This window comes from Rhipicephalus sanguineus, chromosome 4 (assembly GCF_013339695.2).
Source record: "Rhipicephalus sanguineus isolate Rsan-2018 chromosome 4, BIME_Rsan_1.4, whole genome shotgun sequence".
Lineage (NCBI taxonomy): Eukaryota > Metazoa > Arthropoda > Arachnida > Ixodida > Ixodidae > Rhipicephalus > Rhipicephalus sanguineus.
This window is the reverse complement of record NC_051179.1, coordinates 91,544,338-91,688,516: the sequence shown is the minus strand read 5'-3', so window position 1 is coordinate 91,688,516 and position 144,179 is coordinate 91,544,338. Positions and strand designations below refer to the sequence as shown.

Sequence of the window (144,179 nt, the reverse complement as noted above, 5' to 3'; positions counted from 1 at the left end):
TGAAAGAATACCACCGAACAAGTGTCTCACAATAGTGTTCCACATCACCTTAACACTGTACGCATGTGAAATGAGAGCCACGTATGCATTCGCAACACCGGTTGAGCACGGTCATGATTCTTTACGCGATACGAACGGCAACCGCAGAAAAATATTAGCAGAAGTGGCCATTGGCCGAAACGGTCGCTTGTGCTATTCTTTTTCTACCCAGAAGTGCTTCGTAAGAACCATAAACTTTACTTAGACTGATCTGATGAGGAAATTCCTTTTAGGGCGTCGGAGGTCGACTTCGCAGCCACGCTCAGTCAAAATTTCAAAAATTCTCCCCTCCTTTTCCGAACGGCACGTTCGCCGCTCAAAAGGAAGTGGCCTCCTTTTTTCCCAAAGTCGCCAACATTTTCGTGGGTCTGGCATGGGCACAGAACCAAACAACATGGCTAGGTATATCTCCCTCGGGATTTTCTAAGGACAGCACCAAAAAGTGGTCAGGGAACATGGGCGTGTTTTCGTGGCTTTTTAGTCGCTTCGGGTGGAATTGGCCACAGCCGCACTGGAACGCTACCGTAGCGTTCAAGCGCGGCCGTCAGCGAGCATATCGTTGCGCGGGATCAACATGGCTTAACCACAGGAATAAAAAAACAAAGAGAGCCTTAGTGAAAAACTTGCCGAATCTTAGGGGCAAAATGTAATGTCTGACAAAAGGGGCGACAGCTTGTCTGTCCAACGGCTTTCCCTGCGTGAACTGGCTTAATTGATATTTATAATTATGTAACCATGATTATCATTACTGTTGACTCCAGTTGCAGATATTGCAGGAGGGTTCGTTCCCGATGGAAGTTTATGTGCTCAAAAAAGGTCGGCCATTACCTTCGACATCTTGTGTGTTCGTTTGTGTATGAAGACAGCGCAATTTGCGTCGGTGGGCGACTGGAAGAGCTAAATGCTGAACAGGACATTCGTCACCCCGGGTTATTACGAAGCGACAGTAACAGTGATTCCACTCCTGCGCCAACTGCGCCAAAGTGCGCCAAATTGTATTTACTGCGCCATCCTGATAATATCGACGAAATTTGCGCCAAACTGCGCCAAAGTCTCGGATTTGGAGGCGTCTATCACCGGCAATCGCACCGCCGGCGCGTCAGAACATGTGCAGCTCGATCTTGGGGCTGCAAATAAAGTCGCAATCATGGACCAAGAATTATTCCGCTGAATAAATAGCGCTCGCGCGTGCATTCCGAGTAAGCCACGATGCCATGCACGGTGCCGACGCAGCTTCTGTACTGCAAGTCGGCTCGACAGCAAAACGCGCTCTCCGCAGAGGCTCGTGACGTCTAGGCCTATCGGTAGCGAGAAAGTGCGACGGCGATTCATCGGCGGACGTCGTCTGTTCCAGAAACGCTGCTGATAGCTCGTTTCAAGCGTCGCACGGCACGTAAGGAAAGCAATGTTCAGTAATAACTACATGAGTGCCGCTCAAATGTCTGTCACTTCTGTTTCCGGACATCGCGGAATGAAATCTGGGATCGCTCGCAGTACATATATGGGACAATGCCGAACTTTCCTTGCTTCGCGTTTATGGAAGAGCACGCGAACGGTGGAAACGCGTTGACACTTTTCCTCAGATATGCTTTATCCATGGATCTTCATCCAGAACAGCTTTTTCGTAATTCCTTCCGCCAGCACGTCCGAGTTTGTAATCACTCTGCTGTAAATATCCCCTAAAAGGCCCTGCCGTTTCGAGCTCACGTGCTAGGGTTCCAATTCGAATTTTTTGCTTGCTTTTTTAAAAATGTCATCTCATTAGTAAAATCATATCTCCTGGTCGGAGCAGCCGCAAATGCGCAGCTGTCAGTAGCGGGCCCGTCGCTGACGGCCCACAGTGAAGCGGCTACGCCATGTTACACGTCCGCCCCTCGTTTTCGGGGGTCAATAGCTAATGGTTAAAAACTCAGTTTCGCTTAAGAGCGAAGCAATGAATGCGATACCAACAAATTGTACTGTTAAACGAAATAAGGCTAGCAGCTAACTCTTTTGGATCCGATCTCGCGTAATTCAACAAAACGCTGGTTTAAGGGAATATGGCCCCTCCAGGAACCGAAGCGTTTTCTTGCTCTGAGTTCTCTAAACGCAAAGAAAGCGTTGAGAGCACAGCAAGTTTACGAGCCGTCTCCTGATGCCTCGAGATAGCGCGCGCGCAAGCGACTGTGCCCTTCGAACGATGCGGTCCCCCCTCCCCCTTCCGCTCCCCTGGCGTCCCTTCATGCTCCTTACGAAAGACGGGCGTTTCCTCTCTGTTTGATGAGCAATCGATGGCAGGCCCGCACGCGGGAAGATGTTATCTCATGCGTTGTCCGTGCTGCGGAGACAGACGGCCGGCTAGTTTAATCTCCGCTTCAGCCGCATTCGTCGCCAGCGCTCGCGAGCTTTTACCCGCGGCTAGAATGCGCGTGGTGATGTTATTAATTTGGACTTTATACGAAAAATTACGGCAACGGCGACGGCAAAAATCCGCCGAGAGTGTCCATATAATTGCTATCGCAAGGATCTATGTACGGGGCAGATTTTGCGCCCCCCCCCCCCCTCTTAGGTGATTAGGGGGAGGGGCCCCCTGCCCCCCTGTGCGCACGCTTATGCTCCTGAGATGATTTTTTTCCATGAGATTTGCAATGAATCGAAATATTTTTAGCCTTCATAAGAGCCCCATAATAATACTCAGGTGCTTGAATGTTAATGCAATATGCTTCTGTATTGCACTCCAGGATGTAAAATTCGCTGCTCCAAAGTGCTCCCAGATGCAAAATTATCTGCTCCAAAGTGCTCCAAGATGAAAATTTTGCTGCTCCAAAGTGCTCCAAAACGGAAATTTTGCTGCTCCAAAAATTGCTCCAGATCAGAAGTCCTCGGTAGCATCACTGTGATTGTCATACATTTATCTTATTTCTTTGTTCCTCTCCCCTCTTCTCACGTCTATATTTATTGCCAGTTGGAATAAATTAGTTTCGTTATACGTGATTTTTTGTGGCTCGTTTATTTCTGTGTCAACATGTTTGCCCTTCAGTGCATTAGCTGTCAGTCGACACTAACTGCACATCGCTAGCCCGGGCCCTCCTGGCGCCTTTCTGTGATTTTTTTCCCGCCTTTTTTTTTTTTTTCGCTGTGCATACGCATATCCGTTCCACCGACCGGAGTGAAATTTTACCGCGTCCACAGTATATAGGAGCACCGGAAGCGCGGCCGGCTCCAAAGTCAACGGCCCGCCTTGTTATTGCCCTAACGGGGTGTCGCGTGCAGCGGAAGGCGTGACGTTGCAGAACGAAACCTTTTTTCCTGGCTATTTTCGTCTGCGAGGTGTGCCGTAGGTCTGACCGGCATCGGTGTAGGCTACGTCGAAGCGAATGGATGGATGGATGGTACGGAACAGAACGAAACGAAATTGATAGGTTGATGGACTAGAGTGGATGGTTTGAATGAATGGCTTGGGTGGATGCATCGGTGGACTGGATTGAAAGATGGATTAAAGTGGAATAGATACATGTAATGGTGTAGATTGGATGAAGACCCGCGCCGTGGGGATCTAGTGGTTATGGTGCTCGACTGCGGACGAGAAGGTCGCGGGATCGAATCCCAGCCGCGGCGGCTGCATTTTAGATGGAGGCAAAAGTGATAGAGACATGCGTGCTTAGGTTTAGGTGCTCGTTAAATATCCCCAGGTGGTCGAAATTTCCGGAGGCCTTCACTACGGCGGCGTCCCTCATAATCATCGTGGTTTTGGGATATAAAACCCGAAGAATTATTGGATTGGCTGGAATAGGATGCAAAGACTGGATGGAATGGATGGATATATGGAATAGTATGGATTGATCGAATAAAATGGAACCGAGTTGAATGGATGGACAGCCGGACGGAATTAAGACAGGCAGATAAGCAGATAGACGTAGGTGGCAGATTTTCTGACAAATAGACAGATAGGGGGAAGTAATAAGACACGGATTAGTCACGCATAGATATCCACATGCCGTCATATAGGTACTCACACGGACCTGTAGGTGGATTAGTTTCTAATCAACAAAACATTTCTTTTTTTGGACAAGTGCCCTGAACAACTGTACTCCAAGTATAGTATACTAGTATAGTTAAACGTATAATCTGTGTATATATATAAATTCTGTAGCAGCCGCACAGGTGCACAATGAACCTGTGTCGCTTCGAGTCGCGTCGTGTAAAACCGTGTGACGCAGATGTCACGTATGTGACGCAGGTGGTCGCCCCGTGTCATATATATATTTTGTGAGCCGCGCCCTTTTAATTGTTCTGTGCCGAGCAACGGTCGAGTTCGTGTTTTCTCCCATTCAACAACGCCTGCTGCACGCGATCTCAGCTAAAGATTGGTTCGCTATGCTGTTGCATACAACGCGGTTGCAAAGAAAAAAAAAGAAAAAAAAACGGGCGTAGCTTGTTGTAGTGGCGCAAGGCTAAAGTCACAGCGGAGCTCATCGGCTGGCCCTGGTCATACGATGTGATGCCAAGTTATACGAAGTTATGCCAAGTGAGACCAAGTTCCAGTCGAGTCCAGCACAGTCGCCTCTCGCCGTTTCGGCCGTACTACGTCGTGGACTACTTTAAACGAGTTGGGTCCAGCAGTCTCGCTTGGCGGCACGCTGTGATTACCGGTAAGCGGCTTCCTCATCGACAATGCGAACCTTCTCCTGTCTCCCCGTGTCTTCGTCTGGCGCCGCGCGCTGGCTTTATACAGAACGAAGGAGAGCATGCGCAGTTGGCCGTGACGTCACGTCTGGCGCGACCGCGCGGTTGCGCGCAGTTTCCAGGCAGGCGGGCTCGTGGCGGAGCAGTTTATGGGCAGGCGCACAGCTGTGCAACCGGTCGCTAGGCAACGCGTAGTGACGTCATCACGATGCGGAGTTTTTTGTTCGCTTTGGACAGATTACGGCCGGCTTAAACAGCCCCGCTTTTAAAATGCGAAAGAAAAGAGAAAGGTGGCGGAAGGTGCATCAAGGCTTCGTTAGTCGACATTTGACTGTAATATCGTCTCTCCGGTGCTGTTCAGCTTGTGTATGACGTCACACAAGTGTAGTTCCACGCACCTAGCTCCCAGTTCTTCGTCCCGAGTCGCACGGCGTACCTATCGTTATGTTAGCCTCGGGCAACCACCTTTCTTAGCAGTCTGCGCAAATCACTGATGACGTCTTCCCTGTAAAGTCGCTCTTCTTCGCTTCTCACTAACACCGTATTGGTGAGGAAGTCCTAAAGGGTCACCAAAGTGATCAAATAACGAATCGATTTAGATTGACAAATTGTACTCTCCAAACTCTAATGACGGCAATTTCACCATGATATGTTTATTAATAGAGGAGAACATCGAGGTCAAAGTTTCGTTAATAAATTTCGCGCCGAAATCCCCACCCGTGACATCGCAGATTTCGAAGTGTACATTTTTGTATTTCGGCTAAATTGGTTCCACGATTTCCTGAATGTTGCTATGCTAAGACTTTGGGTCCCTCAGGACACAATGTAAATTGCTTTCGGCGACATACGATCACGTAGGCCCTAGCAGACGCCGTCGATATCTATGACGTCACGACGAGCAGGTGCGGGAACGTCGAGGTGGCGTCGCCGCTCGTATTTTCGTTTTTTGCGCGTTTTCTCGCTTAGCGAGCGTATTGCTTTTCGGTATTGGGAAATTGTGATCTACTTATGCGAGAAATATTTTTTTTTTCTTAATTTAGTGTCCCTTTAACCGTGCAAGATTAGAAGAAAGGGTGGCAGCTGGGGAAGTGACGGCACACCGCCCATGCGTGTGTTCCCGGAATCGTCGACAGACCGCGCCCCCGTAACCGCCAGTTATTCACTCATTTCAGTCGCTACATCTTCTTTCCGCTGACGCACGCGGTACACGTTTCCGTGTGACGTTGGCTTTCTTAGTCACCTGTCTGAGGGCGAAAGGTAAATAAGGGAGCGGCTTTTGTGTTATACAACTGCCGGAAATGGTCTTTTGGCCGTCTCAGGTCTGGCGTAAAAGGGACTACTACGACAGATGCCGTAGTTACAACCAGTTACAACCATGCTTTCCACCCCCCCCCCCCCCCCCCCACACACACACACACACGCGCGCGCAATAGTATCTGTGGCTTTAAGTACTGTGAGCCACGCCGTAGTGGCTCAGAATAATATCGTGGCTTTGCTCCGGGCACTTCCACAATCTGGTGTTGGTGTTCTTTAACGTGCGCCGGCATCGTACAGTACACGGACCCCGATAACATTACGTCTCTATCGAAACGCGACCGCCGCGGCCGGTATCGAACCCGCGACTTTCGGGTCAGCAGCCGAACGTCTTCCCTCCCCAAATGGACAATGTTGGTTTTAATTTTTTTTTTATTTGTAATGTTTGGCGATTCTAAGGACAAATAAAAGAAATAGTGCTGTCGAAACTTGTCAGGCAGGCTCGCAGGAATCGTTGATAAAATTCATTGACAAAACCAACCAAAGCCGCTTAAACGTTCGGTGTAGCTAAACTTAAGTAAGCAGACATTAAACGAAACACACACACACACACACACACACACACACACACACACACACACACACACACACACACACACACACACACATACATATATATATATATATATATATATATATATATATATATATATATATATATATATATATATATATATATATATATATATATATATATACATATATATATATATATATATATATATATATATATATATATATATATATATATAGAAGGAAAGAAGTGTTAATTTCAAGGGCTCGTTTTCTTTGTTATACACAATATTAATGAGAACTAACAGACAATAATATATATATATATATATATATATATTATTGCAAAATCTTGTCATTAAATGCATGCTATACGGGCTGTCATACGCAGCAAGTAAAGCTATTTACTAAACGTAAACGTCGATTTAGTAAGTGTTGCACAATCCCCAAGAGGGTACAGGCGATGCTATGTTGAGAACATTTTTGCCTCGACGGCAGAGCTGCTGGTAAACGATGCCCACATTTGAATTAATGTCGGCCGGATTGTTCCGCGTCACGACACACTCGTGCTTCGGGGTTTTTAAATGTCTGATATTATTGGTGTTTTCCTTCTTTTTTTTTTCACAAGAGTAAGATGAACTTGATCGTCATTTGGAGCGAACGTACTTTGAACTGCGACGCGGTACGTGGCAGGTTCGTTGAGCTGATGACAATGCCCTTTTCTCACGAAGGGGCATTGCCTCGGGCAGATGTTCCTTTCGATGCAGGACTTTCTTCAGAGCTTCGCACGTTGTTTACTCGCAGTGAACCCACGTTGTTTATTTATTCAGTTGCTTCTTTATTCTTTTTACGCAGCGTTCGGAACTCTTGCTTATCTGTAATCCGTCCATTTACGCCACTGGCCCTTCTGTCTTCTTTACCACTGGAATAACTCACTCTTCCCCTGCTTAAAAAATAAAATAAAAACAAAAGTGTCACAAGAATCACCCAGCGCAGTAAGCACTTCATTCACCTGTTCTTTGGTTGTGTAATAGTACGCACTCTGAACAAGGAGAATACTGTAATTACTAACTTTACCTTAGTAACCATGTCACAGCAATGACTAACTGGGTATTGACATACATGGTTATAAAGGTAGTGGTAGCACGTACCCTTCTACGTGTTGCTTTCTCGCCGCTTACTTCATGTTGAGACGACAGACAGCATGAAAACCGCTTCGCACCCTGGAGCGGCCGTATACCCTTACACTAGCATTTTGTAGAGTTACGCCAAATGGGATCCTGCAGGAGTTAGCTGCTAATCTTACTTTGTTTACCATTCTAATTTGTTGCTGTCGCATTCATTGCTTCGCCCTTACGGCGAAACTGTAACTTGCTTGTAACCTGTAAGCAGTTTCTAGCCATCGCCTGTTTGATAGTGACCCGTAAACCACAAACATGCGTGTGTCGACACTGCCGTTGCTTCGGTAATCCCGTGCAATGTACGTGTTATGACCTTCTGTATAAAATTAAATAAGGTCACGATAGCTTCCTCTACTTGGAAAAATGAGTCGTTTTAGTGTCGATATGACAAAAATACCCCTTGTACCACGGTTGGAACCACCTGAAGCAGCCGAGTGTTTTCTTTTTTTAACTTCAGCAGTAGGCTTGTTTTGTCGTTTAATCCCGCGTTTTCAGACATGCATGTAGCGCGCTGGACGCAACGCCTGTTTATTAAAAGTTGATGATCCGGGCCATCGAAGAGTCACTGGCCGAAGGGCAGTGGGGTAATTGGCCTTTTGGCGCGTCTGCAAACCGGCTGCAACCGGTTTTACGCGCGCTTAATCGGCTGCCCCTCGCGCGCGCTCTTAGTAGCGTTATTATTTTTTTCTTTTTTCTATCGTTTCGCGGGCTCCTCCGCTGCGAATCGGTTCTGTAGCCCGCCTTCCGCTGCTGTTCGCGCGCTCATGCTGGTTGTTCGCGGCTACTAACGGCATTGGCATCATCCGGCTAGCTAGCTGGCGCTCTGCAAGATGACGTCACGGTCGCACGAAGAAGGGCGGGGGTTTCGAAAAGGGAGAGAGGTTCGTGTCTGGCTTCGACGGAGATGGTACGTATGTTTTTAAGCTAAGCCTTTATGACTTTTAGATTTCGGCAGCGGCGTCGTGCGCGAGAAGCCCTGCGCCCGCAAGCGTACAGAAATTCGACCCTCGAAGGTGCGCCGGTCACGCGCATTTGTATGCGCCGTTTTCCGATCACTGATGCTCTCTCGGTCGTGGGTTTGTCGGCGATCAGCCTTTTCTGATATGGAAGTCTGATCTTTTATCGAGGTGACTTGTCACTTGGCGTTGGCACATTTCATTGTTGCTTGGATATGAACTTATGACCGTTGTTGTTGCCTGTAGCGAGAGAAGTGTTGCGCTCCCCAACACGGTGGATCGTGGTCCAATTTCATTTCCATCGCATGGAGGAAAGAATTAGTTAGTAGAGAGCTTTGCGCAATCCGACAGTAAGAAAGAAAAAAAGGTCAGGTACGCACACGCGAAGCTTCCATGGGAGTCTGCTGGAGGGGTGCAAAAGGGGCATCTGCCTTCCCTCAAGCCACATCAGCACTTGCCCCCCTCCAGCAGCCTCCCCCCCCGTACATGCAAGCCCCCATTTCCCCGTTAGGGCAAGGGCTCCGGAATGTTATCTGTCGCTTTCTGTCGTCGCGTATCTGTGGCGTAATATGAATTTTGTCTTGGGAGGTGGCTTCCCGGCGATGCAAAACGTTAACTCTTGTGTTATCATTGCAGATTTACGGGCCCGATTCCTTTTCGCCGCATTCGTAAATCTCCATTGTCTCGATTCTTTGAATACAACGCGCGGCATTCTACGGTGCAACGCCTCCATTGCCCCAATCATCACGCGCCATCACGCGCGATGCCGCATCCGCCGTGCCGTGACCGCGCTCTTTGCACAGGTGGCCAATGTCTCTCCCCCTGTCCTATCCGCCCTTGCAAATCCTCCTATCTCTCTCTCCCTCGCTCTGAAGGCATAAGCCACCCCCTGCGACGCGTGCGTCTAACGGTCACAGCTGGCATATTTCACTCCGGCCCGCTAGAGGTCGCCCCAGTCTTCGCGCTCGCAGCGCACCCCGGCTAGGGTCCCCGGCGGCGCGTGCGGCCGTTCCTGAAAAAGAGGGTGAGGAGGAAGAAAAAAGAGCAAAACGAGAGGGCGGGGCTTCGGCCCCGCGGTCGTTATTTCCGTGCACCACCGTGCCGTGGGTACCGTGGGCTGTTGGAAGCCCGCAGCTGTTTTGTTCCACCGACGGAACCCGTAGCCGTATCTTGTGTAGTTGTGTGCAGCGCTTAGGAGGGCTTTAGTGGCTTACAAGGGTGGCTTGGGCTTATTGGTTATCCGTTGTTAATCCTAAAACAAAGCGAAGGGCAAGGATGAAGAGATACTGCAAACACAGCGCTGTGTTTGTGGTCTCCCTGTACCTTGTCTTTCGCGCTGTTTCTGTGTTTGGCTATGACGGGTACACCGTTTTAATGTGGGCAGAGATGCCGGCCGTTTTAAGCATCATGGAACCAGTTGCGAGGGGGCGAGGAGGATTTGAACTTGTGGCGGTCTGACAGGGGAAGGCTTAACGCTTTTGCGTTGTACTCTGTGGCTGGCGACGTCCCGTTGAATGGCGACGTACCTTTAGAGCTGACAGCGTTCGCGTACTATGTAACTCCTTTTGTCGGGGAATTCTCGGTCTGTTGGGTGCACTGCGACAGTTTAGATGCTGCCTTTGCTCAAAATCTGAGGTTGTGTTCGTTCGATGGAATTCAGGCAATCGTATTTGAAATTAGCTTCGAAATTAGGCTAATAAATTTAGCGTAGCGTGCCAGTTTTTCGCTACATTTGTACTTTTTTTTTTCTTTTTCGTACGTTGCTTTCTATAAAACGAGGTTTTTAAAAATGCCCGACTTTTTACTCCATAACTGATACGCTCATGAATACGTAGAACTACGCGCAAACGACCATTCTGTATTCCTGCTTAATTGTCGTGACATTTTTACGGCGCTTATGGAAGGCCGTATTTTATACGGCACATTTTTACGATGTCGGTATGTTTCATGAGTCGATACCGTTTCTTCGCTCCCTACTTCGAGTTGTTGAGTACCTTGTCTAGATTGTTCTGCAGTAGGAGCCGCCTTCGCCTTTTTGTCAGGAATTCACTTTTTGCTTTCTTGAACGCCAAGTCTTCCACTTTTGTAATTGTTCTTCAATTAGTTACCCTTTAGTTTCATTTTATATACCTATCGTGTACCATCCTGACTTTCTTTCTTATTTCTTTTTTTTTTGTACTGTTTCCTCCCGCGTTTTGTATATCGTGTAGTTCCCTTTTACGTTATTTCACAACGTTTTTACTTTAATGTATACACCTATCTATAAGATCTACTTGCACGGATATAAATCAGAATCCACTTTATTTCCAACACACATGTTGGGAGTCCCCCTGGCAAAATGCTGTCGCAGACAGCTTGACGGAACCTGGGGGCAAATAATACTATCTGTCATAGAGACCCCTTCAACAACTCACATTGAGTCATAGGATTCCATCTGTATAAATATGATGCACTGTATTTCATTTTGTTATGAATATTAAACTCATTGATTGTTAAACTAGTATGTTATTTGATCTTGCGGTTGGACCGTCTTCTTCCTCGTTTTTCTTTTCTTTTAAGGTTGCATTAGTTGCCTCGTAATTTTATTACAATTTTTTTATTACTGTATCGTGCGCCAGTATTAAGGATTTTATGGTTACACGCCACGGTTGTCTAGGGATTACGGTTCTTCACTGCTGACCCGAAGGTTCCGGGATCGAATCCCGGCCGCATTTCTGGTGGAGGCGAAAATGCTTGAAGCCCATATACTTAGATTTAGGTGCGCGTTAAAGAACCCCAGGAGGACTAAATTTCCGCAGCCCTTCACTATACGACGTCTTTCATAATCATATCGTGGTTTTGGGACGTTAAACCCCAACAGTTATCTATAAAACGAACGTTGGATTGCCTTATTGCTTCGTATCAGAGCGATATAACCTTGTTAGGACAGCCACGAAGTCGTCCACAAGGTGTGCAGGTTCCCGCGACGCGCCAGTAACTCCGTAAGGTATGTTACAGATAATCTTATCGTTATGCGCTCGTCGCTGCAGCTGTTCGACGGTGGGTGCCCTCCCACGTGACACAGCTGTAAGATAAGCGGGACTTACGATTTCTTCCACACATCCGATGTGATATCCGGAGAGCGTGGCGTTTAGGGTAATCGCCTTATGCAACGATATGAACTTCTCGACGTTTCCGAAATGAAGCGAATGTTCTTAATGCTTGACGTTGTGAACATTTCATGTATAAAAGCTGGGGCTTTCGAAGCAGTCTTGGAACCCGAATAAAAAAGAAAGAAAAAGGAACATTTCCGGCCTATTGAGGGAAAAAAAAAAAAAAAAAAAACTGGTGATGTGGGCAGTAAGACCTCGTAGCCATTATATAAAACTGTAATCAAGAAGACATACACATTACAATGTTAATTACCATCTAGAAAAGCTTGTTGTTTACGGGGATCCTGTATTCGCTTGCATAATATCATCGTTCCATAAAGTTGGCTATGCGCTGCTTTAACAATGTAATGAAGTAATAGGCATAGCAATGTAGATGCGCTGAGTGAAGCACAGACGAGAAACGTAACAAGGAACAGGACTAGTGGTGCGCACCACTAGTCCTGTCCCTTGTTACGTTTCTCGTCTGCTTCATGCACTCAGCGCATCTACATTGCTATGCCGTACCAACTAGCCCAAATTGAAGCTTTGCTGAAGTAATAGGCTTTTAATTCTATATTCCCACCTCATTCCATCATTTAAGTGCTGCGTATGTTACGACAGTTCCCCTTAAGGAAAATTCGTTGCAAATTATTGCTTTTTTCCTTTAGCACGAATGCTGGACGTTAGGACACGTATAGCCTCAGTAAAAACCTTGCACGATTTGGTTTATATATGCTCACCGGGATAAAGAGGGGTATTATGCAACAATTCTAGATGGAACGGTCCGTTGTTACTTGTTCAGTTGGTGCACAACCATCAGTGCAATTATAAGCGGACAGTACCAGCGTGATCGTCGTGATAATCGTATTTACATCCACAGCTGGACGAAACAATATGTATTTACTGGCTAGTTTTCGGGCCATGGCATTAATGAAGCAGAGCACTTAAACAAATGACACGTGTTCACGCACGCACGAAGAAAGACACGCAGAAGCGCTGGTCCTGGCAGCTGTTTAAAGGCCCTAATACGACGCCATCTTTTTCCTCTTACGTGTTTCCGAACAAAGCGTGTGGAATGACGGTAAGAACAGCGCGAACGTTAGAGCACAGTACGAGGAAGGGACGCACCAGACGGCACGAGCGCTGACTATCGACTCGTTATTTCTTGCAGCAACACTGAAATTACAGCAAGACTGATTACAGGCCTACAAGATTACAGAAAATTACAGGCTTAACACCCTTGCACACGCAGAGCACCCGCAAGAACGTGACACTATATACCTGAGTCAGTGATTCCACTCCTGCGCCAACTGCGCCAAAGTGCGCCAAATTGTATTTACTGCGCCATCCTGATAATATCGACGAAATTTGCGCCAAACTGCGCCAAAGTCTCGGGTTTTGGGGCGTCTATCACCGGCAATCGCACCCCCGGCGCGTCAGAACATGTGCAGCTCGATCTTGGGGCTGCCAATAAAGTCGCAATCATGGACCAAGAATTATTCCGCTGAATAAATAGCGCTCGCGCGTAGGTTCCGAGTAAGCCACGATGCCATGCACGGTGCCGACGCAGCTTATGTTCTGCAAGTCGGCTCGACAGCAAAACGCGCTCTCCGCAGAGGCTCGTGACGTCTAGGCCTATCGGTAGCGAGAAAGTGCGACGGCGATTCATCGGCGGACGTCGTCTGTTCCAGAAGCGCTGCTGATAGCTCGTTTCAAGCGTCGCACGGCACGTAAGGAAAGCAATGTTCAGTAATAACTACATGAGTGCCGCTAAAATGTCTGTCACTTCTGTTTCCGGACATCGCAGAGTGAAATCTGGGATCGCTCGCAGTAGATATATGGGACAATATCGAATTTTCCTTGCTTCGCGTTTATGGAAGAGCACGCGAACGGTGGAAACGCGTTGACACTTTTCCTCAGATATGCTTTATCCATGGATCTTCATCCAGAACAGCTTTTTCGTAATTCCTTCCGCCAGCACGTCCGAGTTTGTAATTACTCTGCGGTAAATACCCCCTAAAAGGCCCTGCCCTTTCGAGCTCACGTGCTAGGGTTCCAATTCGAATTTTTTTGCTTGCTTTTTTAAAAATGTCATGTTATTAGTAAAATCATATCTCCTGGTCGGAGCAGCCGCAAATGCGCAGCTGTCAGTAGCGGGCCCACAGTGAAGCGGCTACGCCATGTTACACGACCGCCCCTCGCTTTCGGAGGTCAATAGCTAACGGTTAAAAAAACTCAGTTTCGCTTAAGAGCGAAGCAATGAATGCGATACAAAAAAATGTATTGTGAAACGAAGTAAGACTAGCAGCTAACTCTTTTGGATCCGATCTCGCGTAACTCAACAAAACGCTAGTTTAAGGGAATATGGCCCCTCCAGGAACCGAAGCGTTTTCTTGCTCTGAGTTCTCTAAACGCGAAGTAAGCGTTGAGAGCACAGCAAGTTTACGAGCCGTCTCCTAATGCCTCGAGATAGCGCCCTTCGAAAGATGCGGTCCCCCCCCCCCTTCCGCTCCCGCGTCCCTTCATGCTCCTTACGAAAGACGGGCGGGGCGTTTCCTCTCTGTTTGATGAGCAATCGACGGCAGGCCCGCACGCGGGAAGATGTTATCTCATGCGCTGTCCGTGCGGCGGAGACAGACGGCCGGCTAGTTTAATCTCCGCTTCAGCCGCGTTCGTCGCCAGCGCTCGCAAGCTTTTACCCGCGGCTAGAATGGACGTGGTGACGTTAATAATTTGGACTTTATACGGAAAATTACGGCAATGGCGACGGCAAAAATCCGCCGAGAGTATCCATATAATTGCTAACGCAAGGGTCAATGTACGGGGCAGATTTTGCGCCCCCCCCCCCCCCTCTTAGGTGATTAGGGGGGGGGCGGCGGCCCCCACCCCTGCCCCCCCTGTGCGCACGCCTATGCTCCTGAGATGATTTTTTCCATGAGATTTGCAATGAATCGAAATATTTCTAGCCTTCATACGAGCCCCATAATAATACTCAGGTGCTTGAATGTTAATGCAATATGCTTCTGTATTGCACTCCAGGATGTAAAATTCGCTGCTCCAAAGTGCTCCCAGATGCAAAATTATCTGCTCCAAAGTGCTCCAAGATGAAAATTTGGCTGCTCCAAAGTGCTCCAAAACGGAAATTTTGCTGCTCCAAAAATTGCTCCAAGTCAGAAGTCCTCGGTAGCATCACTGCAGTAAGCTCACCAGTCTGCTTGCTTCAGCAGCACATCTACCACGATCCACGGTGGTTCTGAAGCAACTCTCGCGGAGCTTCTAGAGTATTTTTGGTTATTTAGAGGATGTCATACAGCGAAGAAGATAATTTTTTTTAGTATGATTTGCGAACGATGGAAAACAACAGTGGATACAGCATGAATGGCCCAACTACAACGCGAAAGTATTTGCTGTCGTTGGGCCGACGTACGCGAAGTTAGTAAGCAGTTTTACAAGGGCCTACATCTGTTTTCGTGCGTCTTTACACGTGCCGTTAACCTTGAGCTCACGTCGAACACGACCGCCGCCACTACTTTTATCGCCTTCCGTCGTCTCGCTGCACGCCGCGGAGTACTTGCTATAGCGTACTCCGCGCTACGTGCTCTTCGTGAGTACGCCGCGGGCTCAACCTTTAGCACGTTCTCTTCCACTTTATGGTCCTTGAGTAATCGTCTGCGTTACTGATCTTGTATTTCGTAAGAAGGGCGGAGTATGCCGCTTTGAATTCACCCTGGAATCCTCCGAAAGAGACCTGCTGCGACGTGGCAAACGGGCTCCACGGTGGGGTGGACGGGGGGAGCGCCGAGTCATTTGTTCGATGAAATGCGCTTTCATGAAACCGCTGCAATGCAGCAGTTCTAACATGGAAGGTCTCACAATGGCACTGTGTGAGATCAACAGCAGACCGTTAACTTATCTCGAGCGTGAGCTGAACCAGCTGCAAGAATAAATGTTGCGAAATGACTGGCTCCCAAAACGTAAGAGAGACGCTTATTTATTCTACCATGATGGCGAACGCTCCTTTTCGCGCATCACTATCCACTAAGGCATCCTCCTCCTTCCTGAGGTGCCGCACGTTCTCGATCTTGCATTTCAGCTCATTTTGCAGCACTCTGTATGCCCTTCAGGATATTATTACATTTATTTCACTCGTCTTGAGAAGCGTCTGCATCCTCACCGTCATCTTGTTGTACGAGCGTGTGCTGGAAGCCGATCGAGGCAGTGACAAAGACTGCACTAAGTATTTTTCTGCGATCCTGCTTGCGAAAGTTTTTCAAACAATTAGCTCTCTAGAGTGTTTATTGCGCGTAACACAAAAGAGTGCCTTCAAATGTTCACGCAATGGCTTCACTAGTTTTTTATCTTAACCATTGTCGATTACCACGAGGTCACAATTTTAGTTCACCGACAACAATGTGAAACCGAGTCCATCAACTATACCTTATTGCAGAGGATTGACTTACCTTTAGCATGTTCACTTCCACAGCTATGACCTTGGTGTAATCGTCTGCGCTACCTAACTTGTATTTATTAAGTAAGGCTGAGTATGCCGTTCTGAATTCACCCTGGAATCCTCCGAGAACGACCTGCTGCGATGTGCCGAAGAAGCTCGGGGGCCCCAGCTATGAAAAGAGAGAGCACTGAAGTTCAATACGACTGCGGTCACACCCAAGGTTACTGATAACTAAAAAATTTACTTCGTAAGTAGGGGGCTTCATAGGCATAAAACACTATGTCTAAGGTTTGTTTTTAGACCAGCCTTTACTTCGGAGACAACAATGTTTGTAAATTATGTGCCCCCAGCTCCCCAATAAGCATTTTCAACTGCAGTTTAAGCATCCAATAACATCCCACAATGTATCGTGCGGTGGCAGTGCACGTTAAAGAACCTTTTTCATGGTGGAACAGGGATCGGAGATTTGCGGTAGCTCGAGTGCTAGCAAGTCTAAGAGGCCCTAGTGTATGAGTGCTTGCTTGCTTCTTCTTTGTCTAGATGACGCGGCGGATTAGTGTTTTATGTTTTTGTCTTTGTCGTACATAGGCTTTTTTTGTTGAAGATTGAGTTAAAAAAACAACGATTAGCTGCAATGGCTGTTGTTTTGTCGGAATGAGATTATGAAGAGCAATTGTTTCCTGCAAAAAGATCTTGCTGGCAAAGGGCTATATCGCTCAACAAGGTGTAAAAGAAGAAATGCTGCGTCGTCGCCTAAGTTCATATTTGCAAAGTAGAGCGAACTAAGCAAAGTGCCCGTGCAAAAACTCTAACAAAACGAGAAAAAACACGGTTGATCCCTCGCATCATCGGAATCGATACTAACACTAAAGCAAAACGTGTCAGAAGCAGTTTAATGTTTAGCGTACATTGACAGAGAGCATGCACAATGTCAATTCGTGTTTGGCAGCTATAGGGCCGTTTAACGTGGATGCACCCACGTTGACACTTCGTGGCACATCTCGATTCCGACGCCTAACGTACATGGTCAATGAATAAACAAATCTTTGTGGCTGCTGCAGTAGTTAACGGTGACAGAGTAATCAGAGCAGTGTGACAGCCAGAAGAACGTCGCCGATTGGACACAGATCTTGGGCTAATGTCGCTATCCCGCCGCATGTTAAGCAGTTATTGAACTCGGCGGGACTAGAGAAAAACGCAACGCGCGTCGTGTTACCCTGTAGCCCTGCCGCGATTTTTCTCGGGGCGAGCGTAAGTGGGGAGGGCGGTGTTACAGGGGCAGGCGCACGTCGCAGAGCTATTTTTTTGTATAGATGAATGCTATGAGCGAGTACTAGGCTTGGGCTCAGGTCGCCACCTCGCGGTGTGTTAAGGCGTTGGCAAAACTGCACTTCTATTGGAAACAACCAGAATGAGATGGACGCGTAGCAACGATGCTTTGCAGGAGCTAATTGTGTCGTGGAAGCCATGCACAACTTCTCTACCGCTTCCAGACGACGACATCACTCCGCCGACCAAGAGCACTGTCAGAGAAAGTGTTTCAGAGTTTGACCGTACACACGCAATACAAAAAAGACCGTGATGCAATGGATAGTGTGCCCAACATCTGTTGACGCGGATATAGAGGTTATGGGTTCGACTTTCGTTGGTGGAACTTTTTTTACAGCGAAGCTGTTTAGCGAATCGCATTTTCTACGGCGAACCAAAAAACTATCATAAACAGGTATGTGCCACAGAGATTGGGTAAATCCTACTAACAGTTAGCCCAACAAATGGCTGCGAAGCGATGGCGGGAAGCCGAAGACCCCGGGTACGTGTAACGTGAGAATACTAGGGAACGAGAAAGGCATCACGGCTATGTGCCACAGAAATTGGGTAAATCCCACTACTCCCCACTATGGCGGCGAGCCGAAGACCCCGGGTACGTATAACGTGAGAATAATAGGGAACTAGAAAGGCAACGGTGGGTGCGGGAAGACCCCGGAGCGATGGAAGGCCTACGCCAACGACGACGTGCCATAGACCAAAGAGAGGTGCGAACGCTTGGTTTCAGCGTGAGTTTCTGACTCTGCAGTTTGACTCTGCAGTTTGAACCTCTCTGCACTGAGAATCAACGTAAAAACAACTTAGCATCACCTAGCTAAAGCCTAGAAATGACCTAGAAGAAACCTAGAAACAATCTGCATCCCTTAGCTAAGGTCTAAAACAACATAGAAGAACCAGGCAATTCTTCAGAATCGGACAGTTTCGCTGATTCAACACTTGCACGGCTTAGTGCAAGCTTGACCAATTTTTTTTCTTCCAATTTTCTTCGCGACCTGACCGTGTGCATTTTTTCGATATCATTTCCGCGACGTACATCACTGAAGTCTTGATGAACCGTGGGATAAAACACTTTCGTGTTAAAAAATCCCGCAGATCGCATGCACTGTGGGAATCGATGTATGCGAAGCAGCCAACAGAGAGCTGCATACATCGCCTTGTTTCTCTTTGAGGAAAATAAAGCGATTCATATCATGACATCTAGTTCACTGTATATCGCAGCCCCGCCACGGTGGCCGAGTGGTTACGGCGCTCGGCTGCATTTTAGATGGAGGAGAAAATGTTTGAGGCCCGTGTACTTAGATTTAGGTGCACATTAAAGAACCCCCGTGGTCTAAATTTCTGGAGCCCTCCACTACAGCATCGCTCAATCATATCGTGGTTTCGGGACGTCAAACCCCGGATGGTATTATTATCACTGTATATCCATGCATGCATGCATGTACGGTATTTTCTATAACGAAACGTATAATCTGGTATATACAACACATGACTTGTCATTTATGTTTGTCATGCACTGATGTCATGCCATACCGAGTTTGGTATATCCAGTGGGAAGCGCATCAAGACAGTGTCATGTAAACCATGTCGCAAATGACATGCATGTTATGATTTGCCTGTTAGGTCTTGTCATTTATGTTCGTCATACAGACACGTCACGCAGTACCAGATTTGTTGCAATTAAAACTACGAAAACAGCCGCGAGCGCGCCATGAGCGTGGCATGTAAATCATGCTGTACATGAAATGCATGTCTCATTGTCATGACGCCACCTGCCATTAGATACAGGCGAGTCGTGCAACATCGATATTGGTGTATGTCAACCTAGCAAAACAGTTGCGAGCAGACCATGAGCCTGGCATGTACCATTAGTCACGTCACGCAATGCCAGTTTTGGGTGCATATCAAGCTGGGGAAACGGCCGCAAGCGCACCATGAGCATAGCATGTAAATCATGCCCAACGCGAGATGCGTATCATGATTTACTTGTTACCACTTGTCGTTTATGTTCATCATACAGTCATGTCATGCAATACCAATTTTGATGTTATATCAAGCCAGCGAAACGGCCACGTGCGCATTATGAGCGTGGTATATAAATCGTGCTGAACATGAAATGGATGTCATGATTGTCATGTTATCATCTGTGATTTATGTTTATACAGTCACGTCATGCAATACCAAATTTGGTACACGTCAAGATAGCGAAAGTGCCGCAACCTCACGCAAGTCATGGCGCACATGACATGAATGTCATGAATTCTATGTTACCACTGGTCACATGTTCGCCATACAGAAATGTGTCGTACCAATTTTGCTATATACCTATCTAATTAAATGACTGTGAGTGCCCCGAGATGATGTCATGTAAATAATGTTGTACAAGACATGCGTGTAATGGTTTGCACGATATGACGTATCAGTTACGCTTGTCATACGCTCTTGTCACGCCGTGCCAGTTTTGGTATATAACAAAATAACCACAAGGTTGCAAGAGCACCAAAACCGTGGCATGTGAATCGTGCCGTTCATGACATGCAATTCATGATTTTCATGTTATGACCTGCCATTTATGTTCGTCATACAGTCATGTTGTGGCATCTGAATCGCAGGCAGCTAGATAGATAGATACGCGGAAAGTCGCCGAAGTTCGCTAAGAAATATTTCGCATTTAAAAAGGTCGCTCCCATTTCGTGACCATTACGACTCCGTCGGCGAAAACCGCAAAATAGAACGAGCGAAAAAAAGCTGCGCTTGCTACCAGACCTACAATGTCACCCTCGGCTTAATCTGCCGTGTTAGACCACCTATACCTGGATGCGAAAAAATCACGCCATATCCACGAAGTGAATGATGATTGAGGAGCTGGCTCGGAGATATTCGGGTAAACCATGAATGCTCAAATTCCTCTACTGTCATATTGTTACGTGCACAGGAGATGTTTAAGGTGTATTTAATGAGCACCGAGGCACAAAAAGACCGTGGTGATCGCAGGAGCAGCGTCGTCGTCCTTTTCCTCTTCCCCCAATTCTCTCTATTCCCTCTGGCAGTGACACTTCGTAACATTTTTCCTCTCTCAGACGAAGCCCTCCAGGCGAGTCATTCCGGTTTTTTTCCCGTGAACAGCTTCAGGCGGGCAACATGCATCACCTCAGTCTGGCGTGAACGCCGGCCACTCGAAGTGAGACGCGCTATCTCGTAATTGACCTCGCTTAGACGATAGAGAATAACGAACGGACCGGTGTAGTCTGCGAAAAGTTTTTGGCTCAAGCCGCGTCGGCGTACTGGAATTTACAGCCACACACGATCACCGGGAACATAGGTGACATGTCGGCGCTGGCTGTCACAGCGTGTTTTAGAGCAGTCTTGCGTGGCCAATGTACGTAGGCGTGCAAGTCGACGAGCCTTTTCTGCACGACACAACGTCTCGGCAATAGATAAATCGTCATGGATAATAAAAGGAAAGATAGTGTGCAGCGAATGACGCGGTGGGCGTGCGTAGAGGAGGAAGAAAGGGCTATAACTTGTCGTTTCGTGCTTCGCAGAGTAGAAAGCGTATGCCAAGAACGGTAATACTTCATCCCAGTTCTTATGGTCCGAAGTGACGTACGTTGATAACATGTTAATCAATGTTCGGTGCGTGCGCTCGGTGAGGCCATTAGTTTGCGGATGATAAGATGTTGAGTGTCGGAACTTGGAGGCACACGAACGAAGTAATTCTTCCACAACATTGGCAGTAAACTGGCGACGACGGTCCGCGGAACGGACGCGGAAACGGTCTGATCAAGTCTATGCCGACCTTTTCAAAAGGGGTGCTGGGTGGCGTTACTGGCTGTAGGTAGCCGACTGGAGCTGTGGTAGGTCACTTGTGGCTCTGACATTGTGTACAACTAGCCACATAGGTGTCAACTGTTTTGCCCATTTGAGGCCAGTAGAATCGGTCTTTCGTGCGGCTTATTGTTCGCGTGGTATTTAAGTGACCAGACGTCGGGTCATCGTGCATAATACGCAGAACAGATGTTTGAAGATACTCGGGAACCATAAGCAGAAAGCGAGCGCCCGTCGTTGACAAGTTTCTCTTGTAAAGAAGACCATACCGGATGCAGAATCGGGCTTCAGTTACGGAGCCTTGCGTTGGAGGAAAAAGAGCTTTCAAGCTGTGGTCTCTGCGATGCTCAGCGGCGAAAGTCAAAGCATCAGGAAAGTCAGCTGACAGGGAAGCGACAAGATGGTCAAAGTTGTCGGCTTCACAATCCGTCGTCCGTAGTGGCATCCTAGAAAGGCAATCCGCATCAGCGTGTCGATGGCCACTTTTGTACGAAATAGTGAATTCATATTCTTGTAGACGAAGGGTCCATCGAGCGAGGCTTCGGATGGGTCACGAAGGTTCACCAGCCAGCACGGAGAATGGTGATCTGATCTGTCACGATGGTAAACGGGCGACCGTAAACGTACGAGCGAAACCGCTGCACGGCAAATACTACTGCAAGGCATTCCTGCTTGGTTACAGTGCAGTTGCGTTCAGGTTTGCTTACAGAACGGCTGGCATACGCTACGACATGCTCTTTGTTGCCAGAGCGCTGAACAAGAACGGCACCGATGCCGACGCCACTTGCGTCTGTGTGAATCTCTCTCGGAGACGAAGGGTTGAAGTGCCGAAGTATTGGCTGTGAAGTTAACAGAACCTTCTGCTGGCGAAAAGCGGTATCACACTCAGGGGTCCACTGAAACGGAGTGTTCTTGCGTAGAAGACTCGTGTGGGGGTGACAGATGTCCGCGAACCCGGGTAAAATATGAGCAGAGCCCGACGAAGCTACGAAGCTGTTTCACATATTTAGGAGGTTCGAATGATGCAACGGCTGCTGTCTTCTGTGGGTCAGGTCTAATGCCATCTTTATCGACGAGATGTCCTAACACTAAAGTTTGACGCTCAGCAAAATTGCATTTTTTTAATTCAACACAAGCCCAGCCTTTTCAATACAGTCGAGCACAATATCCAGACGAGTATTATGTTCCTGAAATGTGCGTCCGAAAATTACGACGTCATCAAGGTAGCACATACAAATCTGCCATTTCAAACCCCGCAGAACAGTGTCCATGAACCTTTCGAATGTCGCTGGCGCATTACACAATCCGAACGGCATCACATTGAATTCGTACAGTCCGTCTGGGTTAACGAATGCCGTTTTTTCCTTGTCAGATGCGTGCATTGGAATTTGCCGATAACCGGATCTTAAATCAACGGAAGAAAAATATGAAGCAGAATGTAAACAGTCTATGATGTCATCAATACGCGGCAGCATATAGACATCTTTTTGGTAACGAAATTCAGTCGGCGGTAGTCTACGCAGAATCTCTGCGTACCATCTTTCTTCTTCACAAGAATGACTGGTGCAACCCAGGGACTCGTCGATTCTTAAATTACTCCCTTCGTTAGCATCTCTTGCACTTGCTCGTTGATAATCTCGCGCTGTGATGGTACCACTCTGTAAGGTTTATGACGTATGGGATGCGCCGACGCTGTGTTGATGCGATGACGTATTCGAGATGCTGGAATTGAAGGCATTTGGCTGCTTTTTGAGAAGTCGAACACTTTAGAGTGCTTGGAGAGAACATTAAGGACGGTGTGACGCTCGTCTTGGCTAAGTGACTTGCTGATCATTTGTAGCAGTTGTAGATCTTCTGAACGTTGAGAGGCTACATGTCCGTTCTCGCCTGCAGCATCAACAAGAGCAACCAGCGTCGTAGATGATTCAGGTTTGAATGCAGCAAGTTTCATGCCACCAGGCAACACTGCAGGTCCATTGAACTGTTGGTTGCCCACACACCTGTACGTCCGTTAACTACAGACACCACGCAATGGGGGAATAAAATGTTCTTTTTCACACAAGCCCAATGATTCGGTTCGAGTGTAGCGTCGAACATGGCGAGGTCGTTGCAAGAACAAGTCACTGGAACACACATGGCACAGAATGCAGGAACGCCTGTGTCCTCGGAGACAAAAAAGCTGCAATCATCACGGGTTGAATTCTCCAAAAGCGCAGCTGGAAAACTACCGTGCACGGAAAGGTGCCCACATCTGCAGTCGATGGTTGCCCCACACTCCCGCAAAAAATCTATTCCCAAAATAACGTCATGCGTGGATCGCGTGATAACAGCACATTCTGTGGGAAACACTTGGTCGCACAAGGACACATCCACGGTACAAACTCCCACAGGACACAACGCGTCACCACTCACACCACGGAATGTCACAGCATGACTCAAACAAAACATCACCTTAGGCCCGAGAAGGTTCTTGAAGTTAACACTCATTACACAAATAGTCGCACCCATATCCACAAGTGCCATGGTAGGGACGCCATCAACAAGTACGTGAACTTTGTTCTTGAGCATAAACAATGACGGAGGTATGTCTGTCGATAGTGCCTGGTATCCTGCGGCCTCACCCCCATTGGCCGCACCTGCTAGTTTTCCGGCGGCGGTGACTGCGTACGACGTCGCGGCGATAGGGATTGTGGAGCACGTGGAGCTGGCGGCGGAGTCAAGCTTCGATCAGAGGCCGGCGACGGGTAGCGTAAACCGGCAGGTGTGCATGGTGGCCGTGGCATAGAGGACGTGCGGTCAAAAGGCTGGGTGTAATGGGCATGGGCTCTCGCTGGTTATGAAGTGCGGTAGTCGCAAAAACGTGAGATGCGACCCGGAACACCACAGGTGTAGCACACCGGCAGAGGTCGAGACACACGCGGCTGCTCAGAGTAACCAGCCTTCTGAGAAGGCGTAGGATGGTAGTATCGCTCTTCATGGGCACCGTAGCCAGCCGACAACCGCTAAGGGAAACGAGGTGAGCGCAAGCGTCGTTCGTCATTCGAGTGTGGCCGATACGAGAATCCAGATCGCCGTGTGCCTCTGTATTCGTCGGAATCTGCCGAATTAACTGATGGTTGCCATGGAGTCAGGACAGCTGGGGTTCGTGCACGTTCTGTATCTCTTGCATAGCTGTCCTGGAAGTCGCTAGGGCCACGAGAGATTTGCTGGCATCGAAGCAATTCCTCTCTCACAATGTGCCGTATTGTCGACGCCAGGTCATTTGGCGTCCCTATGCCGACACTAGCCACCGTAGGGACGTTAGAGAGACGGCCAAATTTTGGCGCTATCCGTCGCATCTTTAGCGTTTCGAATGTGCGACAATGTTGCATCACGTCGGACACGGAAGTAAGGCTCTTTTTTCTGATGAGGAAATTGTACACGTCTTCCGCTATTCCTTTCAGAACGTGTCCAACCTTATCTTCTTCAGGCATACTGGCATCCACTATGTTGCACAGCTTCAAAATTTTTTGAATGTATGTGGTACATGTCTCACCTGGAAGCTGTGCCCTCTGAGCCAATGTCTGCTCCGCCAGCTTCTTCGCGTTGGAATCCCCGGAGCACTTCTGTACGTCCTCAACAAAATGATCCCAAGATGTGAACATGTCTTCATGGTTCTCATACCACATGAGAGCTGTGTTAGTGAAAATACAACATGACTGAGCTGCTCTGCCAAGTCCCAGCCGTTGCTTCTGCTCACCCCCTTGTATTTCTTCAGCCACTCGTCCACGTCTTCTCCAGAGGTCCCGCCAAAGTTCGGCGGAACTCGATAGTAAGGCAAGGAACCTGTCGGTGTCGCCCTCGAAGCACCAGCGCTCTGGTCGTGAGACATCTTGATCGGCGACGGCGGAAGTCCGGCAAGGCGGCGGCGGCGGCGAAGTCCGGGTTGTAGTGAGTCCGTCGTTCGGTTTGTCGTACCCCGCACCTCCACCAAACTGTTACGTGCACAGGAGATGTTTAGGGTCCATTTATTGAGCACCGAGGCACAAAAAGAGCGTGGTGATCGCAGGAGCAGCGTCGTCGTCCTCTTCCTCTTCCCCCAATTTTCTCGATTCCCTCTGGCAGTGACACTTCGTAACAATATAAAGACGTCACACGTTGTTATAGTAGCGATTGTGGTCAGGTTGTCGAACCACAAGCGGTCGCACATATTGTAGCTGTGGCCGAATGTGTGGTCGAGGAAATCGCGCTTGAAGCGCGCGTCAGCGCCGCCAACTTCAGGTAGCGACCGCTTTCGGCGCTTGGCCGCTGAATCTAGCGCCCGTACCTCTTCGAGGTTTGTTGCCGTCGCTTCCGCGCTGCTTCGGCTTCGCAGGCTTGTATCTCGGTGTCCGCACAACGCTGTCGTCTCTCTGCGGCCTCGCGAACTCTCACCGCAAGGTCCTGTCGTGGCGGCGAGCCCGCGCTGCTGCTGCTTACGAGCCCTCCATGTTATTACGAGCCTTGCGAGCCCTCCATGTGTTCTTGGTATTAGTATCGAAGCGCAGTGCCACGGTGGAGCGAGCGCCGCATGCTACAGTTGGCTATGCTATATGTGTGTTTGCCTAAGTTATCATCAAGGCTCTTGAAGAACTAGAGAAAGAAGACTTCTCTTTCGCGGGAGGTGCGCCTGTAGCGGTCGCCTCTCGAAATAAGGTTACACTTAAGGCGCGGCACTTTGCCCCAGCTTAAGGACCTGGTGAGTCAGTTCCTAAAAATAGCTTGGCATTTTCCGTTGCCAGGTCCACGGACGCTGCACAGATGGCCCAATTCCGTGACGCTGGGTCACGTGATGTGCCGTCCCCCATGGAAAAGACGGATTTAGACCGTCGTGTGTATACCCGCTTAACGTGACCTAATCAATGTACACGGGCCTCCAGCATTTCGCGCCAATTGATATAGTAGAAGCATGCGGCGAGCTTGCGCCAACAGTACATCATTTTCTTTGGACCATAGCGCTTGGTTACAGCGAGGGCCTTCCACTTTAAACGCATTCGTGAAGAACCGAATAGAATTCTGGATAGTACGTAGGAATGCACCACGCGGCACTATGCTACCGAAACAAATCCTGCAGACAAAATTACCCAAGGTGCATCCTTATATGCACTGGGTACCTGTTTAGTCTGGTGGCAATGACTAGCTTGGCTCATTAAGACTCAGCAAAATGGCGAGCTGCGAAGCTGTCACCACCCCAGATAAACGACCTTAATATTGTTATGTGCCGCTTGTCTAGAGGACGAAGAAGAGGAGGACGGGTTCGTTGCTGTTTCGCCATCTTGGTTGTTACCCCGATCTCTGCGATTGTTTGAATATTGTAAATACAGCCTTCTGTTGTCTCCCCGTAACATCTTTGGTGGAGGTGCGGGGTATATCCGAAGCACACCACGGAACTTCGCAGCGGGCGTCTCCTTGGGCAATCCATCATGTCGACAGGCAGGCCTGTTGATCCAGCCCCCGCTACGCCAACTGAACCCAGCCACGTCGTTGTGACTCATCTCCGAGACCCTGGTACCTTCTGCGGCACTGACAACCTGCACGTCGAAAAGTGGCTGGCCGACTACGATGCGCCGACGATGGACGCTGGGTGCGCCGATGTGTAAAGACGCCTCCGCGTCGGCTCTCGCTTTATGGGACGCTTCCAACGGATTTTTGCTTGTGTGCGTCCGATTTTGCTATAATCGGTTCCGTGATGTTGTGAGCTACAACTGGATACCAGACTTTTAGCAGTAAGTGGACTTTTTCAAGTTTTACGACCTATTTTCACTTCGACTCCGCCACCGGCGGAGCTAAGCCTCACCACTGGATCTTTCAACGGGAGGTCGCTCCCGGCCCTTGCGCCGTTTGGTGGACTCTGTTAACATGCAATACGTCGTGGAAGGAGAAGAACTCCACCCCGAAGACTTCTCAGAAGACTCTGGCTGGCATTTGGCTAGTCAGAGACGTCCTTCACCCAAATCCTCGCAAGCTGGGCAAGACGCCGCTGTCGCCGGAGCGAACCATAGGACTGGAGCTAACGCCACGTCCGAGCAAAGTGAGCGCACCAACAATGGAGCAAGCATCAAGAATCGCATTATTCGCCGTAGCAGGATGCCGCCGCTTCCCAGAGAGGATATCAAGATTGTGCTTAGAATCAGAGGAGGCCTGAATATCTCCAAAGTAGGCCCGACTATGGTGGCTGATGCTGTCACCACAGCCGCCTGCATTGAGACATCGAAACGTGAGTTGGACACGAGGTCAGCACTCCCGAAGAGGAGAATGCTACCAAGTATGTCAGAATCAGAAGCATTTTGGTGGCGGGTTGCATGCACGAGGTAGCGGCCTACCGCACGGCACCATACGCCACGTGTAAAGGCATAATCAAGGACATCCCCCGCTGTGACGGACCCGAGGTTTTGCAACGCAAGATCGTTAACTCAAGGAACCCCTGGCCTTGGCGGCCAAAAGAATCAAGGAGACCGGCACCGTCATAGTCGCCTTCGACGGTTACCGGGTGCCTAACTACGTCAGATACGAAAATGCACTAGTCAGATGCACACTGTATTGGAAACAGATTGATATCTGCTACGTGTGTGGTAGGCTCGGCCATCGTGCCGATGTATGCCCGTCGCCCAGTGAAGCCATATGCGGGGGCTGCGGAGCTTCAAACCCCGATGAAGAGCATCAATGCACACCCAAATGCAAACTGTGTGGTGAGCGCCACCTCACGGCAGGAAAGGAATGCAAACAACGCTTCCAAATCCCATACGTCGTTCGACGCCGTCGACGAGAACGAGCCCGAGCCGAAAGAAGCCGTAAAGAAGCCCTTCGCCTGACCAACGCAACAGGGATGCCTCTAATGCTGGACAAGCCGGCCCTGATGGACGACCAGACAAGGAATGCCGTCCCAGCTCGAGGGGGCGCCGTGGTTCCAGATCACGGTCCAGGGGCCGACGTCGTTCCAGAGGCCCCTCCAAGCGTCACTCCCAAGGTCGTTCTAAAGGGCGATCCACCTCCTCGGTTCGTTTCGAGTCTAGGAGTCACTCCAGATCCCGCTCCAGGTGCAAGGGCCGCCAGCTGCATCAACAGTCGTCGGCTGCCTACAAGGGGGATCTCTCCAGCTGGGCCGATCGGGTGCGTGGAGGACCAATAGAGGTGACTTCGGGTTCACTGCCGGAGCATGATGATAATTTCTCAAAGATAAAAAAATTAAAGCAAGAAAACGCACGCATGAAGGATACCATTGCTAAACTAATGGCCGAAATAGCCGAGATTAAGAACGCTAGGAACGCGCAACCACCTGCTACTGTCACCATAGAAGCTATGGAGGTCCCTATGGCCGAGAGCAGTGACGAGTGTCGACCGCAGAAAAAGAGGGCAATTGCTCGCGAGTAGGAAAATGCGTCAGGCAGAGCGAAATCTGAGATACGCGAAATGCTAACCGCGCTTAGCGAGGGTTTGAAGCAGCTTGGTGACAAATTCTCTGCACTGCAGAATAATGTAACCGCCTTAGACGAGGGTACCAACAAGCGCTTAGCCAAAATGGAATCTTTTCTCGAGAATGTGGTGGCACCGGCTCTCCCACCGGAACCGCCCGTACGCTCTACTCATATCGATGCTGGCTCTATAGCCACGCTCCTTGCTCCAACTAGGAGCACCCCACAGCCCATACATGATGGCAGCGCCCCTTGAAACATTTTGTATTTGGCAATGGAACTGTAGAGGCTTCACTAAGAAGAAAGCTCCTCTACAGCAATATTTGCGTAGCTGTGAAAAACCACCTCACGTTATTCTCTTACAGGAAACCATGTCACCTAGTGTCTCGCTAACCGGGTTTCGCGCGGCCCCTAGTCAAAGTGGAGGTAGGGGGGTTTGCACCTTCGTTTGCAATAAGCTCACTCATATAACTCATGATCTCAATATGACCACTAGCAATATTGAATACGTCATGACAGAGATTATTCCTGGCCGCATCTTCCGACGCAGCATATATATTCTCAATATCTACAGTAGCCCAAATGATAGGAGACAGCGCTTCAAGGCCCTACTTCGTAAAGCTGTGAATCTAGCAGGCTCCAACCCCCTCATTGTTGCCGGGGACTTTAACGCCCCGTTTCACACCTGGGGCTACAGGTACGATACTAATAAGGGCAAGGAGCTCTGGCAGAATGCTACGGATCTCGATCTGACACTGATCACTGATGCTAAATTTCCTACCAGAATCGGTACGTCCTCATGTAGGGACTCTACCCCCGATCTCACTTTTGTAAAAAACATTGCCGAAGCTAAATGCATAATTTGGCTGAGGACCTTGGCAGCGATCATTATATCAATGCGACCCAGTTTTCCATCGCAGGAAGAAAACTGCGCGATCTCTTTTACACGGATTGGGACAAATTTCGTAAGCTGCGGGACGACAGACCTCCTTCCGACTCTAGGCCCACCCTAGAACAATGGATGACTCAGGTTCGAGAGGACGTCAGGCGCGCTACCTCAAAGATATGCACCGACCTCCCCGTCGAAACAATGGACAGTCGATTAGCTCACCTACTAGACGCCAAACAGTCCCTTCTTAAGAGGTGGAAGAGACAGCGTCTCAATCGTAGGCTTCGCAAAAAGGTATCTGAGATTAACAGAAACATTGAAGAGCATTGCAGGATCCTCTCGAAACAACAGTGGGATGCGGTCTGCAATTCCATAGATGGTCAAATGCGTAACGGCAGAAATTGGAACTTACTCAAGCACTTACTCAATGAAACTAATACCAAATCCAATCAGAGGCATGTTATAGCCAGAACCATACACAAAGCCGTACGAGAAACTTCTGAGGAGGAGTTGATACGTAATTTGGCTAGCAAATACCTACCAGTCAAATCAGGTCAGTCTCCAGCGCATCCTGACTACCAAGGTCAGGATAACACCTTTCTTGATGCGGAGTTTGGAGTAGAGGAAATCCGTCGGGCCCTGCACGGACTCAATGGCCGATCTGCATCGGGCGCGGATGGTATTTCAAATAAAACATTGCGCAACTTAGATGATAAGTCAGTGGAATACCTCACGGATGAAATTAATGAAATTTGGAAGAACGGAAACGTCCCTTTAGCTTGGAAGACTGCTGTTACAGTCCTCATCCCCAAGCCGGGAAAAACGCCCAGCATTGACAGTCTGCGACCCATTTCGCTTACATCCTGCGTGGGCAAAATTGCAGAGCATGCGGTTCTCAACCGACTGTCGCGGTTTTTGGAGGATAATGACATTTACCCCTATACTATGATCGGATTCAGAGCAGGTCTATCTACACAGGACGCCATGAAATTAATTAAACATCAGATTATTGATAGCAACTCCAGTGACACACGAGCCATTCTAGGCCTCGATCTTGAAAAAGCTTTTGATAACATACTTCACTCGCATATTTTAGCCTCAACATCTTCCCTTAATCTAGGCAAACGCTTTTATAACTACGTTAGGTCCTTCCTCACCCGCAGGAAAGCTACTCTCAAAGTTGCTGAACTTGTATCGCAACCGCTAGATCTGGGGGAGAAAGGTACACCACAGGGTGCCGTTATCTCACCCTCATTATTCAACATTGCCATGATTGGTCTTTGCAGAAAGCTTCTCAGAATTGAGGGCATCGGACATACGATGTATGCTGATGACATCACTATATGGTCCACCGGTGGTAGCGATGGTCAGGTAGAGAGTGCTCTTCAGGAAGCCATAGACGTCATCGAAGCCTATCTCGAACCCTCAGGCCTTAGATGCACTCCGTCGAAATCAGAGCTCCTTTTATATCGACCCAAAAAATGCGGTCGACGGCCTAAGGGCTGGGTACCCCTCGAGAATAGCAACATTAAGCTATTCACTAAGAGTGGCGGCCACATACCCAGAGTTGATTCAATCAATATCTTAGGCATGACAATTGAGTCGGGCGGCTCGAACTGTAAGACTATAGCCAAGCTTGTTGCCAAAACAGATAACGCCGTTCATCTTATTCGGAGGGTTTCCAATCGACATTGTGGACTCAAGGAGGACAATCTCCTTCGTTTAATGCATGCCTTTGTACTCTGCCACATCACGTACGTAGCAGTTATGCACCGCTGGAAGCGGGCAGAGAGAGACAAACTGAACACACTGCTTAGAAAAGTCACCAAGCGAGTTCTTGGAATACCGATTTTTGCTCACACAGAGCGTTTACTTCAGCTCGGCATTCACAACACCCTAGAGGAGATCGCGGAAGCTCAGGAACGCGCACAACTAGCTCGTCTCACTACTACCAAAGCGGGTAGATGCATCCTACGAGATCTCGGTCATTGCCCCGATGTGATCGCAGGAGACTTTTCCAACATTCCTCATTCTGTTCGCGAAAGCATTACGGTGGCGCCTATCCCTAGAAACATGCACCCCGATTATAACCGTGGTAGAAGAAAAGCAAGAGCTGCTAACATCCTTAAGCAAATATACAGTGATCAGCGACAGGTCAGCTTTGTGGACGCTGCCTCCTATAAAGGACGCCAAGCCTTCTCAATTGTAACCATTGATTCTAACCAACGAATTACCAATGCTGCCTTGGTTCGGGCCAGGAACTCGGAAATTGCGGAACAAATGGCATTTGCACTAGCCTTGCTTGATGACACGCGAGACGCTATTTATAGCGACTCGAGGTCAGCAGTCAGAGCATTTGAAAAAGGCGTTATTTCTAAGCAGGCCCTTCGGCTCCTCGAGGGTAAGGAAATCACACACCACTTCATTTGTTGGTTCCCCGCACATCAGGGTCAGATAGAGGGTGTTCCCCCCAACCTCAATGAGTCGGCTCATGGGGCTGCGCGCGACCTAACCTACCGCGCTTCCCCCGGACAGCTTGGAGACGACTCCACCGAAAACAGGGACACTCCTTCTACCTACAACGAGATTACAAAATATTTCTACCTCGCTCGCAGAATTTACTCTCTTCCACATCCGCGGCTCAACCGAGCTCAGGCCCTCACCCTACGGCTTTTGCAAACGAATACATATCCGAACCCGCGTCTCCTACACAGGATCTATCCCGATATTTATACCGACAGTTCTTGTCCTTCGTGCGGAGAAATCTCCACTTTAGAACACATGCTCTGGCGGTGTGCCCAGTCACACTCTACAGTCGATAATAACTCGGCCAGGTGGGATGTGGCCCTCCGTAGCCCCCTTCTGGCTGAACAACTCTGGGCTGTCCAGCAGGCCCACGATGCGGCCGAGAGGCTTGGCCTTCCGGTCCGTACGTGGGAGCGGCCCGCTACGTGTTGAGACGCGTCCTGCAGGACCTCAATAAAGTTTACCATACCATACCATACTACGATGCGCCAGCAAGACCAACCGGTGGGATCCAACTTTGATGCTCGCAAACGTCAGTTACTACCTCAGGCGAACGGCCAGTGTGTGGTTCGACACGCACGAGGAGGAGCTGATCAGTTGGGATGTATGCAAACAAAAAATGAAATACCTTTTCGGAAAGCCTATTGCACGACAGCGAGCCGCCCAGAAAGAACTTTCGTGCCGTGCACAAACCTCGACAGAGCCGTACATGGTGTACATCCAGGATGTCTTAGCCTTGTGCCGGCAACTTGACGACCAAATGCCCGAAACTGACAAATTCAGCCACAGTCTTAAGGGCATCGCTGATGACGCATTTCACTTACTAGTCTACAAGGACTGCTCCACCATCGACGACATCATCAGAGAGTGCCGACGCTTTGAAGAAGCGAAGAGTCGTCGAGTCACGCAGCAATTTGTTCGGCTCCCTAACACCGCCGCTACGTCGTCCTGCGAAGACGTCCAGCTCCAGCCGCCGCCCAGTACCGAAAACTTCCTGCGCCTTGTGCGGCGAGAGATCGAGGCAGCATCCCCATGCGCACCGCAGGCCCGTTCTTACGAAGAGACCTGGCCGACAGTGTCGTTAATCCAGGCCGTCGTGCGCGAAGAACTGGCGAACGCAGGTATCCAGCCCATATGTGCCCTAAGTCGTCCCGCGGTCAGTACTGTTCCTTCCTACCGCCCACAATCGACCTATTCCAGGTTCCGTGATCCGAACCAGTGGCGCACACGAGATGACAGGCCGATATGTTTTAACTGCAACGGTGTAGGCCACATTTCTCGCTATTGTCGCTATAGTCGGCCATCGTCTCCTCGTGCAACGTACCGTGCAGAGGACACTCGAACCTCACCTTTCTACGCCCGCGAAGACCCTCCGAACCTTAACGCCCAAACCTCGGCCCCACGTTACGACCGCTCGCCGTCCCCGCACGACCAGCGACGTTCTCGGTCACCTTTGCCCCGTCGCTCACCTTCGCCGTACCCTCGCCGTCCCTCCTCGGAAAACTGACCAGTGCAGCTCCCGGAGGTGATGCTGCATTGGCCTACCAACCCGGAAATCTGTTGACCCTGGCTACCCGACAAAACCTTTTGGACGTAAAAGTAGATGGCGTGCCTGTTTCGGCGCTCATCGACACTGGCGCCCAATTATCAGTAATGAGCGCTCACCTTTCTCGCCGTCTCCGCAAGGTCCTTACGCCCGCTTCATCACCTGTTGTTCGTGTAGCTGATGGCGGTACACCTTGCGTTCTTGGAATGTGTACTGCGCGTGTGAGTTTCGATGACCACAAGACCTCAGTTCTCTTTGCTGTTCTGGACGAATGCACCCTATGACCTCATTCTCGGCCACGACTTTCTGATCACGCATTCTGCTCTTATCGACTGTTCTTCTGGCCCTTTACAGTTAGAGCTTCCTGCTATGCCTGACCACACCATCGTGTCGCCACCACGTTTATGTGCTGTCCAGTTGGTTCGCTTGCGCGCAGGTACAGCTACTTACGTCTCATTTGCCCCAGACCCTCCTGTACGTGATGGCGACTACCTGATTACCCCTTCTTTGGACGTTCTTCTGACGCGACGTGTAGCTCTGTCTCACTCCCTTGTGACTGTTTCTGCGAACCAAGCATGCATACCTGTACTCAACTTTGGACGTTGCGCACAGTTGCTTCCCGACGGTATCACGCTGGGCACCATATCACCTTTAGACGCACTAGTCCCTGTGGCCCTGGCCATTCATACTCCAAAAGCGGATTCAGGAAGCCCTGCTGCTAGCGCAACACTTGATGACCCGCTCGACGACATGATTGCCCCGGACCTTTCTCCTTCTCAAAGCAAGGAACTACGCCTTTTGTTGGCGTCATACCGCGACGTCGTCGATTTCACTTCGCCCTTACCGGACCCTTACCGACATGCTAGCAATGTACGTGTCGGCCGACCAACAAGATTGGGATACAACATTGCCTTTTGTCCCGTTCGCGTATAACTCGTCGCGTCACGAGACGGCTGGTTATTCACCTTTCTTTCTGTTATTCGGCCGAAATCCAGCGTTGCCTATGGACACGATGATGCCTCCTTCCATGTGCCCACCTTCTGAGTACGCTCAAGAGGCCATTGCCCGCGCCGACCATGCACGTCAAGTTGCGCGCGTTCGGTTAACCGAATCGCAAGCGGGCCAACAATCTCGCTACGATCGCCATCACAGAAACGCCCACTTTCTTCCTGGATCTCTTGTCCTCCTTTGGTCTCCAGCACGCCGTGTTGGGCTTTCTGAAAAGCTACTCTTCCCGTACACCGGACCATACTGTGTATGCCGACAAGTGACCGACGTGACGTATGAAATCGAGCCATTGTCTTCGTCCTCGTCGACTCAGCCCCGCACTGACATTGTTCACGTTGTCCGTCTGAAGCCCTATCAGATACCGGAACCCACCGACGCGTGTGTATAGTGACCATTCTCGCGACCGTCTTCGCCCGGGTGCACCGAGTCGGTGCTTTCTCCGCCGGCGGGTAATGTTATGTGCCGCTTATCTAGAGGACGAAGAGCAGGAGGACGGGTTCGTTGCTGTTTAGCCATCTCGGTTGTTACCCCGATCTCTGCGATTGTGTGAATATTGTAAATACAGCCTTCTGTCGTCTGCCCGTAACAATATAATAACAATGACGAAACCAACGATGCTTCACTCTATGGGAAGCACAGTGCAGTTAGCGTCACTGCTGGAAGCCACAAAGTTCAGGTCACTGCACAAGCTTCTCCGTATCACATGGGTGCATCGTTTGTCTATAACGTTAAGTGGAATATTAAAAGAGAAGGAGTCAACTCTGCTGAAGAAATGTTAGCGGCCGAGAAATTGGCTCCGGCAATTACAAATTGAATCGTTTCTCGACGAGTAGAGCTGGCTACTAGAAAAACAAGGTTCGTCCGGTGACTCATGGGTAGCTCAACTACACCCATTTATCTACGAGAACAGGCTTCTACGAGTCAGCGGAAGGCTGCAAAACCTCAAACATAGCTGGGACATGAAGCATCTCCTCCTACTTTCAAGTCGATACCGGTTCACCGAGCTGGTATTTGCCGATGTCCATCGTCGAGTCATACACGGAGCTGGTGTTTGCCGATCTCTATCGTCGAGTCATGCACCATCGTCGAGTCATACACGGAGCTGGTGTTTGCCGATCTCTATCGTCGAGTCATGCACCATCGTCGAGTCATGCACAGTACACAACGTACGCGAACGCTTTTAGGTCTCGATAGCTCGACGAACAGCAAAGAAAGCAATCAGCCGAATCCTGTTATGCGTCCCGTCTCCGTAGCAGACCCCTTGTGCTGCCATACACCCCCCCCCCCCCCCGCTTCTAGCTTGCCGCTTCAAAAAGTTCACCGACGATTACGATACTTCCTAATGCGAATTCTCAGCGCAGATGTTTAGGTGTTTTGATTTTGCGATAAGTTGTGGCAAATGCTTCTGCTTCAGCGGCGCGCATCTATACATTCTGGCGTCTGCGGCGTTCAACCTGCGCTCGGGCATCGTTTAGCAGCAGTGGCAGACTAGCTGCCTCGCTGACTGTTGAGAAAGAACTGGCTGAAACTTTTGTATACAAGTACACGGTTTACATTAAGAAGAGAACGCCGTGAGTAGAGTGAATGGCGCGGATAATTTCGTGCAGCCTATTTCACATCAATCACCGCAGACGGGAGCGTAGCACATCTGCCTCACTAACGGAGACCGCGGAAGGCAGCGCGAGGGAGCGTTCCGCAACAGCCAAGGCCCGCCGCGAAACCTCTGGTCTTGCCACTGTTGTTCCCTCCTCCTCGTGCTCTCTTTGCTATCACCGTCTTTCATCCTCCGCTGTGCTCTGCGTTCACCCTCTTTCGCCTCGTTCGTTCGGCCGGTTACGACGATGGCGACGCCGCTCAACGCAGAAGCTGGCAACTAACAGCTGCAATTTAAAAGACAAAGCCCACCAGTCCTACCTGACTGGATTTCGCCGGAGCATTATACGAGAGCTCCGTGGGCGAAATGTACATCTTACTTTTCACTTGTGCATAACAAGAGCATTATACTTGGAACTGGTCTTGGAAATGTCTTCACCTGCTTTCTAGTTGACCTTCCGACACTTTATTGCAAGGGGATTGCCAAGTACCAGTTACTCTAACAATGCCCTTACGTTCAGAGGCGTAGCCAGAAATTTTTTTCGGGGGGGGGGGGGTTCAACCATACTTTATGTATGTTCGTGCGTGTGTTTGTATATGTGCGTGTATATACACGCAAGCAAAACTGAAAAATTTCGGGGGGGGGTTTGAACCCCCCCCCCCCCCTTGGCTACGCCCCTGCTTACCTTGAAGAGAATATCTCGAAAGCTACAAAAACTGGAAAGTACTTCGACAAGACGTCGCTAACCAAAGCGTTCAGTGGAAGCTCGTAGTCGAAACGGCCTCATGGTGAGGAGGCTCGTGGGAACGGTTGGTCGGACCTGTGAAAATAGCACTCCGAAATGTTTTAGCTCTAAGCTATGTGTGCGCTATCTCGTGCTCAGTTCACGGCAACTAACGCATTGTGATAATCAGACCAGCGATCCTGTAGCTCTCCCGCCAGCGCCATAACTTGAGGACCATGCCAAAGGAAAACTTTGTGAGGCCAAGTAACCAGCCACGATGGCAGCAACTCTCAACGGAGCTTTCAAGATAGACAGAAATGATGAATGACTCCAGGAAGGGACGGACACAATATTTCCGGCAACTACCATCTGCTTATTCCCCCACAAATCAGTTGAGAAATTAAAAGCTCGGCGACATCGCAATTGTGGACATTCCTGATACGCCCAAATCATTCTGACCACTAGCACTGCTTTATGAGGTGTAACCAGGGATCGACGCAGTTGTGACGCAGTTGTGTCTTCAAAAGGCCAGTGCAGAAGCTGCATCGCCCATAACATTTCATCCCATATAATGATCCGGATATGTCGGTGATTTGCAGATGACGAAAAAAAATTAATCGTGGGCTGCTGTCTCCGCATCTAACACCAAGTGCGACTACATTTTGTCATCATCATGTACTTTTGTTTGATTTTCGCCATTAGAGGCTGTGTTGGGTGTCTCGCGGTTCCGTCGCTCTTGCGGCACTTATAGGAGGGCGGCGTTCCGCAACAGGCCGTGCGCTGATTTCTCGGTGTGTGTGTGTGTCTGTGTTCCTCTGTCCGTCCCGCCTTCGCGCAGTTTAAACATTTTACGGCCCGCGTGCCTATTAGAGCAGGTTTGTCAAAACTTTGCCCGAAGCGCCGAGCCTCTTAGTAAACTGACGAAGACCGACGCCGAGTTTAAGTGGGAAACAGCGTTTGCAGCTGCCACCGATTCTGGCGCGCATTGACGAAAGAGTGGATTCAGACATAAACACCGACGCAAGCTGTGTAGGACTTGGTATCCCACTTGTACAACGGACGGAAGGTCGAGAAAGGGTCATCGCTTACGCTAGCCGGTCGCTGTCAAATTCGCTGTCAAATGCCGAATCAAGTTATACAACGTCGTGGGCGACCACCCCGCCTTGTGTTCGCTAGCAAGCTTCAAGGACGTTTGAGGGTACCTAGCACGGTGGAGACTTCAAAAATTCAATCGTTTAGAAATCCCGACGTAAGTACTCTGATGCTGACTGCTTGTCCCGCGCACCCGTTGATCCCTCGCCCCATGACGATCTCGGCGAAGACAGCCTCTTGGGGCCCATAAAAGGCGAAGACTTCTCCAGACAACAGCGAAGCGATCCGGATCTGAGAAACCTGACAGGGTACTTGGAAATGAAGAGCAGTGTTGTACCCAATGTATTCATGTGGAGATTGGTGTCATTTGCATTGCGATATGACGTCCTCGTAAAGAACTTATCGCTAACCCGAGCTAACTACCTTGCACATTCGGCACTGCGACCAGAAGATCCGCAGGCCCTGCACGACGACCCGACAGCCGGCCACCTCGTTTTTTCTCACACGCTCGCAAGGATTTAAGAAAAGTACTACTGGCCACGTCTTACCGGCGACGTCGCTTGTTACGTGAGGACATGCCGGGACTGTCAGTGACGGAAGACACCTCTGAGGAGGCCAGCGGGATTCTTTATGGCATGAGAACAAGTGGAAAAGCGACTTTTTTTTTTAAATGTCATTTTTCGGTTTTCGGTCTTGTCAAATGCGCAATTTGTCGCCCATCATTTTGCTGTATAAGGTTTCTGTCTACGCAGTTCCTTTAGAAAGATACAAGTCAAAATGTTAGACCACCCACCCATCATCTACACAATCGAAATTGAGTATATGTGCTTGATTTGTATTTTGTTGGTTATTTAAGAATGAAATCAAGTGCGAACATGTAACAATGCTCTAATAGCATTGTGAACGCAATATTTTTAATCATAAAAGTAACTCACCAGGTGGACACGCAACGTCGTACATCTCAAGAACGCGCATTTGAGCCTGTAACTTATCAAATTTGCTTTGTATGACACTGTGTGTCAGTTCAGTAATGGCAACAGAAGCACATTTGATATGCTTAAGCAAGCTGGCACCGAGCCTGGCCTCTAGACTGCAAAAACTTGCCTCACAAATGATCGTCACCGCAGCGCGAAAGCATCTATTCACGGCACTGATCTGCAAAGCAAGCTAGAAAAAATGGGGAGTTGTTGCTCGAGCAAAGGCACCCAAGAGTAATGTCCAGGATGGAACTAGCTACAAATATCAATGATTTCAGGGCTCTTGTTCACTTTGTGTAAGCGCTGCACCTGTTAGAAAACTTTTTTGTTAATTTTCTCAGAACTGCCTTTTTCGGTATTTTCCCAAATGCCAACAATCATACCGTATTCGCTAGTAAAAATTTTTTATTAAAACTTGGCACACTTGCTTATAACATTAGTGGGTGTGCAATGAACCTCAATAAGCAAGATTGTGCCACAAAATTTAATATGGCTGCCTGTTATACTAAAGTGTAATAATAATAATATCTGGGGTTTAACGTCCCAAAACCACGATATGATTTTGAGAGACGCCGTAGTGGAGGGCTCCGGAAATTTCGACCACCTGGGGTTCTTTAACGTGCACCTAAATCTAAGTACACGGGCCTCAAACATTTTCTCCTCCATCGAAAATGCAGCCGCCGCGGCCGGGATTCGATCCCGCGACCTGCGGGTCAGCAGTCGAGCGCCATAACCACTAGACCACCGTGGCGGGGCTATACTAAAGTGTTTCTAGCGTTCATGGATAATATTTCGGGTATTAAACACTATAATTTGAATATTCATCTAATCTCATTTGTTTGCTTCACTGCGCTGGCCAAAGCTTCTTTTATGTCTCTACAAAAATATGTTTTATTAAGTGGAATTTGAGTTAGGACTCTTCGCGTAACACCTACTTTTAATGAAATGTTTAATTATGAAAAAGTTTTGCCGCAAGGGCGAAGGAATGAATGCGATAGCAAGAAAAGCGGCCCGTGATGGATGCGCTGCTACGCTGCAGAAACATCTGCCCCCCGTAAGCTACTACGGCGCGAGCAGACAGCGGAATGGCAAGATTCTCCGTGCGCAAACATTAGAAGCGAGCGAGCTGGCCGACGAATTTTAAATGTGCCCGTTGCGCTCCTCGCACCATCTCGTTGGTAATGAAGAAACGCTTATAAGCGCCTGCCGTCTCTGAGTACTGCAAGCGGTAAAGGTTGTGTATAGCACGCTCGCCGTTAGCTACCTGAAGGACCTGCGTTTCGATGCGTAGTGGTTAGCGCCATACGCTGCGGAGCAAGAGGTCGCTGGTTCGATTCCGCGCTTCGGAAGCATTTTTCCTAATGATTTTTCTTTGGGACTTTTACATATATACACATACTTAGACATATACGGTGCATGACGGTGACGACGATGACGGCAAAAACCAGCCGAGACTGTTCATATAATTGCTATCGCAATAAAAATAACGAAAAGTACGACTCCTAAACAGGTGTGCTTTATAATGTAGACTGATATCTAGTGAATATGGCTCTTTAAAATATGTTTTCAGACACTTAGCCTCATACCTTAAGCCGATCGTTCCACCCTGTCGACCCTTCCAGAAGATTGGTTTTGACTTGCGGGGGCCATTTCCCACTCAACGTCCCGCAACAAGCGGCGACGGCGACGGCAAAAACCAGCCGACACTGTTCATATAATTGCTATCGTAATAAAATTAACAAAAAGTACGACTCTTAAACAGGTGTGCTTTATAATGTAGACTGATATCTAGTGAATATCGCTCTTTAATATATGTTTTGAGACACTTTGCCTCATACCTGAAGCCAATCATTCCACCTCGTCGACCCTTGCAGAAGATTGGTTTTGACTTGCAGGGGCTATTTCCCACTCAACGTCTGGCAAAAAGTGGATCGTCGTAGCCACGGACTACCTCACCCGCTAGCCGAAACAAGGACCCTGCCTAAAGTAGTGCAGCAACCCACCACGGTGGTCTAGTGGTTATAGCGCTTGGACTGCTGACCCGAAGGTCCCGGGGTCTGGGGATCGAGTCCCGGCCATGGCGGCCGCATTTTAGATGAAGGCGAAAGTGCTTCAGGCCTGTGTACTTAGATTTAGGTGCACGTTAAATAATCCCAGGTGGTCAAAATCACCGCAGCCCTCTACTACGGCATCCCTCAATCATATCGTGGTTTCGGGATGGTATACCCCAAAATTTAATCGAAGCCGTCGAACTGTAATGGGTTGCCCTCTGCAGCGTTTTCTAGTGGGTGTCCTCTTCAGCTACTTTTTGAAAGAAGCCGCTCGTGCTGGGAGTCCGTGCTCCGCTTTGGCTGTCGCCATTGCGCATTGTCTTCGAGTGCCGTACAAGAAACACCTTTACAAATTGGTGGAGAGTGCTGTGCCTCAAAACAAGTTCGATCCCCCTTCGATGCTCGTGGAACTTTGGTCCCGAACACTATCATCTCCCATGCCACATGACGCTGCTCATCAAACGCCTCTCGCACCGACCGCATGTCGCGGTGTCCCTCAGCTCCGGGACCTACCTATCTTGTTGGCGCCCATGGCACTGGCTGGCTCGCAATTTTCAAGCGCGTTACCGTACCCAATAAATGGGATGAGCAAGAAAAATTCTGCAATTTGGTATTCTACCTCGCGGGTGTGGCGAGCTTGTGGTACAACAACCAGGAATCACGTTTTCCGATTTGGTCCAAATCATCGGCGTTTTTAACCGCCCTGCTTTTCACAAGCTCCAAGCAGAACGACGTTTACGCGAACAAGCTCAGGAGGCTGGTGAGTCTTTCATAAGTTACATAGAAGTCATCGACTTGTGCTAGAAAGCCAACGCAACCATGTTGGCGTCCGAGAAGATCAGAATTTTGTGAAAGGCCATCGACGACGTATTACCTCTGCCACTCTTGGGGGGGGGGGGGGTTACAGACACTCTTGCACTTCATCTCACCACGTTTGCACTAGGAAAGGCTTGCTGGTGCGTTATGCGACCATGCAAGCTATTCAGGGCAGCACCGCAATTTCTGTTACCAACCCATCCCCGTACATTTTTACGCTGGTGCGAGCGGAAAGTTTCGGCAGAGTGGAACCCCTCGAAGATGCACAAGTTATGGACACACCCAATGATACGCACCGTCCCAATTCTAGCACGATCAGTGCTGTTTCTGTCACCCGCTAATGTATTTAGTTCCGCCATTGCTGACAACCTTACGCCGGTACAGCATTTCCAGCTTCTGTGCCTGTTGGAAGAATTTCGTTCTTTTTGTTTCGCGCTAACATCTTGCGGCCTCAAGTCCACTGTTACGCATCGCATCGACACTAGCGCCAAACTGACACTGCGGCAACGTTCATATCACGTATCTTCTGCAGAATGTCGCGTAAGTAACGAGCACGTCGACATGCTTCGACGCGATGTTGTTCGATCCTCAAACAGCCTCTGGACATCTCCTGAGGTGCTTGTTGCGAAGAAGGACACTTCTGTACGGCTCTTTCTAGACTACCAACGGCTCAACAAGATCACTTGGAAGGACGTTTATCCACTACCGTGAATGGACGACGTGATTGACAGCCTGCAAGGAGCAGAATTCTTTTCATCTCTCAATTTTCACTCAGGGTACTGTCAAGTACGCACGGCTGATGACACTCGCGTAAGACCCCAGGCAGCACACAACGTCGGGCCGATATTGGTTTTACGGCGGCTGTGCGCGGCCCCACCTCGGGCCAGCATTGCCAGCCTGGCGCCGATATCGGCGGAGCCGTTGACTTTCGGCGGCAAAATTGGGCCGAGTTTGCCGCCTTTCAGCCGATGTTGGGCTATCACCGGCAACATGGGGCCGAGTTTGCCGGCGTTCTGCTGTTCTTACGCCGATATCGGCTTACCCGATAGCTTTCACCGGCAACATTGGGCCGAGTTAGCCGCCGTTTTGCCGTACTATTGCCGACATCGGCCGAGCCGATGGTTTTCACCGGCAACATTGGGCCGAGCATGCCGTCATTCTGCCGGGCTTCAGCCGACATCGGCGGAGCCGATGGCTTATCGACGATGTTGGAACTTTCTTGTCTCCCTTCAGACAGTTATACATGCCCTGTTGAGAACGTCCTCCTGCGTCGCTGCGCTCCAAAAGTCCTCGTCACCGACAGGTACGGCTTTTACAGCAGAGCTAACGCAAACCATCTTGAAATAGAGCCACACAAGTCACCGACGGACATCACCCGCACGCGAATGGCCTCACCGAGCGGCTAAATGAAACACTCGCCGACATGCTGGCAATGTACTGTACGTCGAACACATGACATGGGACGCCATAATATCTTCCGCACATAACCTGAAGTTAACACGGCAGTGTAAGAAGCGGCGCACATATGACGCCGTTCGAACTAGTACACGGAAGCCCCTGAACGACGCTGGACGCCATGTTGCCGGCCGTCAGTGACGAGAATAACCTCGAGCTGCGCTCTACCCGCAGCCCGCCGAAGAAGCCCGGCAGCTCGCCCGCCTAGGATACAATCGTAATGCAATAGAGCATTATGCGCTTGAATATTTGTAGCTTAAGCTGCAGAATGCCGCTACATGAATTGCTGTACTAGCACAAATAACAAAGTTCAGATAGTGTACCGTGCTAATGCCGCACGTACGACTCGGGGCGCGAAGTATCGCCGACTGAATAGCTTGCATTCTCTTATTAGTTTCTGCTATGACAATGACTAACAACTATCGCTAGCACAGTCACTTTTCTACGAAAAAAAGGTGGTCTTTAGAAGAATAACTGACTCAAATTAGATGGCCACTTCGTTGACCAGTTGTTCAACGCTATCAAAAATGTTGAAACGTTAAAACACATACCATTAACTTCATGGGCCAAATTCGAAGTACTTTTGTTTTGTAAATGTTTTTGCCACTGGTCGGCCGACTTCACTAATGTATCCAGCATCAAAATTCACCCAAACATTGCCGCACGAATGCTTTTAGCGGAAGAAGTTTTATGTGAATACTAATTCTGTTCATAAATCGAGCCTGTCATCATATTTATAGCGCTATATCCTTTCAGCCGCTGAATGTGTGGCGCGAGCGCTCATATACTACACGGGCAGTTTCCGATCTCTGTGTTTACACATATTTACTCACGCGCGCGTTTGGGTCAAGCGTAACAAGCGCATTTGCCTCAGTGATGTCACACAATTTTACTTTATGAAAATAGTAAAAAGCTCAGCAAGGCGTCTTGCTGTGCGAGTTGGTTCATTGCTTGAGAAAAAATAGGTATGTGCAAAAAAGACCGGGCGAAGTGAAGACACGTTTTGTCGTTTGAATGTTTCCAAATCAACTAGCCCGCTGACCATCTTTACCGAACTGACAAACACGTGTTTGCCACGTGTTTTTCAGTTCGCATTTGCACTTCGTTGCCGTCCATTTTGTGACATACATATCTTTTTCAAGTAAAAATCTCGCTCAACGATTGCTTCCCACGTGCTTTCAGAAACAGTCGCATAAAATTATTATTATAGCACGTGAAATACGATGAAAAATGCCGCTCCAACGTGGTGTACGCAAAGTTTTCATGTAGCGACATGTGGCAACAAGTGATGCATTGAAAATTCGACGAACGCCTTTCTCAAACGGCATGCCCATAGACATGCTGGGGTGATCGCACACAATTGTGGTAGGCTGAGCCGTGGGAGAATTCAAATTTTTTTTTTCGTCTTCTTCAACCTCTAACCCCCTCCCTCCCTCCCTTCCCCTCGTTCAGCGTCATTGTCCGCGAAACTTGCTTGACCAGGCAGGGTTAGGCAGGGTAGGGTGGCCGTCCCGACCAACGTTTGGTCCCGACGGAGGGACAATCGTAGCTGCGGGAGCAGGTTTTTTTCACTCCGACCAGCAGAATTCTTCAAGAAGTGCGGTCTGTGGACATATGTGGTGGAAAGTCAAAATCGTGCACGAGACGGATACGCGGCAGGATTCCGGCATTGTTTTCGGCAGAGATCACCGCAGCGAGAAACCAGTGGCCCCCTGCTTCGATGTTGAACTCGCTCACCTCATATAAGGCCACGTGTTCACTACTGTTACGTGTCATCACATTTTTGTTCTCTTCTTATCGCGTATTTTCTATTGACCATCGTATTTTATGTATTCTGATATGGTGCGCTTGCATTTTTTATTCGCTCGTGTTTTTAGCGATCCAACGGGCACACGTGAGTGGTTTTTATGCACGATTCCTTTCTGTTACAATGTTACCTTTAGATTAGGAATGCGTGCGTGTCTATCTTGTTTAGATGTAGAGTTCATGGGATCTTGTGGTACCGCTCGCAATGTTTTTCGCGTCGCGTGCAGCAGTTTATCTATCTTTTTGTCCCTTAAGTTATCACTGAAAAAATTGCAATTTCCGCTTAAAGGATTACGCTAATTTAATTGCCAGTCATGTGTTGCGAATGCCTACCGTTCCTTGGTGAATTTAATAAACGTGCGGGGGGGGTGCTCCTCTGCTCGTAATTAGCTCACGCGTATACAGATTCTTGTAGTCTAGTTGCCACTCTTAATCTCGCTGTTTCGGCAAGCCGCCTAACATTATCTTTCTTCTCTTTGGGTCCGTCTTTAATCCTACTTTAATGCTGCCTTCGTTTACATCTCGAGAATTCTTTTGTGATTCGGCACCGTCGTTACTGAAAAGCGCGATATCGTCCGCAAAACGCAAGTAGCTAAGATATTCTTGGTTAATCCTTAGTCCTATTTTTGCCCGTTCTAGTTCTTTCAATATTTATAGTGAATGTGCCGCGCACAACGTTGAAGAGATTGTAACTCTTCGCTAGGCGTGCGCACAGTGGGGCAGGAGGGTGGCCGGCCCCCGTAGTCACCTAAGAAGAGGTGGGCGCAAGGTCTGCCAAGCACATTGACTTAATAGGGAGGGGGGGCGCCGCGATGAACCTTCCCCCCCCCCTATGAAGGGGAAGCCTGCTAACGCCTATGATATTGCGCCTCACCCCATTCTCGATTAGGATTGTCCTGCTTTTTTTGAGGAATACGGTGGCTGTGGGGTTGTTTTAGATGTTGGCTACGGTATCTGTAGATGTTTAGATATTTCTTTATGGAATAATTATTCCGGAACTGCTGGCGTGTGTTCATATCTATGAATAAATTTGTGTTTATCACCTTGCAAATGTGTCGCTCCTTAATTTCTCAGACGCATGCGTAGTTGGTGCAGCAGGCATTTCATCAATTTAGTTGTGTTAGAGACAATATTGACTTTTGTTCTCGGCCTTGCACAGTTCGACAGAATTGTGGGTCTTAATCGCACACTAAGACATTCTAATTCTAAGTCGTTCTAATTAGGAAGCATTTTTCGAATATGGCACCAATGATAGTCGATGAATGCCGTTGGGCCGCGAATAGTCCATTTTAGCGCTGCTGACTTACAGAACAGTAACCACAGTAATCCCGAACTGCCGTGGTCGGCACGCAGCCATTTTACTTCATAACACATGTATCAGCCTGCCTGATCAAGGTACATTACGCATCGAGCAACTACCGCCGGTGTCTCCATATAAACTAGCTACGTGCAGACCACGACGATACAGTACTGCCGTACTTAACGCACGGTAAGCCACCACTGCTAAAACATAATAACGGGTGTACACGGTCACGCCGGCGGCTACCCGACGTCGGCGGGGCCGACACCACGCCAGCATCGGCTAGCATACATAGGCCCAATGACGGCTTGCCATCATCGGCTGAATAACGGCAGGCCCGTCTCGGACCGACGCTGGCTAGCCCACGTCGGCCCGAAGCCGGCAAGCCCGCATCGGCCCAACGGCGGCTAGCCGACGTCGGGCCGATGCGGGTAAAAGTAGCGCGAGCGTGATTTGTCGACGTGGGGCCAATATTGCTGCCGTCAGTTGCCGACGTTGGGCCAAGATCGGTCCAATGGCGGCGTGCTCCCTGGGACGGCCTCTGTCACGCTCAATGGCTTGTGCGCTTTTCTACGGCTTGTTCTCCAATTTCTACGAACTCCGTTGACACTCCAAAACGCGGGTCAGACACTCCAGCGGTTCATAGGCGGTGCTATACGCGACCTCAGCTTTTTCCACGCCTATTTTCGACTTGCTAGTCGCCAGCAGCACTATGAAAGAGCAGGCGAGTCATCTGCGCATTGTCTTCCAGCGCCTAGTGGAGCATGAGGTGGTCGTGAAAATGGCCAAATGTGAGCTTAGCGTGCCACAGCTATCGTTCCTGGGACCCGTCATCTCTGCCTCAGGAATTTGACCTCAGCCCAGCAAGGTCGAAGCCCTGCAAGGATTTCCGCAGGCGACTGAAAAGTGCCAGTTTCGAGAATTTCTGGGTTTAGTGAACTTCTACCGCCATTTCATCCCCTGCTGCTCCCCAGTCCTCCAACTTCTGCAAGACATGCTTGCGACTTGACGAAACGGTTCATACACCGTCTCCTGGTCGCAAGAGGCAATGGAAGCATTCCGCAAGGTCAAGAACGCCTTGGCAAAAGCCACACTTCATGAGTACCCCAGGCCCGGCGTCCCGCAGTGTGTAATGGTGGATGCCTCCAACACAGCCGTCGGGGCTGTCTTAAAACAGCTAGTTGGTGAAGTCTGGCGTGCGATTTCGTTCTCGAGAAGCTAACCCCAACCGAGGTCCGCTACAGTAACTTCGGAAGAGAACTGCTGGCAGTATACGCTGCAGTCCGACATTTTCGGTATTTTTTGGAACGTGTAGAGTTTTTCGTACTCACCGACCAAAAGCTGCTTATTTATGCATTGCGCTCGATAAGCTCCTGCGGTGGAGCGCACACAGCACGGGAACTGCACCAAATGTTATATATATCAGAGTTCATGACTGACATCCGCCACGTCAAAGGCGGCGACAACGAGGTAGCGGACGCCCTCTCCCGGAATCTTATTAACGCCATCGTGCATACTCCACAGGTTTATTTTGCCGTTTTCGCAGCAGCTCAACGCGAAGATGACGAGCTGAAACACCTGTTGACCGCGTCACTGCCATGTATATTAAGTGTATCCCCATCCCCGGATCTCAGGACAAGGTTTGCTGTGACAAGCGTCAGCGAAACACTCCCGTTCGTGCCTATGAGCCTCCGTCGCCTCGTGTTCGATTCCTTGCACAGACCCTCATCCAAGGATTAGAGCCACCCAAAAACTGGTGATGGTAAGACTTGTCCGGCCATGCGCGAATCGGGACGTCCGATGCTGGGCACGTGAATTTAACTTGCCAGCACTCCAAGATACAACGCCACACCTCTACAGCACTGGGAACACTCCCGACGTCGGATTCCCACTTTGATCATGTACGCCTGGACATCATCCAACCACTGCCACCTTGCCGCGGACAGGCTCACCTGCTGACCTGCATGGACAGATTCATCCGCTGGGCAGAGGCCACCCGTATCGCAGACATCACCGCCGAGACTGTTCGTTTTCTTGTTCTACTAGGTAGCCCGCTTCGGGGTGCCCTTCAGGATAATAACGGACCGTGGGCAACAGTTCGAATGCGCCCTTTTTACTGCTATCAGTCAGCTCATGGAATTCTCGTACATACCTACGACGACGTATCACCCCATGAGCAATGGCAAGGTGGAGCGCTTTCAGCGTCAGCTGAAGGCCGCGCTCACGGCAACTGAGCAAAATAACTGGGTGGAGGCGCTCTCACTTGTCCTGTTGAGCATAAGGTGCATCTCAAAGGAGGACATAGGCTGCAGCGCTGCCGAGTTGGTCTATACGGCACGACACTCAGGCTGCCGGGAGGGTTCTTAACGCATGGCTCACACGAGGCACCCATAGCTTGCGACTGCGCACTCCGCCCACGCAATCTCATGAGCAAGCTGCGCGCGGTACCTGCACAGCCTACAGGGTCGCATGTGGTGCACGTGGTGCACCCGCAGCTCAAATCGTGCCCGTATGTGGTTCACGTCGTGCGACACAACGTGGTTCGGCGACCTCTTCAGCACACCCTGCACACCCTGCGATGGGCCGTTTAAGCTCCTCCGCCGCGGGAACAAACCTTTCACCATCAGTAGATGCGGTCGTGAAGAGGGTGTGTTGCTGGACTGCATCAAGCCACCACACATGGACAGCAAAGACGCAGTGGTGTCTCCGGCAAGGATTCATCCTTGCCAGTACTCCCAGCTTCAATGCCAGCCCAAGCTAACAAGGTGCCCACTCGGTTTGCTCCACCACGGGAATCCTCGCCAGGACCACCAGCTCCAACGGCAGCCCAATCTAACGAGGTGCCCACTAGGCTGACCCACAGCGGACGGCTATCAAGAGTGCCCAATCGCCTGGACCTTTATCTCCGCTCGGCAACTCACTAAGGGGGGAGTGCTGTGGGTGCAATCGACAAACTATTCAAGGAAGACGCGGAAGTCCTCTCGCTAGGCGGGTATACCCTTGCCTACTCAACTCCTCCACACGGGGAAGAGAAAGGTGAGGAGAGCGAAGAGACAAGGATAAAGACAGTAGAAAGTTGAGATTCACGCCATCCGGCTGTTTTTCTTTGCCGCCTATTACACGCTTCCTAACAGCTCCAGGTGTCGCAGCGCACGCTGACTGCAGGCAGCAAAGTCTGCCGCGGTGGTATAGCGGTTACTGTGCTTGGCTGCTGAGCCGAAGGCCGCGGGTTCGATCCCATTTAATCATATCGTAGTTTCGGGACGTTAAACACCAGCAATCATTACTGATAAAAGAAAAAAAAACTACGCAGCTCAACGAAGTGAATCAAGACGAATGGCCGAAGCTCTGGGTATCGTATGGGTGAGCAACCTTACGTTACCCGAGCGTTGCCATATATAAGGTAATTTTAGTGACAAAGTGACCTAAATTGACATTAAGAGTCGACGACAAAGCTATGTCATAAGGTTCAATGTCGACATTGAATTCGCCGACTAGAATAAAAGGTTTGTGCTTGTAGGTGGTTCATACTGTTCTGTCACGACTGTGATTGAAACCTTTTATTGTAAACCTTTTTGTAAATCTTTTTGATGCACATGCACACGTATATAGTCGGTTTTTCTATATGCCGTGACAGCGGACGGTCAGAGTCGACAAAGCTAGGTCCTAAGGTCCATAATGTGTACGTGGAAGTCACCGACTCGTATCAAGCGTTCGTGCTTGTGGGTGTTTTATATTGTTTTCTCACAATTACGTTTGATATTAGTTTACTTTCAAACCTGATTCGATTTTACACGGTACTGTGACATGCGCACTGACGCCAAACGGATGGACACGCCTCAGGCTTATGGTGTATCTCCCCTAAAGAGGGAAGGGATGAGGTGGTGTAAAGCGAAGGGCATAGAGGGCATGCGGACTATGTACTTCCGCGCATACAGCCTTTCAAAGCTTGGATAGAGGTGCTGTTTGGACCTTTGCGCCGTTCGAGTCTCATGAGGCGGGACTGATTTTGCGCGGACGTGCGGATCTGCGTGTGTGGCACTGCTTGGATATTTTTACATGCGTAAATCACTCTCGTCGATCTGCAACACCGACAAGCTAATCTTGAACAATTATGCACTCTCGCGCGTGTGCGACGGCGGCCATCTGCTTTAAAATGCGCAATTGGAGGCCATACGGAGATTACCGCGCGTTAAACGAAGTGACAATGCCGAACAGGTATCGTATTCAGCAAAGGTATCAGCAAAGTGGATCTAGGTAAAGCTTACCATCAGATTTTTGTGGAGCCTTCCGACATTCCTAAAACCGCAATCGTCACACCATTCGGTATGTTCGAATACCTCCGCATGCCCTTCGGTGTCCGAAATGCTGCTCAGACATTTCCGAGATTTGTTGACCAAGTACTACGTGGGCTGACTTGTTACTTCTATTTAGACGACATCCTCGTTTTCAGCCGATCTGCTGCGGAACATGATTCCGACCTGCGTAAGGTCTTCGAACGTATCCGTCAATACAGCCTCGTTATCAACGTCTCGAAAAGCGAGTTTGGCGTCGATGTCCTCGATTTCCTCGGGCATCGAGTTGTTCAACGTGGCATCCAGCCCGTCTCACTCTGCGTTCAAGTCATTAAAGATTACCCACAACAGTCGACCACAAAGAAATTGCGGAAATTCCTGAGCCTCATCAATTACTGCCGCCGTTTCATTCCTCGTTGTGCTTCCATCTTGCAGCCGCTGCACAGTCCGCTCTCTGGAAAACCCCAAGCCAACACGTCTATACCTGCAAAAATACTCTCGCTTGCGCCACTCTTCTTGCGCACCCGAAACCAGATGCGCCAATTTCCGCCATAGTGGACGCGTCTGACATAGCTGTTGGCACTGTTCTTCAACAGCTGGTTGACAAGGTTTGGCAGCCCATATCTTTCTTCTCGAGGAAGCTGACAGCGCAAGAAACTCGCTACAGCCCTTTCGGACACGAGCTCCTGGCAATCTATCTCGTAGTCCGCCACTTCCGTCACACACGCCACCCGATATCCGCTAGCGCACCTATATTGCCGAGTTGACTACCGACATTCGACATATCAGTGGTTCTAACAATCCCGTTGCCGACGCCCTGTCATGGATTCACATCAACGCAACTCAAGCACCTCGTTCCGGCATCGATTTCATGCGCCTAGCTATTGCTCAGCGCACAGACCACGAACTTCCGACCCTCCGAACAGCGAACTCTCTGCGCTTCGAAGACGCCCTACTACCTGGCGGTGACTATACCGTCAGCTGCGACGTGTCTACAGGTCGGCCTCGACCGTACGTCCCACAACAATTCCGACGAGAAGTTTTCGACGCTCTACACTCCTTATCGCACCCAGGAGTGCGAGATACACAACGTCTCGACCCGTCCTGCTACTTACGGCCCCGTATGACTGCTGATGTCCGTTGCTGGGTGCCGTCGTGTATCCAGTGCCAGCTTGCCAAGGTTAACAGACACAGCATGAGCGCGCCGGGTCATTTTCCACCACAAGACATTTGTTGTGGCCATGTTAACGTCGACATTGTGGGTCCGCTACCACCTTCCGCGAAACCAACGTTACGTACTCACTTGTATCGACCGATTTACCCGCTCGCCGAAAGGAACGCCGCTAAGCAACATCGCTGCAGAATCTATTGCACAGACTCTTGTGTACAGCTGGATCACTCGTTATGGCTTGCCACGCACCATAACGACAGACCGAGGAAGACAATTCGAATCGTCCCTCTTTCAGGCTCTCTCCCGCCTTCTAGGCGTAACACGCATACGGACTAGAGCTTACCACCCCAGTTACAACGGCATGGTGGAACGCTTCCACCGTCAACTGAAGGCATCACTGCGTGCGCAAGACTCAATTCCATGGACAGAGCGCCTGCTTCTGGTTCAAGTGGGTCTTCGCACTGTGGTGAAAGACGACCCACAGTGCTCATCTGCAGATCTGGTTTTCGGCACGACACTTCGCGTACCCGGCAAATTCTTTGCCTCGAAACCCACACCGCTTAGCTACACTCTTACGCCGACCGCCTGCGAACTACTATGGCTACTGTTGTACCACCGCCGATGGGTCATCGTTGTAAGACCGTTTTTATGAGCCCATCATTACTCTACACCAGCCATGTTTTCAGGCGTCACGATGCTACTTCTGCTCCATTACAAACACCTTACGACGGTCCTTTTAAAGTCCTCAAGCGCGACCCTAACTGCTTCACTCTCCTTGTTAACGGACGCGAAGGGACGATCTCTATAGACCGTTTGAAGCCAGCTCACGTGGACGCTGGCAACGCCAAAGCAACAAAACCGCTCGACGGCAATGCCTTCATCGCTAGGGTGGGGGGGAGCCATGCAGTGGGCATCGGACAGGCGACAGCGCTGTAGTGGACAGTGTGCTTCGGTCCGCAGAAAAAAAAGATGAAGAGACAGAGAAGCTCGGACATCAAGGCTCAAACATGAGCTTAGTTGCCCCGCAAATAGATGTTTGCTTGCCTCGAGCCTTTCGTCCTACACGTATATTGGAAGTTGTTCTGAAAGTTTAGCTTATGTTGCAGGCGAGCAACTAAAGTGCGCAGAGAAATAAGGAGCGAGGTTAAGAGCGCTTCCGCACGCGCCGCTCATTTGCGAACAAAAGCGCAGTGCCGATCTCGTTGACGAAACAAGTTTGCGTTGGTACTTCCTTTATCATTGTTGAGGCAGCTGATACATTAAAATAAAGTAGGTGTAACTTTGTTCCTGGCATTTGCACTGCTCCGTCGTTGTCTGAGCAGCGCACGAAGCATTGGCAAGTCATCGCAGAACTTAGACGAGCAGCTCGCACCTGAAAAGCTGCGATATGCGGCTGGTTTCGTTTTCGCACCCAACCAAACATAGCGTACCGAGTTACGGGCTCGTCTACAAATGGTACTGTACAGTGGCGTCCACTCTTAGGGTGAACACGGCTCAGCGTGGTAGCGTTCTGCGGAGCTCCAGCGCATACGGCGTGGCCGCGCATCGTAACGAAGCGGCGCAAGCGCACACGAGCGCACCGCTCTTGCTGTACTACAACCAAGCCTGGCTACTACGGAGCGGCGCGCTCGAGTGATAAAGCAGACGACACAAGGTATCTCCCGTTGCTGCAGATAGCAAGACGCAAAACTAATTTTGGAAACGAAGTTTATAAGCATTGTCAAAGTATTGCACGAACAACTGCCTAATGTAACTGCAACTTTCTCAATGTAAGAAGCAGTTGCATTTCAATGCTGTCATCGGACAGCTTGCCTCGTTTCTTGGTGAATACGTCCGCATCCACGCTAAATAGGCGCTCGACGGACACGCTCTTTGGTCCGTCGAGCGCTTTCTGGTACTCCTGTATTCACTTTGAGAAAAAGCCGGTGAACGCGCGGGCTTTTTTTGAGCTCACTCAGCGCGATGTAATGATGCACCAACGTACCGAGACAGTCGTTCATCTACAGTTGGCGATGTTGAGAATGCATTTTCGAGGTCATCGTTGAGCTAAGGCCGGCCGCTATACCCCGAGTCTTGATCTCCGCAAGCCAAGAAAATTTTGACAGCTCGCTTTTGACGGTTACGAGGACTGAATTTCGTTTCGATTCATCGACGATCAACTACAAATTGAACCTCGATAGCACGGTAGCCGAAACTAACATATTCATTTAAGAAATTCTGAAAATTAGCTCCCAAATGCAATCTTCCCAGCGCAACAAAGGACCCCGCGCGTGGTAACTTTGTCAATGTTTGGAGGGCCGAGAGAAGTCCGCCACTGCGACGAAATAACATCGGGGAGAGCTCTGGGAAAGTAGCTCCTACGAGACGAAAAAATTTTGGGTAAGATCTTGAGATCATTGGAATAAAAAGTAACGAGTAACGTCACACCTCGTTTTACCGAAAAATGGTAACGTAAGTACGTTAGCCGTTACAGTTCTGAAATAGTAACGAGTACTTTACTAATTTACCGAAAAAGGTTACGCGTTACCGGTAACGCCGTTACTTGTAACACGTTACCGCCAACGCTGAGGTACACACTTAACGGGGAGGAGGAGGAGGAGGAAAACGGAAGGACAAGGCGGTTAGCCATTTGTCAAACCGGCTGGCTGGCGTTTGCCAGTGCGGTATTGCCATGGAGAAGGAGAGCACAAATACTGCTAAGTGGCGCAGAAAAGCAAAGAAGCTTGACAATCAAGAAAGCTAACAATAATCAGCTGAACGTTAGCTAACGCTGCGTATATCCTGGCATGGCCGAGCTAAGCCACTGCAAATTTTTTTTCGGCTTTGAGCCAAGCGCTACCAGGTAGTTCGACGTGTTTTTGTAATTTTTGTAGTGTGCACATCGTGGGCTTACCATGCACGTCGACTACACTGTCGTTTAAAGGGTAACTTATGGTTCAACGTAACGTCAGCCCTTGCGTTGGAGTACATACGTTAGTATTATCGAAACTAAGTGCACTTTATAGTGCAATCATGTGAATATCATACGTAACTTTCGTTAATGTATTCCTCCGGGGTCGAGCAATACTTCAATATAGCTTGCTGAATCATAGGAATACAAATGTAACGTTTATTAGACTGCTATAAAAGCAGAGCCAACACTGGAACCAGAGACGTTAATATGATATGACATTTGTATCATAGGAGTGCATATGTAGTGTTTATTGCTTTCTTGTAAAATTAGATAGCCAGCACCACAACCTCAATTGACGTTGCAACGACATTAAGGCTGTATAGGCTCTTTTTACAAACCAGTTTATACACCTGGCATTTCTCCGTGGTAGAATGCATGATTGCCCCGCAGAATATTTGGGTTCGATTCATGCTGGGATCCTAATTTTTATTCTTTCTATTCGTCGGGTCAACGCTGGAATTACCAATGTCTGTTCTCGCCGTTCCTGGGTAGACAAACTGTCAGTCACCTGTGGTGCATACCCATACACCGCGGCCCATAGTGTACGGGCCGCGGGGGTGTGTGCCACACGGGTCTGGAGGAAAGGGTTTGACGACGTACGCGACAGAATTTTCACGTTTAATATCATGACCAGACAGTCATATTCGTCAAATCCTGTAACCCCCCTATGCCTATTTTGGTCTGTACCAAGCTAAGGAGGCGATCACGAGAGCAACCAGACGTATGCGGCTAGATGGATAGATATAGATAGATATGTAGATAGAAATGCTTCGTATTTACCATTTTAAAGCGAGAATATCCGCTAGTAGGCGGATATTTTAGTAGGCGGTTTAGTAGGCGTTTCTGTCTGGCTCACTTATGAGCCAGGACATAAAGCACTGCTGAAAGCCGTAGAAAAATGCTTACATGACAGGCAAATACCAGGCGTTTGGCGAAAAAAAAAAAAAGAATGAACTTAACCTATAAAGGCAAGAAAGAAATGGATAAGATTCGCTGGTATAGATCGCTAACCATTGCATCGATAATAAATGGGTTGGCGATGCAGGCAGTAAAAATAAAAATGGAAACGTGGCCAGAACATAATATTTTGTTGGGAGAACTTGAGAATGAATTTCGAGTTGACTGGCAGTTAGACGATAACCTGTGTGTTCTTAACCACTGTATGGAAATATCTAAAATGGAAAATAGGCTTTTACGTTGCTTTTCTAGACATCACTGGGGCGTATGACAACGTTAATCAAGAAATTTTGTACGATATATTGAAAGAAGTGGGCATAGGTGAGGACTGTATGTAGATTGATGGTATTAAATGATCCTAATGATCGGGCAGTGTCAATACAGTGCCACGAAATACCGAGGGTAAGCGAATACAAATACCTCGGAGTATGGGTAAAGGAAGGTGACTGATAGATGGAAGTACAGAAAAAAGCCTCGGCAGCAAAGGGGAAAAAACGCTGCACTAATGATACCCAGAGCGTTATGGACCTACAATAGATACTACATGCTTCAAGGTCTGTGGAAAGGTGCAATGGTTCCGGGACTTACACTTGGGAACTCAGTGGTGTGAATTAAGTCAGAGGTACAATCAGGACTGGATGTGAATCAAAGGACTGTCTGATGCTTCGCGTTCGGCGCTCACGGGAAGGCGACAAATGAGGCTATAAAGGGCGATATGGGATGGGCAAGTATTGGGGTGAGGGAAGCTGAGAGCAGAATAAGGTTCGAAGAGAGGCTAAGGAATATGAGAGCAGATGGGCCGAGAAGGCGTTCCGGTATTTGTATCGGAAGAGCGTTGACTCACAGTGGACAGAAAGAACAGGAGACTCACAAGCAAGTTATGGCTGGCAGTGTAGGGGATATGGCAACAAAGAGCGTTAGGCGAAAAGTCAGGTGGAGATCGCATAGCAGCGATGAAAAAAAAACGCCTCTGAGTAACTACTGAAAAGGCAAAACCGAATAAGGAAGCAGGCATATTATGATAATTCACGGAGAAGCGCTTTGCTCTTTGAAGCGAGGTCTGGTTGCCCTAAAACGCGTAATTATAAAGCGAGATTCAGAAAAGAAGCAAAATGTGCATGCTGCAGGGAAGCAACGGAAATGGCGGAGCATGTTCTGGATGAATGCGGATATATCCACCCAGGTTTGTGTTTTGGGCATGAGCCTACACGAAGCTGTGGGTTTTAGGGACGGCAATGGAAAGTAAACACGTCCGCAATAGGAAGAAGCAAGAGATTGGCGGCGGGGAAGTAGACAAAAAGGACAAAATAGTGGGAAAAATAAGGTCATTGCACCGTTAGGGCCACGATGCTAAGCTGTGAACTGATGTTATATTTTTTATGGTATGATCGATATAATCGACATACACAAGGAATTAGGCCAACTAAAAATGTAGTTTTTTTTTTTGTCAAGCCTGGTGGCCCACGTCACCACCCCGTTATAAAGGTGACACTCGTAACATCCGTCCATCCATCCATCCCCTATTGGGCTTTGCTTGTAGGTTTCTGAAGACATGTGGTTGTATTTACAATCCCCTATGTCCTGCTATTACATCGCCTCGGCTACCACAAAGGGTTCCCCTTGGTTGTGAACGCTAACCTGACGAATGGGGGAGGTGCAACCCTAGGCGGCTACATGGGTGCATATACCTCAAATGCTCCCATGCCGGTTCGCGCGATGAAATGTGTATTTCCGAATTAACAAGCGCCATTTAAATTGCAGCATATAAAGGAAAACATGTTGACCTTTCGCAAGTCTAACGACCTATTTTAATGGATGAGACATCAACTTTCGTTTTTTTGTAGCATCCAGACTCTCGCTACCGGCGGTGCGGCTACAAACGCAAGGTTTAACATTGGCAGCAGCGAGTTTATTACAATTGCCATCCACTATATGAACGCCTCCTTTGAGCAGGACAAATAAAGGCGACAGACACGTTCACTTTGTCAGTCGTTCCGTTTGTTTATTTAAAAATGTATTTGTTCGCAGACTATGACCTAATCAACCTAACTGACAATGAAGTTGTCTAGGGAATATTTGCAGTTTTCAACAAATTAAAGAGAAATCCACGTCGACGAAATAACTGCCGATGGAATGCCGTTCGCGTCCAGTTAACCTAATACGCAAAATTTTATACTTCCCATGATCTATGGACTGCCTTGAGACAGAATGCTAGGAGAGAATCGCTATTGTTTGCATAAAGCATGTATAAGTATATGAACCTGGTTTATTTTATAACACTTTTGTTGCGTGAGGGACAATAAACGCGACAAGGGCGAAAATCCACAACCACATTTTCTCCAATTAGTAAGGCTTAAAACTTATGACGACTCATGTCGGCATCTTAGATCACAAAAGCTGATCACGCAATAAACAACCGTCTTGCTTCTAGACTTACCACCCAGTTGTTATCCATCCTCATCATGCGTCCGAAGGGGTGAAAGTTGAACATTTTCATAAGGCGCACATGAATGTCGGTGAAAAAGGAGACCTCAGACGCTCCAGCAAAACCTGTCGGTTTAACTTTCCACAAAGTTTCTTTCAGTAGACTGATTAGTGAAATTGAGCCGTTGGTTACTAACCCTGAAATGAAGAAAAAAAAAGGATATTTCACTTCAGTAAGGTATCAGCTTCTAGGCTATCTACGCGCACGCAGATGTGTGCGGAGGAATGGCCGCAGTAGAACCACCCCTAAGTCGATGTTCAAATCCGCGCGGTTCTCTATAGGAGCTGCCCGAAATTTGCGGAGCTGAATGTAACCGTGAGATTGTAACGTGTGGAGCTGTGTTGCAAATGAGCTATGATGCAGCTGTGATGAGCTTTGACCTTTGCGCCGCCGCGTCGCGCCGCGCCGCTGCCGCGCAATAATTGCGGCGCGCCGCCGTTTTGTCTTTTCTTTTAACATGAACGGGGAATCTTGACATAAGATACACTGCTTCACCGGGGGAGCTCTTCTCGATGCGTCCATGTAATGGACTGTCCATTTCAGCCACCGCTGAATGGCGGGAGCTCGGCGAGCAGCGCGCCCTGTGGTTGCTGTTCTTTTAAGCAGCGTCATATTGAAGTCGCGAAGCTTTCACAATTCTCGACACAAATGAAAAGGACGGAATGCGCTCCAGCGATGGAGAAAAAAAATTAGGAGCGAGCGCTCCTAGCATCTACAAGCCAACCTCCTTTGAAGCCGCTACCTTCTCGGGTTTGTGTCACTATTACCATCATGCCCCTGTTTCATGTCCTTTTTGGGGCAAGTTCATGGAAAAAAAATTGACGAGCGCGCGCGCCTAGCGTCCACAAGCCCACCTCCTCTTCAGAACTCCCAGCATGCTTCTGTCATTTTTTATGGCTGGGGAGTTACTCTCGATGTGTCCCCCTAGTGGACTGTCCATTCCGGCTGCCGCTGATTGGCTTGAGTTCGGCGAGCAGCGCACCACTCGTTTCCGGTTCTTTTTCCGCAACCTTATTTTGAAGTCACCAAGCTTTCACAACACTCGACACAAATGCTCTAGAGGGACGGAATGCGCTTCAACGGGACGAACGCCGCAGCCCCCAGAGATGCGCTTTTTGGCACACAACTAGGTGGCTGTGCGTAAACTCTTGCGCGTTAGCCATCGAATTAGGTTTAATGCGGCCGCCCGTATAACGCACTTGTGAAGGTCGATACGCATTCCCTGCATCGTTCTCAAACTTCTGGGACACATTCATATGCAAGCTCAGACTTGACAAGTGCCTCTTTCTGTACATTTCGTTCACATTTTTCTTGCGATAGCAATCTGCTCACGGGTTCGGTGCGTCGACGTGGTCAAGAGCGAAGTGACATCACGGCTCACTGCGTTTTCTAAAAACTGAATGCACCCTGCCGAAATGGACAGTGGACATCTCCTTTAGATGGACACATCGAGAATAGCTGTATCTCTCTCCTCCAGAAGTCTCACGAGTATTGCCAGACAACCCTCGGCGTCCTCCAGCCTTAAAGGGCGACGAAGCACCTCGCTGGATAGCACATTCGTGCAGTCTTAGACCTTGTACACTATGCATAGATAAATAAATTAGATAAGTAATATATATCGATGCGTTATTACACTTTTTTTTATTTTTACTCGACCGAATCGACAAATAAATATAGACGAAAAGGCAATGAAAAACTTATAATTACAGATAGCTGAGCTAGTTTGTAGGTATTTATGTTAAAAAGACACGGCGTGCAAACACGGACACAAGAGAAGTCCACAGCGTAAACAGTTCTCTCACGCGCACCTGATTGATATGTATTGCCTCTTGCCTGGGAATGCACAGATAAGTATTTGTGTCTACCTTCTTTTCCGCCGCTGTACGATTTTTTCATTGTTAGCGGTGTTTCTGGCGTCTTCACTACTCTCTTACTCTAGTGTCCGTGTCTGCATGCTCTGTCGTTTTAAAGGGCCTCAAAAAAGCCTCTGAAAATAAAAAATCGAGCGTGTTTTTTTCTCGTCTTTCTGGCGCACTTCGTGACGCCAGAACGGTGATCCACGTGACATCATTAGGGCACATACTCTCGATTGGTCCATATACTACGAGAAATGTCAGTTGTGAATTGTTCCCAACCCTGCTTTGCCACGCAGTCGCCGACCCGTTCTTCCTTGTCTCGCCAAATTAATGTGCGCAATCAACTGATTTCGCTCCATTTTGTGCGTTTCCGAAAACAGGGTGTAGCCGACAAGCGCGAAATCGCGATAGACTCAATGCTTAGTGCTGACATTGCACGCCTGCTTCCGCCTGCAAGAAGGGTAGTGAAGGCGAGAACGAAGCCAATGGAAAAGGCGTCGGATTATTTTATTCTTTCAACGGATGAACTGTTTATAGTGGAGACGAAGCAGCTCCCCAGGAAAAAAGCGAGCCCACTTACACAGTTTTTGTGTATTTTTTATTGCGATAACAATTATATTGACACTCTGGACAGGTCTTCACCGTCGCCTTCATGTTTCGTACAAAGTCCAAATCGATAACGTCGCTCCGCGCATCGTATGTTATAACCGCGAGTAAAAGCTCGCGAGCGCTGGCTAGGAGCATGGATGAAGCATAGACGAAACAAGCTGGCCATCTCTGTCGCAAGCAAGGCGCATTCGATAACATCGCCCCGCGTTCGCGTCCGGCCGTCGATTGCTCCTTAACGAGAAAGGAAACGCCCGCCCGTCTTTCGCTGGGCGAAAGAGCATGAAGGGATGCCGGGGTAGCGGAGGGGGGGGGGGGTGCTGCGTGCTTCGAGCAGCCGTGAGCTTTGACTATAAGGGCGCAGTCGCGAGCGCTGGAGCGCGTGCTATCTCGGCAAACATCAGCAAGCGTGTCTATAGCATTCTACACGCTGTGATCTCACCGTTTCGTGCTGTGAGCGCTGATACGACAAACTGCAAGAAAACCACCTGTCTCCAGGCAGCGGGCGTATTCCCATATAATAGTGTTTTGTAGAGTTACACGAGATCAGACCAAAAATAGTTAAATCGTAGCTTTAGTTCATATGATATTGGTCGATTCCACGAAAGATAAAAAAAACGGTGTATATTTGATGTTTCCGATTTTCCTGATAATTTTGTATGTTGTGCACATATGACTGCACAGCACGAAATCGCAGTTCGTTTTCAAATAAAAAAATTTTTTCAACACAGGAAAATTCGACAAGTGTCGGCGGTTGAGGACGACCCTTTTACGAAGAGTGCGTTTTCGTAAATTCGGAAGCATGCTGACAGCTACTGAAGCTATATATTACAAATGTCTTTTTTTTGGCGGAAGTAGAAGTAAAGAGGAAATAGCTCTTATCATTTGATGGAATTCTGAGCAAAGTATGTATTTTTAAAAATTCACGAAAAACGCTGCGTTTTTGAAAATCAGTCAGATTTGGGACGCTATGGCTACTTCTGTGAACATCCTAGCTCGCTCATATTTGCAGCATGAATAGGCCTTTATGTGAATAATGATCCTCTGCATTTGTATTTCTCTAATAATTTTAGAAGTAATAAATTTTCATGCTCGAAACATCAAAAAGACAAAAGTGCTCCTCGATTCAAAAATCTATAATAAAAAAACCCCAATCTCAATTTTGTTCAAAGTCGCCCAAAATGTTCTCAAAGGACTTGCAAAATGATATTATGAAAAAACATGTTGCATCATTTTTATTAGAACAAAAGCAGAAAATGTCAAACATTGTGTTTCCAGAGCGTGGTGGCTACTGCGTAAAGGACATCTCTAGTAACAAGAAAATACAGTAACATGTCTTTTTTCTTTTGAGCTTCGCTAAACAACAGTAATGATCTATTGTTGGAAAGTGGGAACAGTTTTGTAAAGAAAAAGATCGTTCCAATTAAATGCATTTGCGACACCCCTTATATTCCTCGTCGACGGGCAGCACGGACATTTTCCTTCCTCTGGATAGTTTTTTTTTTCAGTAAATGCGCTTATATCAAAGCAACGAAATATGTGTAGCTGAGTCGATCATGCATTGTAAGAATGTGAGAAATCGCAAATGGCGACAGTGGTGAACGGCGAGTACCGCAGTGCAACCTAAGCACAGCAGCCACACATTGTTTGCCAGGCTTTGTCGCTCTGCACGAGAAAATGCTGGGGTGTCGATTGCGTTCGTTACACGATACATTTTTCACCGCTCGTCGCTCTCCCGCCCTGTCTCTGGATCCGCAGTGTGCGGATCATGTGGCGGAACGAGTGGCCCGCGCTACACGCCTTCGTGTAAACAGAGTAGCATGCGTTACGCGGACAGGTGCAAAGGGCGGCGCGATAGACGCCCGCCTGAGCAGACGACAGCAACGAGCACGGCTGTGCCAGTCAGCCAAACACCACCTGACATAGAAGTTATGCATCCGAATTGTGCTTCACTTTGGTGCAATCCCTGTCCTACGCTCTGAAGGTTGCTATGGGTAGGCGTTATAGCCATGACCAAGTTTTTTGTACGGACTATCCCAAAGTGCACAAAAAGAAAATTCCGCTGCAGCGGAATTTTCGTTGTGTAGAAGATAACGGATCGAGTCTCCTTTGCGGAGGGTCATGAAGTAGGATGCGCGCTCATTTCAAGAGGGAGACCAGATCTGCCAGCACTGCTTCAAGAGATTCAAGGACATGCAAAGCAAAGCAGATGCAATGCAAACAAAACGTGTTTTGTCCGTGGTCAGAACTGCTGCCACCAATCTTCACGTAATCGATTCTTTTTAAACTCTGCATTGATCACATAAGGTTTGACAACGTACACATTTGGGCCAACAAAAACCAAACCTCTTTGCGACCGCTCTCCAGAAATTCATTTCCATTCATGAAGAGACCTTGGCTTTTATACTAATCTCTCAATTCTGGCACAGCACAACGTCATTAGAGACGCATGGAGGGAATGCGTTCTTTAGCATGCAAGATATGAATTATATTCAACTGAAATAGATGAAAGAAAAGGAGGCTACAAATGAAAGTGCCTACTGTGGACTGAGGGATGTCTAACACTGGCGTGAAGTCGCAAACCACGCAAATGCATTTAATTGGAACGATCTTTTTCTTTACAAAACAGTTCCCACTTTCCGACAATAGATCATTACTGTTGTTTAGCGAAGCTCAGAGAAGAAAAAAGACGTGTTACTGTATTTTCTTGTTACTAGAGATGTCGTTTACGCAGTAGCCACCACGCTCTGGAAACACAATGTTTGGCATTTTCTGCTTTTGTTCTAATAAAAATGATGCAATATGTTTTTTCATAATATCATTCTGTAGTCCTTTGAGAACATTTCGGGCGACTTTGAACAAAATTGAGATTGGGGTTTTTTTATTATAGATTTTTGAATCGAGGAGCACTTTTGTCTTTTTGGGGTTTCGAGCATGAAAATTTATTACTTCAAAAATTATTAGAGAAATATAAATGCAGAGGTTCATTATTCACATAAAGGCCTATTCATACTGCAAATATGAACAAGCTAAGATGTTCACAGAAGTAGCCATAGCGTCCCAATTTGACTGATCCCAAATTTGACTGAAAAACGCAGCGTTTTTCGCGAATTTTTAAAAATACATAATTTACTCAGAATTCCATGAAATGATAAGAGCTATTTCCTCTTTACTTCTACTTCCGCTAAAAAGAAAGATATTTGTAATATATAGCTTCAGTAGCTGCCAGCATGCTTCCGAATTTACGAAAACGCACTCTTCGTAAAATGGTCGTCGTCAACCGGCGACACTTGTCGAATTTTCCTGTGCTGAAAAAAAAATTTTTATTTGATAACGAACTGCGATTTCGTGCTGTGCAGTCATATGTGCACAACATACAAAATTATCAGGAAAATCGGAAACTTCAAATATACACCGTTTTTTGATCTTTCGTGGAATCGCCCTATTACGACATGTTGCTATCGCAATCTGTGCTTCGCCTTTTCGGCGAAACAGATTATTTCCAAAGTTCAAGGGACACATTTCTCACCCCACCAACTCTTGAATATACCTCCCCCCCCCCCCCGCGCCACGCCGTTCACACACCGCCGCCGGCGATCTTGCGACCGACGCACAGGTCTAGATGAGCTGTGAGATGCGATGGTGGGGGAGCTGCGATGCAAAACCGTCTGAAGCTTTAAATATAACAGTGTAGATCTGTGATGTAACCGTGTGACAACAGTGTGACCAGCGTCATGACGCTGTAGGATGTGTCCATATAAGAACGAACACGACGTCCTGGTCACCATTGCCGATTTTCATGAAATTTGCTCTAGGCGGAGGTATCAGTCCACTAACAATGATTTAGAAGTTAGTTTCGCCAAAAAAATTTTGGTCGCCTGAAAAATATATGAGTTTTAGTCGCACGCGCCCCTTTCCGCCAATTTCTCAATTTTCGGAATTTGGGCGCACGTAGCGAAGAAACGGGGCACGTTTAGGTCCCAATATTTATTACCACCGAAGAACAAGTGAAAGGCAATCTTGTGATTATTTTGTTTACTTTTGGTGTCCAAACACTGCTGAGTGAAAAAAAAATCACAACATAGTACAAACAAAAAAAAGCCCCTGTATTTGCGGAATTTATTGCTGCATGCAAGTTAAACTTTGGACAATGAGACTTTTGATATCTCCACTTTCTTGTACAATTTTTTTAGGGATTTAAGGCGCACCGTTCTGCTACAGAATTGTGGTGAAACGTATGGGGTTTACCAAAAATGCCAAAGTTCGAAAATAGTTCTCAAATTGGCCATTTTAAATTTTCATTAAATATTTGAAATCAAGAATGTTGTCTACCAATCTACGTAAAAAAATGTCATAATATTTGAGTTACTAACAAGTTATAATGCGTCAAATGTGAACAACTCAGCCTAGAGGCCGCGCCATTAATTACGTACTGCAAATCGGATGGATGCAAGTTGTTCAGTATAAACGTACCTGACATAATGACGAAGCAACCCATACAAAAGAACAAATGCGCATTCAGATTGCACGGTGCGGCGAGCTTTCTGTTGAGGTCAGCCACCTTGAAAACTTGACTAGACGAGTCCTACACTCTAAAAACTGAAACTCCTGCAGTGAGAGTTATAGAGCTGTGTTACTCCCACGATCTCGTTATGCTCTCTCTCATGGAGGCGCTTTACTCTCTTTTGGCCAGGAGGAGTGAAAAGCCCTTTCACTCCTCCTGGCGAAAGAGAGTAAAGTGCCTGTTTAACTTCCGGATCTCACGAGAGAGTAAAAAGGTTGTTTTACTCTCTTGCCATATAAAAGCTTGTTTCAAAGCTTGGTTTAGTCTTGCAACTCTCCAAATATAACAAGCTGTAAAGAAAGGTTTGTGCAGTCTAATATCTTTGGCAGTAGCTCAATCGATGAAGTGACGGCGATAGATTCCTCGTCAACTTATCGCGACGAAAACCGCTGACATGCACAAAGAATCTGCGATCATAAATGTACGCGATTATACTCACACGTACGCACACTCTGAGTCAGGTCCTAGTTATTAACTGACTAGAGGCGGCACGCCGCAGCGTACGCAATAAAATGCTGTGGACAGAAAGCACGAGAAAAAAAAAAATGCCCCCACCTCCCCGAAGGGAATCGTGACGAAATGCGAATGCATTTCTTGCGCCGAGAGTACACGGCGCAGTAATTTTAATGGCGTAAATTAATGACGACACGAGGATTCGTACCGTAACCATTTATTTACACATTCATCAGCACCTGTTTGTGTTGTCATTGTACCTGACGGCCATAATCTCAGCCTTGTGGTCGCCGTTGGTATATAGTACACTCTACCATTGGCGTTTCACAGCGGCGTCTCGAGCACACATTTCTTCTTGAGAGGCGCCCAGCCAGCGGACGGGAGAGTGGGGCGCAGGGAGGAGAGAGAGCGAACGGCGAGAGAAGGAGCGGCGAAGCACTGCACCCAATGCCACCTAGAAGAGCGGTGCGGAGCCGGCGCGCGCCCGCGCAAACCGCGGTGAGGAGGCGGAGCGCGCGCAGTCACGTGGGGTGTGACGTCGCTGCGCCGTTGCTACAGACGCTCCTCGCGCCGTTGCTATGGGACGGCGGATTCAGGGTCGCTTATAAAGTGCATTCGCACTTAAAAAGAAAAAAAAAGGGGGGGGGGGACTCTTAGTTTCGCCTTTAAAACGCGACAGCGGTATTCGTACACACGCATGGTCGCGCGCGCGCACACACACATACACACACACACACACTATCGCCTTCTCAATCGCTAGCTTGCCTGCGCTTCTGGATGGGAGACGTATACACAGTGCCGCAAGGAAAGATAAAGTGCAAACGCCCTCTCTCTCTTTGCATCTACCTCGACTTTTCGCTGACGACCAGCCACCGCTGCTTTTTCGCTCAGAAGCAATGACGCCGACGCCGCCGACACCGGAATTTCTGCGAGACGAGCTCTTTGACGCTATCGCGTCCAAAAAAAAAAAGATATATATAAACGCGACTTCCTTGAAGCAGCCGCTAAACGGGAGGGCTGTTACATGAGCCGCCGAGAGAAACACGATAACGCAACCTTACGACGCAGGCACGCAGGCGCGAGCGAGGAAAGACAAAATAAAAAAAAAACAGACACACACACACACACACACACGCGCGCGCGCGCACCAGGAGAGGAGAAGCGTGCGTGCTCAAGTCGAAGTCTCGCCGTCGCCCGTCGCTGCCTTCGCCATTTTCTCGCGTTGCCCGGTCATCGAAGTTTCCGAATTGCTCAGCTGTGTCGGCTGTGCGTGCCCGTGTCCTGTGTGTGCGCGACTCTGATCTCAACGCTGGACGTGAACGGCATTTAGCGACGGCAGTGCAACATCGCGTACTGTGAGCGTGTTCGTGTTGGTTTCATGATGGTCTGAAGACTCAAGCGTGCTTGCACCTTCGTGTATTCGTGTTCGGCGGCACCTGGTTAGGCACAGTCGGAAATGCGAACGGTAAGTGGTGCTTCTGTGTTCTCAGTTTCGCGTCGCTTACGTGTGTAGTGCTGCACAGTGTGTCGCGTGGAAAGTACAATAAAAAGCAGAATGGAAAAGCATTGCGCGCACATACGTGTGATGCCTGATGCGCGTTTAAAAAGCTTTTGTGAAGGCACACGCTTCGCACGGCCAGTCTATCGAAGAGCGGGTACGCCTCAATGAAGACAATTTGTGCTATACAATTTCTTTGCTTGCCATAAAGCGTGAATGCGGCAGCGTGCTTTCAGAAAATATAAACAAGCGAGAGGCCGCGGTTATCACTCCGTCATGTGTGCATTAAGGCTAACTTTTGTTTTCAGTTGATTCAGTTATTGTAGTTGTCAGCCTCGGTTGTACGATGGTTGCGGTGCTCGGCTGCCGACCCGAAAGTCGCGGCTTCGATCTCGGCCGCGGCGGTAGCATTTCGGTGGAGGCGAAACGCTAAACGCCTGTGTACTCTGCGATGTCAGTGCACGTTAAAGAAAACAGATGGGCGCGAAACTTCCGGAGCCCTTCGTTGCGCCCTTCACTTTTTTAGAAAAACGCCCATTTTCATAATTCATTTTCGGTAAAACACCCCCCTCCATCAGAATTTCGCTCCCCGCCTTCCCCTGTGGCTACGGGCCTGGCGTACGCTATTACAAAACTTCTTAATATTAGTAAGTGGGAATACTTTTCGATAACAATTTTTCATTGCGCACTTTGTTCGTCTCTAAGACAAAAAAAGAAACAGCATACCATATATAGGGTAATAACGTCATTAGGTTGGACTAGAACGAATAAATTATGCTGCAGAGATATGATTATGGCCATAATATGTGAAAGTTGTCTGCTAAGTGACAGCGTTTATGGTGAAGCACGTGCATTTTACGATATTGTCACTTAATTCGTGACAATTTTGTGACATAATTAGTGACATCTTGAACTTTCCTGAATTTCATGTGGATATTCTCATCGAGTTGAAGATGTGCGAGCTGTGCCAGGCTTATTCAGTCACATCAGTGCAAGTCAGCTCAATGCAATACTGATGGCAGAGGGACAACAATTTAAAAAATGTGACTCTCATAAGACTATTATGAAGCTTTGAAGCAAGGCTATGCAGCCATTAAACATTATTACAGTTAAAAAAAACTAATGTTCAGCAAGAACAGAACACCTTTCGTCATTTCTTATGGTTTACTTCTTTAAGCCATATGTAAGCTTCCTACCTTCATGCTTCTTGATGAATGTGAATATTGTGTTCAGTGCAGCACCAGAAGCAGTAGACAATGGCACGCAGGTCACCAGATGACTATATCGCAAATTCTCAAAGGATGTGCTGTTGTGCACCTACTCCTTGCTGTATCATGCTTTGTTTTGAGCTCTTTCATTAGCATGATACACGGCAAACAACTTTATTTATCAGAAACTCAAATGCTGTGTTTTTGACGAAATTGTAGGTGTGGAGTGAACTTGAAACCACAAGTATTTGCTTTCTAGTCTCGCACAGGCAGTGAAATTTGTGGTTGGCTGTAGGTTTGCTGTAGGTTATGAATGTTTGTGCAGTTGGCAACACTACACTACTGAACTTGATGTGTATATTTGTAAATGCTGCAAGACTTAAAATGAAGGAAGGAAAGAAAGAAATAGATGGGAAGACAGGCAGGTTAGCCACTTCTCAAACTGGCTGGCCATGCTGTGCAAAGGAAGAGGGTACGAGGAATAAAGGATAATACAAAAGAAACTTTACAGAAAAAGAACAAAGCAGGAAAGAAGAGTATGATGCCTTGTAAAGTCTGTCTCTAAGCTCACTTTTGCGTAAGAAGCACAGCAGCACTTTCAATGCCAACATCAAACGGGAGCAGCAATGAAAAAGCTCTGGAATCTGTTTTCCCTGAGATTAAAAAAAAACGCTTTATCTACACTGCCAGTTTTGTATTATGTACTGAATTAGTTCTTGGTGTTCGAGTGCATTAGGATAATAAATTTAGAGTTAAAAGATTGTTACATGCATGGACGTCTAACTGAATTTATGCCGGTTATCTGAATTAGGCATTGGTGTGCTTTACAGCTGTTTAGTGCAGCATGAAATAGTGAGTCACTGCAAAAAATCTGTACATTTTTTTTTCTTTGCAGATGGTGCTCAAGATGGCACATGCAACGCTATGCAGCTGTGGACACCAGCAGCTTGATAAGAACTCTTGAAGCTCATCTGGATGCTTCACAGAACCTGGGTTGGTAGGAGTAATCTCGTTAGGAGAGAGTGATCAAATAGAATCCATTTCTGAATTGTGCAATGCATACCTGTGTTTAATGAAGCAAGTCATTGATACATTGGAAACATTGAGAGTATCACTATTTTGAGTCCAATGTCATGGTAGCTCTTATCTCAGTCATCCGATACAGTATGCAGAATCTGCACCTGCACTCTGTCACGCCTATAACGCTATATTGAATTTACAGTGGAGTGCCTCGATAATAGACACCTGTAGCATGATATTGACTGTATTGTGAATGATTCATAGTGTTCCTGGCGAAATGGTCAGTACTTATATAACGGCAGTGCTAAGAAGACAAGGACAAGAAAGTGCACATCAAGAGCGCTTACTCACAACTGAAAGCTTTATTGCCTAAACTTGAACCTCGCCTATTACCCGCCAACTAGTTCACATTCCCGTTTTGCTTCAAACGGTCAGTATTGTGATGCATTACCTTAACAATGAAGTGGCATATACATCGATATACATTGAAGCTCACTAGCGCATTGTTATTATGGTGTTTAACTTTATTTTTGTGTTCGGTAGTTGCAAAACCGTTCACAATTTGCGGCACAAATGTTAGTCCTGTTGTGAGTCACAACAGGACTAACATAGGATGGGCTGCATGCGCCTTGTGATATAAGTTATCACTGTTAGGAAAATTTTTACATTCATTTCCACTTGATAGTTATATTAATTGCTTGTCTAGTTTGTGTTGGCTAGGGGAGATTTAAGGTAACAGCAAGCAGTAAGCAGCATCTAAAATTTTCAATATGCACGCATTTCATAGTTGGCAGAAGCAGGATGGTGCAGTGCTTACAGGCAGGTGCTATGTGCACAGCTGGTTTAGTCCGAAGTGCTGTGAGAAAGACAACATCTAGATGTTGCTTTGGCATAAACAGAGTTTTATATTTAAATGTAAATAAAAAAATCGAGGCTGTCCACTGTGGCATGCCTCATAAGTACTATATATCTATATTTTGTCCCGTCTAGCCTAGGATTTTAAATTATTTGGGAGAACTTGCACTAAGTTTTGAGAATAAATGAATTATTTTTGTAATAGGAGTTGCCTCCACAAAGCAACAAGCAACACTGCACACTAGCTATTGTACCTTGTTCTTTTGCTAGGCGTAAAAAAACATGGCAGCAAAACATGGACAAGCAATTCAGCCTCGTCTTTCTGTATTATAATGCTGCGTCTTTCTAGATATTACAAGAATGAAAGTGTGCTGCACACTCACTGCATATCTCACAAGAAAATACTTGGCAGCTTCTTAATTTTGTATTTTTCTGCTTTTTCGGAAAAGTCTGCAGTAAGAGAAGACAAGTGGGTATTTTGTATGGATGCAGAAAGCTTAATGGACTTCTTTGCTTGATATCTTTCAGGAAGACTGAACACTTTTGGCAAAGCAGCAACAGTTCTGGCCCACCTGTTTGTCTACAAGACGGTCTCTTCTGTGAACACTCCTGTGCCTTACAGTATACTATACTGATGATCTTGTACATCTCTCAGTATTTAGGATTGTCAGCACTTGGACTGCTGCACTGTGTTATGCACGGTGCTGAGTCCAAACTTTCCAATAACAGTGTGCATTTGAAAATTTTACATGGCTTGAAAAGATGCTGAATGTAAACTCATTTAATTTACTAAGCATGGTTCTTGACTGTTTTACAGCTGTTATTTATTCCCTGTTCAATTTTTATTCAACCTCATGGCATGTCCAGTCCTTGGCTCTAATGTGCCAATCCACCACTAGTATTGATGGGCAATTTTTAATTCAAAGCATGTTATTGCCTAACTCCGAGGTAACTTTCCTGTCACGGTATTCGCGGATTCATTTTCAATGTGGCACTTCTGCATGAGCCATAAATTGAGCTGTTTAAGGTGACGAGGAACCAATTTTCCGGTCGCATTTCATGGCACTAGCTGGCATGTAAATATTGTAACCATTGGTCTACTATTTATGCATAATAATACGGGTGAATAGGGTTGCGAAATAATGCCATGTTCCAAAGCTTAACTTTATAAATTTACATTATTTCTTAAAAATATGTGAATAAAGGCGACTGTGTTTACAAACCTTGGCAGATGGATCTGTGGTCGACACCACAGGTCTTTATACAAAACGTTGAACTGCACAATCATGCGTAACATGTTTTCATGCCTGAGGGCAAACTAATGCAATATATAAGAAAAATGGTACACCACCATGCCTAAGTGTTGCAAGCCTTTATTACTTATCGAGTTGCTTTCATGTGTAAGCAGACACCAAGTTCTCTGTGCATCAGGGGCATAGGCAGAAATTTTTTTCGGGGGAGGGGGTCGTCTCCTTGATTTGAAGTGGGAGCCGGGCAGGCAGATGTGTTCAGTTGTCATTTTGGGCTCTGTATGCAAAAAAAATTTCGAGTGGGGGGGGGGGGGGGGCGAGGGAGACCCGGTGTGCCCCCCTGGCTACGCCACTGCTGTGCATGCCATCTCTTTGGATTGTACTTGCATACTGGCATTTCGAAGTGTATGTGTCTTGCTTTGTGATGAATTTTCGAACTATACTTTCATAATATTTTACTGCTGTGAATTAGTGCTCAGGTTGCATTGTGTACGTTGTTTCATCTGTTCAATAATGAGCATAGGTTCTGTGGTAGATGAAAATGTATAATTTACATTGACATTGTGAATGTTATTGTTTTGATTCTAATAAAGTGCCACAACCAGCATTTATTGTATCATTTGAAGTTTTAAGAATTTGTAATGCATTCAAACAAAAAAGTCCTTGTACATGTAAAAGAAATTGTTCAGGCTCTGATATATAGGTCGTGGTTCTCAGCCATGGATGTTTTGGAGACCCCTTGTGGACTGGTGGAAGTGATGAGGGACCCCTTGCAGTGAGAAGGAGGGGGGGGGGTGAGGGCTTATAAATTAGCACAACATGCAGCGTGAAATAGGTGCCTTGCGTTTCTCCGTGGCAAAGAATGGTCAAACTAAAGTGCCACGCCAATTCAACCTCAACAGCTTGTCACTAAGTTGTGCGATCTGCCGCCACATTTCAGCTGTTTGTCGCTACGCTTTCTCTTCAAATATGCAAGCCTGGGAAAGCACATGTGGTAGAAAATTGCAGTAAAAGCTTTACAGCCATCTCATGGAAAGCATAAGTCAGCTCCGCCGCAATGCATAACTGTTATGCGGTGAAGCAAAACAAAAAATAGTGGGGGCCGCTGTCATTGGACATATTGTTTCTTCAAAAAAGGCGTATTTTCTTTTTTGTTCGAAGATGCGTGTCGCGGACCCCCAGAAATGGCTTCGCTGACCCCCCCCCCCTTTCTTGAGAACCACTGCATGCTACAGATAATGCTTGCGTTACCAGATGGGTTTAACCGATGACTCTTGCAAAACATCGTGCAAATAAGCGACAGGCAGTAAACGGCAACAGATCAACTGTGATCGAACATTGATGGGTTGATCATTTATCAATGGTCGCATAATTTGTAGATTTGGAATCAACTACATGGCACCCACTTTTTTTCAGTTTTTATTTATCTGCTGCACTCATGTTCGTGCTATGTGTAATCCTGAATCACGAAAAAGTCAAGTTGTGTCCTGCCGTGACAAAAATATCTTAATTAAAATGACACCTTATTTTCTGAAGAACAGCTGTTTCACTGAGGCGTACAATAATGCCTTTCTTTTTTCATAGGTACTGCACAATCTCTTCAGGAGTAGTGCCAACTACACGCGGACGTTCGCAATACAGAGGCGCAACAGTATTATCTTTTCTATTTTAAGGGAGACATATCACTCGCGAATTAATGGACATCTTGCTTAACCTTGGTGGACGCCTTCGACATACATTTTAACGGCGGCGTGATACGGAAGAGTAAAGGTTACTTAGTAAAAGGTAGCTAGTCTCCGAGTATAAAAGCAATTAAATACTGACTATGACTAATTCAGAAGCACTGTATGTCGTGCTTCAGCGCGCGTAAGTGCTCATCACGCAAATATTCGTCTAACTGCTCAGAGGTGCCGCTGACCCTGCGTGCAGATCGCAACAGCACCTACACGCGCAATAAATGCACATGCTTGTATAGGTGCACGCTAAAATACCCTTGGAACTCTGACATCGACGTATGTAACAAAAATATGCGACATATGATGGTCTTCGAACAGCTGAGAACGCACTGCCGACACTTGCAGCTCGCGGCAAAAATAACCAAAACTGCCCCAACAGCACACGCTCGTAGAATACACATACGTGAGTTTCGCTATCTAAAGGTACTTTTCACGCCGGTATGAGCAAATTTTTGGGCGAGCGAGACATCCACGATGTATGGTGAACACACAAAAAACACACGTTTATCATTTCTCTTGCGGCACGACAAACGACGAACAGAAGTCGGAGCTGAAGGTGCTAACGGTGGCCTTCGTGAGTTCATGGCGCCGCGCTAACTATTTACTAACCTAATCCACGCGCAAACACACGCCGATGATGCAAAAAAAGAAGTAGCAAGCTCCGCCCTCACGTTGCAAACCACTTTGTAAATATATAAGGCCGTGAAAAGTCAACGAAGCACGCGGTGGTTCTGTGGCGTAGTTGTTAGTGTCTGCTTTCGGTGCTTGTGGTCATGAGTTCGATTCCTGTGTCGTGTGCGATTTGTATGTGTTGTCATATGTGCGTGTTTACATTGATGTCCATTTTCTAATTACCCCTAGAGATAAGCATTACAGAAATTATTCCGTGAAACCCTGTTGAAGTGCCAAAATTTTTCGTTTTCGCAGCCGCTTTGTGTGCCGTAGCTGCCGCCACGTCAAGTTGCGCCAGCTATGGAGGATAAAAACAACTAACCGACACATAATGTATGACCTTCGAGATTCCGGGATTGTCACTCGCTAAGCCTACATCGTTGATTATTTGAGTATGGCTCTCGAAAACGGTGCCGAATCGACACGAATACCTTGCTATCGAAGCTTAAGGACGTGAACCTAAAGCAAATAAAAGCATCAGTTCGGAGATAACGAGCGACAGAGCGCGCGACGGTCACTTGATAGATTCGAGGTGGGCGGCAATCGCTTTCGGCGGCGCGGCCATGTTTACCGGGCGTGCGTATGCGCTGTTCACACGCGGTATTCCGGTGCAAAGCATTTTGCGTATAGCGGTGTGCCGGACAGACTAAAATCCTCTAATGTATGCGTTTCGGTTGCGAGCGCTCTACGTGTTTTGGTTGCGTGAATGTGTGCGCGTATGAATGTGCCATTTTCTGTGCTCGATTAATTTTATTTCAAAGCTGTTTCAACGTGATAGCTTTACTCCCTCGGAGGAGTGCTTTCACTCTATCGCAGACGGAGTACTGTACTCCATGAGGAGGCGTTGAATCACTCCATGTCTAGAGGGAGTTGTTTCACCCCGGAAAAGGGAGTGCCCAGCGGGACAAGCCAAAACTCTCACAAAGGGAGTGCCCCGACGCCCTTTGTTGTAAGAGTGTAGCGGTGGCCGGTCAAGGCGTCAGGCGCTCACATTGCCAGTGCCACTTCGACGGCGGGCGAGCTCCGCTTGCGCGTGAAAAAGACGCCCAGAGTGTGAAAGAGATCTGGAATGTATCATTACAAAATGTAAAAGCTGTTAGTTGCCAACAAATCTCACATTATGCAACGAAAACTCTCCCGGTAGTTTGCAGTGAGCGCATCCTGTGCTGCCCGCTTTGTGTTCCTTCCCATCTTCTGATGGCCTCTAAATAAGTGGGTCTACACTATCAGCAGCATATGACACAAAAGGCCAGCCTGCTACATGAAAAGTAAGCTGTCATACATGCTCATGCTGGTCGAACGACTGAAATTGCAGTTCTGCTTCTCGTGCCGGAACGCTGGATTCAGCCGAATGTTAACAGAAATGTGTCTTTTGATTTAATAAAGAGGCCATGACACGGCCGCTCAATTATTTGTCGTTTAATAAAAAATAGAAGTAGATATTGTGCCTATACCTACACGAGAAGTTCACTGAAGAAAGATATTTCAGTCTAAGATAAGCCGTAGAAGTCGCCGGCTATAAACCCCGCCCATCGCGGGCGACCACCATTTTGCCATCATGTGCTGCATCGAGCGGAGTCGCTGCAAATGGTTCAATTTCAATGCCAAGCGGAAGAAAGCTTTAATAGCCCGATTACACGGGCAGCTGACCACGGAACGAAAGCGTTCGCCGGAATGCAGACGCTCGCACGGCAAGCAGCTGATTACGTTAAGACCCTCGAGTGCGCCAGTGTTGCCCGACTCTCAGGCAGTATCTTTTCAAAATATTTATAAATTACGTCCTCGACCATATGCGATAAAATTTCGCCGGTCTGCTTGTGAAGGCAGAACGACTATCCCACATAACACAGCCTACGATCGTCAAGGCGGTGTCATGGCCCAGTTTAATGTATCGCTAATACATTATTGTATTCTTGTGTGTGTCTACAGACATGATATTCAACGCAAGCAGCGTGGTCATCACGATATACCAGCAGAGGAAGAAATACAAGCGTGCTGTACTGAAGGCGCTCACTGCAAAATTGCCGGCATAGTTTGTTGGCAATGAACAGCTTTTACTTTTCACAGTAATACATTCCTTCTCTCGTTTGCCCTCTGTTTTTACGCGAAAGCAGAGGTAGCGCGCAACCTAAGCGGCAGTGGCAATGCAGCCTCGAGCGGTCGCCGCTACGCGTCGTCTACTCACGTTTGCCAAGCGGCTGATCACAAGGTAGGCTGGTCGCACCATGCAACCCGGATGAGCATATGTTATTTTGGAACAGCTGCTGCGTTATTATGCCGCATACAATTATTTTGAACAGCTTTTACCCGATAAAAGGACTTGCGGGTTAATATAATGCAAAGATTTCCACACTTTTTTCTTCCACAAAGTGACAGACCATACCTCCATACCTCCATACCAAGTAACTTGATATCGGCACAAGCTCATATGAAGTTACTGCTAAGCTGAGTATTACACACGTAAGATGAATTTCTTATGGTTTGATGCACAAATAAAACCAAGTTGGTTTCAGTGGTAACATCACATTTAATGCACTTTTTCAAACGCTGGACCAGCCTTCTAGTAGTCCACGAAGCGTGGCCGTGTACATGAGGCTGAGCACGTTAAGTGCCAAACTTGCTTAAGACACAACCGAAACAAATATGCAAGCATTGCGAAATGAAAAAGAAATGCCTGAAAATCAGTAAACCCAGCATTACTCTGGGTTGTCCAATGATGGGGCATGTGCGCTGAGCATGATGTCTGATATGTGCCCTTGCGCCTCCGAGAACAGACAGTATGCTAAGAGGATTAAACAATGACCAGCTAAAACGCATCAGCACTATATTGTGTCTTGTCGACCAAGAGTAACGGCATATACATATAAAGGGCGCAATAGCAACTAGAGTTAACGCCTCAAAAATTTGTGACATGCAGAACAGTGTTGCTGCTTCCAGAACACAGTTAGCTGCTGTGCTTCCTTCATGACAATGTTAAATAACAGCAGATGTGTTACTGTCAAGCAATAATTTTGTACAATGTTTCATTTTACTGTACATTATTAGCTATACAGCAAACTTTATATTTCATCTCCTGGCTGCTCCCACCCTCCCACCTTGTGATTATGAAAGACCAGCGAAGGTGTTAAGTTTTCGCTCTTGACAGTGTTTTCCCTAGCAACTTCATCAGGTGCCCCATAATGACCATATTCGCCACTGCCAAGGGTTAAGAAACGTGCGCACATGTGACATTAACGAAAGGCGCGGCTACAGCAGCTTTTCCTCAACGACATTTTATTTTGAAGAGGCGCTCCGGTATGGCAGGGTACACGTAGCCTGTAGCAATAATAATTCATGGGCTTTAACGTCCCAAAACTACGATATGATTATGAGGGACACAGTGGTGGAGGGCTCCTGAAATTTCGAGCACCTAGGGTTCTTGAACGTGCACCTAAATCTAAGCACGCGGGCATCGGGCATTTTCGCCTCCATCGAAAATGCAACCGCCGCGGCCGGGATTCAATCCCGCGACCTGCGGCTGTGCAGTCAAGCACCATAACGACTAGACCACCCTGGCGGGTACACTTAGCCGTTGGTGGTGGTGAACCAAGTCACAACTCCCTTTAAGGGACACTAAAGGCAAATATTAACTCGACGTTGATTGTTGAAATAGCGGTGCAGAAACTTGTCGTGCTACTTTTGTGCCAAGGAAGTGCTTATTTTGAAATAAAATCACGTTTTAGTGGTCCGCATCGCGTTAGCACACTTCAAATCACCCGCCTGAACGCGCTTTCTCACGTCACTGTTGCCGTGCCCAACGTGGCCCGCCTTTACTGTGCGGCGGTGTGCACTGGCGGCGTGCACCATTCGGGCATCCGGCAACATCACATGCATGCGGCATTTTGTCGAACTTTCGGTCAGAGCGACTTTCACGAGCGCGCAAAACACACGCCGCAGTACGCGATACTGAAACTACCACTGAGACGCGACCGCGTGAGCGAAGCAGGGCGTCGGGCGAAGCGCAGTTCGGTGAAAAAGGAACCTTTGAACCACGCGCGCCGTTCCCCATGGCAACGACCAACAGGTTCTTTTTCCATGAATCAAACAGAAACGAACAAGCACCATTTTATTACGTCTCTTGATGAAGGGAAGGTTCCTTTTTTATTGCAGCTAGTTTGATTACGAGTGATGAGTTGTAGTCGGACTATCTCACGTCATCGGGATCATTTCCAAAATTTCCCGCTCGTGGCGCTCATCGTGTGATACATTTAGCTTAATTTCTCGGTAAGTAGGGAACTGCTGTTGATAATATGGCCGTTTTAGACGTTGTCATACACTGAGCTTTCACTCTGACATAAATAGCTATTTGCCTTTAATGTCTCTTCAAGCAACGAGTCACCACATGCCCCGAGCACTGGACCTTGCTAGGGGCCATCCGAAGACACTGCCGAATCGTCGCCACCACACAGTCACGCTGCACTTGGGTCACGCACGCCGTAGACGGTGGGAAGGTGTCCGGCAAACCACAGACGATCACAGACACCGCACGGGTAACCATACGGAGTCCGGACGAACTCCCGTGGAAATCTTGCCGAGGCTCCTAGGAAACGGTCATCTGGGTTGGAACCAATTGGCCGACGGGCATTTTAGGCTTCGCAATATTGATGATGGTGGCTGACAAATCGTTTGCGCTTAGCGTCGTTGACCCGGTCTGATCAGTCGCGTTAGATCGGTGGCCTAGACACGTCGCCTCGGTGAGATCGTGTGACCACGCCATGAGGAAAATTGTTTGTCGACGCGCTCGACGCAGTCAAATAATTTCCTGCATCCTTATTCATTTACAGATTTGCTGTACAATATTTTTCACAGGATAAGCTATACCCGCTGCGCAAGCCCCGCCACGGTGGTCTAGTGGATAGTGCGCTCGACTGCTCACCCGAAGGTCGCGGGATCGAATCCCGCCCGCGGCAGTTGCATTTTCGATGGGGGCGAAAACGTTTGAGGCCCGTGTACTTAGATTTAGGTGCACGTTAAAGAACCCCAGGTGGTCGAAATTTCCGGAGCCCTTCATTACGGCGTCTCTCATAATCATATCGTGGTTTAGGGACGTTAAACCCCAGATAGTATTATTATTATTAGCCGCTGAGCACGGATAGCGGCGGGAACAGTCGTCGGCCGTCGAAAAATCTGATCCGCGGTTAGGCGCGTTGGCATTTACACATGCTGCCTCGAACATCCAAATTTTATGGCTGGTGGCCGTGCTAGTTCCAGAGTAAACTCAACCGTTCGCATTAACGCGCTCAAGCCTATCAGAAGATTCTAAAATAATCTGGAAGGTTCCCAGACATTCGGGAGCGGTTTGCGAAAGGCAGTGGTTATACAGTGTAAAAAGCACGAAGTATTAAAACAATTAAACACAAGCGCTACGCGTCTCCAGTTAGCGCAGCATTGTTCTGAGCCGTATAGGACATGCCAGAATATTTTTTACAATCCACCATGCTCGGCGCTTAAAGACTGCTTATTCAACTTTTTAAAGTTTCGATGTTTCTGAGCGCTCGCTCAGAAACATCGCATTTTTCAATTTATGGTAAGATAACTCCCTTGTTTCATTTATTTTCGGCGTTTCTTTAAAGCGCGCGAATTTTAAAAATACCACGCGAGTGCCGCCTAACGCGCGGCGCTTTCAGTGCCTTCAAATGTAAGTTGAACGAATTATCAGAGGCTGCTCCGTGCACGAAGTTCCATTTGGCAGGCTATCAGTGATTGCGATAGACGTTAAATAATAGTAAGGGCGTCCCGTCTAAAAGATTCTACGAAAGAATGGCCCCTTCGTCCGAGTGAATCATTTATCTCAGTTGATCACCTGGCACCTTATTCATTTACAGTTTCGCTGTACAATATTTATCACAGGATAAGCTATACCCGCTGCGCAAGCCCCGCCACGGTGGTCTAGTGGATAGTGCGCTCGACTGCTGACCCGAAGGTCGCGGGATTGAATCCCGCCCGCGGCAGCTGCATTTTCGATGGGGGCGAAAACGTTTGAGGCCCGTGTACTTAGATTTAGGTGCACGTTAAAGAACCCCAGGTGGTCGAAATTTCCGGAGCCCTTCATTACGGCGTCTCTCATAATCATATCGTGGTTTTGGGACGTTAAACCCTTTCGACCCTTTCACAATGTGTTTCTTCGTTGGGGCCAAAAGAAACGAAAAAATGCCTACGTTGCATCAAATGCTGACAAAGGTCTCGCGTGGTATTCGCTCCGTGGCTGCCGCGTTTTTGTTGAATTTTTTGTTGTTGAAACGATGCTGCTTTTGTCGCTGCGTTAGTGCTCCTTTTGGCGTGGTACAGAGCCACGCCTGCACCGGCCACGAAAAAGCTTCGTCAGCCACGACCAAGCCAACAATCGTGCTTTCCCATCAGAAAGACCCAGGGTTGGCTTAGCAAGGGGGGGGGGTTGAGTCGTCGCCGGCATCGGAGCTTACACCATTTTCGGTACTGCATGCGTATATATACATGCACACATACTAGCGCACGTACAAACATACATAAAGCATGGTTGAACCCCCCTTCCCACCAAAAAAAAAAGAAAGAAAGGAGGAAAAATTGGGAGTGTCGAAGCATGTAGGTAAGGGCGTTTCAGCTCCACTAACCTGAAACCTATGGAGGGGCGAAGCATGCAGTCTGCGCCGGTGTTTCTCACATCAAAATCGCCGCTAATGGGCAATGAGAGACAGAAGAAACGTTAGACACAGAGACCCGCAGTCCGTTTTTAGTCAACGTGCAAGCTGGGAATCTTTATTGTTCAACTACGTACAAGAGAATTCTCCCACCGGCACTATATTGCAGGTCAAGATCCAGTGCCTATATATACGGAGTGGCCGGTGAACGGTTTTGCAGCGCGAGAAGTCGGTTTCTTCTATCAAGAAACTAGCATGCAGACGCTGCCTGTGTCAGCATTGTCTCACGCGGGCGATGGCGCGTTTTCGTTCTTTGCGAGCTGATAGTACAGCATTTATCGCAAAAAGAGCGTTGCCATAGTCAATGCGTGCCGTTCGGTCTCTTGCAACGGCAAAGGTGTGATTCGAGAACCACGAGGAGGAGATGGCAAGTTGGATACTTTGAAGCAAAAACTTTGTAACTTATTTGAGAAGCCCATAGGTCAAAAGCCGGCCGCGAGGAAACGGGTACCTATCCGCGGTCAGACACCCGCTGAACCATAGGTATCGTACATTCAGGACGTGCTAGTTCTTTGGCATAAAGACTACAGTGTCATGCCGCAGTCAGACAAGGTTGGTCACGTGCTGAATGGTATAACGGCCGATGTGTTCAACATATTGCTGTGCCAAAATTGTGTAGCCGTCGACGAAATTATTAAGCAATGCCGTTAACTCGACTATCGAACACCGCTGCGACCTCCTTATGCGAATATTGACTGACCGCTCGTTCCCAGTCGTCGCCGGAATCGGAGCTTACGCGAAACGTGAATCGTCCGTCAGGAGATTGAAGTAATCACCCCTGCTCTTACCAACAACGACCATGGCGATTTTCACGTGCCCTGAGTATCCCTAGTCGAGTCCATTGTACGGGGAACACTTCGCAATTTGGGCTTCGCTGTCTGCGCCATTGCTCAGTCTCGGTGAAGTGAGTTCCGTTCAAGGTCGCTGCCTCCCTGATGATCGCCGCCCCACTAACCACGGTTCTGTAAGACGATCGGCTGATCTCTTTAAGGGGACGCCGTATCGGCCAAGCCGCAGGGAACAGTCACAACCACAGCCACCGTTTCAAGCCTATCGAGTCATACAATCTCGATGCCAAGCCTACGCCGCACAGCCACTCGCCGTCGCCCCGGGTTCACCAGTCCCACTCGCCGACAGCGCGCGGCCCGTCTCCTTCCCCTCCACGACGACATCCGACCTCACCGCAGGTGATGCTGCATCTTCTAACTTTACCTCATATCTTCTCATACTTGCTACGCGACGAAACTGAAAGTTGACGTTGATTGCTTAAGTAATTGTCAAATCGTTGATACTGTGCAAGGTTTTTGCCATGAGTGCTCAACTGTCGCCGCTTGAAGAAAGGGTCACTCCCGCCGCTTCTGGTATTATGTCACGGGTGGTCATAGGAATGTGCACAGCACGCAGTCTCATTGCGGGTACCACACACTTGTTTTGTTTGATGTTCTTGAGCAGTGCCCAAATGACGCCATTCTCGGATTACGTTCCTCGTCGACCCAATTCACGATCATTGACTGTGCAACATTTCGGGCTGTTGGCCCTAAATGTTGCTGTGCCACATCTTTGTTCGATTAGGTTAGCTTAGGTCACCACACAGGCTAGGTTACGTTTGGTGACCACATGACCCCAGCCTGCCAATGTTGAAGCTTCCGGGACACACCGCTTGTACTCTGTTCGGTTGTCACTGTGAGCCGCCATATGTGTTGCCTTGACCTCACCTCTTCCTGACGGCGTATACACAGTGTCTTCATTAGTTGGCTTGCTGTTGGCCACAAATGTTGCTGTGCCACATACCCACGTTACTATCGCCGACAACCACGTGCCGCTTTCGCTCCTCAACTGCAGTAACTCTACTCAAGCTCTCCCACAAAGCATTTCATTGGGAATCATGTCAGCGCTTGATGCATGTGGCACCGTGACATTAGACGCTGAAACTTGTTTTTCTCTTATTGCAACCAGCCCAGCAAGTGGAACCTCCGAGGAAATCCCGAGAATGATTTCTCCTGTTCGTCCGCACTGTGAAGTTGCGGAAATCACCCACCTTCTAACGACCTACAGGAATATCTTCAACTTCGATGTTTTTCGTTTAGGCCAAATACATACCGCTGATCCTAGTCCTGTCAGGTGGCGACCGTAATGTGCGTCGCATTTCGAACGCAAGGTCATACAACAAGAATTCGGTAAGATGATCCCGAAAAAAGTCATAGAGGACCCCTCAAGTTTATTGGGACTCCTCAAATCCGTGGGCGTCACTTGTCATCTTGGTCAAAAAGAAGGATAGCAGCTTTACGTCGGCTACTGCACCTTACGCAATACAGTAGTACGCAAAAATGTATACCCTCTGCCACAAATCGGTTACGCCCTTGACTGCCCTCATGGAGCGAGATACTAGTCATTCATACACCTGCGCTCGGGTTACTGCCAGATTTTCGTTGACGACTTGGACAGAAAAAAAAACTAATTGTAACACTGGACGGCTACTATCAGTTCAAAGTTAGGTTTTTTGACTGCAACGCCCCGACAACGTTCGAACTCATGACGGACTCTCCTTAGTGGCTATGCTACCTAGACATTTCACTTTGCTTGTTCTTGTGAGCGCTACCTCACCTAACCTTGACAAGATTAGTACTGTAAAAAACTTTCTTTTGGCCGCTTATACCAAAGATGTTCAGGGTTCTGTTGTAATACGCGAGTACATTCGATGCAATTTCGCCACCATCGCCCGACCCCTAACCGACCTTCTCAAAAAAGACGTGCCCTTCACGTGGGGCGAGGACTAAGCGCATATGTTCTCGGCGCTGATAAACTTGCCGACTTCGCCACTTGTACTGCTCCACTTCGACCCATTCGTGACTGCGGAAGTTCGCAGACATGACAGTGGGCATGGAATGGGCACCCTGTTCGACCAACAAGACGGGCGAAACACGTGCTGCATACGCCAGCCGCCTTTTCTAAGTCAGAGCGCAAATATTGGATCACGGAGCGCGAGTGTCTTGGGTTGGCCTGGACTGTCACAAAATCTTTCTCGTACTTGTATGACCGCGCCTTCTCGGTTATTACCACCCACCATGCTCTATGTTGGTTGTCATAGCTCACGGACCCAACTGGTCACCTGGGTCGCTCTGCTAAAGGGCACCAGGAGTATTCCTTCGACGTAATCTACAAATCGGGCAGGCGCCGATTGTGTAGTTTCATTCGGTGGCCACTACTAGCGTCGCTGATCATGATGATTTTTCTTTGCTCGCGCTATATCTGATTTGCGCGACGTCGGCACAGAACAGCATCGGGATGAAACCGTAAAGGCCTGAACACGCGTACGCGTTGCAGCGTGTAAGCGCGTGACTTTTTGACGCGACGCCGCGCCCTCTCACCATACGTGTGTTCAGGCCTTAACAATCAATCAGCAAGTCACCTCTGGACGTCTCGACCCTTCTCTTCACCAGTATATCCTACGCAAGGAAGTTCACTAGCGCCGCAGCATGAAACCAGATGGCCCTCTATTTTCGCTAGCAATTCCCCGACACCCGCGCACTACATCACTTCTACGTGATGCTCCACTGCGGGATACCTCGGCGTTTCACGTACCTTCGACCACGTGCAGCAGCGGTTCTTTTGGTTTGGTATGCATCATCCTGTGCGCCGAAACATCTTTGCCTGCGAGCACTGTCAACGTCGCAAACGTCTTTCTCTCCTACAGGCTGGCCTCCTGAAACCTACTGACATTCCACCGTAGCCATTTTTTCGCGTCGGCCGTCCGTATTTGGCAACAAGTATAGTGCCGTCGCCATTGACTATGCGACCAGATAGGCATAGTCATTGAGCAGAAAGTCTGTGCGCCACGCGAACTAGCTGCGCAACAGACGTGGCGGACTTTCTGCTCAATGACATCATTCTTCCCTAAGGGGCTCCCCTTCAGGTTCTTACGGATCATGTCCACTGTTTCCTTGCAAAGGCCATCGACGAAATCCTTCGTTGCTGCTTTAACCGAACATGAACTTACGACAGCCTACCATCCACAGACTAGCGGTTTTACGGAGCGCGTCAGCCGAACTCTCGCGGGTATGCTATCAGTGTACTTACGCCTCTGCTGATCATTGTGACTGAGAGGCCACCGCACCCTGCGCTACTTTGGCATACAATTTACCGCGGCATGACACCGCCGCCTATTTGCCGTTCTTCAGTTCGGCCTCAACTGTACGTTGCGTCAAATAACAGAGCTCAGCTAGTAGGTATGCAAGTTAATGAGGCAGGGCGTGCAAACAGTGGCACAAGAGAGAAGTCAACACACCAGAAATGCTGAGCATCTCTGGTGTCTTGACCTATCTTGTGTCCAGGTTTGCAAGCCCTATCTCTAACATTCGAGGCGCTCCTTGCTTCTGATCCCTCCGTAAAACCCCTATGCTCAGGAATTCGTTCTCGAGCAAGCATGTCTCGCCGAATCGGCTTACAACCTTATGAATAAATGCAAACTGCGTCCTCATAACTGCGGCGAACCTACCATTCATCATCCTAGAGTGTCGGGCAAGGTGGTTCTCGTTCAAACAGTCAGTACTTTTTCGCTCCTAGTGTAAGTGGTACGCGTATTAAAGGTTGAAGTTCGACGTCCCTGCTTACTATCTTACGCTTAGCTAAGCAGTGATGATGGAATCTTCGCTGAACTTTGAAAGGAAGTCTCAGGCAATTTGAAAAGAAGCGTTCGACTGAACGACAGCGATACGAACATGGGTCTGTAGGGGAAAATTGCCTACCTGAATTTCGCGAAAAGTGCATGACGACACGGAAATGAGAAAATGCGATTAGATGGGTAATCTATGCAAATTTTGCTCTGGGCGCGACTGCAACGGCTGTGGGGGGACCATAAACTTATTCTTAGGCAGTAGCCGACGACAGGCTCTGTGAATCGCAGGCATCCCAGAAAGAGCACTGCGATAACTGACACCACGGGTCGATTACCCTCATGAGTCTATGGTCCTACTCTGGACAGCGTCTCGACACCACGTCTTGTGCCAGTAGCTCCTTTCTCAATGTTCTCCGCATGGTCAACAACGTTGGCTTTGATCACTCTAGTACAGTCTAAAGCATTTTGAAGGTAATTGCGGGAGCGTCGACCGGCCCAGCGTTCCAGGAGCCTTGCAGTGGGTTTCGGAAGAGTGAAAACTGAGAATTCACATTCCTTTCTCCCTCTTGGCTGTTCAATGCTACAACAGTCACCCTCAAGACGAACTCGCCACCATTTCTTTCTACTTTAAGCTCTCCATTCGTTGCGGTCAAGTGTAGACTTCGTTGGCTCTTCGCGGACGATAACAAAGATGCAGCTTCGGAGCGTCCGATTCCTGGTAATACCGAAGAAATGCGTTGCGCGCGATACCATAACTGTCTGTTCCGGAAAAAAACGGCTTCCTCAGGCGTGAATAACCGCAGCTTAAGGAACAGCAAAAAGAGTGGGGGAAGCGTGCCCGCTACCTACGCCTCCTCGAAAGAGGATTCTGGGCCGTGGCGATGTTGTAGTCCTTGCTGGACGCTCGTGCGGTAACCTTCAAACTGCGCTAGACTGTACATCTTCACCCGTGTTCTACTGCTGCACCTGCTACAGATGTGCATGTGTCGCGGCGAAAACCCTACTATATTGCAAATTCTGTCTGATTTTAGGAGCCACCGTGGTGGTGCTCAGTACGCCGGGGATGATGTTACGAGGCATTGTTCATGAGCCCGCCGTTGAAGACTACGCAACAACGAAAACAGAAAAAAGAAGGCGGCATGCCGCGCGAGATGCTGTCAATCATTCTGTGGCACAGCTTCTTGCAAATATTGTAATATACCCACTTCCGTCTCACCCGTGCACTCGGGATTCCTATAAAAATACGGAAGAAAAAAAGCACATGTGTTTACTAATGTAAGGAAATTTAATAAATTACCTTCCCCTCCTACCACCAGCAAATTATGGGGAGTTGCGCCTATTTTATGACCAGAAGTGATGAGTGAAGAAAAAGTCAGAAAATGGTGTCGAGACTTTACAAATGGCCGCCGAAGAGCGGAGTGGCAAGCCCAGAATCCCGACCAATGAAACTGTTCACGAAGTTGACTGAGAATTGCGATTAGATCGACTTACAGTTATGGCGCGTTCACACTTGGCCTCGATGGGGGCGAAAGCGGCAAAACTCACCGGAAATTCACTCGCTTCGCCGCCTAAGCGGCCGGAAAACCACGCCGCGAGGCGGACGCGAAAAAATCGGTCCGAGACCGATTTTTCCGCCACGCGAAAGCGGATCGCCTTTCCGCTTCACGGGAAGCCGTACTTTGGCTGCGCTAGCTCAAATCACGTGACGTAAACAACAGACCGCAAATTCAACATGGCGGCCAAGGCGTCGGCGGTGGCTCACATCGGCGCATTTGCAAACTACCCGTCCAGCACGACAAGACTCACAGCCTCGACAAGGACGCGTTCCTCGAGAACCTGGTTTGGATTACGATTGACAAGAACACTGGAAGTAGAAAAAGGTGTAGCAGTAGCGAGTCGGCGTGCCCCAACGTGTCTCGCTTCTTGCAAAGCCGGGTGAATCCGCCGCCGCAGCCACTGCTGCCGTGTCCGCTTATGTAGTTTCTGCTGGTGTATCTCCCGAAACGGCGGTTTGAAAAGGTGAAAGCTATTTATTTTCCGTGTTTTGCATGCTCAATTTGAATTCGGTACGAAATTAAATGCTCAGGAAACGGGGAAAAGAGAATGAATTCTCGAAGTGGCGAAGGCGGCGGCGGCGGCGGCGGCGGCGACAGCATGCTGGAGAGGCAGAACAAATGTGAACATTTCCGACGCGCGCGAAAACGGTTTTCCGGCCGCTCTGGCGCTTTCGCTTTCTCTTCGCTTCTCAAGTGTGAATGCGCCTTTAGTGGTCTGTCGAATGACTTTCCTCTTGTCGCCTGGACTGCAATTTGCACGAATGTAATGGAAAAGCTCGGACACAAAGTGCGTGCAAGGTGGATACCAAAAATGCTTACCCACTAACTCAAACAGCATGGCATTCCCTGGCGCGGAACTTCTATGCAGAGGAACCGGCGCAGCAGTATGAAAAGTGCTCAGTAGTTAACGGTGATTATGTTGAAAAGTGAAGCAGGTCTGTACTAAACTAAACCCGCGAATAAAAACTTTCGCTAAAGATATTTGCTCTTTTTTCGACCAAGCGGTGCTTACCTTTTGAATGTGTGTGTGTGTGTGTGTGTGTGTGTGTGTGTGTGTGTGTGTGTGTGTGTGTGTGTGTGTGTGTGTGTGTGTGTGTGTGTGTGTGTGTGTGTGTGTGTGTGTGTGTGTGTGTGTGTGTGTGTGTGTGTGTGTGTGTGTGTGTGTGTGTGTGTGTGTGTGTGTGTGTGTGTGTGTGTGTGTGTGTGTGTGTGTGTGTGTGTGTGTGTGTGTGTGTGTAAATGGCTCATTAGCAAAAATAACTTGTCTCCAAAAATGGCCAGGAGCGTCATGAAGGGTTACGAATCCTACGATAACACATGTGTAGAAACAGCTCTTTCACGCAATACCTACACTCGTGACAAGCCTTAAATAAGGTCAATGCTTTGCAGCAATTGATACTGGTTTAGCATTAATAACAATTTATATCAGAATGAAAGGTGAATGTTTGATACCGTCTAAAACGTCAATATTAACAGTAGTTCCCTACTAATCGAGGAATAAAGGTAAATGTGGGCCGCGATATGTGCCACCAGTGGGACATATTTGAATGAGCCCAATGTCAGTAGTCCCGAGTACAAATAATCACTAGTGCTCATACTAGTTACAATGAAAATAACGTTCCGTGCGTTCCGGCTGTGCTCCGCTCACGCGGTTCCGTCTTATTCGTAGTTTTCGCTTGCGTAGTCGCATCTCAAGGGCGATTTCATCATCGCATATTGCTGCGCGGGCTTTGCTGCCCCCGCGCAACTCGCCCTAACTGCAATTGAGGGAAAATGCCCCGTCCATGTAATGTCTGCTGCAGCAACGAAATCAGCGACTTTCCTATCGGCGCCACGAAGAGAACTCCTAAGCTCGAAGTGCCGCACTTCTGCGACATTGGAATGAGCAACAACAAAATCTACTCGCATGCTCACTTTCGCGCAGTAAATTACGAAATTAAGTGCAACGCATGCGAGTCGTGTAACGCGCCCTCCAAAGTACCGCTTCCCCGCAGCGCTGTTTCGTCGGTCTTGTAAGGATGCTGCATGCTCACGTAAGAGAAATGAAACAATAAGGCAATGGTTTCAAGGTTTTAAAAAAGCAAAACTGTATTAATAGCAAGGGCTACATATCATTCTGGTGGCTGTTTTCGTGAACCATCCCGTTCCGCGCCTCAAAGTCAAATGAGCCGTCAGGCGCCTTCCGCACGACTCCTCGGAGGGGATTAACATTGGTCTGACGTATTACACAAGTGAAGGCTGCGCACAAGGCCCGTACCGAGGCGGGGGAGGGGGGGGGGGGGCTAGGGCGCAGCGCGAAACGACTCCGCCACAGACGGCACGTTCTTCGACATACCAACGGCGTGCAATTTATATACACCATTTGCCGGTGGCTGTACTCCGAGATCGCGGTACATCAGCGCGTTTTCGTTATCACTAGCGAGATGGCGCGAAGGGTAATGCAAAAAATCATCACGTGATTACGTCACCATACGACGTCACAGATCGCCAAAATTTGTAATGTCATCATTACGTCACGTAACGTGGCGCCACACGATGAAGTCATCACATGACATCATTGCTTTGCATTGCTTCCGCGATCATTGGACCGATCACGGAGGCAGTGCAAGAACAGGCGAGGTGCAGAAACCTTGCAATGCCTCGTATCCTGGAGGCAGTGCAGTATCACCTTAGGTGGAGACAGCTTTCGGACGGGGCGGGGGAGGATCAATACATCGACTGAAGAAGATGGCCTTAACCGTTCTATTACTCTAAGGCGAATGCTTAAGTCACCCTGTGAGTTTATTCCGCTCTTAAGCTGCGACTTCCACTAAATTATTTTTCTTTGTTTCCTGCATTCGTAAGCGCCGCGGTCTTCATCAGGTGTTGATTACATCTACTGTTAGCGTGTCAGAACCAGCAGAAACCAAAGCACTCTAGGGATATTGCGCTCGCGTAGTCCCAAGACCCAGAAATCGAAAACCAGCGTGGGTCGACAGCGAGACGCGGACGCCGCGCGGGCAATGACAGCCTGGCCCGCCCGCCATCCTGTGTCATTTCCCGCGTCTCGCATAACTTTAATTTCATAAAGCGTGCCATCGCGCGCGTTTTTCCAAACGCTTAATGCTGCTCCTCCAAACACAAGAGCAGCCTACGCAACGCAGCTATTTGCGGGGCGACGGCCTTTAAAGAGCGCCCTTCGCGCCATCTCGCGGGTGATAATGAATACGCTGAAGCACCTCCGAGCTGTGCGTAGCGCCAGCGGTAACTGGAGCATATGAATAGCTCACCGCTAGTATGTTGGAGGGTGTATACTGCGTGGAGCAATTGCCGAAGGCAGTGCGCTGCCGAACGGGCGGTCGCCGGTTCGAATCCACGAGTGCGCGCTTCGTAAAATTTGTCTTCTGAGTTACTTTTAATTGTGGCTGATATATATATATATATATATATATATATATATATATATATATATATATATATATATATATATATATATATATATATATATATATACCAGACATGATGGCGACGGCAACAAACACCCGCCGAGAGTGTCCACATAATTTTTATCGCAATAAAACATGCATTGTTTCTAGTTCATGAAGCACCTGTCCAAATGTCGCACAAAAACAACTTTGCACATAGCCTCGATCTTAGAGGCAGCGTCACCAGAAATTGGTAATTACGCAAAGGAAATGTTAGATGCAGTTATTTGTCTTTATTAATGCAATTCTGGGAACCACAAAAGATTTTTCGATGGAAACCACGTTTTCACTAAAGTACACTAGTATGCCGCTTCGAACATGCACGTTGAAAATGGAGCTTCATTTTTTGCCTTTTTTTTACGTACTTTGAAAACCTCGCTTGAAGCAAAAATTGTCGTTAACGCAGATGTCGGCTTCAATACGTTGTCGCTAAGTGGCAGCTCTGCGTTTAACTCTGTCCCGAAAGTGTGTCACCTCTTTTATTTCAGTACAACTGCAAGTGATAAGATCGTTCGGCAGGAATAGAGCGTTCGATTAGGAAAACCTATACTCAGCCTGCTTTCGGGTGTAAGGGTAAAGCGAGCTTACCATGCACGCAGACGTCGTATAGGTTCGCCAAGTGATCGAAGGCCGCCTCATGGACTCTCTTGGCACCTGCGGTAGAGGAAAGAGGCAACCAATTTTTTGTAGTACTGAAAAAGGGTGAACAAGGCTGTTCTGTGAGTGAGCAAGTAAAAACTTAAAAAAACCAGGGTATTTCGGTAGCCGGCTTTGTGATTAGGTAGACACGTGCCCCTGGGTCCGGGCGGCATCATCCGCTCTCCTGATAACCCTGGCCTGCCGGTCAAGGTGAGAGCTGAGCAGCACAACCTCCCAGATTCTTATGTTCTACTGCTGGGCACGAGCAGATAGTGTGAAATCTGCTCCTTGCTTGCACTGCTTGCATGGCTATTGGTCCGGATAGAAGTAGTGATGGGTTAATAGTTTGGAGTACGTATTTGTCTGGAGTCGCCTCCAAGCTACTTCTTGCATTTAAGCAATTTGTGTGCTGGCGCTTACACTGCCTGGGCGATTCTGTAGTGCTGACTCATTGAGTTATTCAGGCAAAAGCCCTAGATGGCTTACCAAACACGAAAATTGAACGTCGGCGTCCCAGGGCGTGAGCGTTGACACGACTATAACGTCACAAGTCGCAAACTCTGACGTAGTCGTGACGTCACTATGACGTGAAATAACGTGGCAGACGATGACGTCATGTCACGGATCATCGCTTGGCCAAAGGCGGGGCTATCACGGAGGCATATATAAAAACCAGATGACAGAGAAATGAACTTTGTATACATCCTGGGAAGAGGGTTCCTGAAAACCCGCCGAGGGCATCGCCTGCGACGGGGTGGGGAACCAAAGGTCCCGATCGCTTCACTGGCTCCCTGGACCACCCGGAATTAGCTTGTAAGGTTTGGGCTTGCGATTCACTTGAACAAGTCCGTCTCGTTGACGTGATGCTTCCTTGTGGAGACGCGTAAGCGACCAGATGAAGTGCAAAACATTGCAATGCCTCGTATCTTGGAGACAAAGCAAAACCACGCTAGGGGTAGCAAGTATAAGATTGCTTTCGCCTTCCAGTCGTGTTAGGCGAGTGCATATGGGATCTTTGCGAGTTTTTGTCCTGATAGCCGACCATGCGATCTCTCTAGCATGACCCGCCCGGATGCTTGGATGGCGAATCCTCGAGCTGCAGGATGGGTGTCATCGTTGCTGGGTAGGGAGGAGTGTGCTGGTGCCCAAATAATTTGAATCGGCCTTGGGTGATGATTGCTGTTGGGTATGTGTCCCGCGGGAGACAAGGTGCAATCTTCGCAAAATTGCGTACTGCTGTCTTAGAATCGCTAATCACGTAACGTTGAGTATACGACAATAACCACATAGCTCCGCGGAGGCTTCTACCCCTTAGTTCTGCGGAAGCCGTTCCGCGGTAGCTTTTCATGACGTCTGCTTTGCCTGGGGATCGTCTTCGTTCTATCGCCTCGGAGGACGCTTTCGCAGAGATAAAGTGATGGTTTTTATAATTTTTTTTAAATCACACGCGAACGTCGCAAAGACGAAGTCAGTGCATAGCTCGCGTGCCTCGTGAACCGTGCACTTTATATCAGTCACGCGAACTCTGCCTACTTTTTATTAGTCACGCTAACGGTGCTAAGACAAAGTGACCGCGCAGCTCGCGGACTTGGAGCGACACAGCGTGCGGGTGCTTTTTACGGTGTAGCTGTTTCAGTCGACTGTGTGCCCGCGTTGGCGTTGGTGGCGTTGGCGCTCGCTCGTCACGTGACCTGGGGAGAAAGTGAGGCTCGGCGGAAAGGGCTGCGTCTCGCTGGGAGTGGTGAGAGAGAGAGATTCTCTCGGAATGTGAGGAGTGCCGTTCGGAAGGGGAGAAACTGAGGAGCGTGGACATACACTCGCAGGCTTACAGATTCGCTGAACGAATCGACGGCGTACAATCCGCAAATTTTTTTTTGTACCTCACGCCGGCTTTTCGCCACGTGATCCTTCTCATGAGGGATTTAGGGCTTTCGCCTTAATATTTGAAAACTACTATAAGATGTATATTCAGGTATAAGTGTATATTCATGCCAGGGGACATTTTGTTTAGAGAACGATGCACAAAAAAATTGGAGGACCCTTAAGCTTCGCCTTTAAGAGTTGAACGCGATAGCGAAATCCGGCCCCTAGTGCGCACTTCAACCACTAAGTGCATACTTATTGTGTGTTGTTAGACACACACGCACACACGCACGCGCGCAATGTATAGCAATGGTACAGGTTTTCGATCTAAAGCACTCTCCTGTGCTAGAGTCGAGACATATTTCTCACAATGCCTCACAGACGGCAGCACATGTTGTCTAATGTTTGCTGTTTGCTTGATCAACGCCTCCTCTAGAAAGGAGGCGTTGACTTGATATGTTTCCCGCTAGATGGACATAGTTGACCATTTTCAGGGCTGTTTGAAAGTTCGTGTGTGTTTTTAGCGGCGATAGCTGCGCTATCCCGGCTTTTTTTCAAGCATGGCGTCGCGCAAAAAAAAAGAACGTAGTTTGATGGCCTCGCCAATGCGCCTACAAATCACCGAATGGGCTCATTTTCGTCGTCACACCTACACGAACAAAGTGCGTTAAGGAGACTCCTACTACATGGCATTTACGTAGTGCTTTTTTCAGGAGAAGTTGCAAGAAACACTGTGGCTTTGTGGTAGGACACCTGCATGCCACGCAAACGGCCCTGGTTCGATCCTCGAGGGGACCGAACATTTTTACTGTTTATTTGCATCTTTTTCGAGTTTTCGGTCACGGACGATTTTTCACTCACAAGGGACGCCGTCACCGACGGTGGAATTTCTGCGAAACGAGCTCTCTAACGCCATCGCGTTAAAATGGCGACGCTTGCACTAAGCCACGCAAGGCTTAAGACAGCGAAACTGGACGATCTTAAAGACAAATCTGGTTGCTTAGGCTGCGCGAGCCCTCGTTGCTTCCGTGGATTCTTGCAGGCGGCGTGTACGGCGCACTCCCGCTTCTCTCGCTCGAAGTTGGCTTGCCGCCGCTGCCTTTTTGCGGCAGCGGCTCAAGCCCTCTTCTCCGCAGCAGTAGCAGCAGCATTGCTGCCAGTGGCGCTCATCGTGGCGTTGCCGGGACGCGAATGAGCGGAACGCGCGCGGGTCATTTTCATCTAGCGGAGCTGCCGTGGCGCCTCTAGCGGTCTCGTCCGGAAGCTTGGGCCAGCTGTTGCGCATGCGCATTGGGGGTGTGGACGGCGCAGGGAGAGAACAGGCTCGACAATAAGCTGCTTAGCATCTAAAAGTGCCTTTGCCCAACGACGCACAGCTGATTCCATTGCCACAACCCTCTCTTTTACCACCACTCAAATTACACCCGTCGTGCCTTCTGATGACTCTCGCTAAGCTTTCTTTGGTGCTCGCCAAATGTGGGTGAGGAGGATCTTACCGAACCTCGGCTGCTTCACAAGTCAGTTACTGCAAGCTTCGCTTGAAAGGTCACAGTTCCACTCGGAAGTTGGAACACTGACAGACAGCAATGCATCTAACAGCTATGAAATGGTTTGTACCCGCCACGGTGGTCCAGTGCTTATTGTGCTCGACTGCTGACCCGAAGTTGGCGGGATCGAATTGTGGCTGCGGCGGCCGCATTCTCGATGGAGGCGAAAAGGCTCGAGGCCCATGTACTTAATTTAGGTGCACGTTAAAGAAGCCCAAGTTGTCGGAATTTCCGGTGCCCTCCACTGAGGCGTCCCTCATCATATCCACGACAATTATTATTAAGTGTTTCGTAACTTTACCGGCCCTGTATTGTAGTAAAAATTGGTGTACCCTCCCCCCCCCCCCACCTTTCTTTAAAAAAAGAGTGGCATGCTATCTGCGCACAAAGGCAAACACGAACACGTTCCGCTCTGTGACCCCGAACGCACGATCTTTGACAATTACCACGTGATTAACAGAGCAATCAGAAGTTATCAAGCACCTGATTTCTAAACGGACTGAGTTGTTAGCGAAAAAAGTAAACGAACACGTTAGGAGGCGCAAACGACGAGCAAAATTCACCACTTGCAGCTCGATTCCAAGAACCCGGTCTGTAGCACGAATTAAGTTCATCGTCTCCATCGCGCGCGCATACATTCCGGGAAGTGGAACCGCATGGCGCAATTTCAGGCACGATTGACGCACAGTCGGAGGAACGAGTGCGTCTTTATGACGAACGCCATCACGAATGCTCGCCTCTGCGTCTTCTCACTCGGTGCAGAAAAAAAAAAGAAAACCCTCGCGCGGCGTTCTGCCCGCGCATCCGCCAAGTTCAAGGTGAAGTCACGTGTTTGTCTGGTTTCTTCCAATGCGGCTAGATGACGCTATACTTTCCGCATATCTCTAATGGCGCGTTCACATTTGGCCTCGTGCTTGGCCTCGAAGGTGACGAAAGCGGCAAAATTCACCGGAATTTCACTCGCTTCGCCGCCTAAGCGGCCGGAAAATCGCGCCGCGAGCCGGACGCGAACGCCAGGCCTGCGCGGAAAGCGCAGCACAGTCACAGCGAAAGCTCGAAGAGCGGCATTTCTAGAGCCCGTTATAAACTCTCTTGTGGCTACTAATACAACTAAACTAGCAACGTACCCATTACGCCACAAACGATAATTTTTGTGAAGTTAGAAGCACCCACCACGACATTACTCGTTATTCTGCGAAGCGAGGTACCGTCTGTAAGGCATTATGTGCAGTTTCTTGATGCGACGGCTGATGACGATGAAGAATTATGACTGAGCCTTTTGTAATGGGTTGGAAGCTTTAAATGACCCACTAGTTACGTAATTCGCATTGTGTGACGCCCGGTCGTTATTTCACTCTCCCACCACGCTTTATAACATACGCTAACGTGAGAAAGAGATAGAGAGAGGGGAATTAACTTTATCGAGACCCTGACGAAATGGACCGTCGGAGCCTTATGGGCTTCCTTGGCAACCAATAGAGGTGCACTTGCGAGGAACCTACTACGCTATAAATCATAATTTTTGTGAAGCAAGGAAGCAGCCACTACGCAATTTTTCGTTATCTGCGCAGAACCGTGGTACCTACTAAACACCTGTAAGGTATTATGTGCACTTTGTTGATGCTGTGGCTAATGACGATGAAGAATTATGGCAGAGTCCTTTGTAATGGGTTGGAAGCATTCAACAACTCACTCGTTGCGCAATTCGCATTGTGTGACGCCTTGTTACAGAATTCGCGTTGTTTGCCACTTGGTTGTTATTTTACTCTTCTACCACGCTACATTACATATGTTAATGCGGTTCCTTCCCGGCATGAAGCCTGTATAAGGTCTTTTTGCAAAGTAGTTTCAAGCACCTGCATGGCTGTGAGGTAGGATATTGGGCTCCCACGCAGAGGGCCCAGGTTCGAACCTCGTTCCATCCTGAAAATTTTTTCTTATTTCGTTTTTTTTTCTTATTTCGAGCGACAGTGTTTACCGATTTTTCCGCCATGCGAAAGCGGATCGCCTTTTCGCTTCAAGGGAAGCCGTACTTTGGCTGCGCTAGCTTAAAACACTAGACGTAAACAACCGGCCGCAAATTCAACATGGCGGCCAAGGCGTCGGCGATGGCTCGCATCGGCGCATTTGCAAACTACCCGTGCAGCACGACAAGACGCACAGCCTCGACAAGGTCGCTTTCCTCGAGAACCTGGTTTAGATTACAATTGACGGGAACACTGGAAGTAGAAGAAGGTGTAGCAGCAGCGAGTCGGCGTGCCCCAACGTGTGTCGCATTTGCACAGCCGTGTGAATCCGCCGCCGCCGCGGCTGCTGGCGTGTCCGCTTATGTAGTTTCCTCTGGTGAATCTCCAGAAACAGCGGTTGCAAAAGGTGAAAGGTATTTCTTTTCTGTGTTGTGCATGCATAACGTGAATTCGGTACGAAGTTAAATGCTCAGGAAACGGGAAAAAAAGAATGAATTCTCGAAGTGGCGAAAGCGGCGGCATGCTGGAGAGAGAGCACAAATGTAAACATTCACCACGCGCGCGAACACGGTTTTCCGGCTGCTCTGGTGCTTTCGCTTTCGTTTCGCTTCTCAAGTGTGAATGCGCCATAAAGGCGGAACCGCATGGCGCGTTTTTTGCGAGCGAAAAACGTGACGCGCAGAGAACGCCCGCGTTGCCGTGGTCGCAAGTGCACCCGCACGGAAAGAAGCAGCGGCGTTTTCGCGCCGCGTTTGCCGGGTTGCGAGATTCGTCAAAAGGGCAGGCTAGCTTCAAAAGGCTCCGCCGAGATGCGTAGGAGCGGGCATCGAGGCACCCTATACTGTTTCACAAGCTCTTGGCAGTGCAGCCAAAGGTAGAGCTCTCTGCTCTCTCGTCCACTCAGGGCCGTAGGGGCACAGGAAATAGTCCCTGAAATATTTTAGCAATCCAGTTCTATTTCTCAAACTGCACCCACACAAATTGAAAATATTGTTAGGATTCACTTTTTCAAAGCGTGCAGAGTGTTTCTATCGTTAGTGGAATCAAAAGAGAAAGTCCTCTCTGCGGAGGCTTGTTGTGAGGTGGTGATGCGCCGCCTTTCGGAACCATGGCTTCGCCCGAGTTGGTTGTGTCTGTGCAAGATGCGTCTCAAGCTGTGCGACCAGCGAGCCATCCTTCAAACGTGCGCGGTTTTCCCAAGCTGGCGAAGCAGATAGCTTTAAATGTTTTTAAAGGGCTTCACGTCGAGTGCGGGGACAGTGCAAGTGTGGATGCACTTATCAAGAGGACCGCGAAACTGACCCAGGTGAGCGAGCGAACGCTGTATCAGTGGAAGAGGGAGATGGAAGGCGCCAACAAACCCCTACCATCGAAGAAGCGTTCTTGTAAGAAACCCCGTGACCGAAAAAAAAAAGCTAGACGATTTTGACTTCAGCGTCTTGCGAAGAGTGGTGCACGGCGTTTTTGAGAAAGGCGAAATTCCAGCTATCGCCAAAGTGGTGCAGCGTTTCAAAGAAGACGCGACGCTACCGACCGTGTCCACGACGACGATGCAGAGGATGCTGAAAAAGCTTGGCTTCAGGTACAAGAAACGCTCTCGGAACGCCCTTCTCATAGAAGTGACGCACATTGTCCAGTGTCACCGCCGGTACTTGCGCCAAATAGCGGAGCTGCGACGCCAGGGTAGGGCAATTTTTTTCACCGACGAAACGTGGGTCAACGCCGGTCATACGTGTAGTCGGGTGTGGATAGAGGGCACTGTCCAGTCAAAGTACGAAGACCGTCGATCTGGTTTGTCGACTGGTCTTGGAAACCCCAGTGGCAAAGGAGGTGGACTGATTGTCACGCACTGCGGTAGCGAACATGGTTTCGTTGAAGGCGCAGCGGAAGTCTTCAAAGCTAAAAAAAGCTTAGGCGACTACCACGAGGAAATGAACGGGGACCACTACGAAAAGTGGTTCTTCCAGAAGCTGTTTCCACTACTACCACCTATCAGTGTTATAGTCATGGATAACGCACCTTATCATTCTGTGAAGCAGGAAAAAGTGCTGCATATGAGTAGCCTAAAAAAGGACATACAGGTCTGGCTTTCCGAAAAAGGTGTTCCATGAAGCAGCGACATGGTGAAGGCGGAGCTCATGAAGCTTGTCGACAACGTACACGCTAGCGGGGGCCGATACCGTGTGGACTGCATCGCTCAGGCTGCTGTTCACTTCGTTGTGCGCCTACCTCCCTACCACTGCCAGCTTAACCCCATAGAGCTTGTTTTGAGTAACGTGAAGGGCTTCGTAGCAGCGGCAAACAAGACGTTTAAGCTTCAAGATGTTCACACTCTACTATGGCAAGGAATTAAGCAAGTAACCGCTGAGAAGTGGAAGAGATGTGGAGCATGTTATCGCTCAGGAAGATGTAATGAGAAAACTGGACCCCTTCATCGATGATGTTGACACTAATACAGCTGTCGTAATCACCCTGGAGGACGAAACAATGAGCAGTTTAGATTTAAGTTGTGATGAGGACCATGACATGTGAGCTCCTGTAACAAGCTCACGTCTATCATTACATATTTGCGTAGAGGTCAGGATCATTGAGTACTATCGTAGTGAGAGTAGCCAAAATGAAAACACAGAACTGTCTGCTATTATGACAAGGAATCAAGCAAGGCACACTGAGAAGTGAAAATAAAGCTCCAGATTGATTGATTCAGTCATTCGTTCGTTAAGTGATTCAGTGACTGAAGTAAATATTCATATACACGGTGCTAAACAATTAAAAAAACTAACGCCCCAAGAACTCATACGAACCGGGCGACGGTAAATAGAAAAGGTCGGGCCAGTTTCATTGCAACGCTGGTCGTCCCGTCCGTAAATAAGCAAAACAGATCAAAACATATCAAAAAGGTACCAAGCGCCATCTGCTACAAAAATTAAGAGATAGTTATTATAGTACACCTACTTCCACACAGACGGGGCCACCGGTCGAATTAACAGACGCGACATCCGCGTAGGAACACACTTATGAAGTGCGCTCTGTCATGAATGTCTGAGAGCGCCCGTACCTTCCACAACGCTGCCAACAGCTTGTGAAACGGAGTATAGGGAACCAGCGTTGGAGTTTCCGCGGTGTGGGCAGTGCCGCCCTGGCGGTCAAAGCGCGCATACTCCAGCCGCTCCCGCGGACGAGTGGTGACTGGTTGAGGCGATGCGCGCGCGTAACGCCGAACAAAACAAAGGGTACTGGCGGTGCTGTTGCGCATTCAAGTGCCACAATACGTAGAAATGAGGGAGGACGTACCCTACTATGTTTTGCCTTCTAAAACATATGAATAGGAACGGGTGCGGCGTTGCATTCCGGCAGTCGGGCGAGCACAGTATGTTCTGCTCTCCTGTCTAGTGGTGTCGGGCTGGTTTCTAAACGGAATTTAGCGTGTCTGCTAGATTTACTCGATAGTGAGGGTCACCAGTGGAAAACGGGGCCAACTAGCGGAATTTAATCGGTGTTTTGTCGTAAATAAAGCATACATATTATGCAGCTAGCATGCGGCATATGTAACAATTTTTACAGCGAAAGCTGTTATGAGATCATTTCACCGGCCGGTTTTGGCGCCGTAGTTGTCCGTCGCCGCCACCGCCGGTGTCCGTAACCAGTATCGCTCGAAATAAGAAAAAACACAAAAATTCTAGGATGGAACGAGGTTCGAACCTAGGCCATCCGCGTGGGAGCCCAGTATTCAACCTCTGAGCCATGCCGGTGCTTGAAACTGCTTTGCAAAAAATTACACCATCTCCCGCTAAAGGGGACCATGAGGCGATGCGAAGCCGGAGCACTTTCACGATCGCGTTCCGTTGGCGTTCGTTGGGCGTGCTACAGACCTCGCGTCGTGGAACGCGAAGAGGGACGCTACGCGCGTCGTATCTTCCATCTAGCCTGGCCGTTAATTCTCACAGGGCGAGCGGGGAACGCGGTCGACAGGCGGTCGAGAGGGGGGCAGCGTGGGAGAGGAGAGAGAAGCGGAGGGGTCGCACATGCGCTCGAGCTCATCGCGGCGTTGCGCAGGAGAGAATTTCGGCAAGTCTAGCCCGCGTTTCAAAGGAAGAGTGGAAAGGGGGAGGGGAAAGGGGAAAGTGAAAGTGGAGAGGGGAAGGGGAGAGAGAAAGTGGAGAGGGGAAGGGGAGAGGGAAAGTGGAGAGGGGCGGGGAGAGGGTGCGTGGAGAGGGTATGCGCATGCGCAGTAAGCGTGGTCACGCCGCACACCACCACCACCACCACCGGATTGAGCTCCGCCTTAAGATACTTCGCATCTAAAAGGTCCTATACAGGCTTCATATCAGGAAGGAACCACATTAGCATATGCAATATAGCGTAGTAGAAGAGTAAAATAAGCACCAAGCGTCGCACAACGCGAATTCTGTAACCAGGCGTCACACAATGCGAATTGCGCAACGAGTAGGCTGTTGAATGCTTCCAAACCATTACAAAGGAAACTGCCATAATTCTTCATCGTCATCAGGCACAGCATCAACAAAGTGCGCATAATGCCTTACACGGGTTTAGCAGGTACCAACGCTCTCCGTAGAATGACGAAAAATGGCACAGTGCGTGCTGCCCTACTTCTCAAAAATTACAATGATTTATAGCGTAGTGGGTTCCTCGCAAGTGCACTTGTATTGGTTGCCAAGGAAGCCCATAAGCGCATGATCCACTTCCTCGGGGTCTCAGTAAAATTACAATGATTTATAGCGTAGTGGGTTCCTCGCAAGTGCACTTGTATTGGTTGCCAAGGAAGCCCATAAGCACATGATCCATTTCCTCGGGGTCTCAGTAAAGTTCTTCGCCCCCCCCCCCGTCTCTCTCCCACGTCAACGTATGTTATACAGCATGACGGGAGAGGGAAATAGCAACCGGGCGTCACCCAATGCAAATTACATAACTGGTGGGCCGTTTAAAGATTCCAACCTATTACAAAGGGCTGAGCCATAATTCTTCATCGTCATCAGTCGTCGCGTCAACAAAGTGCACATAATGCCTTACAGACGTGTAGCTGGTGCCTCTGTTCTCCGCAGAATGACTAATAATGGCTTTGTAGGTGCTTCCCTAACTTCACAAAAATTGTGATTTATGGCGTAGCCGGTACCTTTCTAGTGTACTTGTATTGTAGCCCCAAGAGAGCTTAACGGGCTCTAGAAACGCCACTCTTCCAGCTTTCGCTGTGACTGTGCTGCGCTTTCAGCGCAGGCCTGGCGTTTTTTCATCTGACCACCACCAAGCTCCTTCTGATGCCACAGCGTGCAGTGAATGATACGATAGGCAGGTAGTCTACATTATTTGCAAACAGTTACGCAGAAGGAAAGCTGCCTACGAGATGCGTACGGGGGCACGTTTGACGAAGCCGCTGAACTGTTATGAGAAATACGCACGCGATGGATGCCTCCGTTGAACTTCACTAGTGCTACAGACAGATTTCTTGTCACGAACAAAGCAGCGGACTACTCGAAGCTTAGCTTTCTGGAGTCAGCCGATGCGGTAAAGCTTCTTTGTGCATTAGCTGCCGCGGCGAATTGATATCGGAATTTATGCCTCGCTAGAAAAGAGCCAAATGTCTTGAATTTTTACTCGCCGTTTAATTCGGCTAACGTACTGTGCTAGTTTTTCCACTTGCCTGTCTCTGCTTAGAATAAACGTGTTTGATAAACATCGACAATTGTTGTCGTTTTACGTGACAAACAAGGTATGATTATGAGGCACGCCGTAGTGTGGGAATCGGGAGTAATTTTGACTGCTTGGGGTTCTTTAATGTGCACATAAACATCAGTATGCGGGTGTTCTTTGTATTTCAACCCCATCGAAATGCCGCACCGTGGCCGGGAATCTATCCCGCGCCCTCGAGCATAACAGCGCGACACCATACATGCTATGCTAGCACGGTGGTTTGCTAGATCAACGTCCGCGGGCTGGGCATACATACCACGGCAGAAAAACGTTAACGCAGCTACCCCTTGCCTCTTACTTTTTTTTTACTGCAGTAGTGGGCAGTTGGTAGCGACGCAGCGCGTACTTATCAATGGAGGCTTGTGAGCCTGCACTAGCTTGACACAAATCTCATGACGCAATCAGAAAATGGTGACGACGGAGTCGCCACCACGGCACAGCAGTGTGTCTTCGAAGCCGTATGCACAGACGTAGTCTGCTTTGCAGGGCTTCTCTCCGTTTTCCAGTGCTTTCTTGAGAAAGTAGCTTTTAGACAGAGTTAATTTTTTCTAAACCATAGAGCAGTATTACTGGCGCAATGGCTGCTCGAGCTGTTCGCGCCAAAATGAAGCACGGGAACGGCTCACGCGCGTTCTCTCACCGCGGTACAGTGCGGCCGATCGTCTGAACGCGAGCGGAATGGCCTCCGAGATTAGGCGGCGGCGCGGAGGCCATGCGAGCGGCTGGGTTATGTCGCGACTCCCCGCCAGGCGCCCTTTTTCGGCGCGCCACCTATCCAGCGCTGGTCTCCCATAGAGATGCATGGAGGTCAGCGTCGTCTGGTGGCATTGGAAGAAACCAAACACGCGTCTTGTCTGCACCCTACACTCTGCTTGGAGGACGAGCTGGCGCGGCGCCGCGCGAGGCGTTTTTTAGGGGCGGAGCTCCTTAAGGCGGCACCCGTTCGTGCCTCGAAGTAGTGCGTAACCAGTCGTAACGCTGGTACCAGATCTTGACCTCCAAGGTGGTGCCGGTGGGAAATTTTTCCTGTGCGTTGTTGAACAATAAAATATTCGCAGCGTGCGCGTTAACTAAAGCCGACTTCTTCTGTCTCTCATTCCCCATTAGCAGCCATTGGCATGTTCCAGTAGGAAACGTTAGTAGAAGTAGAAGTCTAAGTGTTAGCTAAAAGCCGACTTCTTCGGTTTCTCATTCCCATTAGCAGCCATTGTTTACCTCCAAGGTAGTGCCTGGTGAGATTTCTCCTGTGCGTGATTAAACAATAAAAATTTTGTTCAAAACGCCGTTGATTGATAAAATCAACCAACGAAAGACGCCAGATGTTTTCTAAAAGCAAAACGAAAGAATGCCAGATGTTTCTAAAGCAAAACGAAAAGCTTTACGGAGCAATTATTGTTTGCGGTACTGACGAGGAGCTTAGGTTTCCCATACCACAATTATGGGAGCTGCTTTCAGCAACAGTGCTGCAAGGAAGCTTAGATAGGTAAGGCGAGTTAAAATAACTGTTGGGGCGTCGCGGGCACAGTATGATAATGAGGTAGGCCGTAGCTGAGGGCTCTGAGAATTTCGACCACCTGGAGTTATTTAAGCTTCACTAAATATAAGTGCACGAGGCTCTAGCATTCTCGCCTCCATCTAAAATGCTACCGCCGCGGCCGATATTGCACCTGCGACCTTCTCCTCAGCAGCCGAGCGTCATCACCCCCGCACAACAGCGGCGACTTGTTAGCAAAGCTTGTTATATGCACTGTTCTTGTTAACAGGAAGGGTCGAAACTTACTCTTTTCATAATAAAGGTTTCTCATGAGCAGGTTGTAGAAGTGAGCGTTGGCTGCGTACGTGCCGGCTCTCTCGGGGTCTTGTTGAAAAGTGTCCTCTGGAGAGTCCTTCAAGCGGGATTGACACACCCACGCGTGAAAGTCTACGCATGGCTTCACCCGGAAGTTGATCCAACCCAGGACGCGGTGCGCTGGAGAGAACAAATGCCATTCGCTAAGTGCGTTTGCTTTTTGTTTGTGATAGCACAAAAGTAAAGCAAGGAAAGGCGGTTCAACAACGAACAAGGTTTCGTGGCCAGCGATAATATATTTATATATTGCAAGTAAACACGCGTATCGAGTCAGCATGCCATCACGATCAACAGTGCCAGACGCGGCAGCGCGACGCGCAGCGGTCGTACCACAAAAAAAAAATGATCCCGTGCTCCTCCCTGGGCCTTTCGGTATCCCCAGCGTTGGTCATGACGTCACCAGGCGAATCTCGCCATGTCAGCAGCAGCAAGAACTATTTATCTGCCTGCAAGTACGCGTGCTCTCTGCTTTTCGTCCTCGCACGGTGAAGAGCACTCGGCCAGGAGAAGAGAGGAGTCGACGAACGGAGCGTAGCGAAGGAAAGAGCGAAGAGAGTGAAGGCCGCATTTCGATCACCAAACGCGTGGAACTCGGTTATTACGGCACCATTTCGAAAAATTCTCGCGGTTACGTGTTCGCTGCAGACTGTTCGCTGCAGGACCTTGCGCTATAGGTCCTTTCTGTTCTTTTCTTTGTACTTTTGCGCTGATTAGATATGCATGAAGTAATCCCCACCAACTAGGCCAACTCTCATCTCCGTTTACCTGGAGCTTCTAGATACCACGTCGCGATATATCACTTTCAACTCCGTCCCCGCCAACCACGCAACTACAACCGCGAGTCCGAGCCGGCAACACTCGCTGGCTGAACTACCAGCTCGCAAGGAACGAGAACGCGCCCTCGCCCGCGAGAACAAACGCCGACGCAGGCAGCGTCTGCTAGCGAGTTTCTTGAATCAGTGATGCTACTGAGGACTTCCGATTTGGAACATTTTTTGGAGGAGCGAAGTTTTCATTTTGTAGCACTTTGGAGCAGCAAAAAGTTTCATCTTGGAGCACCTTGGAGCAAGTAATTTTGCATCTGGGAGCCATCTGGAGCAGCTAATTTCACATCTTGAACTACACTGGAGAAGCAAGTTGCACTTACATTCAAGCACCTAACTAATTATTATGGGACTTACGAAGAGCTAGAAATGTTCTGATTAATTGCAAATCTCATGGAGAAAATCATCTCAGGAGCACTCCATATTTCACTCGATAACGCAAAAAGAGGAGTCATGCAGTCAAGTGTTGTAGAATACATAGGCTTATCTACCGGGGGGGGGGGGGGGGGGGCAAGGGGGGCGCTAGCCCCCCCACTGAGAAATGTTGGGGGGTCGGAGCCCCCCCCCCCTTTCGACAGTGGTTACTGTCGGCTGCAGACCGGCAAACTAACATGTCAGGCACAGTTTTACTTGAACGCAGCAATATCATAATTTTGTAATAAAATTTGTCCTACGATTCTGCTGTGACGACTGTCCTCCGTTTGTCATGACGCACTGTAGGCTACCTTGCAGTGCGGGCTGCCTATTCCACGCTTGTGCGTCTTGCGCTCGAGCATTGCAGATGAGGCTATCGCTCAGCAGGGGCTCTATAACATTGCAACAATCTGTCGCGATTTTATTTTGTCTTGCCTGGCCTGAAATTTAAGTAATCCGCGAAGCAAATATGGGCGGGAACCAGTAAACGCTTTATAGCCCTATCAAACGCTCTCCTTTTTCAGAAAATTCAATTTCCTTGAAAAGGAATAGCATAGCCACTGCTCCATATTCAAGCTGCTGTGAGTTGATGAGTGTGCAGAAGTGTACAGTATTTTAGTTGTGCCTAGCCAGGACAGCTAAAATAGATTCCCACTTTAGTCTCCGATTAGCCGGCTTCACTTGGCTTATCATATGGTAGCCTGCAGCGATTGTGGCGGCTTGTGAGCACATTGAGAAGCCCAGCTTTCAAGTTTGCCCCGTTACTTGTTCTACATCGCCAGAGAGATGATCAGCGTCCACGGTTTTCTGGACTAAGAAGGCTGCCTACTTGCAAAGGATTGTGTCGTTCCTAATATTATTTATTTCTCTCTCTACCTCTTTGTCAGCAACGATGAGTGCACACGGAGCTGTACACGCGCAAAAACAGCTCAACATGGTTATACTACAACTGAAAGTATCTATCATACACATATGAATCCATCTCGCCCGCTGCTATAAGCAGCCGCTGCCGATGTGATTGGCGGGCAGCCTTCTTCAATTACGTTCAGAAAGAGACACTGTCTGGCTATTCAAAAAAAAAAGAGTTATTGTTCAGCACAGTAATGTGCTGCTTATTGTGCACACTTCATTTTAACGCCGCGAGTTTTCGCAGACTTGTGACATCGCGTTAACAATTGGAGGCGATTTTATGGCACATTGAAAATTTTTGACGAATAGCGAAGAACCAATGACAAACAATACGCCGTGTTGAAAATAGTTCAATATTATTTTTTACGCAGTCATACGTACGGGGTAATTACGCGGTGGATCACTTACGCGTCATTTATTGCGTCATTTTACGAGCAGGTGCTGTGAGCTTGACCCAGAAAATTTCGACCGATCATTACCGCTGACATATACGGAAGGAAACAATGCGGGATAGTTTAACGTTATAATGGCCCACATTTTTTAAGGAAAATATAGCTTACACAGTTTACGTAGGCTATTTACTTGGAGGAACCGGAGGGGAGGAGTAAAGAGCCACTTCACCGCTTTCCCGTCCGCCCCCCCCCCCCCCCCCCCCCGCCCAAGCTCAGAAAAATAGGAGGGCAAGGAACGACACCTAGTACATAAATTCGTAGTCATTGATAATCTTATAACTATACACAATCAGCTCAAAGTGGTTTGCTTAAGTATTAATTGACTGAACATGGTCTTCTTCTGAAGAAAGACTTTATATTAGAGGGCTCTAACAGTAAAGAAATTGGATCTCCGCTTATCCTGAAGACTTCTGCGCAGTACCCTACTTTGTCCGCCACAATTTTTGTTTAATAAGTGAGAACTTAAGGTACTAGAGGCATAGTAGATTCTTCATACTCATCGTATCTACAACGCCAAACTATGACTGGGAAGTTTGCTGATGCAATGCTCAGATGATCAGGGTAAATTTGGGTGTAATTTTTAAACTTCAAGGTAATATTTCCAAAATGCTAATAAACACTGAGGTGTCGCGGTATAGGGCGGCCCATCCTGCACAATCTGTTCGTGCAGATTCTTCCTTGATTTAAAACAAAAGTTTTGAAAAGCAAGTCATCTAATCAGCTCTATAAATACAATATATTATATATATATATATATATATATATATATATATATATATATATATATATATATATATATATATATATATATATATATATATATATATATATATATATATACGGCGGACAGAGCGAGCGACGCCAGCCCCACCACTCGCGAACGAGTTGGTACGCCACTGGTAGAATAGCTCTTCAGCGATTATTTTCGACACTAGCAAATAAACAGTGCTAGATCAATGCAATTGTACTTTATGAAATAACACTCTAAATACATCAATGTGGTTATCAGCAGAAGTGGTAGATAAACGCCGCGACGTACAACAGTGCATCAATGCTAAAGAGTCGCATTGTCCCTAGTGCATTCCCCAAGACGACTCCAAGGCGAAAGCCAGTAATGTTTTCTTCTCGATTGTATTACTGGGTACATCGTGACGTCACTCAGCTAGCCTCAGAAAGCCAACCTCCTCCGACCTTCCCTTCGTTCTCTTGAGGCCTCTCTGTGCTTAAGCAAGAACATTCTCGCAGTGCTTCCAGAATGTCGTTTGCGCATGCTGGGTTGCCTGGAAAATGGAGATCCGCTTCAAGTCTAGCTTCCTCGAAGGTGTCCGAGAGTGCGTTCAATGGGGGACTACATGATATAAGAAACATCGTTTTCCTTTCACAGCCAAACTGTATATAGCTAGGTAATTTCATTTGTACGCCGAAAATGCAATAGTGCCCTCTAGGGAGCAGTGCGAAAAAAAAATCACGGGGTCAGTTATCCATTCGCCAACGATGACTCGAAAGCGACAGCCATCTTCTGTTTCTTTTCACGACGTATTGATTCTCCCCCGCCCCTCCCCGCCTGAAAGCTTTCTGCACCTAGAGTTGCTTTACACCGCCTCCAGCATCGGAGGCATTGCAAGCTTTCTACAGCTCACAAGAGGCAATGCAAAGCGACTATGTCATGTGATGACGTCATCATGCGACCTCACGAAATATGACGTCATGATGACGTCACAAGTTTTGGTATCTATGACTTCATGATGAACTCATGATGTGATGATATCGCTTGTGTTGACGCCGCCGCCGCCGATGGAAAATTTTCGCGTTTGATGAGGCATCTAAGGCTTCGCACTAACATTGCCTATTGAGCATTAACAGCCTCGTCGTTAACCAGCTGGCCGTACACCAAACTGGCCTCCATTATGTCACCTCTGCGCCGTGCGCTAAACAGCTCTACTGGTCATCCACGTCAGAGTGGAATGGCTCCTGAATTTTTTCCCTTTTTTGAGATAATTATATGGACACCCTGGACGTGTTTTTACCGTCGCCGTTACTTTCCGTATAAATTCCTAATTGATAACATCACCCCACGCATCGTATGTTCTACTCGCGAGCAAAAGCTAGCAAGCGCTGGCGACGAACGCAGCTCAAGCGGAGATGAAACGAGCCGGCCGTCTCCGTCGCACGGAGGGCGCATACGATAACATTATGCCGCGTGCGAGACCTGCCGTGCGAGACACTCCGCCCGTCTTAAGACCATGAAGGACACGCCAGGGGAGGGGAGGGGTGCTGCGTCGCTCGAAGGGCGCAATGGATGGCGCGGGCTATCTCGAGGCATCATGGCTCGTGAACTTGCTGTGCCCGAGACGCTTACTTCGCGTTTAAAGAACCGCCAGCCTGAAAGCCTCTTTGGTCCCTGAAGCGGCCATAATCCCTTAAACCAGCGTTTTATTGAGTTGCGCGAGATCGGATCCAAAAGAGTTAGCTGCTAGCCTTACTGCGTATAACAATACACTTTGTGGTAGTGTCGCATTCACTGCATCGCCCTTAAGGAAAACTGATTTTTTTAACCTTCAGGTAGTGACCTTGGAAAGCGAGGGGCGGACGTGTACCATGGCGCAGCCGCTTTGCATTGGGCTGTCAGCGACGGGCCCGTTACTGACAGTTGCGCATATTAAAACCGAATGGCGGCTGCTCCGACCAGAACGCATGCTTTTATTAATGAGATGATATTTTTTAAAAAAGCAAGCAAAAAATTTGAATTCGGACCCTAGCACTCACAGCTCGAAAGGGCGGGGCCTTCTTGGGGTTATTTACCGCAACAGCGATTACTAACCCGGATGTGCTGGTGGAAAGAATTACGAAAAAGCTCTCCTGGACGAAGATCCATAGATGAAGTACATTTGAGGAAAGTGTCAGCGCGTTACCACCGTTCACGTGCTCTTCCATGGGCACGAAGCAGGGAATATTCAATATTGTTCCGTATATCTATTGCTAACCTTCCCCGATTTCATTCCGCGATGTCCACAAACAGAACTGACAGACATTTTAGCGACATGCGTGTAGTTATTAGTGAACATTGCTTTAATTACGTGCTGTGCCGAGCTTGAAACGAGCGATCAGCAGCGTTTCTGGAACAGACGGCGTCCGCCGATGAATTGCCGCCTCACTATCTCGCTTCTGATTGGCCTGGACGTCACGATCCACTGCGGAGAGTGTGTTTTGCCGTCGAGTCGACTTGTACATACAACAGAAGCTGCGTCGGCCCCGTGCATGGCATCGTGACTTACTCGGGACGCAGGCGCGAGCGCTGTTTATTCAACGGAATAAGTATCGGTCCGTGGTTGTGACTCCAGCGGCCCAAAGACTCAGGTGCACACTTTTTGACACTCCAGCGGTGCGACTGCAGGGGATAGACGTCCGCAAACCCGAGACTCTGGCGCAGTTCGGCGCAATTTCCGTCGATATTATCAGGATGGCGCAGTACATCCAATTTCGCGGACTTTGGCGCGGTTGGCGCAGCAGTGGAATCACTGTTGTCTCAAAAAACAGACTCGCGCTGCACAACCGTTCAGCCCCCCCCCCCCCCCCCCCCCCCCCCCCCGTGTATATAGGCATGGGATCTTGACCTGCAATGTATAGTGCTGGCGAGAGATTTCTCCTGTGCGTAGTTAAACAATAAAGATTCGCAGCGTACCCCTTCCCTAAACGCGGACTGCGGGTCCCTGTGTCTAATCATTCTTCTGTCTCTCATTGACCATTAGCAGTGATTTTGCTGTGGCAAACACCGGCGCGCACTGCATGCTTCGCCCCTCCACAGGTTTCACGTTAGTGGAGCTGAAACACCCTTCCGTATACATGCTTCGCCCCTCCCCAATTTTTTCGTTCTTGCTATAAGCGTGTTTTTTAAAGGGGCCACCGAGCACTCCATTTCGGGCTCTCTAATAAACAGTTATTCGGAAGCCTCTCTGCTGCCGTGGCCCGAGATGTAACAATTAAGACAAACGCGGCTAAAAAAAAAAAATGGTCGTAATAGAGAGAATAAGCCAGGTGCGTGATGAAAGAGAAAGAAATGGGAAGGCACAGGAAACGGCAAAGAGACGCTTAAGTGCCATTAAATAGCAGTGCAAGTTTTTGCAGAATTTGGATCTCGCAATGAGTTTCGATGGCATATAAGTAATATTCCATCAATGTTGGCGACGCTTGAAGTCGCCACCGCCCAAGGGCCTCGGTCAGTGAGCGGTGTGCCTCAGGCAGGCGCCTCTTTCGCGCATTACCCCTAACGCCACTTGACAAAATTCAGAGTACGACATCTGTTCTTCGCGAGACAAAATAAAAGAAAGAAAAAAGTTAATTATGCGTCCTCGTGTGTCGCGTAGTCGCGAAAGTTTTCGGGCGAGTCGCATAGTTTTATAATCGAGATAAAAGAGAAAAACGTCGGTGAACAGAAGCAGGTGTTTAAATTTCCTTTTCGTCCACACCTTGTGGCCCTCGTACGTACCTCCAATATGCAAGACGTCGGTGAGAAGAAATATGGACCCCAGGTCAAAAAGTATATATTATATTAACCAAACAGTTGCTGTTAAGTTCTCTGTCCCTCGTTACTACACTGAAGTACCAAGGTAGCTTCAAAAAGACTTCTCTTCAAAAAGTCCCCGTTTGTTTTCGCGCAAGTACTACAATGACTTCTCTTCCATTGGAGAACCACATCGACACTTCCGCACGCTTTCGAGAAACCATGAGTGCATCAGGAAAAAAAGCTTTAAGGGCAGTGCCATGAACTACACGCATGTTAACCTATTGGCAACGTCAGTAATAAAACAATCTCGCCAACATACCGTGTCACTAAGTTTTAACAATACGTAAAAAAAAAGAAAGAGGTAATAACAGCCGACAAATATGATAAACACCGATTTAAACACCTGCGCATGCGCGAGACATGCCACGTCGTCCTTCGTGAACGAAAACATTCACACATAAAATGCGCCAGTAACACAGTCGCCGGCGTTTTCGGCTACGGGCGTTCATCCCCGATACATGAATACGACGCGCGCAACCTTTTGTTACCGTTTAATATAACAGACATTTGGCCGAGTTAGTTGGGATTCATCATGAAGACAGCGCAGCAACATCAGGACGAACGGGAACGGGAAAGCGCCCGTCCCGTTGTATCCTTCTTCGTCCTCGTGTTGCTACGCTGTTGTCACGGTGGATCCTGTTACCGCGCATGCTTCGATCCGATTAAGCATCAAACAGCCGAGCAGCAAGCGAAGTCGATGTTTGCTACCTCTCCGATCTGTTCGAGTATGCAACGAGGTCTCTTTGCGACGGTAGCTTGACGCACATTACGGTATAAGAATGCGGTAGTCATCATTTTGCAGAGGTTAGTCAGCGAACGAAAGGAACCATCGACAAACTAGAGTGTGATACGATAACCAGTACGAAGGACTGGTCTATCATTCGGTACGGCAAGCGCGATCGATACGTTGGGCCAACTGTGGTGCGCGCGAAAGCCTTCATACGATGTTCCGCGACAGAAACACGTTGGCAGCACTTACCGAACTCTGGGCACGTGCCATTGTCGCAGAAGACGACGTTCGGTCGCCTCTGAACCTTTCTGAGGTTGTCTGCAAAAAGAGCGATATCACCAATCAATGCTTCACGGCAAGTGAAATAGACGAACTGGGCGCTTCAGAGTACGTTGGCGTCCCTAGCGCCGAGTATAATGTTCCCCCAAATGCACAGTGTAAGGGCAATATGCCTCCGTATTTTAGTTATTCTAGAACGCACACGCTTGACAGCAAGCAAATACTGAATTATACGCGTACACAAACACACGCGCACTACAGGCGTAGACGGCGCGTGGAGTTCGTCCGTTTCGATTTATATAGCTTCGTGCTTTTTCTATGGCATGGCATTCGGGCCGCGGCGGCCCGACTGCCGTGGTCGCCGCGGCCGGGATTCGACCCCGCGACCTTCGGGTCAAACCGTGCAATCCGTACTGCTCCCTTTGTGTAGCGTTCCCGTCATTTGCGAAGGGTGAGGCTCCGAACTGACACTGCGTCTGTCTTGCTGTCCAAATGTCAAATGATTTCCTCAAGACCTTTTACGTGTTATACGAGGCGACACCATGGAACAGGATCCAACAGAATTGCTGCAACCGATGAGGCACGCGTGACTACTGATGAACAAAGGTCTGAATTTCTTTTTGGTTCTACCTTATTTTCTGAGTGCATGAGCTCTTGCAAACAAGACCAAGCTCTCACGGTCATACTGTTTAAACTCAGCATGTATAAGCAACTGGAACCGTTTAACTCCCGTGCTAAGGTCGGGTTGACAGAAGTACTGTCGATTAAGTACCTACAAAAGCTGAGCGACAGGGACATAGCTGATATTGCATCTTGCTTGGCGCAGCTACGGCAGCATAGATCTGTGCACGCTGCCTATGCATAATCCAGAAGCCATTTTGAACGGCAGAGCGTGAAAAGGTAAGTAGCAGAAGAAGGAAGAATGATGAACACAGCGAAAACTGTGAGGATTATACTCAATCATCATCAAAAACAGGAAAAATTCAAGAAACGAGGAAGGCCACCCAGCTATGCTCTTCCTTCAAGGAGTCATGAGCCACTTTTCCAAGTAATGATCTAATGACATCAGTATCGGAGTTTACTGCCTCCCGAATCGATTACCGCAAATTTTTTGCGGGTCCATAAAGAACGAGTGGAGTTGCGGGGGTTTGGCACACGCTCTCAGCGCTTTCTCGCTACTCTCGTCCCGACGAGCGCACTGGAAGCTGCATATGGAGGGATGGCACGCGGGAAAGAAGCTACGTCAGCGCGCGTCAGGACTTTCAGCGCGTGATGAAATGCGATTCCTCTCTCCCGCTGCGATTAGTGCGCGCGTGTTTCTCTACCATGTCAAGTTAGCAGACTGAGGAGTACGGCGCAGGCAAGTGGTGGCACCCCGTGGCAAGAAGAGTGTCTGATCCGAACGCAACTCTCGATTTATGTCAGCTATCGGCCAATAGCATGTTGTCTGTCGTGTGACGTCAAACAGCAGCCGCCCCGCCTGCCGAAGAGAGTGAGGACGGACCTCTGTATGAAAAGAGGGCGCCTGAGAAAATGGCAACTATACGCGCTCCGCGTCTAAACTCTCTATGCCACGCACGACTGCAAGATTTGGCTGAGCTGTTCACAGCAGTGTCTGCTTTCCGAAGGATGTGTTTTATGACCAAGACCCAGGGGAGGTTTACGACCCCTTTCAGGTTTGGCGCCACTGGTGCGAAGTTCCCATAATTTTATATTGTGCGGTCCCAATTGGAGGTTATATAGCTCTCGGGAACTAAGAATTGATAGCGTCATTATCTAACTGACTGCTACGTGGAAAACTATAAAACGCAAAGAAAAAAATTGTTGTAGCCTTTTATTAAATATGCGGATTTTCTATCGTTATTTTTTACCCGGCCTCATTCCTTAGGCTGAGCCTGCCTTGAAATCATCAATACCACTTGTGATGCATATTACAGGGCTATGCTAGATAATAATTTCTGGGGTGTTCCGTGCCAAAACCACGGTATGGTTATGAGCACGCCGTGGTGGAGGGCTTCGGATAATTTTACAACCTGGTGTCTTTTCACGTGCACCAAGATCGCACAGAACACGGGCCTCTAGCAATTCGCCTTCATCTAGACGCGAAGAAGGCGAATTCCTCCCCCGCCCCCGCTCCTCTTGTGCGCACGCCTATGCTTACCAGTTTATTCAGGGCATCTTCAGTACAAGGATTGTGCAGCGCGAAAAAAAACTGGACACGAAGAACCACACAAACGAAATACATGCAGACGTGTCCTCTTTGACTGTTTGTGCGTTTGTTCGAGTGTTGTTTTTATCTCGTTGCACGATCCCGATCATTGTACTGAAGACATCAAATAATCCGTGAACGAATTATTCTGCTGCAAATATTCCACGCAAACAAGTCAACAGCGTTTTCAGTAGCTAAAATATTGTGCAAACACCGCAAAGGAACAGAATACTGCAACTGTCTAAAGGTATGCTTTGCCTTTCTGAAACTACATATTTCGCATAAGTTGCAGCGCACATACTCAGAGGTGGTTAGATCCTTCAGACAGAAATCGAAAATGCTGCGATCACGTGGTCAACAACGCTGAATGCAAATATCGCTAAACGTCACCAACAAATTCACGTTGAAGCTGCCCCTTCGCACGACGTTTCAGTATTGTATCTATGGCGTTTAAAAACAAATGCGCACGAGAATCCTTTTTTATATAATTTAGACATGATAATTCACTAAAGAGGGAAGTGAAAAAGCCTAAGCCGGAACGACGAGTAGTTCGAAGCTTTATTACAGAAGATATGACCAGGAAAACATAAATAAATTGTGTTCCATAAATTTAACACACATCTCCGTCCAGGTGACATGGCTGCGTTGTATATCGCGAAGTGTATTTGGTCGAATTTGAAGTTTTCGTTTGGAGATGGCATGTGAGCAACTCATCGTGCATCGACGCCAATGTGCTTGCGACCTTTTGCGGTACATAAACGTGAGCATTATAGGAGTTTGCCCGCTCGATAGGATCAGACACAACTGTAGATTTACATGTACACGGTATCAAACTTGCACTTGACTGAACATTAGTTCCACTGTTGGTTGGACCTCGGTCACTTGTTCAGGGACAGCAAGGAAAGAACGAAAATTTGTTGTGGTAGGGTAACGCAGGCTGATTAAAGCGTCCTGTCTTGTCGCCTCTATATTCTTTGCCCGGTCCTTGCGGTGACTTTGAAATTCAGTATGTACCAACAATCCCGCATTATTACACTTTTTCAGCGAAATGTTTAGTTTAAAGTAAGAACACTGCTGTAGCTATAAATGTCGTTGGAGGTACATTTCCGCAATGTTTGCTCAGTATTTTCTCCTATGAACATATATTCAAAAACGCTGGCTCTATAGCATCTACATTTCCGTCTCTTGTAATACGGCTACCTTGTTTGCAATCAGTGTATTCCCTAATTAAGACGGAGAACAAACAGCGCTGGACACAGGACGGTGAAAGAATGACAGACTTCCATCGTGCCATGTCCAGTGCCGTTTGTTCCAGTCTTAATCATGTACCAACCAGCCCAGTTAAAGCGCACTCCTGCTGTATTTCCCACAATTGTCTATGTATCAGAAGGATAGGAGCCGACTACTCACTAGCAGGTTGAAGCTCGAGTACCACGAACAGCAGCAGGCCCATGATGCACACAACTACAACCATGATTGTGCTGACCAGGCACGCCTCGAGCTTCCGGCGGTTCGGGTTTTCGACCACCAGATCGTCCCTGCAGCGAAGAGAGCGGATCAGACACAGACAGACAGCCTATACTCTGTGCGCCTTCATCGCTATTCGCTGAAATGTATGCACACTCGCCTAGTTGCAAAAGCAAGCTGGAATGTGGCTTTTAATCACGAAGTCTTCATCTCGAACTGGCCGTCGCGAGAAATCGACTTCATGAGAAAGCAGCTTCTTTTTTGGCGATTAGAGTACTCCGCTAAGCAGAGCTTCTCGCCGCATATTCATTTATTTTTATTAATATATTGAAGTACCTGTAGCGCCACGAGAGCATTACCGCAGGAGCGTGGGGGGTCAACTCCTGAAGACATATTCACAAAACAAAATATATGTGCACAGACATACAAAGATGAAAATATGAGGTAATTCAGGGCATCTCCAGTTTACAGAGCGCTCGATCGAGCATGGAACAGTGCCACCAGATGCACACAAAAAATGAACTTCAGTTTAGGCACAATCACATAAAAAAATTAAAAAAACGACAAAAAAGAAGGGAAAAAGAAAGAAAAATGGAGAGATAGTTTACAGCTTACAGAAGTCTAGAATGTAAAAATGATTGGAACTGGGATAATGCTTTGCAATGAAATATACCCTTAGCAAGTCTGCTCCAGTGCATGGATATGTGCGGAAAAAATAAATTTCGAAACACATTCGTACGGCAACGCGTTTCAAGTACCATACACGGATGATCACAATGGATAGGAATGAAGTGAGAGCGGAAAATGTGCGAGTTCTTATTAATTCTTGTGAGATGAGAGTAAACTCGGAAGAAAAGTTCTAATTTCGTTGTTCAGCGGCGTTGAACTAGTAAGTGTGAAAATTTGCCTACTTTTGTTCGGTAGCCGTTGAACTCGCAGGGCCTATGTCTTCATCAAAAAAGCACTTAAACTGGTATCCTTCATGCGTTAAGAGCTTAATGCACTAAGCATTACTTTTGTTATTTCTCTTTGCAATTGGCCACTTGCCCATATGTTAATGCGTCTAGCATCAGCGCTGGTTGAAGCTTGTTGAAAGCGAATGAAATACAATACTCTTGCGAAGGTGGGCGCTGACGACCGCTGAGGCCACTGATTTATATTGATGATCTCTTGATAATTCATGAACGTAAACGATATCGCGATGGCGTGAACTTCACATGTTGATACAACAGAACCGCGGGTGAGATTTATATACACTACTAAACCTTAGCCTGTTTGCTCGTATTAACAGACGAAGTTTACGCCATTGAAATACCGTCTATATTGAATTATCGAGAAATGTTAAATATTGCCGCATGGTTGTGTGAGCACCCACGGGTAGAAGAGGACAAAGAAGTTCGGACTGAGCCGCTTCTTGGCCTAACCAGCCCAACGCGCAGAACAACGCAAGGTTCTCGTCATAAGTGTGACAAGATTGGTGGAGGAGCTGGGTACGACGACTCACGACTCACCCCATGCATAAGACCCCGCCCGGTAGCCGAAACACAAGCCCTGTGCCCGTGAACACTCCAGTTCACAGAGCAAGCCGCCGCCAACGAGGCTTACCACCGGAGGCACCGGAACAGCCTACTGACGCAGTGACTATGACTTCACCTCAAGCGGCCATGGAAGTTCCTACGTCTTCTACGCCGATCTACTGCACCGTTCAGAATCCGCTGATGCCTAGTCCCTTTCACGGAGAGCTGTTTGAAGATGTAGATGACTGGCTGAGTGAGTTTGAACGTGTCGCAGCGATCAATTACTGGGATGACGCCGCAAAGCTCCGCAACGTCTATTCCTGCTTAAAGGACGGCGCCCGAACATGGTTCTTGAACAGAGATGATGTCTTGACATCCTGGCGCGAGTTCCAGCATCGCCTCTTGGAGACCTACAGGAGCCCCGACCGCCGCGAACGTGCTGAACGTGCACTGCACGCACGCATTCAGATGCCGAACGAGACCGTCACGATGTACGTGGAGGACATGACACGGCTTTTCAAGCGAGCGGATCCTGCAATGCCAGAAGAAAAAAAGCTGCGCTATCTTATGCGAGGTGTGAAGGAGCAGCTTTTTGCTGGTCTGGTGCGGAGTCCTCCAAAGAGTGTAGCCGAGTTTCTGACTGAAGCCGCAACGATGGAGAAAGTACTTCATCAGCGGTCTGCCCTATTCGACCGGCAAGTGAATACCGCATCGTCTCCCGAATTTCGCGCCACCCTTGGGAGCAACAGCACTGAATGGATTCGCGAAATCGTTCGCTCTGTCGTCCGCGAAGAAATGCAGAAGCTGTACGGGCCGAGACAACCCGAGGTAGGCTCCATCGCCAGTGTTATCCGGAACGAGGTCCAGCAGCTGCTGCACAACCGTCACTATCAACCGATGCCTACCAATGTGGAACCGGCTCCTGTGTCCACTGATATTCGGAGCCGTACGTATGCCGAAGCCTTGCGCATGCCGGCCTCTTCCTTGCCGGTCGCTAGCCCCGCAGTCCCGATCCAGATGATGCCGCCAGTTGCAATTCAATCAGCACACGCTGGTTTGGACATCGACGGTCGCCGTGCACCTACGCGGAAGTCTGATCTCTGGCGTACGTCGGACAGAAGACCTCTCTGCTACCATTGCGGTGAGGCCGGTCACATCTACCGCGAATGCCCGTACCGACAGCTGGGACTGCGCGGTTTCGCCATTAATTCGCCTCGTCCCCAAGTTGGTCAGAGGCCAAGGGAAATTGAAGAATACCTCGCCCAGCAACGTGTACCCTTCGCACGACGTCAATCGCGGTCACCATCTCCACGGCGACCCGCAGCCATTGGGCCACGTTTCGGGGCGACGGCACGGGGACGTTCTCCAAGCCCTCGTCGGGAAAACTGAAGGCAGCGACCTTCGGGGGCGAGGTCGCTGGGACTCAAAGTGCGGAAGACCTCCCATCGACGCTTGCGCGAAACGCCGAGGACATTAAATCCCCGTTTGAGTGCAGTGCCAGAGAAACGCCGGAATCTACATCTGAACACAGTGACCGAGTCTCGCTCGACATTCCTGTGCTCATAGACGGTCTTCAGGTCAGCGCATTGGTGGATACGGGTGCAGACTATTCAATTATTAGCGGAAAACTGGCCACTAGTCTTAAGAAAGTGATGACGCCATGGAATGGAACACGTATTCGCACAGCTGGAGGACATGTTGTTACACCATTGGGTCGCTGTACCGCAAGAGTGAAAATACGTGCGTCAATATTTGTGGTGACCTGCCTCGTCCTCCGCGACTGTTCTCGTCAGCTCATCCTCGGCATGGACTTCCTTCGCGAGAACGGCGCGATTATAAACCTCCGCGAACGAATGGTGACCTTCTCGACGCAACGCGCAACAGATCGAGACGCCGATAGCTGTCGTAGACCTGCGCTGCGTGTTGCTGACGAAAGCGTGACGCTACCACCACGAGCGACTGCTTTCATAGAGGTCACTTGTGAAGATCTCCGAGACGGTGACGCGGTCGCCGAGAGCAACCTATCACTCTTGCTGCTTCAAGGTGTGTGCGCAGCCCGAAGTCTTGTGCGTGTTCGTGACGGACGGTCACAGATACTTGTGACGAATTTCAACTTCGAGCACCGGCATCTTTTCCGCGGCACCACTGTGGCCTATGGAGACCCTGTAGCTGACGTCACGGAGTGCTTCGCGTCCGAGGAAATGAGTGATGGTGACAGGTTTCTGGACCACATCGACGTCAATTCGAAGCTTTCGGACGAGAGGAAGGCCGCACTTCACAACCTTTTGAAGGAATTTCAATCTTGCTTCGCCTCTTCGTCTCGAGTCGGTCAAACGCCCCTCACGAAGCACCGAATTATTACCGACGATGACGTTCGCCCAATCAGACAGCAACCTTACCGTGTTTCTGCTAAAGAACGCGAAGCTATTCAGACACAGGTAAAGGAGATGCTCGATGATGGTGTTATTCAACCGTCCAGCAGCCCGTGGTCCTCGCCAGTCGTTTTAGTGAAGAAGAAAGACGGAACGCTACGATTCTGCATTGATTACAGGAAGCTCAATAGCGTCACCAAGAAAGACGTTTACCCGCTTCCACGGGTCGACGACTCTCTCGACAGGTTGCGACACGCCAAGTATTTTTCATCGATCGATTTAAAGAGCGGCTATTGGCAGATAGAGGTTGATGAGCGAGACCGAGAAAAGACAGCGTTTGTAACTCCAGATGGGCTTTATGAATTCCGAGTTCTTCCTTTCGGCCTCTGTTCTGCTCCAGCCACTTTCCAGCGAATGATGGATACCGTTCTCGCTGGCTTGAAGTGGCAAAGCTGCCTTGTATACCTCGACGATGTGGTCATCTTCTCTGAGAGCTTCGAAGAACATCTCAAGCGCCTAAGAATGGTTCTGGAAGCCATCCGTTCTGCTGAACTCACGCTAAAACCCCAGAAGTGCCATTTCGGGTATGAAGAGCTGAAATTCCTGGGACATGTCGTGAGTGCGGATGGAGTTCGGCCCGATCCAGAGAAAACTGCAGCCGTCGCCGCCTTCCCTGTTCCGTCAGACAAGAGAGCAGTGCGACGTTTCCTCGGCTTGTGTGCTTATTATCGTCGGTTCATTGCCAACTTCTCGAAGATAGCCGAACCGCTCACGCGACTGACCCGAGATGATGTACCCTTTGCCTGGACTACAGAACAAGAGGCAGCTTTCGCAGAGTTACGGCAGCGAATGCAAACAGCACCTGTTCTAGCCCATTTTGACGAGGACGCTGCTACTGAAGTACACACAGATGCCAGCAACGTTGGACTTGGCGCTGTCCTTGTACAACGACACGGCGGCGCTGAGTATGTCATCGCTTACGCCAGTCGTACACTCTCCCGAGCCGAGGCCAACTACTCTACTTCAGAAAAGGAATGCCTTGCAGTCGTGTGGGCGACGGCAAAGTTCCGTCCTTACCTCTACGGCCGTCCCTTCAAAGTGGTGACTGATCACCACTCGCTGTGCTGGCTGGCCAATCTCAGAGATCCGTCTGGCCGTCTCGCTCGATGGAGCTTGCGCTTGCAGGAGTTCGACATCACGATTGTGTACAGGTCTGGGCGCAAACACGAAGATGCCGACGCGCTTTCTCGAGCACCTGTGGGGCATCCCGATATGGACTTAGAGGAGGCCGATGCTTTTCTCGGAGCAGTCAGCGATTCTGACTTCATGTCAAGACAGCGAGCAGATCAAGAATTGCGCCCTGTTATCGATTCCTTAGAAGGCCGAAACTCCCACGTTCCTCGACACATTGCTCGCGAGCTGTCATCATTTTGTCTCAGAAGGGGCATCCTTTACAAGAAAAACGCGCGAGGTAGTGACAAAGCCTTTCTCCTCGTTGTCCCAGCTGACATGCGCGATGACGTCCTCCTTGCGTGCCACGACGAGCCCACGTCAGGACACTTGGGCTACTCGCGGACTCTCGCCAGGGTGCGCCAGCAGTACTACTGGCCACGACTATCGGCTAGCGTACACCGCTACGTGCAAGGCTGCCGCGAGTGCCAGCGTCGCAAGACGCCCCCTCTGAAACCCGCGGGCCTTCTCCACCCGATTGCACCACCGCGGACTCCATTCGACCTTGTGGGAATGGACCTTCTAGGACCCTTCCCTTTGTCGTCCACCGGAAACAAATGGATTATAGTGGCAACCGACTACTTGACCCGTTATGCCGAGACAAAGGCGTTACCTCGCGGCACGGCGTCTGAAGTCGCGAAGTTCTTCGTGCACCACATAATCCTGCGACATGGCGCGCCGTCATGTGTGATTACGGACAGAGGGACGTCATTTACGGCACAAATGATGGAAGACATCTTTAAACTGAGCTGCACAAGTCACCGAAAAACAACAGCTTACCATCCACAAACAAATGGACTGACGGAAAGACTTAACAAGACCATAGCAGACATGCTCTCAATGTACGTGGACGTACACCACAAAACCTGGGACGAGATTTTGCCATATATCACGTTTGCGTACAATACGGCAACGCAGGAAACAACGCGATTTTCACCTTTCCGACTTGTTTACGGACGCAACGTGCAAACCATGCTCGATGCTATGCTTCCGTGCGATCATAGCGATGAACTTGCTCCAGACGCCGAGCAATACACCCAGTACGCCGAAGAAGCTCGTCAAGTGGCTCGCGTAAACATCAGTCACCAACAAGACGCAGATGCGCGACGTTACAACCTTCGCCGTCGAAACGTCGCCTACCACCCTGGCGACCGAGTGTGGGTGTGGACACCTATCCGACGACCAGGCTTGTCTGAAAAACTTCTGAGCCGCTATTTCGGACCGTACAAGGTTCTCCGACGTGTCAGTGACCTCACCTATGAAGTATTTCCGGACGGCGCAGTGTCTTCACGTCGACAACTTCGGCCCGAAACCGTGCACGTCGTACGACTCAAGCCGTACTACACACAGTAGCCCTTGTGCGTTCGCGCTACTTCTGTTACCATGTGACTCCTGTGGTTGTTTTCTTTGTATTTTCCTGTTTGCACATGGCGCAAGTGTCGGTGCGTCATCTTATTTTCCCTGCGGCTATTGGTACTTAGTCTCTGGTTCTCTGCGTCTGCGCGTGTTGTAGTTACTTTTTTTTACAAGCATCGAGTCGATGCTTTTCAAAGGGGGGACTAATGCCGCATGGTTGTGTGAGCACCCACGGGTAGAAGAGGACAAAGAAGTTCGGACTGAGCCGCTTCTTGGCCTAACCAGCCCAACGCGCAGAACAACGCAAGGTTCTCGTCATAAGTGTGACAATATAAATAGTGTGACATACCGCGGAACCCTCGTTTTAACGATTTCTCGTAAGACACCTTCCTGCACATTTTGTCTGCTTGAGGCCGTTTAACAGATATGGTTTTACACAACTGCGTTACGTCTGCACCAGTGGCGTAGCCAGGGTGTGGCACACCGGACCCGTGCCCTCCCGCCTATAATTTTTTTTTGCCGTGGCATACGAAGCACAAAAATACACTCGATCACATCTGCCTGCCCGACCTCCACTTCAAGTCGAGGAGGTGCCCCCTCCCCCCCCCCCCCCCCCCCACGGAAAAAATTTCTGCCTACGCCCCTGGTCCGCGCTTCTGAGCTAAATATTGAAGTTGCACATTTCAGACAAAATTTATAAGCAAGTTCGAGGCCCTGCACAATATCCTATAATTGGTACAAGTCATCGGTTTTCAGGAAAAATGTGCATCAACTGCGTGTAGCGATAACGTTGCTGCCGTATGGGCATTTGCACTACAGGGGAGTACAACCACGAATAATAATTGTTCGGGTTTCGTGTCCCAACACCACGATATGATTATGAGGGACGCCGTAGTGGAGGGATCCGAAAATTTGCATCATCCGGTCTTCTTTAACGTGCGCCTAAATCTTAAGCACACGGGCCTCCAGCGTTTCGCCTGCATCGAAATTCGGCCGCCGCGGCCGGGATTCATTCCCGCGACCTTCGGGTCAGCACTCGATTACCACAGCCACAAGACCAGCGCGGCCGGTAGGAGGCAACCAACTGGTCCATCGTACGTAACACGTGCTCACACGTAAGCTAGCGTAAGTGAATGGAAGTGACCTAAATTTTGCTGAATGACGTATCTCCTTTAGCAGAGCACGGACAGCTAAACGCCCTCAACCGTATGTATCATTTCAACGTTTGACCACGGGCGATGGACATGGACATTGCTTGTTGCGCATAGTGTGTAAATTCTCTGAACCTTTCGGACGCCTTCCGCAACTGAGTCTACATCCAAAACACGCCGCAGAAAGTCTATTAATGTCGACAAATAACTTACCAGGCGCTCTGGACCGAGCTCGACATCTCGGACACCGAAGATTCTTCACTCATCTGCAAAGAAACGACGTGAATTGAGTCAACAGATGCGCAGTCATCGGGACAGCGTGAATATTTAAACATATGCCGCCGAACTCGTCAGGTTCGCTTGCTTCTAGCTATGGCAGGCAAATAAGGGGCACCTTCGCTAGCGTGTCTCCAAGATTTCTTGTTCCGCGTTGGAACACTCGGGAGCGTGTCATATATAGGTCGCAAATCTACAGGAAACTGGTCTTACAAAGACGTCTCCAGCTAGAGCCAACCATCACGGAGGCCATGTTCTCGATGGGCACACTTCTTGACTGCGGTATTGAAAAACGGGACGGTCGCGATGACTCGTCTGTACGAGTGTTGTAGCTCAAAACAAGGCGGCAACAAGGAAGTATCCCCTCTCCTGTTTATTCCTTATTCGCGTCTGATTTCGCGCTACGCTGTACTCATTTATCGGGTTTCTTGAAGCTGCTGTAGCACGGTCGCCACGACAAACGAGCACGCACAGTATATTCTCGACTTCTCTGATTCATGCATTACGGGGCTTCTCGCGTGAAGTGCTTTGACTGTTCTACAAAGTTTCCTCGGAGATCCGTGATTGCTCGTGCACCGTAGGAACACGCAATACATGAAATATCCGAAATGCGTTTTCTACGGGGCTTTTTTCGCGGCATACCCAAGTTGAATTTCGTAAGCATTTTGTGGGGCTCGGCGAATTGAAAGGTACTAGGTTATTTCTCATAAACTGTCACCGATGTACGCAATGCCCCAGGAAGCGTGTTGTGGAAAGCTTCAGGGAACATCGTGTACTATACTGGCACACAAAATCAAGAGCCTTTATAACTGCTGTACAAATGAACAATAAATGCGTTTACCGTAGACTTGGTGGTAATGAAACTACAGTAATTAAATTACGTTTTGCTGTAATTAGTCATTTAATGAATTACATTTCGGGGCTGGTAATTCAGCTATGTCATTGACTACATAAATCGAGTAATTTCTGGAAAATTCCTTATCGTTTTCCTAATCGACTAATATATAGCATGTCCGTTTCCCTTACGGCAGAAAACATTCCTGCTAAAAAAGTACACAAAAATAACATACAAGTTAATATGACGGCCAAACCCCAAGCGTGAGAAGCTGAACAAAGATCTCCGAGATTTCAATGTGTATGTGCCGTTAGCTAAAGTGTACGTGAGTTGGTGCATGAATGATTAACTTTTGTTAAAGCAGTTTAAAAGCGATTTCATTACTCTTCAAAAGTAATAGTAACTGAATGTAGTTACATTACTTCAGCTGTAGTTTATAATGCAATTTATTTACAAAATTCGTAATTACTTTTTGGGAGGAATTTTTGCCACCTCCGGTTGAAAGATACGACAAAGTGAATAGCTAGAAAGCTTTGTGCTTCTGTAATCGCTAATGAAATGAGGGCGGGCTGGATTAGCCAGAAAGCGCAAGACCGCTCGAGAACTTCTGAAGCTAGAAATGACAAGAACACTGGCTAAAAGCCGTTCTAACTATCGCCGCAACAATCTGAACTACCGTATTCGGGAGCTGCCAAGAGATTCCTTTATACACAGTAGGCGAGCCTAAAGCCTTAACGGGGTTTTGACATGCCTGTAACCAACACTCTTACAGCCTATTCAAATGGCATTTTCGCGAATCAAAGTACCCATACCATGGGGGGATTGCCAATCAAACATCCTTATCACTGAAAAACGGATAAAAATACCTACTACCAGTAAGAGAGCATGCTAACTACAAATTATATCCATCAGCATAGAAGGCGCACATACGCGCCCACTGATTACATAGCATTGTAAAGCAGCACATGGAAGGAGCGCTCGCACTACACAGCATTAAACCGATCATCTGGTACACCGGGTGTAGCAGCTAACTCTAAAGATTCTATTAAGAAACCATGGGCTTTAGGAAAGTTCTATCTGCCGCGTATTAGTGGTAGATGTGTGTTCATAGAATCTGCATTTTTTTCATTATTAAGCAATCTTAATCAAATAACTTTAACTATCCAACTATTTTATTCTTGCTCGAATTGGTAAAATGCTAAATTTATGTAGTAGACCCCCTAAAAAAATAGGCAGCAACGCAGTAATAGTGCGAAGACTAAGGAAGCGGCGGGGCAGGTGGCGTTGCCCTCCCCCTTTTCCCTCCTCCTCGCCCTCACTTCCCTTTCTCACCCCCTTGCTATACTATACTACGCATGGCTATGCTTGATGTCTTTTTCTATTATTTGCGTATGTTTCTATGTTATCTCTTTCTCTCTCTCCGTGCTCGCGCTCTCGCCTTCTTTTTTTTTCGACACTTCCTACGGCATCTTTGTAGTTTACGCAAAACAGTTCCGCTAACGTGAAGCCTGGGGAGATGCGAAGCACCGCGTTTCCCATAAGGACACGTCAATAGTAATAGCAACGCGCGCTAGATTACGGGGTGGAGATGGAAAAACCGCGGCAAATGGTAATTTTCTCTCATTCTCCTTGATCGTCGCCGTACGTGGAGGAGTGCGCTTGCCGGATCGTGCTGCTTGACGGACTGTGGACGACGAGGAGCGCCGGGTGCGGAAGGACGCTGCGTCTCGTGCTCGTCGGCAGGATCCCGAGGTGCGAGCTCGAGAGGCTGCCGCCAAGCGAGCGCAGCAGTAATCAAAGCGGCGTATCGCTTTGTTTACTGCTGGGCGAAACCACTGAACATTTCACGGTGTAATCATGATTACTTCAGGAGCTTCGCCCAAGCTCTTCATCATTCACCCGTCGATATACTGTAATTTTTTTATTTGTTTTTCACTTAGTTGCGGTGATGGCATATTGGAATTCCCGCAGGTCCGCGTATATTTGATTGCATGCCCGCGTATAATTGATTGCACAGTTTGGCTCGGTCGGCTACTCGCACGTTTTCTTTGTGTTGACAGTACAGACGTTGCAACGTCTTTTGTGTCTTGTTTTTCGCGCGGAAGCGGCTCTACGGATGTTAAACCCGATGTTTCAATTTTACACGGTGCTGCGTAAGCACGGACACGGACGCCAAACGAATGGACGGACAAGCCTCGGCCTTAAGACGCTTTGCCCCTAAAAAAATAGGGAGCACGCCTAGCGTTCACCAGCCAACCCAGAGCCGTATATTCCTTAAGGGAATATACGGCTCTGAGCCAACCTATGAAGCCGATTGCTCCACGCGTGTGTGTCTCATTTCCCATGATGCTCCGGTTTCATTTCCTTTTTTTGGTGGGCTCGTCAACCAAAATTGACGGGCGGGCGCGCCTAGCGTCCGCAAGCCAACCTCCTCGGACGCCGCTCTCCCCCCCCCCCCCCTTTCTCCATACGCTGGTCTCAATTCCCAGCATGCTCCTGTTTCATTTTTTATTCCTGGGCTTCAAACTTTTCACGTTACGCTGCCTCCTAGTCTTTTTTTTTTCTCCATGCTTCGCACGCAATAAGCGCTGAATCGAGCATTTATTTTGCGCTGAAATCGGCCTGGTCCTTTTACCCGAGAAAAAAACAAAAGCGCGCGAACATGCCGTATATGAAATAGACGCGCGCTCGCGCGCCGCTACTTAAGCGCCCCTAAGCGTTCTTTAATTGATACACGGCTGCGTTCGTTCATTGTACAGGGCTTCACGCTATCTGATGGACACGCATAGAAACAAGCCATTGACGCGTGAAGCACTGAACAATGCGGTGACGGGCGAACTCAGCCGTGTATAAATCAAAGACCACTTGGAAGCGCTTGAGTATAGTGTACTAGAACAAATTATTCTAGTACACTATACGCTTGAGTATAGGGGCGCGCGAGCGTGCGTCTATTTCATACTTGGCAAGTTTCGATCGCTTTTGTTTTTTTCTCTAAAAAAAAGCATCACAGCCTGGTAGACTTCCGCACAAAATAAATGCTTAATTTTGTGGTTATTTGAGGCGGCCTACCACATAAAATACATATTTTACCGATTCCAGCAAAAATAAAAAAGTTGGCTAATTAATGTTAAATATTTAGATAGTGCTTACTAATGCAAAAATACAAAAAAGTCAGTGTCCATGTTAGCTGGGACACGCAATATATATTCATTTTGGGCCGCCGTTCAGGGCCGGTGGGGTTATTCCTGCTCTGCATAACTAAACATCACACATTTACAGAATACGCGTAAATTCATGGTGTGCTTGTAGACAACCCTAAATCAGACAGATCTGTTTGTTCTGCATAATTAAACAATATACACTTACAGAATACGCGTAAATCCATGGACGTAAATCTAGTGGACAGCCCTCAAGCAGAGACATCTCTTAATCAAAACCCTCCTAATAGTCAACACCTATTTCATCAGCGAGTTGCAATTATCAGCTGGCGCTTTGTCGTATGGGCCGAAGGTGTTTCGATAGCCAATAACATCCCTATCTCCGTAAGAGTGTTCTGGGTAAAACATTAATCCTTACGCAAACCAATAGGCTATCTGAGGCAGAAGAACAACCTTACACCCACATTTTCGCAAATTCTTGTTAGGCAAAAGGGTGTTTTTTTTTTCTTGAAATCGCGTTGAGGGTGTAAAGTGGCTTACAGTGTGCCAGCTACATTAGATTTGGAAACGTTCACACCGTTTCTATGACCGCTTCATAACAAAAGGACACCAGAAGAAACCGTATACGAAATAAGGCTCAACTTAGCAAGGGCTCCCGTTTCACGTTCTGCGACCGCCACCTGAGACTGACAAAAGTTAACCTCGTTCGAAAAGGGTGCGATGACGCTCTACTGCTCACGTCGTAGGCGCGACATCAGTAGGCTCCTTTAGGGCTAACCCTGGAAACTGCCACGATAAGATGGAGAAGATCGCGTTTTCTACAGCCTCTCTCCTTTCTAGATATAGGTGACCTCGCCAAGAAGACTTGAGGGTTATTGCATGTCTTTCAACAAATACAGTGGAACTAGACTTTTCGCGGAGCTCTCACGCAGCAAGATCCCTAGCCAAACGATATGGGCGGGAGGAAGGACCTAAATCCAGCTTTCCGAGCTCTAGGCTCGAGCTGCCTGGCCTTTCTTGGGAACGTTTCGACTAAGGACTATAATATGCCTCTGGTGGGCTCACCTTGGCGGTGTGTCCGAGATGCCGACGCGGAGAGATCTGAACCGCCGAAGGGTCGAGCTCCTGGAACGAGATGCGGGCCCACGCGCTAGACCGGGCCTCGAGCTTCTTCTGCTTCGTCGCTTCCTCCTCGCGCGCACGTCACGCATTTTTCCGCGGCAAATGTGGAGTTGGATATTTTCATTTTCGTCAGTTAGCGAAACAAATCCGCGTCCGCTACGCATAGGGGGGAAATAGAAAGTTACCGCAGAGCTCAAATAAAAACGCAGAATGAATATGCGGCCAGCGGTGAACACCCAAACGTAGCGCGCACCCGTCACAATACGATGCATAGAGAAGGAAGAGAAATAAACATAATTTCGAGCAGACGCATGGGTTTCATGGCCAATCCCCCGTAGTGGGTAAGAGCCAAGAATCAAGGGCCAAGCAGGCAAGCAATCAGACGCATGTTTTCAGTGCAGTGAAATGATTTGTTCTGCCTCATATAAATTTGAATAAATTAGTTTGGATTCCAGGACATAAGGGCCTATTTCTGAATGAAATGGCGGATGCTCTATCAATAACATCATTGAAAGGCCCGGTTATTCATGTATTACGGCATGCAGATTCATTATACGTGCTAGATTAAGGAGGAAAATGATGTTAGATGAAATTTCTGCATCGTCAGTAACGATCGCTTCATTGTTTATATGATTTTCTATTTCTATTCTTAATTTTTTCATTTGACTTCTTTCCTCTTAAAAAGAAAACATCTACGCTTTACTTTAACAATTCGACTTTAAAGACTATCCGGTTCTTGGCCAATCCCCCAGCGTGGGTGTGTGCCAATGTTATAAGATCTACTCTACTCTACTCTACGACCACATTAGAATTTCAACACCGGAATCACCATTGAAATAACAAAATATGTCAGACACGTGAAATCGAAGTCGCGATCAGCCACTAGACTACTTCGTCATACTCCATATCTAAAGTTTTGTTTGCATACCGCTGGTCTGGCGGCTTTCCCTAATTGTTTTTGCGGACTCCATGACACAACAAAGCGTTATCTGATTTGCTGTAATAGATACTCTACGACTTGGCATTGAATTGCTTTAGATGCCGTCTTCCGACATCTTAGAATAGATCTAAATGCACAAAATGTACTTTTTTGGGGGGCTTTATACCTTGGATACAGTGACGGGAAGGTTGCCGATGCCTTGCAGGAGTTTCCTAAAGGTTCAAAAAGATTTAGGATATAAAATCAATCTGTACTCCTGCTTTTCTGCTTTTCGAAATTGCTTTGTTTTTTTTTTTTAGTTCAAATTCTCCGCATCATAACTTATATCTGTAGTTTCCTATTCATCCATTCTTAATACTTTCAATTTTTGTTTTATCTTTACTTTCATCTTTTAAGAGGCAAAACCTACATAACTTAAGAATTTTCTTTTACAAGACAATCATTCAACGAGGCGGGTCGCTCGCAGGAACTTCATCCGCGGCTTTGTTGCTTTCTCGCGTGAAGCTCGATCTTTCCGACATTCCAATGAAGTAAACGGCGCAAAAATCAAGACGACGCACACAGGAAGAAAAGAAAAGAACAGGCGCTGACTTTCAACTAAGCTTCTTTAATCATGAGTAAACAGATAAACATCGCACCGCCGAAACGATGCATGCGCAAAGAACATTTGCCACTTCCCTCGCTCAAAAACCAAAACAAACACATGCCACATGTCTAATCTTATTCCAAGATATGCAAATTCTTTATCATGTAGTATCACCGACGCCTGGCTGACACATGCTTGCGACAGTTTAGAGATGTGAGCAGCCTCAACAATTTCACGTGCTTTCTGCCGTCTGTGTTTGTGCGAAAATTGTAGTGGAACCAAAAACGGGCGTACACTCCCACTGGCGGCAATGCAGTGATAAATGTGAGCTTGCCGGGCCTTTCAAGGAATTGTGAAGCTCCCTTAATCGCACATTAAGGCAACGCCCCGTCTGGCCCACGTAAACGCGGTTACATGACAGAGGTATTGAATAAACAACGCAGCAGCAGCAAGATACGTAGCTATGGGCATGCTTTACAGTGCAACCTACCCTTGCATCAACCTCTTTATTCTTTACGCGGCGGTCAACCTTTACACACAGTCTGCTCAACTTATTTCCCGCCGAGATCAAAACCCGTACATCATAGTGGTAGGCAACCTTCTTGAGTCGGTGAGTAAAACCATGGATGTATGGTATTACAGCGACTTTCTTGCCTGTTGCTTGGGCTGACTTGGGTTCGTTGGCGCTGCCTTTTTTTTTTATTTTCTTAAGTATCTTCTCGCAAGTAGCAGAGAGCAACTCTTGCGGAAAACCAGCTTCCGTCAACTCTTGCGTCGGAATTTGTTTGTTTGTTTGTTTGTTTGTTTTTCGTTCTGTTCTATGGAAGGTGGTGCTCCTTCTTCTTCTTCTGTTCCTTCTGCTCCTTCTTCTTCTTATTCTCCTCCTGTTTCTTTTCCTTCTTCTTTTTAAGCTTCTTCTCCTGCTCCTTTTCTACTTCTTCTTTTTCTTCTTTTCTTCTTCTCCGTTTTCTTCTCCTCCTCCACCTCCTCCTCCTTTTTCTTCTTCTTCGCCTCCTCGTTTTTCTGCTTCTTTTGATGATAATGATGATGACGATGAGCCTCTACACATGGCTCATACCCACTCTGGGGGATTGGCCAAGACTGCATATCATGACTTCTCTCTGATACCTTCAAGAATGCGCAGTAATAATAATAATAATTATAAAAAAAAACTAAATTAAAGAACAAACTTTACTTCTCCTCTTCCTTTCTCTCTTTCTTCTTCCTTCATCTGCTTGTTCTTCTAATTCTTTTTCTTCTTCCTTTTCTACTTTGTTCGTTTGTTTTTTTCTCAACACTATTGCACATAACCACTCTGGGGGATTGGCCAAGAAATCGTAGTTTAAAAATTAGAAGGCCTCGTAATAGTTAGATGAGGCGTTACCTCGATGCTGCAGAGGAGTGACAACGCACCGACCTTGTCAAAGCTAAAGACGACGAAGACCAACGATATCCCTTGGCCTAGGAATTTCTGCTCAACAAGAAAAGAAGAAGTTATTTTTACTAAATTACGATGTCGCGTTCCAAAACTAAACTTTCATATGCATAGATCTGGTCTGGCTCCCTCCCCTCTTTGCTCGTTTTGTAACCAGGACGAAACAGTTGAACATTATTTCTTATCATGTAACCGTTTCAATTTACTAAGGAAAAATATTCCCATAGCAGCGTTTAGTCGAATTAGATTGGATTTCATTACTTCTAATATTCTATCCTTGGGAGCCTCCTCATTAGGTCATTGTCACCGGGATGTCTGTTCCGCTGTACAAAAATTCCTAATTGAATCAGGGCGGTTTTAACTCTGAATTTTAAATTAGCATTATGCATTTTTTCTAACTACTCTATAATTCATTTGTCATAGAAATCACGCGTGGCCACTTCTACTTTAAATTAATCGTTTCTTGGCCGATCCCCCAGAGTGGGTGTGAGCCATGCATAAAGGAAATCATCATCATCATCATCATCATCTCTGCTCGCAGCACGCGCTTCCTGCAGCGAATGCACGTTCGATAACTTCGCTTTTTCTGCGCTGGTCACCTGGTAGAGAAGCAGCATTCGGGCAGAGCTAGAGAGCACTTACCATTGACGCGAAGGTAGTCATGAGTCACTTAACTGAAGTAGGAGCTTCGTCGGCTGTGGCCACCATGGCACCAGCAGCTCCTTCGGCATTCATCTCCGACTCGGCATCTGGCAGCGGCGTCGTTTTGACTTCAGCCGTGCCGGTAACGGGCTCTCCTCCCTCGGCTATAGTGCAGATGGAGTCCCTGTTGGCCTCTGGAGACGTGGCCGGGGCGCAGGACGCCGTGTCTACGTCGTGGACCCAGGAGGTCGATTCCACGACGCCGGGCTTCGACGACCGCTCTTTGGCGTCGGGCGCTAAACGTCGAACTTCGGCCGAGTCGCTTAGCCTGAGCAACAGCAGCGACGGAGCGCCCACGTGCCGCATCTGCTTCTTCGGTGACGCGAAGCAGCCGTTGCTGGAGCCCTGCAACTGCCGTGGTGAGGGTCTTCTGTATGCTGTATTTTGTCATTGCAACGATGCACTACCAGCGTCGGTGTTGGACTGGTTTCAGCGCATATCGGTGTAATGTGCGAGCTACGTAAGTGAAGCATGGGTGTCCGCTGGCTTAAGAAGGCCGCAGTAGCATGCGGGAGCACTGTAAACGCTTCAGCATGGCTGTTAACCGACATCGGCACTGCATTGACCAGAGAGCGCTACGTAGCTTTGACTCAACGGCTCAGCATTGCCGACGCCGGCGAATGGCGTATGAAGGAAATGAGAAGCGTACAGAACATGAGATGCTTGCTCCACACCGGCAATGCGGTCATTGCCCTGCGACTCGTGAACAGTCTAGAGGTGGAAGACGCGCGCGTAGCGTCGACTTCTAGTCGGCGCCCGAGTTTAATTTTGCTGCTGCTTCTCGCTAGGCTGTATGTTTCGGCGCTGCTGTCATATGTCAAAAACTCCTCGCATGCGGCAAATGCAAGCCACTGTTTCAGCGTTTCGGTCCCTATTTCCAGAATTTAGCGTGCCGCGTGCGTTCCCAAGAAATCCAAGAAATGGGTACTCGGTTGAAAAATTCAGTATTAATGGCAGATTCAACTTCGCTTGTTGTAACATGCGGCCGTGCTGGAACGCTAAATTGCATTCAAGCGCAGCCGGGTTGGAAGGAACGTCGAACGATGCCTTCGTAAAATGTAGCGCTGACGTGCTCTTTGTAGAGGCACACATGATGCGTGCAGAAGGAACGGTCATCATATTTTCTGCTCATGGCCGAAGTCTGTGTCCCTTCGCTCCGCCGCAACGCATTGTTACAACCTGTTTCGCAATTTCCACACTGATTACTTTTCTCTCTAAGCATGCCTGCTCAGGTCTATTAAAGACTTTATGATTCATCGGGCTGATAGATTCTTACGATCACTAGTAATATTATGAACAATAATAATTTATCTACGCCCTAGTGAGCGTTGAAGTGGCATAAAAACACCGAGGGCGGAATACTTCATGTGCTTGTCACATGTCGCACGCCAACCCTGCGCGCACTAGTTTATTGTGAATGTCTGGACATTTGGGCAACCGGCTTAGATCTGTGCATGGTTGTACAGGTTGAAACGTTGCATGGTCGTCGTCTACGCATGCGGTCACCACAGCTGACGTTTACGACGATTCTTGATTATCTCTAGGCACGATTGGCTACGTCCACCGAGAGTGCCTGGAGCGGTGGATTCAGCGCACGGTAGACCCCCAGTGTCAGGTCTGCCATTTCCATTACACAGTCCGCAAGCAGGCAGAGGTGAGTTAAACTTCACGCTCTATCTCCTTCGGGAGTTGTCTAATGCCATCTTCGACTAACCGCATCGCTCCGCGCCGGGCTCTAAGGCGCTACGATGATTGGACGAAACGACACACTTATGGCGCCCCGGTGCGCACCGGCGCGATTCGATGAAGATGCCATAAGGGATGCATAAGGGTAATTTTATCGCGACGAACGCCAAGGGTGGCCTTTCCCGAAGGCCGCTACCATGGAGTCGCTGTGCCGTGGAGTCGCTACCATGAAGGCGCTGTGCCGCTGCCACTCGACAACGCTGTTGCTGAGCGGCACCGGCACAGCGTCTTTCATCTTTTTCTAGCGTTCGTCAGCGTCTGGGACGGCTACCTTGGACGGCCCCACGGAACACTCGTTCCGTGAATACTGATACGCGTGATTCACATTATTAAATGCGACGCATTTCTATGCGAACCTTTGGCACTTTGAACATTTCTATCTATCTATCTATCTATCTATCTATCTATCTATCTATCTATCTATCTATCTATCTATCTATCTATCTATCTATCTATCTATCTATCTATCTATCTATCTATCTATCTATCTATCTATCTATCTATCTATCTATCTATCTATCTATCTATCTATCTATCTATCTATCTATCTATCTATCTATCTATCTAGCCGCTATACGACTTTGTGCTCTCCTGGCCGTTTCGTTAAACGGATGTATACCAAAATTGGTATGGCAGAACATGACCGTATTACGAACATAAATGACAAGCCATATCATGAAAATCATGACACGCATGTCATGAACAACATGATTTACATTCCACGGCCTTGGGGCTCCTGCGGCCGTTCCGTCAATTTCTATCAATCTATCTATCTAGCCGTCTACATCTGGGTGCTCTCATGATCGCCTCCTTAACTTGGTGTAGACCAAAATTGGCATGGGAGGGTAATAGGATTTGATGAATATGACTGTCGGGTCATGCCATAAATAACGTGAAAATCCTATCACGTACGTCGTCAAACCCTTTTCTGCAGACACGTGTGGCACAAAGCCGTAACCAGGCGCCGCGGTATACGGGTATGCGCCACAGGTCATTGACATTTCATATCTACCCAGTGACGGTGAGAACAGACATTGGTAATTTAAATGCGAAAGCGTTAAGAGAAACGGACATCGGCAGCGTTGACCCGATGAATGCAAGGAATAAAAATCAATATCACAGCAGAAATCATCAATATCACAGCAGAAATCGAACCCAAGCATTCTGCGTGGCAGTCAGGTATTCTACCACAGAGCCACACCAGGTCTATAAACTGGTTTGTAAAAACAGCCTATGCGCGCGTAATGTTGGTGTAACGTCAATTGAGGTTGTGGTGCTGGCTATCTAATTTTATAACAAAGGAATAAACACTACAAATGTACTCCTAGGATAGAAGCGTCATACCAGATTAACGTCTGTTGTTCCAGTATTGGCTCCGCTTTTATAGCAGTCTAATTACATTTGTATTCCTATGATTCAGCAGGCCATACTGAAGTACTGCTCGACCCCGGAGGAATACATTAACGAAAGTAACCTGTGATATTCGCATGACTGGACCATAAAGTGCACTTAGGTTCGATAATACTGACGTGGGTACTCTTATGATCGGCCTGCCTGGCTTGGCGCCGCTTTGACGCATGAGACGTTGCGGCTAAGACTACCCTGTTTTCTTCCGGGTCAGCGGTTCCAGAGATGCCCCAAGAGCGACGACAACACGAAGGTCGTTCGTCTAATATTCTCAGGTTGTCTGCGCCCCTCGTAAAACCCTTTGGGCACGCCTGACCGACTGACAGATTAGGAAGAGTTGTTGGCCGTCGAGGCGGCTTGTTTTGTCGTCAAGGTGCCCCGGACAAAGGACCCAGCGTCTGGGAACCGTCTGCGGATGCTTTTCCTACGTTCTCCGTGGCGCCTTGTTGCCGCTGTTTCCACAATTCGTGGTCTGCCTCGCGCATAACCATCATTGCAACAGACTACGAAATTGACTTCCACGTAAGACTCAACGTCTTCGTGCTGTGCCGTGTAGTGCGCGGTGGGCAGTGTTTTTCCCTCGCCATGGGGCGAACTGGATGTGCCTCTTTCTCCTTTCGTGGGTTGGGAAGGAGGCGGCGTTTCACCTTCCCCTTTTGGGGGCGGAGGTGAAGATGGAAATTTTCATTGGACTGTCCTGGCCTCCATTGTTTTTTTTCCTACAGGGAACCCTGGGAAGGCCAGAACATAAAATGCGAGCGCCGATGCGCTCCCGACAAGCTCTCACAAGTTCTCTCAAGCTCTCACGATCTCCGAGAGCTTCCATGATGCTAACCCCATCATGTAGCAACACGCTACCTGTAAATAAACGTTACTGTTAACAGCTCCTCTCCTCGACATCTCCCCGGGACTCTGGCTGGCTCCGGTCCACTGGGCAGAACCCTGATTACATCAGTACTCTAACGTGAGGGCTGACGTTACGTCGCACCATAAGTTACCCTTTAAACACCAGTGTTGTCGACGTGCCAGGTAATGTCACGATGTGCACACAGCTGCTACACTTACAACAACACGCCGATCCACCTCCGTAACGCTTGGCTCAAAGGCATAAAAATACAGTATCACTCGTTGACGGCTTCGCATGAAACCGATTCCCGCTAGGCGTGGGATCTGCCGAATTTTTTTTCCATAGTGAGTTATTTCCTAATGTGCACTATCTTCCATGTCGGCTGTACAACATGTTCTACAGTGTGTGGCTTTATTCACCACCGCAATGTATTTCAACAATGCTTTCATAAAAAACTGTTCTCCTTTTACGTTTTTTTTTTTATAAGGACGCATTCATACGGTTCAGATATATTTGCATTCCGTAAACGTGGGCGTCTAGCCCATCGCGTAAGACATTCGGTTTCGGAGCGAGCGTGTGCCACTGCGTGCAAAAGAGCACCACCAAGAAAAGCCATCCTTGTTTTATTTTTTCGTAGCTGTTCGTTTTGCGTGACAGAAGGGCGATGACAGTTTTAGTGTTCAGTCGACATATGTGCTTAGGAATTTAAAACGCCGACTAACTGCTGCACTTGTCGAATTAGACAAAACCACATTGTCTTGAAATTGTACCCAAACGTAACTTTCATTATTGGGTAATAGCAGACCAACCAAAACTAATGTCGAACAACGAGTATGGGATACTCAAGAAACGCAAATTTTGCAAAACGGCGTGATATTTGCGAGAATTTTTTTTATATTGGAGCTTTCTGGTAGGCGCACGTACGCGGGCACATTCTTCAAAGGAAATTTTAAGTGCGACCTTCTGTGCGCGCAGCCGGCATGGCGCCTGCTAACGGATGTCGAGTCCCGCCGTCCAGTGCTCGGGTACCTGGTCTTGGGCGCGCTGTTCGTACTGGGCATCGCGTTCGTCTTCCCGCTGGCCTGGCTGTACGCGGTGTGCCTGCCCACTCGCATCGGAGACAAGTTGGCCGCCACCGTGGTCGTGCTGCTAACGGTGCAGAACATGCTGTGGCTGTACTTTCCTTTCGTCAGCTTCATGTAAGTCGCAGTTTCGAGCGGTGTCCACGTTATGGACAGTGCATGCCTCCGTTGCCGAGTCGATGCCCTTCACTTTATTACGATTGCATTCGTTAGACTGATTTAGAACTATTATGTGGCTTCGCTAAAAAATAATCGTAAGTGAAGCTCATTTGTTACTTTATAGTATGCTGACTGACATCGTGAACTGTGAACATTTTCAACTTTACAGCAAATTTCTGGTCAATAATTACTTAATAAGAAGTCAAGTGGCGAACCTAAAAGAACTATCAACTCCTCACCCGGCCATGCGAAACTGGATGCCCTGAGGAGCTGTTGAAACCACCACTGCAGCCGCGGATGGGGGAGGGGGGGGGGGGGCGTGTTAAGCGGCGATGCATGTTTACCCCCGTTCTTTGCCCACACTGCATGTGCCATCGCCTTCGGGGTCATTGTACGTCACTGCCTTCCTTTTCACTCTCTATCCTAAGACTAAATGCCTTTAAAACCGTGCTCTGCGTCTCTGTAATTTTACTTGTCTACAGACCTTCTCACAGACGGCTCCCTGGGTGCCGCCATAATCCTCTCTGGGCGGCGCTAAATACGCGTGACCCCCCAAAAATGCACTGCCGAGGCCGTGACGTCGGCCTTTGTACTCCCGCGCGCAGCCCAGCATGGCGGCGTTTTTTTTCTTTCCTGTGAAAAGGTCTATATAAGTAAGACCATACCGTCTGCCCTCGAGCTGTTAAGACGTGTGTCCCTTTACCGCTGCCGCACTGAATTCCGGACACTTCCTTGTTACAGGTACTCGTACAAAGCGTACAAGAAATGGCACAAAGGGAGTACTTGCCTGAAGCTCGTGCTCAGCACGGATGAGACCAGCGGGCCCGCATGGTCGAACCTTCGCTTCTGGCGCGCTGGCGGCGGGTCCCGAGATCCCGTGTTGTCCTATGGCGGCGCTCAATAAAAAAAAAAATGTTGCCAGAGGACACGAAAAGTGATCCAAGGCTTTACTGGTCCGCCCAACAAAATAGTGTCGTTAAACGTTCTGCTAATATTGCGAAACAATATGACAATATAGAAAAAGTTTTTACAGAAGGATGCCTTGGAAGTGTACATCGACATACTCCTCTACAACTGACTTTCTCCATTTTTATCTATCTATCTATCTATCTATCTATCTATCTATCTATCTATCTATCTATCTATCTATCTATCTATCTATCTATCTATCTATCTATCTATCTATCTATCTATCTATCTATCTATCTATCTATCTATCTATCTATCTATCTATCTATCTATCTATCTATCTATCTATCCCTGGGTGCTCTCGTGGTCGTCTCCTGAACATCGCATACACCAAATTTTGTAACGAAAGGGAAGATAACTGTATAACAAACCCAACTCACAGGTCAGATCATGACATCAAAAACATGATATGCCTGTCACGTACGTTTTAAAACCCTCTGCGCCGGTCGCGTCAACTGAAAATATAAATAACAGCTCATTTGCTTTCCTTGCTTATTATAAGTGATCAGGACTCTTAACAATGTCACAAATGGGGATCTTAATTCTTGCTTTCATTATCAATAATTTCCTACTTTATTTACTGTAACCATTTTTTGTTTGTAATAAAAGTTACGTAGTCGGGTTTTAGGCTGTATAATAAGCTTGCTGAAATTATACGTGAAACGAAGTTTTTAGGAACCGGGCCGACAACTTAAATGATCTGGCGAGACCATCAGTAACTTTGCATAGAGGTAATTTACAGTTTCGCATTAAACGAAGTGCAGGTTGATGTACCAATCAGGGGACGCTTGGTGGCGCTGCATGCCAGTTTCATGCAATATAGGACAAACATGAACTTAGCAGATACCATGATATAAAAGTGGCAAACACCGGCTCTTAGAGCGCTATCATTCCTATAGAGAAATGTGTTTCATACTGTGCTAAGGTTTTGCATGAGCATGCGCAGCTTCCGCTCAGGATACGCTTCACTTAACGGAAAACATTTGTCTATGCCAACAGTGCGTATGCTTCAAAAACTGGCAAAGCCAACTTCTCAAACCCAGACATTATGAAGGAGATTTACTATAGTCGGATACAACTTAAGAAGTCAGAAGAGGTCAGAATCAGAAGAAGCCCAGACGACCGAAGCGCGGCAGCCGATCGCCTCCACGACTAAAGAAATAGCCCCGCTCATGCACGCGCTGATGTTCTCCGAAGGCGGAGCCACCGGTGGTCCCGCTCATGACGTCAGTCCCGAGTGCGCGCCCATTGGTGCAGGCTTGTGCTCATCCACCTTTGAGGAGGAAATGCCGCAGACTTCTAAAGTAGTACCCGACTATAGTGCCATTGCCGTGCTCTGCTGATGAGTACTAAACGATCTTTCTTTATTGTAAGCTTGATGTCTTCGCTGTCTGGTCAGCGTCGCGTCATTCGGTTCCCATCCCCTGAGCGCTGCGAAAAAAAAAAGTCGCATTATCTGTTTTAGAAAATTATTGATTTGGCACCATAAGGGCCTTTTCATCTTGTTTGTTTCCATTGTATTTCAGTTACGTTGGGTGTTGCCGATATAAGTTAAGAGCACAGAAGGTGGCCATTATGTGTGCTTAATGCAATAGAAGAAATAAATGGTGAGTGTGGAACAGTAATAAAAGTAAGCCGACAGAAAGGACGCACATCAATATAGTATGATCAGCAATAATATCTTGTGGGAAAACGTGCACTCTTCAACCGTGAAACGTTTATACATGTAGTATACGAAATCGAAAAGGCAAAACACAACATGCAACTCAGAAGCGTGTCAAAGTGAGGTATTGGGCTAGTTGGTTTTGTATGTTCGTTAAGCTCCCCTTCAAGGTGCGCTAGGTTAGAGAAGACGCGCGGAACGAGGACAACGCCACAAGCGCAACACCAGGTCAAGGGCGTAAAGCCAGAAGTTTTTTCGGAAGGAGGGGGGCAGGGGGCGCTGTCCTCCCACACTTTGTGTATCTTAATTCGTACGTGTGTCCATGTGTGTGCATGTATGTACACTCATGCAGAATAGGAAAAAATTAGGGCAGCTTCGCCCTAGTGGTGCCAAGCCTGAAGGAAGTGCGGAGCTGGGCAGCCTTCTTTCTTCGGTTTTCTCTTTCTTTCCTCCTCTCATCCTTTCTCTTTATCTTTTTCCGTTTTTTCCTGCCCTTTCTTTTCTCTCGTTATTTCTATTTATTTCTTCCTCTATCTTTATCTATTTCTTTCTCTTTCTTGCTCTTTCTATTTTTCTTCCTATATCTTCCCTTTCTTTCTTTCTTTCTCTATTTCTTGCTTGCTTCCTCTTTTTTTATATTTTATGCGTGGTTTTCCCTGCATTACGCCAAGCGACGACAGCATACGACAACATACGACAGCCCGGGCCGCTAAAGTGCCCCGCACTTATTATCAAGGTCCTTGAACAAGAGCAAAAGACTTCTCCTTGGCGTGAGCGCGTGCTCATTATGCTACAGGCCGCTATGCTATTCGTGGTTTTGCCTGCGTTACGCCAAGCTACGACAGCATACCACAACAGCATACGACAGCGCGGGCCCCTAAAGTGCTCCGCTCTTAAAATTCGGCGGTGGGAGAGGTTCAACCGCTACACCACCGCCCCTGCTACGCCAATGATGTAAGTCATAGCCTCCCCCATCATAGCCTCCCAGAGACATAACCTTTCCCCCCTCTCCTTCCTCCCCCCTTCCTCCTTACCACGGATGCAACTCCTTGCCACGCCATCAAACTCTGCGGCTGTACTAATAGAAATCTTGAAGTGCAACGTTTGCAAACGACCGACAGAAGGCTCACGCACCGAAGAAGTGTCATGACCGAATACTCTACATGCAACCAAATTTCACACGGCTGCAAACACAAAGCTTTTTTTTTAGCGTGCTTAAATTCGGATGTCATAGATGAAGCGACAAAAAAAAAAGTCAGCCAAAGCGAAAAATTATAAGCCGCTGGTATAGCGATTCTGCACTCGCACATCGCGTTGCTATTGTGCAATTCTCAACGAAGGCTGCCTCTTCGTGTCGGCCGTTTTGTCGGCGCTCTCTGCAAACGTGCGTCTTTCAACAGGTGTGGCGGGTGCCCATTTGTCCGCAGCACGATCCAGCGTTGTCGGCACATTCGCGTGGTTCCTGTAATAGCGTATAAATGTAGGCTCTACAAACTTTCAAAAACGCGAGAAACGACTCTGAAAAGCACAGGGCCAGCAAGGTATAGTGAGAACATAAGTGAGCTTTCAAAGAGCAATATCGGCGAAACCGTTTCATAAAGACTGCCGGCGCTATCACTATGCATTAGGAAGTCACGTCAAGCGACCTTATTGTCACCGCAAAGACACTTTACCTATGCATTAGGAAGTCACGTCAAGCGACCTTATTGTCACCGCAAAGACACACTCTACCGTGAGGTAGAGAAATATGGAGGCGATTGTAATCCTTGACTTAGGAGGCTCGTAATGGCATTCGCCCGTCGGCGTTCGTGTGTCCTGGTGTATTTCTTAGTGTCTAAGGTGACATCGGCGGCGTCACGCGGGCGACGCCAGTGATCCCACTACCCCTCTTCTAGGTCACCCTACCACGGCACACCCAGAAACATAACTGATGACGTAACCGAGCAAACCGATGCCGCCGGAGAAGTAGGAGCAGCGCGCACGCGGGCGTACTTGTGGTTTGCCACGTGAAACCCCAGAAATTACTATTTATTATCAGCGTTGCAGCTTGCAGTACGTCGATGGAGCCAGGAGCCACTCAATGCGTTTGCTCACTTCTGTCCGCACTGTTCACCACACCAACTTTGTGGAAGCCAGCGTTCGCAGCAGTCCAGTAACATATTTTCCACATTTGCCCGCGCGGTTACACGTAGTGTCCATTAATTTATTTAGTACCCTAATGCTTACTGCAATATGCGGGGCACATAAGAGTACGAACATTTTGTGGCTTTTACATGCAGTTTTATTGCTATCAGGGCTCAAATTTTTGAGATTTGGAGCATACAGGAAAACCTGTGTACACAGAGTCAGACGCATGTTGAAAAATCCCGGTGGTCAAAGCTCTTTCAGAGCCCCCACTGTCGGGTGCTTCGTAATAATATCGCGGTATTGACACGCAAATGGTTCATTCGTTGTAAGTAGTTTTTGTTTGTTATTGCAGTCGCGCAAGCATTTAAAATAACTGTTATCCAGTTCCCGCTCTGTTGTCCTGTAATGTACGGCATACATTTTTTTCAGCTTGTTTGTCTCGTTATAGCTCCCCTGCTCGCTGATGCATTGTACGCCGCGAAGCTCTAAAGCGAGCTAATAAACAAATCTCACTTTTCCGGAGGCAGCTTCGGTGAATGGGCACTCGATCTGGGACTGTGTCCACTCGCAGCCATATTCTTCTCCTGTAGAACTATCACCTCCGGTCCGTCAGAAGATTGAGGATTACCAGCCGCGTCGTCGCGTTTCAGCTCGAGATCAAGGGAGCACGTCTCATCCCTCCACTTGCGCACTGGCTGGTAACACGCCCTGGTATACACATGACACGAAATACAACGGGCGATTACCTACAGCCGCTAATAAGGCAAACTTTCTACCGTCGACACCTGTAGCCTTTGTACTTATACGGCTAACAAGCAGCAATACGTAACATTTAAATGTGACGCTGCGATAATTGAACAAAACAAGGCAGGCAAGGAAATGTCATTTACATGCTACAGTACCTCTTGTTTTCTGCGTTTAGCAATGTTGTGAGCATTCAATGTCATTATCATCATTCTCATGGGCAGGGAAGTATGGTGTTCGTGAGTTCCGGGTTTAGTGTTGCGCGCGAGTTTCGGTTTAGGCCAAACGAGATCCCACCCTCGTCGACAGTGCTACATCAGACGGTTACGTTCGCTTATTACAAGCATACTTAGGAATACATGAAGACAATCGGTCTGTTTTCGGGAGAGGGGAGCGCATGCGTTTCTACTCGGTCTTTTGGAGCGGGATCTCGTGTGGCCAAAAACGAAACTCGTGCACTACACTGAACATGAAACTCACGAACACCACAGTTTCCCATCCCTTAGTAGCCATTCTGTTGTTGTTACTGTCCACCGGTTGTCAGCAAAACGCATGACGTGGCCAGCCCTGGTCAATTTCTTTCGCTTGATGTCGGGCGGGACATCTGCTATGCCTGTTTTTAGATGTGAAGCATCTTATAGCGGAGTTCAATCCGGTGGTGGTGGTATGCGGCGTGACCACCCTTACTGCGCATGCGCAGGCCCTCTCCACACACCTCCTCTCCCTCTCCACTCCCCCTCTCCCATCCCCCTCTGCACTTCCAATATCCCCCTCCCCCTTTCCCTCTCT

The 144,179-nt window shown here is 48.3% G+C and overlaps 2 protein-coding genes across 2 annotated transcripts; one reads left to right on the top strand and one right to left on the bottom strand.

Moving 5' to 3' along the window:
* Positions 1–64,514: 64,514 nt before the first annotated feature.
* Positions 64,515–132,607, bottom strand: LOC119391391 (uncharacterized). Its single transcript, XM_049415273.1, has 6 exons — positions 132,587–132,607; positions 123,806–123,858; positions 115,910–116,037; positions 112,261–112,329; positions 104,050–104,238; positions 64,515–64,588 (listed from the first exon to the last, which is right to left on the bottom strand). Exons 1-6 carry the CDS (start codon positions 132,605–132,607, stop codon positions 64,515–64,517), a joined length of 534 nt encoding a protein of 177 aa, XP_049271230.1.
* Positions 132,608–132,650: 43 nt separating this feature from the next.
* Positions 132,651–137,849, top strand: LOC119391390 (E3 ubiquitin-protein ligase MARCHF3). Its single transcript, XM_037659072.2, has 3 exons — positions 132,651–133,005; positions 134,191–134,300; positions 137,622–137,849. Exons 1-3 carry the CDS (start codon positions 132,651–132,653, stop codon positions 137,847–137,849), a joined length of 693 nt encoding a protein of 230 aa, XP_037515000.2.
* Positions 137,850–144,179: the final 6,330 nt, after the last annotated feature.

Excerpts from the sequence above, each read along its gene's own strand:
- LOC119391391 (XM_049415273.1), bottom strand. The coding sequence starts at position 132,607 with ATGACTACCTTCGCGTCAATG. Across the intron at positions 112,330-115,909 it reads ACTCGAGCTTCAACCTGCTA|ACAACCTCAGAAAGGTTCAG; the intron begins GTGAGTAGTCGG and ends CTCTTTTTGCAG. Across the intron at positions 64,589-104,049 it reads AAACCTTTATTATGAAAAGA|CTCCCCCACCATCGCATCTC; the intron begins GTAAGTTTCGAC and ends TTTGCATCGCAG.
- LOC119391390 (XM_037659072.2), top strand. The coding sequence starts at position 132,651 with ATGGCACCAGCAGCTCCTTCGGCATTCATCTCCGACTCGGCATCTGGC. Across the intron at positions 133,006-134,190 it reads GGAGCCCTGCAACTGCCGTG|GCACGATTGGCTACGTCCAC; the intron begins GTGAGGGTCTTC and ends GATTATCTCTAG. Across the intron at positions 134,301-137,621 it reads CAGTCCGCAAGCAGGCAGAG|CCGGCATGGCGCCTGCTAAC; the intron begins GTGAGTTAAACT and ends CTGTGCGCGCAG.